Below are 144,179 nucleotides of genomic sequence, written 5' to 3' on the forward strand. Positions count from 1 at the left end.
TGTGTGTGTGTGTGTGCATGGTTTTCTGTAATGAACTGGCATTCCATCCAGGGTGTATTACTGCCTCACATTCAGTGCTAGCAGGTAGCTCCAGGATCAAACATTTCACATACATACATTAATAAATAAACAGCCAAAATGAATAAATGCCAAGGCTGCTATTGGGCGATCACTGACCTCCGCTTGGGAAATCATTAACCTGCAACTGCAGGAAAGCAATTAAAGTCATTAATGAATTCTATGAAAATGTATTGATATTTTATACACTAACCATTAAAAAACATATAAATCACATTTTCTTGTGTACAGAAAATGTACTGATAAATAAAGAAGAAAAAGCAGAAGAACAAGAACAACAAAATACCAGCTACGTTGAGAAGTTGCAGTCCTCATGATGTTTCTTGACCCCTTTCAAGGTTTTCTGAAATGTTTCCTTTGACCCCTTTCAAGGTTCACTCTTATTTTTTTATTGCATTTTCAACCACTAAGATGATGTCTTTATTCACTCAGCAAATAGAAGGCTTCAAAGGGATGTTATCTACATGCAAAGATGGAGCAGAGACATTTTATTTCCTATCACCTCATATAGTTTCACATTACAGAGAAACGGGAGATTCAATATGATCCTGTTCCTCAGCCCTTATTAAATTGACCCAGCTGGAGATAAGCGCCATCAGCAGCTCCAACAGTCTTCTCCTGGATTAGGTTTCTTTCCACTATCTTAAGAGAGAGAGGAATTTTTCCCTCCCTATCACTGAGTTCATCACATTAATTAAGAATCATTGCTGAAGGTGAGGGTTTATGACATTGGGTTTAATCAGAACTTGAAAATGATGCCAAATACATTAACATAATTTAATAAAATCTTAAAAGGAAGATCGGGTCTAGTGTCCTAAAGACACCATAAAGTTAAATTAATACTAACTGAAAGAGAGAGGGAGTGTGTGTGTGAGAGAAAGTTCAGTGTGAATAAAGATGTAAAAAAAAAATAAACTTGTCATATAAACTCTATAATTGATGCACTTTCATAAAGGTCCATTTCTTTTACAGACCACTGTGGTACGTCTTCCTTTCTATCCATATTTGGAAGAATGTTCTCAGTAGGGTAATAATTATGGTTTTGATAATAATTAATAACAACAAATAAATATTTAATAATTAATAGTGTTTATAATTATAATTTATAATTAATAGTGCATAATCGATACATATTCGTAAAGGTCCATTTCTTTTATATACGACTACTGTGGAAATGCACGAAATCACATTTAATATTTTCAGATTTTTTTTTTTTTTTTTTTTAATTGATTTATTTTTTAAATTCAGAATCAAATATCTCTTTTCTGTGACAGCACATTAGTACCACTGTTTTAAATAATAAAATACAAGGTCTAAATAATAAAGCCATAATATATTGAGAAAAAAAAATCAGAATATCTGATATTAAGAGAAAAAAGTCCCAATATTTTGAGAATAAAAGTGTAATATTTCGATTAAAAAAGTCACCACATATAATCACTGAAAAGCATAATCGACGCGTATTTGTATAGGTCCATTCCTTTTACAGACCACTACTGCATTCACTAAATTTTACATGGTCATTCTGATCAATATTTGGAAGAATCTTTTACTATGTTCTCAATATGTTAATAATTATGCAGTTGATAAAAATTAAAAAAGACACTATATGGCCAAAAGTATGTGCACCCCTGACCATCACACCCATATGTACGTGTTGAACGTCTCATTCCAGATTTATTCCCCTGTGTTTGCTGTTATAATGAGCTCCACTCTTCTGCGAAGTCTTTCCACTAGATGTTGGAGCGTGGCTGTGGGGATTTGTGTTCATTCAGCTACAAGAGCATTAGTGAGGTCAGGCGCTGATGTTGGGATGTCGAGGAGGTCTGGGGTTCAGTCGGTGTTCCAGTTCATCCCAAAGGTGTTCAGTGGGGTTGAGGTCAGGGCTCTGTGCAGGACACTCGAGTTCTTCCACTCCAACCTTCACACACCATGTCTTCATGGAGCTCGCTTTGTGCACAGGAGCATTGTCATGCTGGAACAGAGTTTGGGCCTCTTAGTTCCAGTGAAGGGAAATTATAATGCTACAGCATACGAAGACATTCTATACACTTATGTGCTTCCAACTTTGAGTATTGGTGAGATGGTCATACTTTTGTCCACAATACACACAATTATAGTGTAATTAATAAGAACTATGCACAATCGATACATATTCGTATAAGTCCATTTCTTTCATAGACCACTACTGTGGAAATGAAATCACATCCATCTATGCATCCATCCATTCTCCATACCGCTTATCATACACAGGGTCGCAGGGTAATCTGGAGCCTATCCCAGGGAACTCTGGGTACGAGGCGGAGGACACCCTACACAGGGTGCAAACCCACCTCAGGGCACAATCTCACATACACTCTAGATAATTTGGAAATGCCAATCAGCCTACAATGCTTGTCTTTGGACTGGGGGATGAAATCACATTGTATATTTATCAGAAATTTTTAATCATGACACTATGTTGGTCTGTGTATGTTCATTCATTTTGAAATGAAAAGAAATTATATGTAAACAGGATGTTCCAACTAGTTTTTGGCTTTAAAAACTCATGTCTGCTACATTTTGGAGCTAAAATTGATGAAAAATCTTAAACGAGCCGGATGTGTATCAGTGATTACTGTGTTACAGATTGGCATGATGTTCTGCTAATTTGGGTCACAACATCCTTTTTAAAAAGTGTGAAAGTGTGTCAGTTAAAGAGGACGACATGGCTGGAAATTAGTCAGAAGAGTGTTCCTGAGTTTCACATCCTAACCAGAGAATAGTCTGTAGAATAGCTGACTTCCAGGTAGACTCTGTTCATGCTGAAACCTACTGCAGCTGTATTTTTTTCATGAATTTTCATGAATATTTCTAGAATTTGGCTGGTGAAACAGGTAAAAGCAATTAGCAACAAGTCAATATTGTATTGTTTAATGATTTCATGAAAAAATGAATGAATTTACTGTTTTAGTGTGCATCAAGAGAAACAAAAATAAAATAAAATGCTGTTTCCCTGTTTTCCCATTTTCATTTCTAATAATGAAAGAAAGAATGCAACATGGACCATTTTGTTTCATTTTTTATAGTGCATCATAATGATCTGGTGGTAAAAGTAAACAAGTGCCTGATTTTGATATGATACTCAAAGTAGGCGTTGGATAATGAGCAGTGTTAAAGCAGGGAGAAGTGCACAGGATGGCTAATTAGAGTAAATGTTTAATTAGGCAGTAGGTTCAGATTGTGCTGAGTGCTTTCAGAAGGATTATGCTGTTGACCTTTAATAGTGTCAGAACTACCACATAACACACAGAAAGCAATGCTCAATAAAACAGGTGCTAATGATGATTGTTTCATTGTTATCATACAAATACAATTAAGACAATAGTGGTTGTGTTTTCTCGGATTGTCTATGATGGAAGAAAAGCATGTGAAGACACAAAGTTGGAAGAATTATAATTTAGTCACTTGGCTGTAAAGGGTCATTTAACGGACCATTTGATTCACAGCTGCGCAGACTGGCTTTCTTTCCCTCCTCTCACTTTTACTGAATTTCCACCAAAATGAGGGTGGAAATAATGATGAGACTCAAAAATTGGCTTATATTTTCAAATTCATAGCAATTTGTTCAACTCAGTTTGAAAGAAAACTTTGAGCTTATAGTTAGGGGTGAGGTTATGATAATATCCAAAAAATATAGATATCACAATTGATGTAATGTAGTACAGTATATGGATTATTATTATTATTATTATTATTATTATTATTATTATTATTATTATGCATACATAAAGTTTACTTCTTCGTCTGCTATATACAGTATATAATAGGGGCTGCATAGACTAGTGGACTAATACATTCACTAGTTGGGCAGTGAGCAGGGCAGTGGAAAGAGAGTGAGGCAGACACTAAAGAACACAGATAAATGTACTTTAATTGTTAGTCTAAAAATACTGTATTTCACACTAGACAAAGCCAATTCTACACTCAACTGCACAAGACTACTCTTTTCTTTTTCTTTAATGGACCATTAACATTTTAATATCACTTTGTGTGAAGTGGAGAGGTGTGTTCATGCGAGAGTTCATGTTTTTAATCCCACTCCCACCCGCTCCTGAAGGAATTCCTCCTGTAGTTATTTCTGTTATACTTTAAAGCTAAATAAAATGCAAATAAATCTGGTGCACTGTTACAGAGTGAACTCCATCGTGAGCAGCGCTGTGAGAAAGAGCGCTTTCAGAGCCGCGGGTTGCGCATCACTATCCAACCCCAAGAGTCAGATCAGCGGAGCGTGGCGGCTCAAAGAGATCGACCCAGACTCGTTTTTTTTTACACTACTGAGGCAGCAGTTGAAGATTTCTTATTGTGGACAATTTTTATTTATTTATTTATTTATTTTTTCAACGTTAACCATGTAGCTTAAAAAAACATTGAAGCTGGAAATGCAATCTGTAGCGTGTGTGTGTGAATATTAACTGAAGTGCAGTTTGACACGTTGTTTACTGCACAAATAAAACAGCCTAAAAATAGTGAATTTTGAGTTTCTTTTGAATACTAATTTAAATTATTGACTAGAAATATAACCAGTCATAAAATCAAGCATGATTGCATGAAAGTCTTTCTCTTAGACATGAAAAGCATCACATCTTTTCATATGTTGACCACATAAAGCCAAAACAACAGTCTAAGTTTTCCGACATCTTTAGGACATAGATCATTATGCTTTGTGGATTCTCAGTAACGTGACAAGCTTGTTGTAATACCTTTAAGAGAAGAGGGAAAAAAGGACATTTTGAGAATATCAGCAGTGACATAAATAAATGTAGAATGTAGAATAATCAACTGCAAGATGGTAACAGTAACTCCATTTCATCACTGATTATTTTACTATAACAGCATCAAACACAGGGTTATTAATGTACTTGTTTATCTGAGAGAGAATAATGAAGCTTTGTTGTATAAGACTGCTTTAATGGACTCATTGTTATCCTTGTTCGCATTATTGTGATATTTTTATGAACTTGAAGCACTGGTGCTGAAATAAGTTAACAGAAGTTAACTTTATAGGCACTTTATTATGATCTCTCCTATCTGACAAAAATATATAAATATGTCTTATTTTTGGTTAAACAGACACGATTAGCTTTTTAATTTTTTTTTTTTTCAAAAACTGAACGTCATCCAGGGTGGTAAAGGCTTTTAATCACCACGAACAATGTTACAGTTAATTATTCAACCGAAAGCCTGTTAATTACTCAAAGAAAAGTTTCAAGGTACTAATGTGAAGAAAGAAAAAAGACTTTAAAGCTTTTTGTGACATGAAATCTCTCTTCCACTCTAAATTAAAGCTCACACACATACACTAGGCGTCTCTGCACAGGTATTTTTACAGAGTCTGACACTGAAATGTTTGATCATGTTTCAGTTTTGTTCATTACCCTTGTTTGGAAGTGTTTTTTCTTCAGGTTTATTTTTGGGAAACATTGTGGGAGCACAGCGGTGCATCAGGCAAATGATCTGTTCCTAAATTGCACAATGATTTTGTCTCCCGCAGCCTCAAATCTCGACTGTGAGAGAATTATTAGGGAAGAGAAAGCACTGATATCTTTTCAGCCCAAATTTTCTCTAATATAAAACTGCTCTATCATTTAAGTGTACTTTTACACGGGTTTTACACAGCTATCACACTCAGGTCCGTCTGTGCGAGGTCTCATTCCACACAGACTCTATAGTGAGCAAGTGATTCGACAAAGCGAATCAGACATGCTGTGTGTTTTGGGTTGCAGCGTTTCTCTGTAGATTTCTTTGCAAGTTGTTAAACTGAAACATGAGACCCAAAGTGAGCCAAAGGACAGAGCCGTAGCACTGCAATTCCTCGTGTTCTGGAGATTGGGGCAAACAAAAAGAGAAAATAAAGACTGATGTGATCAACCCAGTCTCAGAGAGAGAAAAAAATGTTCTCAAGCAACTTGCAGCACCTTCTGTATGATGGATATCAATGTTCTGTAGCAAAAATATGTTGTATATCCATGTATCAAACTTACATTAAATGCTCTGTATGTAATATAACCACGCCCACCTCTACCACTACGCTATTTAAATATGACTGATATTTAATAAATAATTTTACTTCCTCTTGCATAAAGTTTGTGCTTTTCACAACATATGATTAGACTTACTGTAATGGGCTCATGAAATAAGCTTAACTTCTTCTCTTCTCTACAAATACAGTTGATTGGCTAATTAACATATTAACTAGCGCAAACAGGAAGTGTGGCATAATTCCACTGTACATCACACAATGTAGACAAAGTTCACATTTACATTTAATGATGGGACATGGTCATAAACACATGCCAATAATGATTCATTGTCATAACACCACCATCTGGCAACAGGAAGTGAGACTTACAAAGCAAACTTTTACTCATTTTTGAGGATTCATCTGATTCCTATCAAATTCTGTCAGCATGATTTCAAGATCTCTGTGACGCAACATAATGAAGGAACTTTTGATATCTCAGATTGTCTTGCGATGGTGAGGCTATAAATTAGCATGTGATGATGCTCAAACAGGAAGTGTGGTATAATTCCACTGTACATTATGCAGTGAAACCTGCTGCTCATGCAGAAGAAAATGATTTCTGTAATCAAATTGTTGATTCTATCCAACAGTATCATTCACAGATTCATAGACCTTATAGACTTGCTGTGCATTTCCACTGTATGCCATGAGAAGTGGCTCAAAGTACACTCAAACATATATTCAGTGATGCGAAATAATAAAAACCTCCATCTGCCAACACTTGCTCCTGAAACCGGCATTGCTGCACTCTTGGTGCTTGGGCCCATCAATCACTGCTTGCAGCTATATTATCATATTGTGTTTGTAGCTATTTTATTAAAACCACTGGAGGGTGTGTGTTACAATGATTTTATCACAGGTAAGAGGGTTTTGCTCCACTCCACGTCATTTCACCCTTACCCATGATAAACTCGCGCCCTCTCGTGGCTTATTGCTTTATTAATGGCGTGTGTTTTATTGGCAGACACCGGCTTCACCAAGAAAGACAAGTTTCATTACTTGGATTATTTCTGCATTCGCACTGGGAAACACCGACTCAATGCACAACTGCTCATTATCCTCAACTCTGTTTCTGTTTGCCTCATTAACGCTTCTCCAGCAATGCAAACTTAACACAAAATTTCAAAAGTGGAATAGAACGGAAACAGTAAAATGTTGAACGACCTGACTGGACTGGTGAAAAGAATAACTGGCACTGTGCTCTAACATCTCTTTATTACCACATGTTGAATTCTGGATAGTGATTGGTCAGAAGGTGTTGATTAATTTTCTATAACAGCAGCTCTGACAGTAGTGCAGCTGCAAATCACAGGCTTATATTAATGCACTTGCTCTAATACGTTATTCTTTCTATAGTAACAGCTCATTCACAGGGACTTGTACAGCTGACACTCTACATAAACAAATCAAAACATGTGTGTAACCGGTGGTGCATACAGAGATGTTTATTTCACATTTAGGGAAGGAGTCTCCAGTGTCAGCGCTTTGTAACAGTCAGAGGTAAAGCTGTAATTTAAGTTTTGCGACATCTTCAGGACAGAGGAGTTTACGCTTCTTAGCGGTTTCTTGGCAACATGCGTAACAAGCTGCGTTTATTTTTTGACTTATTAACTTGAAGAGAGAGAATAAAGAGAGGCAGGTGAGGGAACGGCTGTTTATAGCTGCTATAATGTAAGCGACAACAGGAACTAACTTGTTTCACAGACATTCTACAGCATTAAATGTAACTATAAATGGATATAAAGTATGTCATGCTTTAATAAATAAAAATTGTTATCATTGATAAACTGCTGTGGTATATGAGGAATAAAACACTTGGGAATGTGCCGTTGTAGGAAAATAATCTATTTTAGTGCGGAAACAGTAACTCTGCTTCATCACATCACCCTGTCATTGATTCATTTCCTGTAACAGCATGACACAGTTTTTTATTCTTTACAGAGTGTCTGGGAAAAGGTAAACCGGACACACAGCAAATCCACGCATGAGTCTGCTGGACAAGTGATGAGTCTTGTTTCTTTTTTTTCTCCACAAAGAATCATTTATTCACACATTTAGTGAAAATCACGGTTTTATTGAAAGGACACAGGAAGGTAGAGAAACCGAGACATGTAGCAGTAGATTAAGTCCTCAGTGCATGGCACATCATTCTCAGGGAGACGACTCACTGTGAGTCTGTTTTTTTTTTCCTTTTTCTCTTTAAATTCTTGCACCAAAAGCTTTCAGGTTGTTCAGTGATCAAAGTTGGCCAGCCAACTCGATTTACTCGATTTATACTAAGACTTCAGAATACAGAAAAGGGAAGAGTTTAAATTAAAAGTACCACCACCACAAAAAAGAACCAAATCTTTACATTTATATCTTCGCTCTTCAACAGTTCTTGCGTAATTTAAGAGGAATTTTAGTACCGGGTAATTCAAAACAGAACCAGTGTGATGTCAGATCCATATCCTTGCTTCTTTTATCAACTTTCGGCAAACTGTGGCCGAGAGTGAAGTGAATTAGAAGCTCGTGCATGTGATTCAACGAGTGAATGTGTCTCCGGCTTGTGGTGCAAGTCCACAAAGTTCTCAACTACAAATACCACAAATCAAAAGATGTCCACAATCTCTGGAGAAATCCCAAACAACTCAAAAGGATAAAATAACAGACGTGTTATTATAAAAAAGAAAGAAAGAAAAGACCAGTACGGTTATAAACGAGAAACCTAAAGGTCTATAGTGCATGCCGTTGTACTAAGCTGCTGGATCTCAGGTCAAACTCGGACATTTGAGGTTCCTTCTCTACAATAGCAGTGATACTTACAGTGTGTGTGTGTCAGTGTGTGTGTCAGTGTGTGTGCGTGTGTGTGCTTTCTATTCTCTGTGAGTGACAGGTCAGGGGAGTTAAACTGATTAAACTGATACCACACGGAAAAATCTGCCAAGTCTTTTAGTCGTGTTTATCCAGCTGTGTTGTTTAGTCGTGTCTCAGTTGTGTTTGTCCAGCTGTGTCTTTTTTCCTCCCTCCATCTTCCCGCTGTTCACGGACGTCTGTGCGTCGGTGTGTTCCAGAGTCCCCGGCTATACAGGTGAGGTAGAGGAAATAACAAATCATTAGAGAAATGAAGGGAAGATGTAAAATATAAGAAATAAGTCGAATAGGTCATTGTGGTCATTTTAGCTTTCGCTATATCCATAAGAAACGTGCCAATCCCAACGTCCGATACCAGGTGGTACTGTGTGATGACGACACAAAATTCATGTCATTTTTATTAAAATATCCTCACTAACATATTAAATAATGAGTCTAGTAGCCTAAATGCATGAAAACACACATGTGCACTATTCATGGCTGCAATTTAAACCAGAGAAACATAAACGGAGTGAAATAAAATGTTCCATGACGTCCCTGATTGATGAATACTAAAAAGGTTACTTATTTCAGTATCAGTGTCAGTGAGTACCAAAAACATGCCTTTCAGACAAAAGTTCTTCATCAGCTGTGTAAAGAAAGTGTGCAGATTTTACTACATCTACAATAATTACTTAAGTACATACAAAAAAACTACAATAGTGTATACTATGTTAGAAATAACTCTTGCTAACATGTTCATAAGACAGACATAACAGCTGTATGCCTTAAATCAGTTAGAGAAGATGACATGAGCCGCCATGACAGTTTATATCCATGACATTAGCACATCCTGGTAAAACTGACCACTACCGGGAACACGAAGCTGCTAATTCATATGCTAATTCTCCCTACGTCCACTCTAGTTAGCATATTGTTTTGATATTCATTTTATTAAACCTGTCTTAATATACAGTGTTTTATATCATGGCTAAAGACAATACTCCTTTTTGATTGGCTCATTGGGGTGACATCAAAGTACATAACACTCAAAACATTAATAAAACTTTATATAACACAACAAAACATTATATCTGTATATTATATTTACTGTTATAAAGCATTAACTTTGACATAAAGACATATTGTGTTATGTCAACTGGACATAAAGAGTCATGATACATACTGTATATGACATGGTTATGTAGCGTTATGAGGTGAAGTCATTTTTGTTTTCAGGTTTTGTTTAGTTTCAAAGTGACTCATTCATCATGGTAACACACAAACATTCAAAACATCTGTAAAATATGTTTCACAATTAAATTTTATAGCTATAAAATAAAAAACGTGACCTGAGTGGAAGAAAATATGTATATATTTATTTAAAGAATTTAAGTAGTGATGGTGAAGTGATTTATTATTATTATTATTATTATTATTATTATTATTATTATTATTATTATGCTGTGCTGGTGGTGTACCTGGTGGTGCGCAGGTTGGTCTGATTTCTCCACAGATGTTCTCTCAGTTTGATTCTGGGAACATTCAGCACCCACCTGAGCATTGAAATGGAACATTTCAGAAAAAAAACATATCATGGTGTATATTCAGAGTCAAAAACTTCAGTCCAAAAATCAGTATCTACACAGGGAAAGTTCCTCATATTCAGAGCCGGGTTACGCGCGTGCTTAAGTCGCTTTTTTAAAATTTCAATCAGATTATTAAAATCACCTGCATGTAGTTCACTCCTCTACGGTTGCCAGATTTTCTTGGGTTTTTCAAGGGTTTCTCAAAAATGTCTAGAGCACTACCTTCACTCAAGAACTCCCATTTAAACATGAAAAAAATCAGACAGAAAATGCGAATGATGTATGAATTATGAATGAGAAACCCAAACATTGAATGGAAGTCTAATATTTTGCAAATATATTGCTGTTTTAAAAGTCATGTCTCTTCTGAAGTCATTTCAATGGACTTTAAAGCTGCAATATTATTAATTAATTAATATTTACAGTTATGTATAATGTAATATTAATATAGCTGTTATCATGCAAGAAAAATGCACTTAAGGTAAGAATCGAGTGTAGATGAGACACGCCTGTTTTTGGACAAACTCCGCCCTGCACGCGAATGTAATTCTCATGTAAATTCTGAACAGCGCCTAAATCTGTAGTTACGTCTGAGGTCTGAATACTGCTGTGAAAAATTTCATAAATCTTTTCTGAATCTTCCAGAATTTATAAGCTTATGTAAAAACTTGCAAGGTCACATTAGAGGTTGTATGTGATTTGTTACATGAAGTAGAGAAGACAGAACATCCCTCGCTTATCCTTATTAATGGGCGGTTCAAGATGGATACTGTAATTGTTTAACTGTATACTGCAAACAAATCATTTATTTATTTATTTTTTTGCTACCCACACATTCACGACGCACACATTCAGTTGTAGACAGTTCAAAGGGTTCGCGTAGTTCTTCATAACAGTGTTATTAATGCAGACTTAAGAGCATGTTAATTTGAAGGCATTAAAATCATTCACTCAGGTGGTCTATGGGCTCGGTAAATAATTAAAGTTGCATTGGAAATGTGCTTTATATTATTTCTGAATGAAGAGTGACCTCCAGCCCTTTGGTTAAAGAGCATTTAATTCTCTTCTCCTATAAAAAGTAGATTTAATAAATACCAATAGATCAAAGCTCCCAGAAGATCAGATAACAGCTGGGAATTTCATAGAAAATTCAGACCTGCCAACCCCGAAGAGTAATAATGCGTAGTCGGGGTAAAAACGCAGTGCTTTTAGATATAGTCTGTTCACAAATCATTTGTTTAAGATAGAAAATAGAGTGTGCGTGTGTGTGTGTATATACAGTACACAGGGTTTTCTAATATCATTACCTTTAAAATTAGTTTTTTAATCTTTTGTTTTTGATCATTTCTTGAACGAAACTTTTCAGTGGTGTCCTGAATGAATATCATTAACTGATGTTAGCTATATTATTGTCTAATGTTACAGTAACTAAGTCAAACATGTATTTATTGATATTATTTCACGTTAATGAACTCAAAACAGAGAATGCTGCATCAGTGCATACATTTTCAAGCGGGAAAATCGACTCGAGATGAGAACACTGAAATGTTAGGAATGTGAAGTGAGCCAGAGGGGGCGGGGCTTCCAGGAAGTGTCAGTTAATATCAGAGTGTAAAAGTCAAGTCAAGTGGTTTTTATTGTCAGTCCTCTGTATAGCTTGTATACATTGAAACGAAATTTCATTTCCCTAGGACCATGGTACAGTGCACAGGACTACATAAAGTGCAAATACACGACAAAACCGACAATTACACAACTGTCAATCATCCCAGATTCATAAATCAATTGGCTCATTTTTACTGGAGGGGAAAAGAAGACTCTTTCGGTGTATTTTTGAGTGATAACTCATAGCAGCGTACTCCAATGTTAAAATGTGGAGCTTTTGTGGAAAATGCGTAAACATCAATAGGTCTGAAGTAATGATTCCTCAATACTTAGACAAATACAAAGACAAACTAATAACTTACAGTGTTACAACTTACAAAATAATAACTTCCACTTAAAATGGTGCCAAACAGTCATAAAATGTGTGCATATTTAAAAGATACAGTATAAAGTCTTTTAAATATGCCAAATATACACATTGGCATCTTCAAGGACCGCTTTACACTTCATTTCCACTCATACACTTTTGTATGCTTCACTTTATATCAAATGGAATGTGAAATTTATTTCATTTGCCACTTTGCTACTCTTAAATATTAAATCTTCTCTTCTATTCACTGCCATATAATTCTTTCAATAAGATCACTAATATAAGTGCTTGTAAGAAGTCATGGTCTCATATGACAGTATATCTCAAAAAAAAACATGTATGTGCTGGAGATATTTTAATTTCCAGTTTGTGGTTTCTATTTAATTGGCAAAAATGCCGGTAATTCATCGTGCACTCGGGAGTTGTCCAATTAAGGATGCTTTCACACTAGAAGTTTTTTTTTTCTCAACCACCAGCGTATATTTTTACATGTAGTTCTAACAGCACGGCTCGGAGAGTACTGCTACTGCAAATTGGTTTATATTAATGCACTTGTTCTAATATGCTATGGTTTCTATAGTAACAGCTCACTCACAGGGACTCGTACAGGGGACGCTCCACTGATAACAGGTTAAAAATTAGCATTTAAGAAAGGAGTCTCCAGTGTCAGTGAACGAACTTAAAGTGGGCTGTAAGAGTAGCAGATCAGCACTTTTCTTCAAAGTTTTCTTTACAGGAGAGCGCATCAAATTAACACAAAAATCGGCATTATTGTGGTAATTCACCAAATCAAAATAGCTAATTAAAAGCATGATAAAATCACCTCCATCCCACACACACATTACGATTTCAAGACCTTGATTAATGTCTCATCATTAAGTTCATTAAGTTGTGTGCACAATTAACTGTTGGAGAATGATCTATAAAATAATAAAATGTAAAATAATAGGATGTGCTGGATCAAGTGCTATTCTGTATGCTGCTGAATAATGAGTGTGGAAGCCATTTTGTTAAATTAAACCATGATTAATGTCATCATTATGACTAGCACTATTCATGCAGCAATATATTGTCTGTAAACGACACTTCTATTAGATTTATTATTCATCATATTAAGTATTGTTATTTTTCGTTTATAAATAGTCTCTTGCTTTTATGTTACATCATATAACATTTGACAATAATAAAAAAAATAGTGTTTCCTTCACTCTTGCTTCAGTGCACAGTTCATATCCCGGATTTGTTTTCTCCAAGTTGTTTAGGCTATGGTCTAGACGCTGTTGTAAAACTTCGTCTTGGACAGAAATCTGGCAACCTCGGAGGCGTGAGCTACATGCATAATCAAAATGGTCTTTGCATAATCAAAATGGCGCACCCAGAAAATCAGCTTGAGCATCTGCGTAACCTGAAGATGAACATGAGGAATTTTCCCCGCGTAAATATTGGAGTTAATCCACCGACTCTGAGTACGGCCCTTAGACACAGCTCTGTCAGTATGGTTGATAACGTCATGTCACTATTCAGTGAGATGAATCTCCTCTGCGCTATGTTCCTCGCCTCTGCTCTTCTCTCGGTTCTGCTGCTCTGTATCTGTCTGTACTGTGACATATTGATACAGATTCCTCATTCTGTTTTAAACCTCACCAACAAGGGAACCTCATATCACACACTGTCAGGCTGAGACGCAGGATATTTGTCAACTCGGGGACAATGTGGGAATATAAAAACAAGCAGTGTTCGTGACTATCCATTACAAACAAATGTCTTTTTAACAAGTTCAATATCTGCCCTCAAACTTTTTAGCAGTAATATACACATCTGTACCCGCCACCGATAATTTCCCATGCTGCTAGAGAAACGGAGTGGTTTTACTGTAATCAGTCACGTATTGATCTATGCGAGGGTTTGGCATCTATTTCAGAAGGGAATGACATTTAGAGCAGAATTACGAATGGTTTACGATGCCAAAAAGATGCCCTGAAACTCAATGAGCTGCATATTAGGATACAAAAGGCTATTAAAATGTAATAGCACTAAACGTTTACCTTTACCATCTGGCAGGCCTTGACTCCTGTACCGTCTCTCCTCATTAGCTCCATGTTCACAGGAGATTTACTTGTTGTGACTCTGGGAACCTTTGGGATGTCCTGGAAGCAAAGATGAGAAAGAAATACAATTTCAGTGCAATCATACTCTCTGTCAAGGAGGGAGAAAGGAAATCGTGAGCTACTGAATCCTTTCCAGTGTTTACACGTAAGTTTGAAACCAGTCGGTCTGCAACTCCAAGCTACTGTCGTAAATTAACCTCTTAGCTACTGTCGTAAATTAACCTCTTAGCTACTGTTGCTATATTTGAGCTGCTTTAACTACAAGGGACAGCCATACAAACAACTGTTTTTTTTTTCTTCCAGGACATCATATACTAATAATATATATCTTCAGTTTATGAGTAATTATTAGGGATGTGAAACTCAGACTTCCACATGATACAATTTCGATTAATAAGGCAAAGCTTCGATATTCGACAATACCACTGAATCTGCTATGATATGATAAGAAATATTTAAATGTCAATTATTTTTATATACCAGTTCTTTGCCCTTTTTTTTTATAGTAATTGATTTATATAAAAAATTGAACTTTGCATCGATTCATTTCAGTCATTGCCTTTTAAATCAATGCATCATTTTCATGAACTTCATAAGTGTGAGACCACTGTACTCAAAACAAACACTTTTCTTTTTTTTAAATATTATTATTATTATTATTATTATTATTAGTTATCTTCATTTTGGAGATAAACTTAGATTACTTGCTGAGGCTGAGTTTAACTTAAATTAGGTTAACAAAAATAAAACAGTATTATGTATAGTAATATAGGAGCATCATTTCATACAGTATCTATTTTGTAAAGTGAAATAACTAACCTAGATACTCAAAAAATCTACCTTTATTGTAAAAACAAAACAAAAAAAAAAACAAGACAAAACGTAAAATCAAAAACGTAAACTCTGTCCTGGAGACATGGGAAAACTTGAAGTTACAGCTTTACCCCTGACTGTTACAAAGCGCTGACACTGGAGACTCCTTCTGTAAATGTTAAATAAACACATTTCAACATAAAGTAAACTCCACTATATCAATGATTTTTTAAACATATGATTATGTGATGCGTTCGCTATACAAATGAGCTGTTATTATAGAAACCAAAACGTATTAGAACATTAATAAAAACCTGAGATTTGCAGCTGCACTACTGTCAGAGCTGCTGTTATAGAAAATTAATCAACAAGCCTCAGCTGTAATAATAATGAATGACTTTTCACAAATCTGTAGATGGGATTAAAATAGTATCTCTATAATAAAAACAAAGGAACAGGATTATTTAAAGCAATGCAGAAAAAAGTAAAACCCAAACAAATGGTTTGGAACTCATGAGGAATTATAATGTGTTTGTACACAGGCTGTTTGTGGTGTATGGATTCATTTTAGTTTAATTCCTTTGTCTAGCACTTAACGCTGACGGGAACAATACCAATTTACATCTCACTTGATTCAAAACTGTACTATTGCTTTACACGTAATCTCAGCTTAGCTGTAAGGTACCGTCTTGCTTTGTGGTGCATTTCAGTTCCCCGGTGCAGGGGGAATAGAAATGCAGTGTTCATTGGTGATTCCAGTGAATAAGTATTGGTGTAGCGTGATTCAAAGCTCTCGGGTGCAGAATGTAGACTATATTTGTCAGACTCAAGGCCCACGGGTTAAACACTTCCTGCTGGCTCGTTTCATTCGGCCTGTGTGAACTCACAAAAAAAAGAATTCACAGCAGACTCAGAGCATAACAATCACCATGTTCTGTAGGTGCTGGTTAAAACCAAAATCTATCTGCTGCGCTTGATTCGAGTCAGACCGGCATCTAAAATCGATTCAGAAACACACCAGGTGTTGGTCTTTTGTGTGATTCAATGATTGTTGAAGAAACCATCTTTAACTTGCAGTAAAACTCCAGCGATCTGGTCATCACAAGGTTTTCATCCATGTGCTTTATCCCACACCCGAGCTGCCGCCACACTAACAACTGAAACGTTTGATGATGATTTTAATACAGAATCCATGTATTAATGTTTTCAATCACTTTACCCATGTTTAAGAAAAAAAGGTTTTAAAGATCTGGATTGTGCAGATGTACTCTAGTATGCAAAGTAGGCTTGTGCGATTATTAATTTTCCCTGATCGCTCTTTTCCATTTTAATATATATTGCAATAAATGGTTTCATTTTCTATAACTGGGATGGTGGATTTTAAATTGCATGTGCGTTAATGAAACTTGGTTCACTTGGCTCTTGGTTGTCTAACATCCACATGAACGACATTTTCTCTGATGTTGTTGATGATCATTGTGTTGAGCAGGAGAACATATTTAAATACATTAACATTATTTGTAAAATGTTATATTTCATATTTCATCATCAGCCTATTTAATCTTTTTTTAGGTTAAAATCTTAGGTTTTATTTTCTTTCTTTCACCTAAAAACCTGAAAGAGCCTTTCTGACCATTTTGGGCTGAAATATTAATATTTAACCGAGGTTAAATATATACTTGTCTCATGTTAGCTAAGCTGAACATATACTAATACATTTTATTTCACATCAATGAACTCAAAATATTCACCATGGCAGAAAGCGAGAGGCTGTTAATATTGGAGAGCTCATCTCATCTGTCATTTTACTGGGGAGAAGAAGACTGCTCTTTTGGTGCATTTTTGAGTGATAACGTGTAAATATCGATATATCACACAAGTCTAATGCATAATCTCAGAATGGATCCTTCCATCCCTCTTGGGTTCTTGCATGTTACTTACAACATACAGAAGAAACTTAAAACACAAAGGAACTTGTCTTCAGATCATTTTTTTGTTTTAGGCTCCTGTGTATCTGCCACTAACTTACGTTTACTGGAAAACATCCTGCTATTAATCTGATTCTGCACCTGTAATGTCTGACATCACTTATATTCCTCACACCTGTCCACTTCAGACCACAGTATTACCGCACAATATCTTTATTTATGAGCCTTAAGGCCACAAGAGGAGCCTAAACTTCATTTTATTGCTCATTTCAAACACCCAAATTTCACATCACTGGCTTTCCAAGCCACTGTTTTCTGTACTTCCAGAGTAATATTCTGCATATTTAATCAGTGTTAACACTCACAGCATGACATCCAAAGGACAATTTGTGCAGTTTATGAGCTTTGGAGCAGATATATAGACTAATACTGCTAAACAAAGCAATTATATAGTGCATTAGCTTAAAGGATATAGCATCAAATATTCATATACCTCTATATTGTATAGTAGATCATTTATATTATATAATTTAGATTATAATATAGTCACAATTAAGCCCTCTGGCAGTCCTAGACTGAAATATGGATGAGGTAAATGACCTGCTAAAAAGACACAGTCAGTAATAATTTAACACCAGTTCTAAAATTCGGTGCTTTTATCACCTACGTGATGCGGCATTCAAATATAATTCTGGTACGTGATGAAAAAACAATAGTAGAATCTATTGTGAATCTACTACTCTACTATTTCATAAACCAAACCAATCCCCTGATCCCCAAATCCATCTTTCTTACGAACATAAATGTGAAAGCTATCAATAATGTGACTTTGTTTCTTTGTCATGATTTTGTATGGAAAGAAAATGTGGAGGAAGTATTGGATGGGAAGACATGAGCAGTGAGAACTGTCTGTTCTGCAAAGAGAACTGGAGGTACAGTGCAAATAAATACAGCTGTGTTTATACTGTGTGTAGCCAGGAATCATGTCGTGTTTGTTTTTTTTCCTATTTGAGTTTGACATGCCAAATCATTTCTTATAGAAGTATTACTATTATTATTATTATTGTGTTTGCATTTTTGCCCCCGCACTCAAACACAAATAGATAATGAAGATAAGGACCATCAATCGGATTCAGGGATCTGCTGCACATGACAGAAGGTCAATTTCCTCGCAGATTTTCATTGGTTGTTTCTCACTGCTTTTTTTAATTGCTGAGAAAATCTCAGCTTAATCCTAACCTGATGCTGTTATACACACATACGACAGCGTATGACTGCCATGACATGTATATCAAGTGTTTATGTCAGTTTTATGATGCTAGGTTCAGGTAAAGTGTTATAACTCTGATATTCTCAAGCATGTTTGGTTTCCTCGGTGATGAATTCGCGTAGTGTGAAACCCTCTGTGACTAGCAGCAAGAACAGCAAGGAATGAGAGTCTGAGAGGAAATCAAATTCATCATCGTCTCTCGTCTGTAATTATCAGAGGACTCTGAAATTTGTAGATGTGCAGACACTATAGCTTGATGTCTGAAGCCAATACTTTCCAGGAAGTGCTGGAAATTCTTTGTATTGCACAAGAATGTCTTGTAAATTGGAGTGTTTCTAAGAATTGCCTGGCTTCTATAAATATTACAACAAATATAAATACATGAACAGACCTTGAAAGCTTTCGGTAAAAGTTGCGTGGTGCACTAACAGGTCACAAAAGCTTTCTCCTCTCAAGGCTTATTAAATATGAAGTATGTTCCACTCACACTTTCCCCAAAAGCTCATGCTAATGAATCTTTCACTCATACAGACAGTGTGGGTGTGTGTTCGTGTGTGTGTTGTGTGTGTGTGTGTGTGTGTGTGTGTTCGTATGTGTGTGTGTGTGTGTGTGTGTGTGTGCTCAGGCTTGGATTTAGGCTTTTACCATCATTGGTTGTTGGAGCTTTGGGCTGATCAGACTCTCAATAGAGGAGTTCAATGCAATATGAATCTCAAAATGGATAAGAAGTAATGTTTCTTTCACACGGAAGAGGAAAAGTAGTTTCTGTTACCACCGTGATTATTGTTGATTATTTTCCTATAACAGCATGTCCTGAGGTGTTTTATTCCTCTTACACTACAGCAATATATTATTACAATTGTTAATTCTTTAACGAATGACATGTCATACATTTTATCCACTTATAGTTATATTTAATGTTATGGAATGTCCATGAAACAAGTAAACAAGTTTATTTTTTTTATTTATTAAAGAATTTCTTTCTTTTAATCCATTTATAGTTACATTTAATGTTGTGGAATGTCCATGAAACAAGTAAACAAGTTTATTTTTTTTAAATGTATTAAAGAATTTCATCCTTTTAATCCATTTATAGTTACATTTAATGTTGTGGAACATCCACAAAACAAGTAACCTTACATTATAACAGCTATAAACAGTCGTTCCCTCACCAGCCTCTCTTTTTTCTCTCTCTTCAAATTAATAAGACAAAAAAAATGCAGCTTGTCACGTTACAGAGAAACTGCAAAGAAGCGTAAACTCCTCTGTCCTGAAGATGTCGGAAAAATTAAAGTTACAGCTTTACCTCTGACTGTTACAAAGCGCTGACACTGGAGACTCCTTCCATAAATGTTAAATAAACATCTCCTTACGTATCAATGATTACACAAGTTTCTTAATCTGTTTATGTAGACTGTCCACTGTACAAGTCCCTGTGAATGAGCTGTTACTATAGAAACGAAAACATATTAGAAGGAGTGTATTAATATGAACCTGCACTGCTGTCAGAGCTGCTGTTATAGAAAATGAATCAACAGCCCCTGACCAATCAGAATGCTGAATTAGACAGCTCTGTAGTGTACCTTCATGTGCGGCTCCCTGAAGGTGACTCTTGAGTTATTGACAAACGGAGAGTATCGCATCAAGTGAGTGGGCGTGGCCGGCAGTCTGTGTAAATCCACCGTCTGGGTTTGTAGGACAGATGAGAAGCAGATATGGACCGTGTCCTTCAAAGCCCTCAGCTGGGACTCCTAAATCAAATCATGCCAAAAAAATGGATGAGAAACATTTCTAAACATTACATCATTGTAATATTCTAATATCAAGCTCATTTCTTTCCTCTGTGCACTTCTCAGCAGTAAAAATCATAAAAATCTCTAAATTTTGTCCTTAGGTGAGAGGTGGAGAATGTGCGAGAACATCTGAGGACAGTCTGATCCTGAAATATATACAGCTTATAGTGAAAGAGAGATTTTATCATTTCTCTTCTCACCTTGTCCAGCGCTGCTTTCTCCAGTTCCTCTTTGGCCACTCGTAGCTTGTTCTCCAGGTCCATGAGCTGCTGACCCTTCACAAAAGACCGATAGTTTTATTAGTGTTTATTATAGACATGGTCTTAATGTCACAATTGTAAATTTGTAGCAATCCAAGTCAAATAAAAAGTAAAAAATGACAAAAAATAGAAAGAATGTCTTGTACAGTCTTAGCTATCATTTCATGTGTAATAAACTGACATAACCAGCTTATATGTCACAAGTTTGTCACACTGTACAGCAATATGGGTTACTCTGAATGGTATAACTGTTTGACAGCTTATGTAGCATGCTACGTCTACACCTGTTAGCATGACAACTGTCAATACGCTTGAGCTCAATACAATAAGCCTCATTAGAAATATCATCTCTTATACATAAATTATCATGATCAGTTTAAGTTCATTTATAAATATATCTTTAAAAAATCACTCCTCTTGAAGAGCAATGTTTCTAATTAAGCTGCGTCTCCTCTGATGTCTTCTGAGCAAAAAATTGTATTATTAATTAATTAATTAATAATTAACATTGGCCTCAAATGAGATTCTATAGCGTGTTTGAGTGTGTTTACAGACAAAACATAAATTTCAGCGTGACATATTGTGGTGACATCACATTGTCGGACAGTGGCGCTGGAATTGAAACTCACTCAAGTTGATATCACGCAGGAAAAATACACTTAAGTTTAAGATCAGACTCGTGTGTAACTGAGACACGCCTCTGTTTTACTCCAACCCGCCCGTGTGCGTAACACTCACGCAACTTCTGAATAGCATTTAAATCTGTTACATCTAAGGTCTGAATATTAATGTGCAAAATTTTGGTATTAAATCCTCACTGCCTTTGTGAGTGCGTTTGAAAGTAAGTGCTTTCCTCCTTTTTTTTAAATTTTGGAGCCACAAATTGGTACCATGGACAAAATCTAATCGAAGTCTCCTACCTAGGTTTAATCGCGTCAGAGTTACAGTGATATGAGCTAACCAATGTTAGCTAGTGAATTCAGATGGGAAAAAGAGCCTCAAGATATTAGCATTTCCCATTCCAAAGCAGCATTTTTTGTCTAGTCCCCAAAGACAAAACTCTCCAGTGGGCGAAGTGTGTTTTTGGAGATCCTCCAGGAAAAAAAAAAAAAAAATACACATACAAATATGACTGAAGACAGCAGCCAAAATTCCAAACACTGGGGGTTTGATTACAAATATTAATGGCTCGTAGGTGGTTGGGGTTGGAGGTGTAGTGAGAGATCCCGTGCTAAAATTTATTTAAAATACATTTGCATACTATTTGCATACTGTACTGTAACACACCCTATATTTGCATATCATTTGCATGCCATACTGTGATATACTGTGACACCCTACACACTCGCCAGCGGGAATACAACGAGTGCAGCATTTATGTTTTACAGAGACTTTGCTTAACCAACTGATTCCCAATGCTAACCTCACACTGAGGCTTTCCAGATGGCGCATGTGGATCAGAAAGTCAGAGAAAGTGGCAGAACTAAACGGAGGGGGCTGGCAGTGTTCCTGGATAACAGATGGTGTTACCCTGCTCGCATCACTTTTCACTTTTCACTGACATTATACTACTAACAGTTAGCACAGAGCCATATTATTTACCTAAAACATGCCTCTGTATAATAGATGAAGGCCATAATACAGCTTTAGCATACTATATTTATATGGTTACATATGGAGCCATTTTGAGCACCTTTAATGAGTTAAAAGTCACAATAAGACGATTTTCTGTAAGAAGAATGATTTGCTGTATGCTAATGTGAGGGATGCTTCCAGCTCCACACCAACAACAAACTCATAGTATCGCCGTTAGAAGTTGCTCTGCAAAAGCAAGTAAGATACCAAGTCCGAAAGTTACAGGGAAAACTTTGCATGTATTCAAAGTTTGGTTATGCATCTGCTTGCCAGATTTGTCTTGAGTAGAACACTTTGAGGTTTATCAATAACTCGTAGACCACCATCTTTAAACACAGGCACTCATCTTTATGCCTAGAGAAAATCAGAGATAGAAATCATAGACTGAAAAAGGAAATTTTTTACTTCTGCATAGTTCAGCGGAGGTATGAGCACAGGTAGAGAGAGGAATCTTAGGAATATCCATAATCATACTGGATAACTCCAGGTACAGTTCTAAACATGATGCACAGAAAATAAATTAAAAAAAAAAAAAACTGGAACATCGGAAACATGGCTCAGAAATGCACGAATATGATAAGGCAAGACTTCACAAAAAAAAAACACTGACAGAGGATATATGGCAAACTAATCATGAAGAAAACACAGAAAAGATGAGTATTGGCTACAGAGAAGGGCGAAGACAGGACTAGAACAGAAACAAAGGCACATGGCATAATAAAACACATGACGCACATGATGAGAGGGGGAATTCATAACAGCTACTTCCTGCACTGAAAACCTGAGTTTTAGAAGTATAAAAAAAGGCCCTTTAGCTTTGGGATCTTCTTGTTGAATTCAATAGCATGTCTCATGAGGGGAGTGTGATCACAATTACTTAAGTGAATCCGCTCAGAACAGCACACCTTTGTTCAGAGATTTAATTAAAAGCACAGCTCAGGTGAAATCACTTTTTTTTTTTTTTAAAGGCAGGTTAAGAACCTGCTCATTCCTGCTCGGATTTAATTATGGCACCTTATCATCATTAGACACTTACCTTGAAAATTAAATCCTTTTTGCCGTATCTCAGCTCCTTCAGTTGGGCCTGGATTCTTTTAGACTGCAAAAAAAGTAAGAGAAAATATGAGCTAGTGTATAAACAGGAAAAATGTAGCAGGGTTTTTTTTTCTGATAAGATGAGCTGCTTGTGAAAGAGAAGCACCTTTAGAGAACAAATTGAGTAAAAAAAAAAATAAATAACAGCCTCAGTGTGGGATGTGCATTCAATAGTAAAAACACTCGCATAACCTTTCACACCAGCGGTGACCTGCACAGCTGGCCAGCTGTTTCAGTAAACACGTGTACACTGACTTTAGATCTTTTTAACCTCACACTGTGTGTGTGTGTGTGTGTGTGTGTGTGTGTGTGGTCATGTATTTGTCCTCATGATGATGGGAATACAGTTTTGACCCTGTCAGAGCATTTAGCTGCTTACTGTGAGGAAAACTGCCAAAAGATTTCCTTTTGACAAAAGAGGTTAAGGTTAAGAGTTAACCAAATGTAATACGTGTGTGTGTGTGTGTGTGTGTGTATACTGTAACACATGTAAGGACATGTACCTCTTCTGCATGTATGTCACACAGCTTATTCCCAGAAAGGAGTTTATTCTTCAAGCTTTTGTTCTGGAAAGAAAAAATAAATAAAAAGTATTGTTTATTATTTGCGAGAGAACGAATATCCTACACGGAGAAACTGGTTGAGTTTAACATCAAATTCATCTGTAAGTGAAGAGAATATCATATATCACCTCTCAATGGTTTAAAAAGAAAAAAAAAATGAACTTATTGACCTCTAAAACTGCTTTTGGCATTTTGATTATTATTATTAAGTGGTATCATTACAATTTAACTTATAATTTATAATTTAATTAATTAAATTCCAGTCATATTTGAGATTTATACACTTTGTTTGAACATGCCCTCGATGTCAGAACAACATAGTATTTAATTACTTAAGTGGACATCTGGATTTTTTTAGATTAGTAAATACTGTTGAATGTCTTAAAAGTCAGAGATTTGAGACACAGCTCATGACAACAATCACAACGACGGTGGAATGTTTTAAAAAGAGACAGAGCTTAAAGTCGCTGTGCATGAAATTGCTAAATGTTTCAGTTTCAACTTTACATGACAGAAAGGATGTTTTAAAGTGACATTTAGTGGATGTTGATTTAATTCCCTACGTGTACATAAGATACATCGAGTGTGTGAACAATGTCGCTCATGTTGCCACTGCTTCAGATAATAAACACATCCCTCCAATCAGGATCAGGCGTTTTACTATTTGTGTTTGAAAGCTATTAGGCAGCTAGCTACGCTCTGAGTATAGAGATACCTAATTGACAACGAATGAAGTGCAGGAGAAGAAGAAGAGGTAGATCTGAATTGATATAGTTGTATTTTTCTCCTATTACTAGCATGTTATTTTATTAACAATAGCTATACCACAAGATTGGTTAACAATAGATTGTGCCTTATACGATTAATTGGAGATTCTGAATACCACCAACATTTCTACTGCTGTCTGCCATCCACCCAAAAAAGCAGGAGTGTGTCCTGCTAATTCCTGGCTACACCACTGTGACTGCTAGCATAACTGCTAGCATAATCGCCACATCAACCCATTTACATTTTTAGCATCATGTTATTCTGAACCTGGCTCCTGATGAACAGATGGGACATTTCCATTTTTATGTTCAGTTAAAAGTTCTGGTGGGCGTGTCATCAATCTGCATAATACACAAAAAAATTAAGCCGTATTTATCATTTCGTTTTGTTGTCCAGAAAGAAAAATGGTCATGACAGATGGATAAAAACTCGTATTAGCCAATATACTGATATCTACAGGCTTAAAAGCGGCAGTTGTTGTATTATATGCATCTCTACAGTACCTCCTGCTGTAGGTCTTTGATGATTTTGGTCTTTTTCTCCATTTCCATCTTCAGGAACTTGATCTGGAGAACAGAACATCATGGAATAGATTTGAATAGATTACATATTTTATTTTATGGATTGATTTTTGAGGTACATATCCCACCCCAAAAGGCTACATTTCATGAATCAATGTGGAAGACCTTGGAGATTGTGGCTGAGATTAAAGCATCTGCTTGCAATGCATAAGAGGAAAAAAAAAAAAAACGTGCGTAGAGGCTGTGAAGACACCAGTGCATGACGAAAACACAATTTTCCACAAAAATATTGTTTTACAAAATCTCCTCATAGGGACTGCTTTGTGAAATTGTGAATGTTTTCTACACTGCATTTCAAAAAGTCAAAAAAAAAAAAAAAAAAAACAAGCAGGAGTGTGTATATCCCAGGACCTGAGACGCAACACCAATCAAACACTAATGCATTATACTTGAGATTCACTCTGACTCTCTTGGTTCTCTCCTTCGAGTCCCAGCAGGACGCTGAGGAAAGAACATGGACCTTCTGATCAGGACGACATCCAGTGTACACAATCTCTCCTTTTTTCACACTTATATATCCTCCAACTTTTGCACCAGTTCAGGAGCTGGCAGATGGCAGCCAATGCAACACTTTTTTATTTATAAACTTGTCTGTCAGCGTAAGATTACACATCTATCTGTCTTATTTCTCTTTGTCTAGGACAACCCCCTAGTACATACATCAAATATACATGCAGTATTTGGCAAGTAAGTAAAGTAAAGTAAAGCAAGTATGAGTAAATAATAATAATAAAAAAGTCAGTATGAGTGTAAATAGTTAAATAAGTATAAGTTAACATGTTCTGTATGTAAGTATAGATAAGTAGAACCAAGTAAGTAAGCTTGACCATTGAGAGCATCCTGACCATCTGTGTCACAGTGTGGCATGGCAGCTCCATGCGTCCAATAAAAAATCCCTGCAAAAGATGGTGAAAACCCCCCAACACATCACTGGTGCCCAACTCCCAGCCATTAAACATCTTCACCACAGTAGATGTCTGCATAGAGCGCTATCGATATCATCAGGGTCACCTCCCATCCCAGTCACAAACTGTTCAACCTCCTAACATCCAGGAGGAGATACAGGAACGTTCACACCAGAACCAGCAGGCTCAGGGTCATCTTCTTCCTCACAACCATCACCATGCTGCTGAACTCTACACTACACCGTTAGGCCACTGATGTTTTACTGCCTGTAATCATCCTTCAGCTCTATTCTATACCGTACATTCTGTATTATCTCTATATCATTAAAAGATTCATAGTGTACTATAGTGTATAGTTTATCTTTATATATCTGTATATACATCTTTGTTTATACATTGTAAAATACCCATGAATAATCTAGGTACTGTTGTATATACAATGTACATATCTCTTAAATATATTTATGACTAATACTTGCATATATTTTATTTTTATGCTTATAGTTTTTCTGTTATAACCTAGTGTGATTATCATTCAAATTGTTATTTGTTCAATAGCTGCTGCACATAATCACCACCCATAGCCTTGTTTATTTATTTACTGTATCTTATATATACCTTGTTAAATTTGCACAATGCTACTATTTGCACTTCTGGTAGATGCTAAACTGCGTTTCGTTGGTGAGTATTTGTATTGTGCAATGACCTATCTATCTATCTATCTATCTATCTATCTATATTGGAAGTTAATTAGGTAAGTAGATGTACTAAGTATAGCTAAGTATATGTATGTGAGTAATTATGTAAGTATAGGTAAGTAAAAATAAGTATGTATATGTAAGTATAGCTAACCAAGTAGAGCTAACCAAGTAGAGCTAACTAAGTAAGTAAGTAAGTGAGTAAGTATGTAAGTAAACTAATTAAGTATATGTAAGTATAGCTAAATATAACCCAGTAAGTAAGTAAGTAGTTAAATACCTATAGATAAAAAGTAAGTATAAGTAGTTAAACAAGTATAAGTAACTAACTAACTAAACTAAATAACTAAGTAGCTATAAGTAAGTAGGTATAGCTGTGTATAACTAAATAAGTCATTAAAAGTATGTGTAAGTAAGAAAGTATAAGTGATTAAGAATAAATAAGTATAAATAATTATAAGTAAAAGTAAATAAAGGTAAATATATCAGTGAGTCGGTCAGTAGCGATAGAAATAAATGGTGAGTTAAAGTGGATAGGCATTTTGCATCAAAAGGTCATGAGGTCACTGTGTGTTTCTAATTTAAGCCTCTCTGTTTTGAGCTGCTCATGGAAGGGAAAAGTACAGCCTCATGCTCATTTTCATTCCCCTCACGGGTTCATTCTTATTCTAGACGAGACACAGCGTCTTTCCCTCATATCCCAGAGTGTACTCTCTCTCTTTCTCTCAAAACACAGCGGGTGGGAGAGAAAAGTTCTAGTGCACAAATAACACTGTGTCTTTTTATAATTAGCACACTGTACCCATATAAGTCAGGGCTCAAAATAGCCAGGGCAGTGTCTGGCCCCTTTGTGTGGTGCGTCTCTGCGGCTGTAATAAACATTCCTGATAATGAGTTTTGTGCGAGAAGGACACGGAAAGGGCGCTGACGACACTGTGCTAAAGGAGAAGGTCAATAATAAGTCTACGACTCTGACCAAGCCTTCATAAAAAATGGACTCCCTGTGCATCGGAATTTAAATGTGGATAATGTTCAGTTCGTCATCAGGTGGATGATGAATCACTAGAGCAGAAAGACTCCACCATTTTACACCTCCATTTATTCAGGAGTCTCACCGTGGCTTGATGTTTCTCGGCTCGCTCTGCCGCCTCGTCCAGTTGCTTCTGAAGGGCTGCCTGGAGTGATCTCATCTCTTCTCTGATATTGAAAGGAAAGAAAACGAGAGAAAGAGAGATAGAGAGAGAGAGAATATGAGAGAGAGAAGTGTAATTTCTGCCAGTGTAGGGTCATAATGGAGGTCATTTTTATTGAAAAGCACTGATTGGGATATTCATACAGGATATGGTGCGGCAGAACATTTTGAGCTGATTCCACAGCAATTGTGGCTCTAGGACTAGAAATAAAAAACAAGGCGATAAGGAAACTAACTAAACCAGGCAATGAGGAAATCAAGAGTAAACACAGCTTAGAATGGCAACCTGTGTCAGAAACGCTATTACGTATGAACAGAGCAGCGTATTTAAGGTTCCTTTTACACTAGGTGTTTATATTTTCCTATAGATAAAGCCCTGGCTGGAGTGCCTTCTATGCTGATATGAAAAACTGTTACCATAACAACGCTACCACTGTGTCCTAGCTAGTAATAACACAAAGATCACGTTTCAATCTAACTATTTAATCTAAACTATGGCAAAGAGGAGACTGCTTTTCTGAGCATTGGCTTGGAAGTCCAAGAAAAACAAAATAATAGGAGTGCTTGTGTAACTCGACCAGAGCATTTAGACCAGTCTGTGACACTGAACCCCAATAAATCTAACAAATTGATCATTTCTAGTTATATTGCTACATTAAAATATTAACATTGAACATATTATTAAACTCCTGGTAAAATTCCAGAGTACTGATGAATTCTCAGCATCTCATTCACAGGGAATATTGTATATATTTTTCAATTTCTAGCAAACAATTCACAAGTAGGCTGTGAAGAGCAATTTACAGAAACAGTGTCCTTCATCCTGCTCAGACATCCAAACATTATTATTGAGGACACCATTGGCAGAATATTGCTTGATCACACAGATGGCTTGGTATCAGTTCAGGGCAGATTATTCCCCAAGCTTGTCAAGAGGCAATCTTCCTTGATGTAGCACTACTCAGAAAAATGTCAGTGTTCCCATTTGGCTTAATACCATGAAAGGAAAAGTACCAAATTCATTCATTTATTTATTTTCCCAATCTGCGCCTTGCACTTAAACACCTGTGGTACTTGAACTTACCAAACATTCAGCTTACCCAATGATCCAAAACCTGACCAAATACACCTGACATTCAGCTTACTAACTGGTCCAAAATGTGACCAAATACATCATCCGACTATCCATCGAGTCTAGGCCAAGATTGAGTCCAAATGAAAGCAAGATTGAGTCAAGATCAATACCAAAAACCATCAAATCCTTCTCAAGGCCAAGCCTTTACTTCAGCTACTTCTCTTAATTCTTCCATTGTGCCAGTGTTGAGGCTGTTCTCTAGTAGAAGGAGATATTTCTTGTAAAACTTTGTGCATGCGAAAGAAGAGACAACAAGAACACTATGTTTACAAAAACTTAATCGAGACCAAGATGATATTTAGCGAGATCAATTGCCAAATACAAATGACAGTATGTCCAAGACAACTCCAAGTCAATACAGAAACATCTTGAGACCAGACTCGAGTCCTACAGCCCTACGCTCTCCTGAGTCCACGGGGTTACATTCTCACTGAAAAGGCACCAAAGTTTTACACAAAATTATCAGCGCCTATTAGGATCTTACACCACAACAGAGTTTACAAAATGGTGGTAATCTAATCGAGGACATAGTACTGTCAATCTATGCCAGAATATCTCCAATATTTTTGCCAAGATGTCTCACACAACGGTTGTGTACTGTATGTTGGCCTGATTGTTGAAGCTGATGGAGTCCAACTTCCTAACTAATGTTTCAGAACTATGCAGGTTTCTTTGCATTTATAATCATGCAAGACAGTTCCTTAAAGATTATCCAGCATTTAGAAAACACCTGTTCAAAAATATATTCATTACAGATTTGCTTCTTGATATCTTATTGTGACCAAAAGAATAAAAGTGAATGCTATCCTAGACAATCCTTCCATATCTTGCACCCAGAGGATTCCATCTGGCTGACGTCTCTGTCTCCGTAACTGCAGAACTGTAGGAAATCTACCTTTGTACCTGTCTCCTAATAACAGCCCGTGATTTACAGTGTCTTGTTGAGAACCTGGCTTCTGAAAGATTATAGTTCAAGATCACATGTACATTTTACATACTGTTGTTTTGTACAGTGTGTTTATGCCTGCTGCATAAATTGGCCTTCGGGAATATAACAGATAATCAAATTAAATTTTAAATTGAATCAAACTGAATTGAATTGCTGGCCCTTGTGGGTTCCCTAGTGCTGATATTTTTCAGTATGACCCAGGTAAAGTGTGTGTGTGTGTGAGTGTGTGTGTGTGTGGTTGCATATGTAAGCAAACTGATCAGCAGCACAGAATTCAAATTCTGTGGAAAAAAGCACAGCTGCTACTGTGTTGGAACATTTTCACAGTTATTGTGCAGGGCAGGAGATCATCACTGAAACCTCCTACAAACCTGTCACTTTCTATAACAGCGACTCCGAGATTGCACAGGGTGACGGTTTTGCGAGGATACAAAATGGAAATAAGAGATGCTCGACAGCAGAAAATGCCTTTAGGCCAAGCAGCTATAAAGAGTCGTTCCCTTAGCAGCCTCTCTTGTTTCCCTCTCTCTTGTGAAGTTAATAAGACAACAACAACAACAACAACAACAACAATAACAACAACATGGAGTTTGTCACGTTACCTAGAAACCGCAAAGAAGCGTAAACTCCTCCGTCCTGAAGATGTCAGAAAACTTAAACTTACAACTTTACCTCTGACTGTTACAAAGTACTGACACTGGAGACTCCTTCCATAAATGGTAAACAAATGTCTCCTTACACATCAAAGATCACACATATTTTTAATAAGTGTATGTGGAGCGTCGGCTGTACACGTCCCTGTGAATGAGCTGTTACTATAGAAACAATAACGTATTAAAGTGAGTGAATTAATAAAAAGAAAATTATAGAAAATTATAGAAAATTAATCAACACCTTCTGACCAATCACAATCCAGAATTCAACAATAATACCAAATGATTGAAAGCGATTATAAGATTTACGTACAGTAAACATTTTCAGCTGAAGTCATATGGATGGATTTTTAACGTGATTTTTAATAGCTACAGATAACTACATTTTAATTCTTTACCATAATAATTACTCATTCTATCATTATTATTCCACTTCTGATTAACACTTTAATTTTTTAGCTATGTTGGTGTTTGACTGTAGAATACCAAAGCAACACTATCTGGTACAAAATTTTGGTATATCCCAGTCTGACCTAACTGAAATAAAAATGAATAATAAATAATGAATTCACTCAGCCTGTTTGGGCTTTAGGCATGTTGTAACTTTTATGGCAAAATGAAATGTAGACAGAATGGCAAGTGAATATAGATTGTTGCTAAATCAGGAACATTTGCTCTGACTAAGGAAAGGCTGGACTCATTATCATTGTGCTGTACTCTACATTTTGACTGGGGTATAACAACATGTTGGTTGCAGCGAGTTGCATTTCTGCTTTACAACTCCAGGGTCCCTGGTTAGATCCAGTGAAGTTTTTTCTTTCTAAAAATGTTCAAGCGGAGGACTCGTGTCCAGTCCAGGTAACCTTCTAGCTTCATGCTCAGTGTTCCTGTTATAGCCCTGATGATAGATGTAAAGGTTTCTAGATTTCTGCTTCAAACACTAAGGCAAATTGAGAATATAAAAAGGAATAGGTGGACCAGGTGACCATTCTGGCTCAAAGAATCTTCATTTATTCAAACACAAGGCAATAAAGGACTCAATATAAACATCTATGAATCTGGATCTCTCTTAATGGCACCACAGAGAAGCTGAAGAATCCATGCCAGCACCCCAGATAATGAAGTGAAAGACAGAACCTAAAATATAAAGTAAAAGATGTGCCTCCACAAAGAACACATGACTGGAGAGCGATCAGCGTAATTAGCCCTCCTGCATGACAGCTCGTCTGGGGAAGAATACAAGACGCCTGCAGACACCAGGAAGGTGGAGATGTGCCAGTTTGAAAGCCCACCAGCTGGGAGGAATTGTATATTTTGTCTGTTTATCTTCCCAGAATCAGCAGATGAAACCAGAACCACTGGCCCACAGAGCACGAGTACAAATACCAGAGCACAAACATCCTCTTTTCTGTCTGTCTTCCTCTAATAACAAGCCAAAAGTAATAAATATGCAACCGGGGACTTACCCAGCGAGTGTTTATGCGTCACACAGCCCTCATTGTTGAACCACAAAATGGAAGCTTCTTTGTGTTTAATACTACAGAGCTTTAGACTATATTTATAATTTATAATTGCCCTTTTTGGCTTTAACATGCTGTTCAGGAATTTAAAATACAAAGGAAGCCTTCTTTATTTATTTCTTGCCTTGATTTTTGTCATATTGCACAAACTGACATTTCACCAAACACCTGATATTTCACCACCTGTATAATGTCAAGAGAACTGAGTCCAGCCCTCGATCTGCTGCTATCTAGGTCAAGCTTCTGTGAAATGGAGGTTAAGTTGCTAACACACTCAACATCTCAGATCAGTTCTGAAGATCAGAAACAGTTTGCTCATAGCAAAGCCTTCAGTATGTATTAGAGAAACGTATTCAGATTAATTTGTTGATTCATTTTCTATAACAGCAGCTCTGACAGTAGTGCAACTGCAAATCACAGGTTTATATTAATGCTCTCGTTGTTTCTATAGTAACAGCTCATTCACAGGGACTTGTACGGGACTAAAAATAAGCAGATTGAAAAATTTATGTGGTCACTGATATGGTGAAGTTTTCTGTAAGGAGAAATGTGTTTATGTAACATATGGAAGGAGTCTCCAGTGTCAGCGCTTTGTAACAGTCACAGGTAAAGCTGTAACTTTAAGTTTTGCGATATTTTCAGGTTAGAGGAGTTTACGCTTCTTTGCAGTTTGTCAGTATCATGACCAGCTGTGTTTTTTTATTTATTAATTTTACTAGAGAGAATAAAGAGAGGCTGGTGAGGGAACGACTGTTTATAGCTGCTATAACGTAAGTGACAACAGGAACGAACTTGTTTCACCGACACTCCACAACATTAAATATAGCCATAACCTGAATAAACTATGACAAGTCATTCTTTGACTAATAAAAATTAAATTGTTGGCAAATTGCTGTGATATAAGAGGAATAAAACACTTGGAGATGAGCTGTAACAGGGTGGTATCAGTAACGCCGCTTCATCACACCACCTCATGGCTGATTATTTTATATCACAGCACGACATACAGTGTTTTACTCCTTACACAAAAAATGGATAATAGCAAAATGATAAATTCAGTTAATAACTTTAACAAACTGTATTTAATAAACTGTTTTTTTTAGTCTTATTCAGATGGGATTTGTTTTCTGGACATTCAGTGTGTTTGTTCAATAATGTTGCTGAAGGACATTTGTAATAATTATGGCTGGATAAACGATGTCTGTATAAATCATTCCCAATATCTGTGATTACGCTGCATGATCGTGGTAAAGCAAAAGACATTTCCTCAGAGACTATTAGGAGATTGTACGATGTTTTCGAGCATGGCTTAAAGCGACTCTGTGACGCACATTTGCGGAGACATCATCGCTGATATTTGTTTGGAGAACAAGCCTATTTTCACCGTCTCTACAGTCATTTTGGAATACGGTTCCAGATCCATATCTAAAGCTAGCTAAGGGTCGTAGGCATATTGGCCTAGTCATCTAATCAGTGACAACCACAGTTTTGTTTCAGTTAGTTTACAATTTCTAAGATTTACTAAGAATGGAAACACGCTGTTTTGAAATTTCGTATCTGCTGTTACTGATAACAAGAATTCATATGTTTGTTACTGACATGGAAATAGAATGACTGAAAATGACCCTCTACCACACAGATTAATTAAAAAAATCCTTTTTTTAAATTAAAATTAAATCAAATTTTGATCTGGAAATGAGTTCACTTTTAATTAAAGATCTATTCATTTACACAGGCACATGCTAATGTGTGGTTTATGCTACGCAGTTTTACGCTGATTATTTAGCCCTGATTTATAGTCCAGCTGAGTCTGTGCTAGACTGCAGATATCTGTGGGATCTAGAGTAAACAAAATCAATAAATGTGCAAAGGGCACAGGCTCTGATTTCCTGCCTCTCAATCGAATTTTAGGAGAGTCAGATAGTCAGACCATCAAACTTGTTTGATTTTCTCGAAGCAACTCTGCCCATAGTCAGAGAGTGTACAGCCAATTAAACTGAGAGTGTGGGCGTAAGTACAGGAAGTAAATAAAATAAAGAGCAGATGAGCTCCTTAATGGAGGAAATATCTAAAAATCTAAATATAAGACTGAGCCTGTACAGTATCAAGTCAAAGAATTATTATAATCACAACCCCAAAAGTACTGCTGTTGCTGAAACTCTCAGCATCCTACAGTAGCTAGCTATTACCAGGTACGTAACGAGAGCACTAATTGCTAAATTATGTTATATTCACGTGCATGAGTTCCATTTTGACTCAGCAACAAGTCACAAATTGGGTTGTGCGTGCTCCCTAGATGTTCATGTGCACTTCTGGTCATTTAAAATTATCAAAATTTTCTGATAAAATCTGGGCTGAATTATGCAGACTGCATGATAGTGCTGGTTCTCCATATCAGATTATACGATAAAGATCCTCTAATGATAGATCTGGGATTAAAGGAAATTACTTTATTACGTTCCGCTCAATCAGCATGATCCAGAAATCAGCTTGTGCAGAAAATGAGCTCACATGAACACACAGATTCTTCAAAGTGACCTTGAGGTAATAAGAAGATTTTTCTGTCCTGTGAGAATGCCATCATTCTGCGCCGTCCTCCCATTGGTGCGTTTTTGTTGGCGAGTGTCTCAGCAGTCGCTCACATTCTGAGATTTTAATCACACTCTCTGAGCAACAAGACCACGTATCTCAACTCACGAGCAAAGAATTCTTTACGATGTGCGATTTCTGTCTATGACAGCAAGCGTAAGTCTGTGTTTAGCCGGCGTGAGCTAATAGCAGACAGTGTTTGGTTGCTAGCAGTGATTGGAGCCATCGCAAATAAGGCGGGACTCTCAGAGGTCAGGTTTTTAAGGTTACGTTATATTTCTCACTGTCTATGGAGTAAAAATGCAGGCCATTATAAATCTGATGACTTTGAAAAAAAAACTGTTCTGTGAGTTCTTTAGCACAAACCAGAGGGCTATTTTCTGTGATGTACAGCAGAAAGCTTCTACAGTTTCTCTGTAGTCATCGGCTAAAAGCTGAGCAATGCAAAAAAAAAAGCAGTACAAACCATCTAACTTTAAATCTAATGAAGTGTTTCTCAGGGTGGCTCCAAGCAACCAGCAGCTAACACACTGTAATTAAGCACTCTGTTAAAAATAAATAATTCTGACTAACTGCTGTTGTGATTTTATAGTAAAATAATTAACGATGTGATGGTGTGATGAAGCGGAGTTATCGTTACCATGCAAAGATGATTATTTTCCTGTGACAGCACATCGTGAAGTGTTTTATTCCTCTTATACCACAGCAATTTCCAATGATTTTATAGTTACATTTAAAGTTCTATGAACCAAGTTCCTGTTCTCACTTCCGTTATAGCAGCTATAAACAGTCATTACCTCACTATCCAATATTTTCTGTCTCGTGAAGTTAATAAGACAAAAAAATGCAGCTTGTCATGTTACCGAGAAACCGCAAAGACTTAAAAAGTGCTGACAGTGGAGACTCCTTCCATAAATGGTAAATAAACGTCTCCTTACAGAAAACTGTGGCGTCCACCATTAATGTCTCTGTGAATGAGCTGTTGCTATAGAAACGATAACGTATTAGAACGAGTGCATTAATATAAACCTGTGGTTTGCAGCTGCACTACTGTTCAAAGCTGCTTTTATAGAAAACTAATCAACACCTTCTGACCAATCACAATCCAGAATCCAACAGCGCTGTGGTATAACACTCATTATCTGCTGCACGATTATTATAAATAGATCAAATTATTTCTATACCTTTGTTTGTGACTCAGCTCCAGAATCCTCTGCACATCCTTTTTGGGCATTGAGTCCTCATTCTTCATTGACTGAAATCAGAAGAAAAGAATTGTGAAAAGAAAAAAACCTGTTTTTTTTCTGACTGGAAGTTTGTCTGTGGTTTGTAATTTGCTGCTGTTGATTGGGAGATGTTCAGATGTCATTCAGATTTGATGCTAAATAAATATGACTGATTTCTAAAGCTGACTCTGAGCGAGAACACAAGTGTAATCATCTCCTTTGTTATCATGTCGTGAAAATTCAGTTATCTTTCTGACTCATCTGAAAGGAAATGAGGGAGAATTCATTCAAATTAATATTTAGACTTGAAGGAAACTGACTGGAGGAATGAAAGGCCATGCACCACAACTAAAACTGCTTTTACTTCCAATTACTAATTCTCTTTTTAGATCACTTTAATGATTTTCAATTTATAACTTTCATACTTTCACACCTTTAATGTAAGTGACCAATTATAGTGTTCTTTAGTTCATGTAGACATTTCCTAAGTGAGTAATAAACCACTCTGTGTTAAAGTAAAATAATCAGTGACAGACGAGGAGTTACTGTCACTAACATGAAGTAGATTATTTTCCTAAAACAGCACGTCCTGAAGTGTGATTCCAACTGAAGAATAATTACAGTGTTTTTATTTATTTATTAAAGAATGTCATACTTTTTATCCATTTATAGTTACATTACAATGTTGTGGAACATCCATGAAACAAGTAAAATTATGTTATAGCAGCTATAAACAGTCGTTCCCTCACCAGCCTCTTTTTTCTCTCTCTTGAACGCAGCTTGTCAAACTGCAAAGAAGCGTAAACTCCTCTGTCCTGAAGACGTCGCAAAAAGTTACAGCTTTACCTCTGACTGTTGCAAAGCGCTGACACTGGAGACTCCTTCCATCTATGTTACACAAACATCTCTTTACGCATCAAAGATTACACACGGTTTTTAATCCGGTTATTATCAGTGCCACGTCCGCTGTACAAGTCCCCGGGAATGAGCTGTTGCTATAGCAACGATAACATACTAGAACGATCGCATTAATATAAATCTGTGATTTGCAGCTGCACTACTGTCAGAGCTGCTGTTATAGAAAATTAATCACCACCTTCTGACCAATCACAATGCAGAATTCAGTGTTTTGCGAAAGAAGATCAGTACGATTTTATTGAAACAGCTCCGACATGAGTGAGATTACGTCCATGATGGGAAGAAAAATCGTCTCATTTTGACCGGTAACATCAGCGGATTTCTCGCTCGGGCTCCGTCAGTGTCACTGCTGATCCGGATTGAGACGGAGGCATCATCGTGTCTTAAAGGAAAGCTGGCAGGAATCCCAGCAATCAGAACTCCACAGCACCGCCGTGCCAACATTACAGGCCTCATCAGGCAAAGTTTAATGATAATAAGCCAAACTCGGGCTCGATCTCATCATAAAAAATAAACAGGATGGACACAGAAGCGGCCACAGAAAGGTCACGTGTGCATAATTTATCTAAATGAAAAGGTTATTGTTGATCATCGTTGTTTTACAGCAGATCCAGCAGGACAGGGATCGCCGTCTCACACCGTCTCAGAATTATATAGCGCTTTGGCCGAGGTCCCAGAAGAATCACACACTAAATACACCCAAGGCGTTTCAAGCCCAACGAAGATTCCCGAGAGATTCAATGAGTCAGGAGGAAGAGCTGAAGCTTTATTCTGTAACGCAAACAGAGACTCTGACTAGACTTCACCATCCAGGCTGACGCAAACATGGCTGAAGTGCCGTGCCAAGCCTTTTTACAACATCCGATTGCTCTGCCAATTAAAACCGAATTCCAAAGAAAAAACCTGTGAATCACTCTGCGCTCCCATTGACTGCCACTATGTGAACATTCTGAAGAGGAGCAACAGGGTCATGTCATCAAACGAGCAGCAGCTGAACACACTCGATTCTAAATTAATCTTATTCATTCATTTTTAAAAGCTGTCTCTGTCAATATCAAATCTTCTTTTATTTTCTAGGTTCAATTTCTTTCTTATTCCAATTTTCTTATTTACAAACTGGAAAAAAAAACACACACAAAAAAAAAATCCTGAAGTGCTGACGGAGTCCCAAGCGCATTTTATTCATCATGTGTATAATAATATAAACTGTGGAACTTCCTTCCATCTGATCTTAGAGAAGTCCAGTCTCTTCGTGTATTTAAATCTCCTTTTAAAACTTAGGATTGCTTTTATTTGATTACTTTGTTTTGTTTTGTTATTAAATTATTGTTATTACTATTATTGTTACTGTTATACGTGTTTATATAATCTTTTTCAAAGGTGCTATATGAAATAAAGTTTATAATAATAATAATAACAATAATATAATAATAATAATGATTATTATTATTATTATTATTATTATTTCTATATTACATTTTCTATTTAAACAATCTGACGTGTTTACAGCATGATTTTCAAACACTGCTCAACTGAAAATGTTATATACAGTACATACATTAACATTTGTATGCTTTTTATAAAAATATCAATTTTACATGACATTTCAAATAAATAAATAAACATAAGTAAAATAAATAAGTAATCTAAGTAAGCAAGTACTGTAAGTAATAAAAATAACTCTTAGAAAGTATTTTAAACTCATAATATCATTTTTAATTATTGTTATTTTACATTATTTTAAAATGACTTTTTATTATTAATATACATAAAATGTTACTGTAAGATTTATGTAAAATGTCATTTTATGTTAATAGTGAAAAGTAATAAAAATAAGAAAGCTTTAATAGATTAAAAATATGATCATATTTTTAAATTATTACTTCTATTTCTAGAGCTTTATATAATGTTGTATTTTTGTTATATATTTTATATAATATTTGAGAGATTTTTTTGTTATGGATCCTTCATGCTTTCTGTCGAGATTTTGTTCTTTTGAAACCGGGAGCTGTGATTTATATTCTGAATGACGTTCGGCGCTAAATCTCAAATCATAATCAGCAAAAGGTCACTGACTGAGTAATGAGCCGAACTGGCAGGTCGGACTTTTACACACTTTTAGCTGAATGTTTGGGGAAAGTGAAAATGTCTTTGCTAGGTGAAAAAAAAACATTCAACAAAACGTAAACAAAACCTTTACGTTTAAAAAATTCTTGATTTAAAAATATGTTCTTTGTCCATAAACACCTACATTCCTCTCATTTCAACTTGCAAGACTGAAAGAGATAAACATCTGTCCTTTCCTCTGTTCTTTTTATTTTATTTCATCATTTATGCCAAATTTTTAACCTGTCATCCCCAAGCCCCGCCCCTTTTATATTTGGAGTTAAAGTTACTTTTTATTTTTGGAGTATTAAAGCAACTAGTAAGAGAGGGAGAGAAAACTGGAAGGAAAGGAAAGAAAAGAAAAGGAATACAAACAGAGAAAGCAAATAAAATAAAAAAGAAAAAGCAGAAAAAAATAAATTAAAAACACAAACAAAAAATGAAAGAAGTAGAGAAAAAAAAACAGAAACAAATATGCAAATTCAAACACAAAAATCAAACACAAAACAAAATAGATAGCAATAAATAAATAAATTAAAAAAAATAGAAGACACAAAACCTCTAATATGATTATTTTTTTCCTTTTCTGTTTACTTCTTTCCTCAGATCTCAGTGATACTGTAGCCTGCTGAATTCTTTCTTTTTATAGTCTCAATCTCGCATAAATTATAACACCTGAATAAATTAGGGCGTGTTTATGTAAATGAGATGTATATGAGGGTGAATTGGGGTGTGTTGTATGCACATGAGATGTAATTATAGGAAAAGTGGGAGGAGCCTGTGACCACGCAGCTGAAGCTGATTCATAAATTTCGTTTCGATGTCGAATGACAGTTTTGTAATTCCATTTACACTCGTTTCTGCGCAGCTTCGACCGATACGCGCGGCGTGATGTTTGTTCTCACCTGCAGGTTGCCCTTTATGCTGTCCAGCTCCTTCGACGTTTTCGAGAGTTGCCGTAAAATCCCGGTTCTTTCTGTGAACACCTCTTTCAGCTTCTTCTCCAGCACTTCATAGCTACAGAAGAAGAAGAAGAAGAAAAGCAGAAACGTTTTTACTTTTTCATGTGTGTGGCCTCACTGCAGCGTGCCACGCTTTAGAAACGTTTGTGTGAAGAGCTTCATGTAGAGAGAAAATCAGATCTCGTGACACACAAATGGACTGAAATAAACTTCAGATAAACTTCAGAAAGCCTGGAACATTCCTCTATTTTTCTTTCTTTCTTTCTTTCTTTCTTTCTTTTACAGAATGAGTGATATGCAGTCCACAGCATGTAGTCGTCTAATAGGAAATTATTTATAATAGGAAACGTATATTTTAAAGTCTAAATCAATGCAAAAATAATAATATTAAAATTATTAAATAAATAGTGCGTAAGTGGGTAATACATGAAATAAAAATAAAAAATACATAATTAACAAATTAAATAAATTCTCATATACTGTAAATAATAGTAAATTACACATAATACAATGCAACAAAATATAATAAAAAGAATTAATAAATAAGAATTAATCACCTTTTCATGCATAAAAATGATTATTTATAATAATTAAATTATATTAATTTGAATTACAATTAAAATAATTTAAAAACATACTGTTATTCTTTATGTTTTATCACACACATTTGCATGACATATGGATTATATCTTTTATAAAGTAAATAGATTATCTGTGTGTAGGAATATCATTTAAAAAAAAAAAAAGAAAATCTGAGATTGTTAACATTCAAGTCTAAAATATTTCATTTTGACAACAAAATTATAGAAAATCACATTTTTTATAGTATGAAGTATATCAATGACGTAGAAAACGTACACAGTTTAGGACTAACACTGGAGACTCCTTCCACAAAACTTACAGAAAATGTCACCATATCAACGAGTATCAACACCTTCTGACCAACAGCCTGCACAGGAAACATCGTCACTATGATTTTTATGAGTTTTACTACTTTTAGAGAAAATGGATCCTGATGTTGCTGCTGTGTGAAAATAAATGTGTTTAAAGCTTCAGACGGCGGCGTGTAGAACTCAGGAGCTAAAAGTCTTCAGCACTCAAACCCTCAAAACCGACTTCTGTCTCAAAGACCACAGACTTTTGTTGAAAGAGAGAATGCAGCTGTTAGTAGAGATAAGAATAATTTCTTCCAATAAGAAATGGATAAAATTGACAATAAGAAAAAGAAAACAGGGACACAACCTGTGGGTCGTGAATAAATAAATAAATAAATAAATAAATAAATAAATAAATAAATAAATAAATAAATGTCCGGGAAGAACGTATACTTTATGGATAATGTATTAAACATATATTTAAGCAGCAAGTTTTATGATTTAAATGAATCTAATCTAATGAATGCTAATGTTTCTGTATATTACAACTTTATTACAGTGTTATTACAGTAAAAAGATCACATTTGAGGTATTTTACTGGTTTAAATAAAGCATTTTTTTCATTTATATGACAATGTGTAGTGATATAAAGTGTGTATGGGTCAAAGATGGAAGACTGAAAGACAGAAAATGATTAATATGCATTAATATGCAAAAATATTCTCACTTTGTAGTCTCAAAGTATCAACATATATACAGGCACATAAAAGGTCACTAATTAATGTGGCATATTTGTAAGAATGTTACTTAATCAGCATGTAGAAGTAATTTATGTTTAATCAAATCTTAAGTCATACTGATTTTTCTTCCTGATCAACAATGCATCCTGGAGAAATCACTAAACATATTCATCATCCAAGCAAGACGGCTGATCTGTGGCACAGCCCTGACCGTGTAAATGAGTCGAGAGACGTTAGACGTTAGACTTTAGAGGTGACGTCGTGTCATGGGTCAGCGCTGAAACGGGTTATTAACTCTGCCACTGTGTAATAGTGTTGTGATCTCTCACGTCAGGACAGGAAACGTGGTTTAATAAGAGCTGCCGTGTCAGAAAGTCACGCTTGTTATCATTTCCTGCCAGTGCTGTTCAATTCTCAGTTCTCATTGGTCAGCACTCGTTCTAATACGCGTTATTGTTTCTATAGTAACAGCTCATTCACATGGAGCTGCACATAAGCGGATAAAAAAATGGTCTTTTATTGATATAGTGAAGTTTCCTGTAAGGAGAAAAAGTGTTTATACATTTATGGAAGGAGTCTCCAGTGTCAGAGGTAAAGCTGTAACTTTAAGTTTTCCGACGTCTTCAGGACAGAGGAGTTTACGCTTCTTTGCGGTTTCTCGTAACATGACAAGCTGAATTTTTTTTGCCTTATTAACTTCAAGAGAAAATGATGTTTGGAAAAGAGCAAGAGTGTAAAACCCACCTCCTGCAAGAAGGCCAATGAGTGAGTAGATTTTCTTAAAACGCTCAATTTTTAAATTGAGGCAAATCTATACATGAGGAATTGTTCTAACATCAGTTTAAATCAATTTCATGTTCTATCAGGGAGCTGAGTAAGAAGGAAAGAAGTCACTTCAGTTTCTAATTCTGATTCATACATCACCTTCGTCATGTGATATAGCTCCGCCCACCTCAGACCGGCCAGAAAAAAACATCAGAACGCAAATAAAAGACATTTTGAAGCTAATAAAACTTTTAAGGAGGTATTTTTGGATGGAGGTTGAGCAGGGCATTAATATCATTTCATATGTACAGGGATGAAGGGAAAAGGAGAGAAGGAGAAAATAGTGTAATATGCTTGATGTAAATTGCGACATTTCTCAATTTTTATGTATGAAATAATATTCTCCTGGTGTCGGGTGTGTGTGGTTTCTGCTCCTGGCTCTCACAGCTGTGTTTTTCGAGCAGAGCAGTGTGTGGTCGTGTTTATATCGAGCTCATGGATCCTCAGGTCTGATATGGTTTCCAGCGGAGACTTGGCAGCTCACTTACACACAATCTTTCCTCACATGTAAACAAAATGTGTCACAGCGTATACTGAGAAATGTATTATTTAATAATAAAGACTCTATAGGTATACGAGTTCTTATGAAATAATTAAGAATCGCGATAGAACCAAGAACATCGGCTGAGAATTACATCATTCCATGGCATCGTCAGTCGACCAGGACCTCTGTCGCGTAAAATAATTAAAACTATTCACATTTATTTGCGCTGATTTGCAACATGAAAATCACGGCTTTTCAGTTTTTGAGACTTTATAGCATTATAGAGTATGTCAGTGTAAGTATTGGGTGTGTATTTTAGAGTTTAGTTAGTGTTTAAATGCATAAGCTGTTTAACCCTCTGTATAGTATTTAGGTATAAAATAAAACTGACACTGGAGACTCCTTCCATAAATGTTGAATAACATCTTCTCACTTATCAACAATTACACACATTTTTTTAACCCGTTTATTATTATGTGGCGCATACACCATACTCGAATTAGAACGAACATATTAATATCAAACTGTAATTCACAGCTGGAACCACTCTCAGAGCTTTTTATAGAAAATTAATCAATTAAAGTCCTTTTGATTAATCAGAATTTGAGCCCAATGGTTTCCAGCGGAGAATTGGCAGCTCGCTTTCCACACAGTCTTTCCTCACACGTAAACAAAATGTGCCAAGGCTTATATTATTTGTATTATTTAATAATAAATTTAAAAAGTTCCTTTTGATTAATCAGAATTTACACGCAGTGTGAAAGTTAGACTTGTTGGGAGAAAGCATAGACCATTTTAACAAAGAGCAAAACTAAATATCAACTATTAAAAAAAAAAAAGAAAAGCACTGCAGCTCAGTGGGTGGGAGTTTTATCTCCATCTTAGGCAGTTTGATCCTCTGTGCAATGTTCAATTATGTATTATTTTCTGGAACCTAGCTTCAGTGTAATTATGTGTTGGAGAAAATTCAGGTAACTGCTGCTCAGTGCATTTTTTTTTCCTCTTCCACAACTAGGCATGCTGCTCAAAATGGACCCATAAATTGTTTGCTTGCTTTTTACCCACCTAGGAGGTGGATGTGTTTTGTCACCAGATATGTGGTGAAAAAAAAATCCAATATGGATAGCTGTATTGCCCAGTTGGAGAAAGGTCACAAAACATACATTATGGGTATGAGTTAGGGCCCTAAGCGCAGTGTGCACTGGATAAACTATAGCAGGTGCAGTACACAATGATCACCTTTGGGAAAGGGGGAGAAAAACTATAGCTATGACAGCAATAAATATCTCCTTTCTTGAGACTGGGTTTTCTCAGAATATTGGCTAGAATATTGGCAAGATATTTCCCAGTGGCTGGAATTATATATTTTCTATATATTTTTAATAAGAACACCTGCACACCTGCTCATTCATGCGATCATCCAATCATGTGGCAGCAGCACAATGCATAAAGTCATGCAGATACAGATCAACAGCTTCATGATCAGAATAGGGGAAAAAATGTGATCTGGCAACCCATAAGTAACTGGATTGATCGCAGCACACAAAGCAAAAGAGGCTCATGCAGGCCAGTAAATAAGTCTGGAAGAATATTTTATTGACTTAGGTCAGAGTGGCGAGACGTATGCGAGTTGTGACTGTGATTTGGAAGCCTGCATGGAGAGACTTCGAGGGCTTACTTGGGTGAATTTGTGTTACAGTGTGAAAGAAAACAGCATTAGTGCACAGTCAAGCATACTAACAGCACATCGACTTTCTCTTGCTATTGAGCGTGCAGCTCTCTTATGTTTCCCTGCTAGCCATGGTTGCGCAATGTAATTATCACCCTGCAGCCATGGGGGATTGGATTTGCCCTGCCTCAAAGGCACATGCATTTTTTTATTGTTGTATAAACTGTTCACGATGCTCCTGGAGTCACAGGACAAAGCCACTGGGATGCCATTTGTGTCCCACTGACATTATATTTACAACTATGAATGTAAAGTAAATGTAAAAGACATTATAAAGTAGTCACTTCTGGGGAAAACGTTTTCTTTTAATGGTTTATCCTGTACACTTGTGTTAAAGCATGCAGTTTAATGCTCTCTGGAACAAAGATGCCCCGCCCCTAGAGGCGTGTCTTGCTCTATAGGAGCAGCTCATTAATAGTAAACATGTTTAGTCCGTGTGTTTTCGGCCGTGCATCTTCCTGCACACTTTTCCCTTTTCCAACTATTGCTTGGTGGAGAATAAATGGCTGGAGTTTTTGTGGACTTTGTGTGAGTTGGAGGTTTTGTGACTTTTCAGCGAAGTGTTTGACCGACTCAGGGCTGCTCAATGCCGGAATGTCACTAGCTCAGAGTGATGGAGAATTCCGCCTTTATTCCCCGTCTCCATCAATAAGAGTCAATAATACCATTTTATCTACCAGATGTCTCCTGGTGACACCCTGCAGCTCTCTGTCACCATCAATGCCTCTGATGCTCGACCTCGACTCAAACACGTACGGCATAACTCCAAAAACACCTTGTCATCTAGGATATCATTCTGGTAAAAGCGGACAGGCGTGGGCAAAGGCGGCAGTGAGAAATCCTCCTCAGCTGAAAAAAGGCTCTTGTTAAACTCTTCGTTGTCGATGTTTAAATTTAACTAGTTCCCTAACCTACTGTCCGGTTTGTTTTGGGGTATAATGCACACTATTAGCTAAATGTCTTTTGAATGTTTTTAATGTGCTTCTGCTGTTAGAATAGATGCTAATTAATTGCATGTTGTAAATAAAATGTTTGCTACTTTTATATTTAGAAATCTCAACCCAGTTACTCATTTGAAAAGCAAAGTGCAGCAAAAAACCTTGGAAAAATAAAATTGTTACCTGAGATGGGTTAATTTTCTTTTTCTAAATTTCATTTTCTGAATTGAATCTTAGATGCAATGTTGAAAAATTATTATTTTCAAGGGCTAAATGACATTGCAATCATGGAATTATCCAAATGTCCACAGACCTCTTTGCTGTGCAGGAGAAAAGGAAATAAATAAAGGCTTCAAAAACACAAATCCATTGCTGGGCAGCAGTGAGATCACAAAGGCACGGCTTAAAAGCTTCACAAATCACATGCATTTGTTGCAACATAATCAATCAGTGGAAAATTGATGTTGCTATACATTTAAAAATTACATCAGCCTGTCCAAATGCAGTACAGCGTGCCACGTAGCCTACACCAGCTAATAGCTTCAAACTCAGCGTGCACATTTTAAAAGGCGCATTTCGATTTATAGGTTATAAATAATATATTATTTACCTGTAAAAAGCTTGCAATGCAATTCTGTGAACAATCCAATATCCTTAATATTGCTGTGTAACTACATTGTTTTAGTAGCTTAAAAAAATTCTTAATTAATGACAAGAGATGACCCTGTTATATTTATTAATCAAGTGTGCCATTTTACAAATAAGTATTAATTATATGGCTTTGTGCTTTAGTGATCATACTGAAAGAGTGATCTTGTTAATCTTTGTGAATAAAGTCTGTAAAAAAACCCCTCTAAACTCCAATCCTACACCCTAACTGTTAACTTTCTCCGTGACTCAGTTTGGTCACATGGATCTTCTGAAACTGTGTAGCTGTGATGGATTCATTCACAGACTCAGAATTGTAATTGTGTCACATGGATTCCAAGCATGAAGAGACAGGAGAGAACATTAAAAATCAATTCCTTTCCATTAGCCAGAGATACCTGTATTGACTGGTGCTGCCCAGATAAAACATGAGAACGGACAGATCGTGTCGGGCAGAAGAACGACCTTTTGTAGCTCAAAAAGAAAAGAAAAATCCCTGCAGAATATTTTATCACACCTAAACTCTGCCTAATTTTCTACAACAAAGGAATATGGATGTGTCCTTTAAGATGTTCCAGTAGATTAATCTCATTCAACAAAAGTAAAACACTTAGATATAGAATCTGCAGTCACAGGATACAGGATACACATTACATTTCTAGCTGCAATGCTTTTTAAGCCACACTGTTAAAGAAGAAAATAAAATAATACATTTCTGTATTTCACTATTAAAGCGCTTAACAATTCTGAACATTCACTCATGTGGACAGTGTGGTGACTCAGCTGAAATCATTGATTCTGAAACTGAGATTGCACAGCATGGAAGCTCATGTCCATCAACAGAGCTGCTGATCTGAACCTACATTAAACTAGCTAAATTGTCTGATTGGGATTGGACAGTGACATGCCGCTATAAGGGCGCTCTTTCACACACCACTGGTCAGACACAGTGCAAAGAATTTCTTTAGAATTTATTTAAGTTTATTTAGCTTTAAAGGACAACAAACATTACTGTGGGTGTGAGATTAAAAAACAGCTGCAAATCAGCTCATTACATTTAAACAAAAATCTGAAATTATCACCCAGTCTATTATATAACTAGGCCAAGATTTTATTGGGATCATCTCATACAGTGTAACAAGTCATAATCTTAAAAGACTGCTGAAATCACACGGTCTAAAACTGGCTTTAATGAACTCCACAGCTCTTACCAAGTCTACCTGAATCCACTTGATGAAGAGTTATGCTTAACTGAAGAACTGTAATCCAGATCATGCACACTAGCCTCTCTAGTTTCTCAAGCAAGGAGCACATTTTTATCTCTCGTGGCTGAGTTCTGTGTGTCATCATCTGCTATTTTACTCAAACCACTTATAATTCACAGAGGGGTCCTTGGTGGCTTGGTCTGAATATATTTGTTTACATGTGTATCAGGACCATCTGGGACTGTTTTACATGGCCACTGAGAATTAGAACAAACGTTGAATAATAATTAGACCAATCTAAAAAAAAAAGAAGAAGAAAAAGAGCAGCTGGCCTTTGTACAACAGTCACTGCATAACCCCACAATGTCAAACAAATGAGTAGCATGTAAAAAACTTACCCTAGTCCCCTGTAGACTCCATAGTTGTATCACTGACCTCTACAGTTTCAAGACTAATGCCTCAGAGGATTATTGGTTGATTGAATCTAGTAGAGTTTGTTTCTTTCTTCACTTGCAGAAGCCATGATTAATATATTATACTATCCTTTGCACTTTTTGCCAAATTTTCCAAGTGCTGCTCAAGAAAATGGTCAACTTTGCTCAAAATCTTCAAATAATTGCCACAGTGAGGGCTTGGCCACTAACTCAGTCTCTGCCCTGAATGCACACTTACCAGAAATTCATTCTTTCTTTCATCTTTAGTAAACGCATTACCCTGGTTAGAGTGGTGTTGGATCTAGAGACTATCTGAGGAACTCTGGGTGCAAGGCAGAGATACTTCCTGGATTGGATGTCAGTCCATCACAGAGCACAATGCAAACACTCAGATTCACCAATGTGTATCCAACTTGCTCCTAGATGTGAAACCAGAGAACCTGAAGGTTCTGGTAAACAACTGGCTAATAGAGTGGGCTGCTCATTAGCTGTTAAAGAAAGGTTCTGCAAGACATGTTCATGCCCCATCAAGATGAGCTGCCTTCATATCGAAGGTCATCAATACCAGTATTGGAAGGATTTGTGCAAGAAGCTGCTTACGTCTGATCTAGGCCAATTCATGGCTCCATACCCAGCCTCATCAGTACCAGGTGTGAAGACCTGGAATTGGAGAAACGTCTTCTATTCTCCCACTCTACCTGCTCTCTCAGGGAGGTCATATTCTCACATGGTTTTTCATGCCACTGCTATGCTGATGACACTCAACTCATTCATCCTATCCTTCTTCAGGTTTCCTCAGTGATCTCAGAATGTCTGGTTGACATCCCATCATGGATGGCAGCTCATCACCTGAAACTCATCCCCAGCAAGACTGACCTGCTATGTATACCTGGAGATGTCAAGATTCTACAATCTCCCCAGAAAACTCCAACGCTGGGGTAGTTAACCAACTATCATTCTCTGCTCTGACTCAGTCATGGAGGTTTCTCCTTTACTTTAAGAAGATCTGGCCATTTCTGTCCACAGTATGGCACTCACATGCTTGTTCAGTCTCTTGCTTTTGTACAAGCATGAGGAGATATTTTGATGGAAACTACGAAGCACTTTTGTAAGTTGCTGTGGATAAGGAGAATCTGTCAAATGCTGTAAATGTAAATGTTACCATTTAGCAGAAATACTATCAAATAGACATGAGACAGAATATCATTGTCTTGAATATCACAATACAAAATTCTGGCAAGACGAATTTGCTACTCTGAGGTGTATCGCAACATTTCCATTTAATAATTATTATGAGCTTGACCGCTTCTTACACATTTGGTGGCAGCACCAAAGGTAGTAGCATACAGAGCACAAAGTTAGCAAGTGGGACTTTACCTGTCTTGAAGCACGCGTACTTTATAGTCCAAAAAGTTAATCAGAAGGAAGTACTATTACACACGTAGCAAACACAAGGCCTGTAGCCTTGTTTCATTTCGCCCACATGAATTTAAAAAAACATTTCATGTTATTCATGTTATCCAGAATTTACCACGCATCTGTAGTATAGCCATGCAAAGGGAAGTTACCATAAACCGCCACATAAATACATGCATTCTGGTTGCTAATGATGCTGTAGTCTGTGGTCTAATACGAGGATTTAAATCAACACCTGTATGCTGTGCTTGATGTAAGTCACACTCATGTCTAAAAGCAATTCAGAAGCAAATTGTATGTTGTGCTGGCAGCGGCATAACCAGAAATTAATTTCAGTGGGATGAGGAAATATACAAAATAAAATCACTATTTATTTTTTTTTTTTTTGCTGATCTGAACTATTAAATTGTTTAGTGTGATGCGCCTTATAATATATCCCATAATATAACACCTTATAATATAAATCCTGGTCTACTTTTCTTACAATACAAAGTGGTTTGATCTTTTGTCATTACAAAATAAATGTATTAAAATGTAATATTTTATTTGTGTCAGTATCACCTCCTGTCACTATCATCTCATTAAGCCTGTATTGCTTTCTCATTAAACCTCTAGCTTTAGTGTCTCATGCCTATTATTGAACGTAAATGGATCTGACAGCTAAATCATATTTTGGATTAATTGCTAATATGCGTCAGTCCCAAAATTGAGAAACAAACCGCTTCACGACCAGAAATAAATGAAGAGCAGACCCAGCTAAGGAGAGCATGCAGTAGAAAAAATAATAGAACAAGCTTGACAGTAGTCAAGTCAAGAATCAAGGCAAAAACACAGAAGCTGTAATCTTAATCCAAAAACTAAAAAAAACCTCAAAGACATGTAAAAGCAGCAATAGCACTAGAGGGAAAACTATACACTGAAGCCTGAAGCAAACAACACTTACAGAGGTTAACTCCGAGATTGAGTGCAGTATAATCCCCCCAAAAAAGCTCTGAACTGGAAAATAGAAACTGACAGGGTCATTGACTGGAAGTCTTGAAACCTAGGTTTGGTTTTTGGCTTTGATTATCATATTATACTGGCAAATATAAATACTAAAGTTATATAAACTATAAAGTTATTCTCTAATAACTAAAAGAATGTCCAATAATTATTAGAATTATATTCAAAGTAGATCTTTTTATGTGTTCAGCTCTGGAAGTGAATAGGGTATTCAGCCTCCATGAGTGTGTGTGTGTGTGTGTGTGTGTGTGTGTGTGTGTGTGGTGTAATGAGCCAGCACCGGAGGAGTTTTTTGTTTGTTTCTTTGTTTGTTTGTTTGTTTTTCAACTAATATACTGTATATAGAGAGAGATACATGTAGTTTCTGTGAGTTCAAATATCATTATTCTACATTCTTACTATCATTCACTTTCTGTATAAGATTTGAGAGACAGCGACAAGCAGCAAAGTGACACCTGAATTAAGATTTTCTCAGTTCTATGCAAATTTCACAAACTAAAGTGACAAATCCAAATGATTGACTTGAATGATTCTTTGGCTTTTATCCTGTCATATACCACATCTCATTAAATATCTCATTAAATGTGTATAGACACATTATGAAGGAAAAAAACTTGGAAAGAAGTAGCAGAGATTGTTGGTACATAGCTAGTACAGTTAGCTTGCTTTGCTAATTTAACTTGAGAGAGAAGCTAGTCTGAAACAGAGCATGTAATATAGAAATCAAACAATCACTTACTTAGCTTTAGAAGATATAAATAGTTACTATTGTTTCTCATCACAACTGAAAAAGGATGAACAGAGAGAAACGCCCACAAGAAAAAAAACGTATCTACAAGCAGACTACAAGCAGTGCGAATGATTAGTCGCTTGCTAATGTGAACACTGCGTTAGTTGTCACTTTTCACCTCAGAATGACACAAACAAATGAAGTTATGAAATTACTCAAGTTTAGGAGAAAGACTACGCATGAAGTCTGAAACATCTTATAAATTCCCATCTCTACTTTTCTCTATTCATTGCCATTTTTTCATTTTATGATATCAAAGCTATAAATTCTCCTTGCATTGATTCAAACATTGATCTCTTACTGTTAAATCATGAAGAATCACTGTATCATTGCATTCAGAGAGAAAGATTTGTGTATGGTCTTATATTTTTTACAAACAAACCTTGTTAGTCATCTTTCTCCTTTCTCATCTCATCATTCCATTTTACTATGCAGCAATAACACATTAAAGATTAGATATATGTATATATAAAAGAGGTACCTAATACAAATAATTAACACTCTGTCCTCAAGCTGACTTACAACCTATCGTAAAAAGATAATAGCAGTGAAAGAAGAAAAAAAAAGTAGAAAAAAAGTAAAGTGACAATTATTGAAGTTAGCGGATTCATAGATACCAGTTCGACTTGGTTTTAGGCATTGTCAAAATCATAAATAATTATCATAATGTACAGTATAGAATGAATTAGGAATGCATTATAACATGATATGAATATATTCATAGGTCATTGTCAAGTGTTGCTGGCAATTATTCATGTAAAAAAGAGCAGGTGTGTGAACTACCTGAATAGCAAAAGTATTATGAACATGAACGCTATATAATGTGCTATAAGATTTGGACCAGAGGAATTTTTTTTTTTACTGATCTTGAGCTAGAAATCCTGTTACAGGTGCAGAAACAAGCTGCCCAAAGAAACAATCACCGTCCACTTAGAGCTCCACAAAGCAGATGCCAGAGTTTACATGTCGAAAAAATAAGATCTCGACGGATAATCCTGAGGTGTCTCCGTGTGAAGACTCTTCTGTCAAATTGGACATCAAGCGAAGGTAATGTTAGAACCTCGGCAGCTGGCGAGATGCCGCTGGATGTTCCCGTCCCCGCACAGGGAATTACTTCTGTCACTTTATGTATGATTGGGTTGGCCTTTTAAAAGATGGGGTGATTCCTATCAAGTTGCCATTTGGGGAAAGTAATTTAAAAGGACCCAGGTGAGAACCCCTCTGGCTTTCACATCAGAGTTTCTTCTGGAATTTTTTTCAAGCTCTAAAGTAATTACTGAGACATCTTCCCTGCAGATCCTGAAGCCTACAGGTCACTTTATGGTGTGCACACTTGTAAATTATTCATTTAAGGCTGTTTTTCAAAAGATAAAAGATGTTAAGCTACTTATTATCCTGATTTTATTGCCTTATTTTACATTACGTGCTGCTCCTACTACTCCCAATCCAATCCACCTCGGCTGATGGTGACAGATGCAATACATCAAGCATTTATGTCTCATGTTTCTACACAAGGTTTAATCACTTCATTTTGGAAATGTCACATTTTTAAAAACCTTACTATATATTTAACATTACTACTATAATTACTATAAATAAAACATACACAACTGTCACTGCCGCCTGACACTGCAATGCTGGTTTTTATTTAATATCATTTTTTAAAGGGTGCCATTAGTTCTGGAGTTGACTATACATTTAGGCATTTATCTCTCAAAATACAAAAACAGATAAACTAGATAAAAAAGATTTTTTTTTACAGTTTAGCCACCTGATCTCATGTAAAATTCATTGGAAGGGCAGAGAGGCGGCACTCGGCTCCACTGATCCGTATAAAAAACCTGCTGTTCACTTCAGACCCTGCAAACACGAACACTCCCAACTGCTGAGCTTCATTTCCAATAAAAGTGCCGTCAACTGACCCGAATCCCAGCGGTATGCTTCACCTCAGCAATGCTAATCATCGTGCTCAATTGCCAATTTATGCTAGTACCCTTCATTTATTTGGTGCTATTGAAAGAGGAAATGTTACTGAATTGACTTAATTCTAGCTTATTGATTTTGTTACTTGCTTTGACAGCACACAAAGAAATGAAATTTGCAAAGACAAAATGATTTTATGATTTCGTCAGCTGTTTGCATCTTCTAATAGAGAAAATAATTAACTGATTTTAAAATACTATATAGTCAAGTCAAGTTACTTTATTGTAATTTCAACCATATACAGCTATTTAATATACAGTGAAATGAAACAACGTTCCTCCAGGACCATGGTGCTACATCAAACAACACAGAACTACAAGAGACTACACATTTCTACATAACGTGTATGTGCAAATATGTGCAAACAGCACAAGATCATATAAAAAAAAAAATGCTATTTTCTATTTCTGATTGCTTCGCATTTTAAGGTTAGGGTTTGTCTTTAAAGTCGGTGGTCTAAATGCTATCAAAAACCTCTTCTCGGATGTTTCTACTCAATAAAAATCTGCAAACCACGAAGACTTGAACTACACACGTGAATCTGAATGGAGATCCCACATATTGAATTTAAGCAGGTGCGTAACCCGACTCTGAATACGCTAAACTTTCCTTACATAAATATTGATGTAACTGTTTTCCCTTAAATCACCATCTATGCTTGATACATGATTTACTACAATAATCTACTCTAATAAAACAATAATGACCTCCCCTTTGATCTTATTACAGATGCTTAAATAAACTTTGCATCTTGTGACAGCCAAATTTAACACCAACAATATTTTCAACAGCGGAAATCGTTAGTAAATCCCTCCCAGCTCATACTACAGACATATTCATGTAGATAAGGTGTATAAATGATTTGGGAGGAAATAATGATGTCTGTCTGTCTCTTTTATGCCAGTCAATCCTGTAAAGCAATTTAAGTGCACTGGTTCCTGTGGATTGATCCTCCTACGGTAAAAGATTAATACAGATATCCCAGTCATTATTTTTCTCTCAAACTGAGCGGGAAGAAAGAAATGCCAGGATAAAGCCAATGGCCAAATAAGTCCATAAGAGCAAGGTTAATAGCAAATCACTTTGAGCGATCGATCTTTACGGATGTCAGGCTGCCTGAGATGGAGAAGCACGGAGGACAGATGGATGTAATTGAACAGGATCTTCAGCAAACACACACTGAACACACTCCTAACTGTGGAGGATAGACGGCAAGACAAACTGCAGCAAAGTGGAGGGAATTATATTTTATTACACCACAGCGCTGCTGAGTTCTGGACTGTGATTGGTCAGAAGGTGTTGATTAATTTCCTGTAACAGCAGCTCTGATAGTAGTGCAACTCCAAATCACAGGTTTATATTAATTCACTCGTTCTAATATGTTATCGTTTCTATAGTAACAGCTCATTCATATGGACTTGTACAGCGGACGCTCCATTTAAATGGATTAAAACCTTTTGATATGTTTTCTGTAAAGAGACATTTATTTAACATTCATGGAAGGAGTCTCCAGTGTCAGTAACTTACTGTAACTGGAAGTTTTTCAACATCTTCAGCAGTTTCTCGGTAACATTACAAGCTGCGTTTTTTTGTTTTTTTTTTTATAACTGATGATGGAACGATTGTTTACAGCTGCTATAATATAAGTGAGGAACTATTAGTAACTAACTCGTTTCATGGATGTTCGAAGACATTTAATGTAACTATATGTGTTGTTCTTTAAAAAATACAAATGTCATTGTTGGCAATTTGTTATGGTTTACGAGGAATAAAATATGTCTGAAATATTGATTTTACAACTATTTTTCTATTGATTTTTGGGGTGTTATCTTTTTAAAAGGTCTGTACATGGCCAGGTTTTAACCACTTGGCAGAGGCAGCCAGATTTTGTGCTGGTTCTTAAAGCGATGAATCAGCCCCAAAGCATCACTGATCCACCATTTTATATACTTTAGTATCTCCTGAGGGGTGCCAATAATTCTGGAGCATGTTACTTCCGTAAGGAGAAGCTATGTGTGTTGAAGTGATCATGTTGGGACACGCTTATAGCTCCTGATATATGATGGCTTCCTGATCCATCCTGATGCCCTACTTCTGGTTGGAGATCACTCGCTGCTGCTGCTGGGGCTCCACATGGACGGCCTGAAGGTCATTGGCGTTGCTGGGGATGGTGCTGCTTGGGGACTGTGGAGATGGCTTTGGCTTTGGACTGCGGTTCATATGGGGAGTTGTACTGTGGTGGCTTTGGGGCTGCAGTTGCCTAGAGCAGTTTTGCACTCAGGTCTCCATCAGTGGACAGTGGATAAGTTCAACAAAACAGACTTCATATGAAAACTGTGATCAATTTCTTGGTTACACAACTGCACTATTTGTCCATGTAGTACACAGAAGGGATTTATTTATAATTGCACTATCCATTATCACCCAGATGAGGATGGGTTCCCTTCTGAGTCTGGTTCCTCTCAAGGTTTCTTCCTCATATCATCTCAGGGAGTTTTTCCTCACCACCGTCACCTCTGGCTCGCTCATTAGCGATAAATTCAGACATTTACAATTTATATCCTGAATCTATTTATTTCTGTAAAGCTGCTTTGTGACAATGCCCATTGTTAAAAGCACTATACAAATAAAATTGAATTAATTCTATATATAGACAGAACCTGGAGTATAATCTTGTCGTCTTGTCTCTCACGGCTCCTCAGGGAGCAGCATAAACAGGCGTGTGATAAAACCATGCACCGGCGTGTGCTGTAATCATACATGCATGGATCCTGTCGTTAAAAATGTAATCATGGCTTGGTGTACTCGTAAAAGCTCCACAGAGCCCAGCAATTAGCAATAACTGAAAATGCCTGAAAAAAATTGTTCATGTGGACTTGAATCTAATGAATCTGATGCTAAATAAACAGTTCAGTTCAGTAGTCTTTATTATGGTTCAGAGGTTAAAACCTAAGTGATGGTTTAATTATACTGGAGTCTTAATGATACGTACGAGCATGTAAATGTCCTTCATATGCATTCATGCAGGAAAAAACTCCCACTTTACAAATACAACTCATACAGCTGCAATTAACAATTTAAAAATGACCACAATTACTGAGACGTGCACCTGTCTGCCCGACTGAAATATAATGAAATAAAACCTGTCATTTAAAGGGAAAGAGTGGTTACCAATAGAAACCAGGCAGCACTTGATATTAAGAGCTGCATATTTATTATGATGTTAATAAGTTGTTGATGTGTTAGTCAGCGTTATTAATGTACTATCTGTCGAACTATCAACTGCATGTTTTTTTTTGTGATTATATTTTGTTGTCATTGCTTAAGAAACACGAAACACACAAATATAAAAGAGAAAAAGCATAATAGAGGTGCCAGTACAACTGACAGAAGTGAATCGTAAAAAAAAAAAAAAAAAAAAAACCAGCAAACAGGCAAATCATGGTAGCAGATTATTCAGTTATGAAGCATTACATAAACATCTTAAAATAGCACTTTTAAGGCTTGGGCCATATCTACCCCATACTCTTTACTGCCCCATTGATTCTAGCGGTGCTGTATTCTAAGCAGAATATGTTATGAAAAAAAGTGAGTGTCCAGAACTGTTGTGGATTGGTGTCTGGTGCGAACCATAAATGCAGTATTGTTTTTCTGACTGCTGTGAAGCCTGACATCAAAAATCTTTCTCTGTGCTAATGTGAAATGATAGGGTGAGTCATCGCTTAGCAGTAGCAAACAGAGATCTAGATGAAACTGGAGCTATTCCCAAAAGAGCATAGTGGAAGGGCAGTCACAAATCAGTAGGTTTTATATATAAAGAAGTATGATGTACAAAATTTCTAAAGTCCTAGTTCTTGATCCCAAAGTTCCCTGATACTGAGTTTCTTTTGGTCTTGTCGAATCCAGCTATTTGGACATGCTTCCTGGATGGGAGGGGCATACTATCTCTCTCTTCTGTCAATCACAGAGACACTAACCAATGTATGTGGAAGAGGGCAGATAGCAGATAGGGGGCAGATAGATGGGGTCGGCTGAATTCACGTGTCTTGGAGGAAGCATGTGTTAGCCTTCACACTCCCGGGTTGGTAGGTGTTGTGTGATTGGACCCAAATCATTTTTTCTCAGCTGTCAGCTATAGACAGTTTTGATTTCTAAACCATAAATAATTTTCCAATTCAACCAAGAAAAAAAAAAAAAACAGGGCTGTGGGGATTGTGACTGGTCAGCATCGCAGTCTTGTCTTGCTCTCAGCTGAGAAGATCTTAAACTAAAACACTGCTAGTCCAGTGCATTTGTCCTGTTAATAATTAAGCAAATGAGTTGTTAATCATGAAAGCAGGCTTGGAAAAATATAATACGTACTTTATATCATATATATATATAATGTCCTAACACTTCAATAACAATAACCCTGATGTGTATGGATTATTCTTTCTTATTTTGTAGCAGCGGCATATTTGAGATCATTGAATTCAATTATGCGGGTGAAGTGTCATTGATGTTAGTGTACGCCCTGAAGGACTTTGATTTTCCTCCTGGAAATAAGTGCTTCACCAATGGTTTAGTCCACATACTGCTGATCGATTGTGTGCAGCGTTTTCCTCAGTGCTGCTGATACTAACACTGTCTACTGATGTCATAATAATAATAATAATAATAATAATAATACTGTCATTCTTCATAATGTTAGCAAGCTTATTTGAAATGAAGTGCATTAGCTAGCTATATTACTTAGCTTGGATGGTGTAGGGTTGCTAGTTTTGTTTCACTTCTGTACAGCTGGAAGTAAAACACATTTTTGGTTTTGTTGCGTCGGAATCCGTCACTGTCGAGCGATAGCGGCTGACCGTCAAGAAAAAACAGACTAGATAAACACTGTTATTTTTACTCACCTAGCAATCAGTTTTAAAGAAGTTTCATCAGCTGACTTGTGCTGTACTGTAGGAAGATGCTGTAGCTCCTCCTCATATTTATATTTACACAGAGCGCAGTTTGCAGGTTGCTTTTCTTTGATCATTAATTGTGAAATACGTGCAGATCGATGTCATTTTGCTTCGTCTGTTCATTACTGCGACAACGTACACCAGGGTTACATCACATCGTATCGGATTTTGGTATCAGAGCTTTTTTTACAAGTATGAGTACGTGTACATGAGCACAGTATCCTGTAACGATATCGATCCATCACTAATAAACTGGAATGAGAGAGGAACCTAAGGTTGGATCTGGAGATCATTCTGTCTAGCGAAGACGAACGAATGAATGAATGAATGAATGAATAATATGAAACGAGATTTATTAAAGCGCAAAAGAGAATCTCTACATGTAATTAAAAAGTATTTAAGTCAGAATCTGACTCAATTAAAAGAAGAAGTATGGAAGCAAAAATCTACTCAAGTGAAAGTAGTGAAAAAGTATTTATATATATTTATATATTTAAATATACTCATGTATTCAAGTATTAAAGTCAATATTTTTAACAGATCAACATAAAATTTGTATTAATTTATTACATATTTATTCAATATTATGCTAACTCAAAAAAATCTCCAATTTAGATTACTGCTTAGCTAATGTTTAATCAAGCTGTTTTGAACAAATGCTAATGCAGAAGCATAATCAATGTAACAAACAGCCAATTTACCAAACTTAATGCTAACATGCTTTTTTAGATGTGATGGTGAATTTCTAAAAGGCGATATTTCATTCATCGAGTCAGTTTCACTCCGACTCTTCCATTTTGACATTATAATGTGAATTCCTGAAATTCTTGATATCACAAAAAAATGAATTTAATACCACAAAAACACAACTGATAAACTGATCTCGTAACATTTATGTTTTTAAATATTGCTTTGCTGTTGTATGGAATATAATTTTTTTTTTTGTATTTACTTGAGTAAGAGTACTTGATTTATTTAAAGTACTATTTAAATCATCCAAAATAATACTTAAAATAGGGTATTACTTCAAGTATAACACGTATAACTCAAGCATTCCAAGAGTATGCTAATTTATTTTATTTTTCATAATAACTTGTAAGAAATTTGAATGTATGATTCTGCGAGACTTCAGTAAACTCGTATGTTGTCCATGCGTGTAATGTTGCGTGAAGAGCGCATTGTTAGAATCGTCCTCACACTGGAACCGCCGCCATTCGTATCAAATCCATCAGTAAATGCTTAGCCGCCCTGCAGGTCATACAGGAGCCGTTTGTCTTCCTTATCGCTTGGCAGAAAAATTAGACAGAGGCAAACGTTTTTAATAAAATATTAATGCTTCCTTTTCAAACTGAAATGATTTAACAGTTTTGCAGTGCTCCTGCTGCAGACACGAATCCGTGCTGAAATGAATGTGCTAATGTCCGTGCCAGCTTCAGTGGCATTGCAACAGGTTCGGGCTCTTTGTTTGCTCGTGTTAGAACACCTCAGTCCCCTGGAAATTGTTCCTTTTTGTGAGAGCGTCTGGTGGAAATGTCACACTCGCCAGGAGAATGTTCCTCCATTCTCAGAAGAAGACCTGTCACTATCGATCTACGAATCTTTTCCTCATGCTGATTTTCCCTGAAAGACTGTTTTAGTGCTGTTTTATCAGCAAAGCCCCTGTGGTCAGGACGGCTGTTGAGGCAACAGGTCTAAAAAAAAACACTCAGAAAGACATTCAAGTCAAGCTGAAAATTATGAGAAATCTTAAACTCAAACCAAGTAACCAACACACAGTAAACCACACAGTAAACCAGTGTGTGTGTGTGTGTGTGTGTGTGTGTGTGTGTGTGTGTGGTGCTGTTCTAGTAAAATAATCCGAAATTAAGAAATTAAAGTGGAGTTCCTGTAACCACCCCAATGTTCACTATTTTCTCAAAAGCACCTCCCGGAGTGTTTTATTCCTCTTATACCACAGCAATTTGACAATTGAATTTACAATTTTTTTTTTAATTAAAGAATGACACAGTTTACTTTTTTCCATTTATTGTTACATTTAACGTTGTGGAAATTCCTTGAAACAATTTAGTTCCTGTTCTCACTTACGTTATAGCAGCTATAAACAGTCGCTCCCTCACCAGCCTCTCATTTTTCTCTCTCTTGAAGTTAATAAGACAAAAAAAAACAAATGCAGCTTGTCATGTTACCGAGAAACCGCAAAGAAGCGTAAACTCCTCTGTCCTGAAGATGTCGGAAACTTAAAGTTACAGCTTTACCTCTGACTGTTACAAAGCGCTGACACTGGAGACTCCTTCCATACATGTTATATAAACATCTCCTTACAGAAAACTTCACTATATCAGTGATCTTTAAAATCCATTTATTATCAGTGGAGCGTCGTCTGTACACGTCCCTGTGAATGAGCTGTTACTATAGAAACGGTAACGTATTAGAACGAGAGCATTAATATAAACCTGTGAGTTGCAGCTGCACTACTGTCAGAGCTGCTGTTATCGAAAATTAATCAACACCTTCTGACCAATCACAATCCAGAATTCAGCAGCGCTGTGGTGCAATGTCATTTTGATACTCTACAGGAAACACTGAGCAGCGTATTTGATGGAGATGTACTGCACACCTCCAGCCATGCTGTGATTTGTTTGATAGATGTCGTCTTTGTATCACATTCGAGGCCAAATTTCTCGTTCTCTGTCTCGATGTGTAATAATCCGTGTAGTGACAGTGATCATCCTCCTCCTCCCTGTCTCAGCCTGTCACGCTGAACACGATGCCATTGGATCTGGTATTGAAATTGCTCTGCAGGCTTTACTGTTCCTCCCTCAGCGCTGGATCCATTCCTCAACAATGCGCTATAATTACGTCCCACCTGATGGTGGATGTTATTTGGCGCTGTGGTCTCTGCTGATGCTGGTAATTATTAACACCTGGGCTCAATCACAATGTTTGTGCAAAAGCAACAGTAGTTTGCAGGAACATGATTTGTAATGAAAAATAACCTGTTTTGGTGAGCAAAGGTTCAAAAATCCCACATGGTTGATGCATTTTTTTTTGTGGTTAAAGTATTTTATCAGCCGTAGAAACTTTTTCATTATTAAATAAGTTGGTGTCACAAACAGGATTGGACAAATGAGGAAAAAATTTCAGTTTTACTGGATCACCTGTTTATTTCTGTCGTCGTTAAAAAGTAAAAAAAAATCATTTAATATTTTACAAATATTTTACATCCTTTTCAACAACTGAAGAAATGATACAGAATATAAGTCACTGTCCTAAACGTTTAGATCAGAAAACAGATATAAAAAGACAAGATGAATTCTGGATTCTGATTGGTCAGAAGGTGTTGAATCATTTTTCAGAACAGCAGCTCTGAGAATAGTGCAGCTGCAAATCACAGATTTAACCCTAACAAGAGACAACATCATGACAGATTGTTTATTTTCTCTGTATGTTGAGATTTTCTCAATTCTAGGCAAGTTAGGTACGAAGCAATGAAATCCAATTGATTGATTGGTTCAAACTATTCCTTGGTCCAGTCCTATGGTGCATCATTGTGTTGCACTGTTGCTTCAGTTCGCTCATAACTTTAGTTCCTACCTGCGATTAGTTTGCGCAAAAATGGAAGAAAAAGTTATCCTGTCATACACCTCCTCTCATTAAGTGTGTACAGAAGAAAGCAGCAGAGATCGTCTGTGCCTCTGGGGAGTGTATATAGCTAGTACAGTTAGCTTGCTTTGCTAATCTAATCTGAGAACAAAGCAAAGAGGATAAGAAAGCTAAGCATGTAGCAGAAATAAATAACAAAACTGATGTGTTTGCAGTGTAGAGTCGGCTGTAGGCTGACTACTGTGTCACACTGGAACTAAATAAAAATGCTGGATAGGAAAATAATCAAGCTCTGGTGTTAACAGTAACTTCACTCCATCGCACCACCTCATCGTTGATTATTTTTCTTTAACAGCACCACACACAGTGGTTTATTCCTTAGCTTCTTTGTTTTAGTTTGTAAAATTCTCGAGCTGCTGTTATACAGTTTTGCCCTTTCAACACTGATGGAAGAAACACAAGCTGGATCAAACACTGTGATTAAAACCAGCTTGTTTCTTTATTCTTATTATTTGCAAATGAGTTTCACTAATTCATCATGATGTGAAAGGAAGGCTCGGAAAGTCTCCATGTCCTCACTCGTCTGTGTTTAACGCCTGAGAATTCAGTCAATGTTCACAGTTTGGTGTAATTACAGTAATTAACACCAATCCTACATGAGCATGTTGTAGTTCTCTGGTGTCTGGACAGACGTTTAGCTCAGAATTTTAGTTAATTAGTAATTTTCAGTAACGAGTTTAGCCTTGCGGTCCTCCCTGGGGCTGCTTCCACTTTTATACTTATTTCACTGTGAAAGACAAACAAAGACTGGTTACGATTCTAATAAATCTGGAAGGTGTTGATTAAGTTTCTATAACAGCAGCTCTGACTGTAGTGCAGCTGCAAATCACAGGTTTATATTAATGCTCTCGTTCGAATACGTTATTGTTTCTATAGTAACAGCTCATTCACAGGGACGTGTACAGTGTATTACTGATAATAAACAGATTTTAAATTGTTGATAGTTTTCTGTAAGGAGAAATGTTTTTATTTAACATTTCTGGAAGGAGTCTCCAGTGTCAGCGCTTTGTAACAGTCAGAGATAAAGCTGTAACTTTAAGTTTTAAATCTTCAGGACAGAGGAGTTTACGCTTCTTCACTATTTCTCTGTAACATGACAAGCTGCTTTTATTTTTGTTTTTGTCTTATAGCTTTGTCTTATTGCTGTTTATAGCTGCTTTAATGTGAGTGAGAACTTGTTACAAGGATGTTCCACAACATTAAATGTAACAATAAATGGATAAAAACTACTTCAGCTGATGCTTAAAATGTAAGCTGCAAATTAACAAATTAAACAAAATGCTGAAAGTTTATTTGACATGTAGTATAGTAAGTATTTTATTACTTTTCTTCATATAATTGATTTATGTTCATAAGTTGACATAAATTTATTGCCATGTAATAAACGCACACTACAGGGACAAACCGCTTTAGGGTACCACCTCAATGACAAGTAATGGGAAGTTTAGTACCCTTGAGTTTAGTACCCTTTTTCTGGGAGCTTGCATACTACATGCATTATTTTAATGATTTAAGAAAAAATAAGTCCTTGCTTAGTGACTTCCACACCAGCATTAGCATAAAATTTAGCCAGAGCATAGCCATGAGCGTAAACACGTCCATGAAACAGTCTCACAGCTTCTTTTTCCCGACAAAGCCATTCCCGAGTTCTCCAGACGGTGCACGAAACCCTACAGCATCTCCAGACAGGCTGCAGTTACACTGCCAACAAGGAGCAAGGGAGTCATTAACTCAGCTCCCCAATTAACAAAGCAAAATCCTGGAATGAAACGAAGGAAAGGGAAAAGTGGAGTGTTTCAGGTTGCATATAAACACCTGAACATAGCACGATGCATTCTCACGGATGAGAAGTACGCTGGATAATACTGTACCGAACGAAATAGAAGAGAAACGCTCTCATAAACATTGTGCGCTGCTGTACTCGTTTATTCCTCTCCTCCGCTTCGCACACAGAGGGGAACCTCATTAAATTTTCTTCTGAGGCTGTGCGAGGTGAAACCTTTATACCGCATATATAACACCATACTTAATGACTGCAGACAACGTCTTAACTTCTGAGCAAAGAAAATCGATGTTTAAACTTGCTACTTAATGAAGGTCATCGGTTGAATTCTGGATTCTGATTGGTCAGGAGGTGTTGATTAATTTTCTATAACGGCAGGTTTAAGTATATTAATGCTCTTATTTTTATATGTTATCGTTTCTGTAGTAACAGATCACTGACAGCGACTTGTACGGCAGACGCTCCATAGAAAACGCTGAAATCGCTGATGCAGTGACATTTTCTCTAAGGAAAAATGTGTTAATTTTCCATTTATGGAAGGAGTCTCCAGTGTCAGGGCTTTGTAACAGTCAGAGGTAAAGCTGTAAATTTTTTACAAAGGATTTGCAGTTTCTCTGTAACATGACAAGCTGCATATTTGTATCTAATTAATTTCAAGAAAGAGAAAAAAGCGAGGTGAGAGAATGACTGGTGATAGCTGCTAACCTAAACAACATTAAATGTAACTAGAAATGGATAAAAATTATGATGCACTTTTCTTTGATGAACAAAATAATTGTAATGGAATAAAACACTTTAGGAGGTGCCTGTTTTAGGCCACATCACACCTTGCAGTTGTTGATTATTTTCCTATAACAGCACCACACACAGTGATCTACACAGTACTTGGTGAAGTCCGTTGGTTAAAAAAGAAATCTTATGCAACAGCTGAACTACTTTTTATTAAATTCACACAGGATGTTTGTCAGAACATTCAAAACATTATTTAAAGCAGAAATCGCAGCAGGGTGTTACTGTGACCTCGGGGTTATTTATAACGACCGAAGCTGCTTTTGATTTCTGAGATGTGGCATTTCATCACTACAGAAGACAGACCTTCCTGTTACTTATTCCCTGATATTTTGTCGATTTTTTTGAAAAGGCTGTAATGGAGGCTGGAAAATCTCCAACAGAAGCCAATCTTACAGAGTCCACATCAGACAGAAAATCGATACTCCCCTGCATGTGGAACATGACTGAAAAGAAAGAATTGAAAAGAGACAAAATGAGGACAAAACAGGAAATTAAACTTCTAATATTTTAGGAAATAAACACACCAGGTTCCCTCAGTTTTTTTTTCCTCATCGTACACAGTGTTTGGGAAGTACGATGGCCTGCTGTGTTTCACTGTATTAGTGCAGCACAGGTCATAATAAACTTTAATAATTATACACTTTATGTATATAAAACCTTTCATATCTTTATAATGCAGCTCAAAGGGGTTTACATGGTGAAGTGAAAACCAGAGAAGGAAAAAAACAGAACAGTAAAATAATAAAAATGCAATAAATAATAGCAGTGTCAGAAAAAAGGAACCAATAAAAATATTAAATTATATGATAAAAATGTGTAATTTTCTAATATGTAAATACCTAAATTATGCATTTATGCAATTATGGGCCTCATTTCTCGGACTGGACACAAACAAATTTATTTGTAAAACGTCTGTACGAGCGTTTACGCGAGAAATCTGATATTCATGAAAATCCTGTAAATTTATCCTGCATGAATTATTGCACTTTTCTATCTGGAATATACTGTGGAGTTTAAATTGTTTATTTTTTATTTTTATTACGTTTCCAGCGTTTAGCAGACGCCCTTATCCAGAGCCACTTATAGAAGAGCTTTAGAGTCTCGATCGAAAACACGTCCTCATGTTAGTTCACTCAGTCAGGGACTCAGAGTATCCTCAACAACATTTAGTGAAAATCAGTCATTTTATTTTACTGGCATCAATTAAAGAATATAAAAAGTAAAGAAAGCAAGCCAACACTAAATTATACCCATAAATTAAACTAAATAAAACAAATTATTTAATTATGATAAACGAAATGGTGGCGTATAAAGAGAGGACAGACAGATCTCGGCATTTTAAAAAATATATTCTCTTATTTCATAGCCACTATTATGTTATAATGATATCTATCTATCTATCTATCTATCTATCTATCTATCTATCTATCTGTTTGTTTGTTTCTTTCTTTCTTAGAAAAACTTCAAAATACATTAAATGTAACTATAACATTGATTTTAAAAAAGTATGTGTATTTCATTCCTTAGTTAAAAATTGTAACTGTTTGCAAAGTTGCTGTGGTATAAGAGGAATAAATCACTTGGGGACGTGCTGTTAGAGGAAATTAATGACCTTCAGGGTGGTGACAGTAACGCCGCTTCATCACACCACACTGTTGTTGATTATTTTCCTGTAACTGCACCACACACAGTGTTTTGTTCATTCCTTGACTGCACCGTGCCACTCCTTTGCTTTTAAACACAGCCTGTGTTACACTAAAGACTCCTCCATCTCCATCCATCTGTGATTCCACCAGCCTTAAAATTAAATTTAATTCTTTAGATTTATGATTTTGCTGTAGAGGGCGTGGCAGCAGGAAAACTCGGTTCTCGGATTTCTTTTAAAATCATATCTTTGTCTTTGGATGTCAAATAAATACAGTAGCGTAGTTTAATAACGCTTTCCCTCTGCTCTGCCTCCCTCAGATAATTGCAGCGTCTAGAGGACATGTTGCATTAGTAAAATTCAATTTTAATACTTAGCTGTACAGGTAGGAACAACAAATGGCTCTACTCTGTCTGTTCCTATTATTTTAGAGCAAATCGTCCAGATGGCTCAAATTAAACCAGCACTGAATCTTTACTGAAAGCTGAAGCGTCTGAATATCAAGCTTGAAAAGACTCTGCGGTTAAAATATTTTCCTATTGCACACTGGATCTCTCCATCTAATCTGCAGAATCATCTTGAAGGCGCTGAACACACCTTTTGGCTCAGAGTCTATCTGGCAAAACCTGCGACTACCTGTGAGGACGTACAGATGGTCAGGTATCAAGATGGATGATCTGGTTACTAGACATTACAGGAAGAAATACCAACAATGATCATGTAGCAAAACCATCAGTTCACCAACAAATATAATTTCTGATTATAAATACTTCAGCGTAGTTAAAAAGGAAAATCAATGAGGCTAAACAGCATCCTGGGTAACACTGGTATTTATTAAACAATGCCAGATAGTTTTTTACCCATTTATAGTTATATTTAATGTCGTGGAACGTTCCTGTTCTCACTTATGTTATAGCAACTATAAACAGTCGTTCTCTCACCAGCCTCTCGTTTTTTCTCTCCCTTTAAGTTAATAAGACAAAAAAAAACGCATCTTTTTACGCGTTACTGAGAAACCGCAAAGAAGCGTAAACTCCTCTGTCCTGAAGACGTCGTAAAACTTAAAGTTACTGCTTTACCTCTGACTGTTACAAAGCGCTGACACTGGAGACTCCTTCCATAAATGTTAAATAAACACACTCGCCCGCTTTACACGTCACTGTGAATGAGCTGTTACTATAGAAACGATAACGTATTAGAACGAGGTTATTAATATAAACCTGTGAGTTGCAGCTGCGCTACTGTCAGAGCTGCTGTTATAGAAACTTAATCATCACCTTCTGACCAATCAGAATTCAGAATCCAACAGCACTGTGGATGGTGTAATAAGGATTTATTCTTTCAGAATCATATGCATTCATTTCCTTTGTTCAGTTCACGTAAGTCTCAGTACATGCACATATAAATTCCTGACCATTATTAGTACTATAATAAAGGTTTTATATATTTTTTTAAATTGATTTAATATTGCTTCATAGCATTCCATAGTATTTTCTGTGTACATTTCAGGGTGACATTTTATTACACAAAGCCGTTAGCACTGAACTTAATACAGCCCCTTGTTGGCGTGGATATCATGTCAGAAAACTGAGCTCCATTCTCAATTCCAGAGATAGCAACTTAGGTAGTGACTCAACTCGAAAAATGCCCTTTAGTGGAATGGGGAAATAATAATGACTGTAGAAAATGTTGACATCTGACCATTGATAAGCACGAATTTTAAATGTGAAGGAGTTGGGGAAAAATCCATCGGAAGTCACTAGAGCTGAATTCTGGAAAACAACCAAACAACAAGATGATAAACCTTTCCTATATAAACATAAGAGCCATATAAACATCAGTCTGCCTAAAGACATCTAAATCCTCACTAGCTAAGTGTGATTTGCTCACGATTTGATCATTGTAGGGAAATTAAATCAGTTCAGTCTGGAAACAGGCATTAGCTGTCAAAATGGCCGCCATGCTCCTGCGCCGTTACATCATCATCAAAACAGAGAAGCTGTTATGCACTCTGTACAGACGACAGTTTTAAAATGCTTTAATGATGATAAAAAGACATTAATAAAAAAATTCAGCAAAACAGAAAGCAGAAGTGAATGAATGATGAATGAATGAATTAAACAGAGACTGACGTGGATGATGCTGATAATCAAAGCGAGAACTCATTTCCTTTTCTAAACCTCTTTTATAAAACTTCTAAATAATTCTTTATCATTTGTGAGAAATGTTGTTTATTCATCAGAAGATGAGGTTATAAAGGTAGAGATAGATGCCAAGTCTTTCAAAGGATTTGGAATGAAATGTTTAAATGCGATTATCTTACTTTTCACTTTTAAGTGCTAGAATTTGCAAAAGAGAAACACATTTCAGACCAGGAAAACAATTTTCCCAGCTATATATAGTAGAAAATGTCAAAATTTGACCACCACACAAATTTGTGTAATTTCAAGGCATTTGTGTCATTTCAGTCTTTGGGAATGCTGCAGCACATATCACGGCTGATTGCAGCTTTCAGTGCCTTCTGATTACTCTCATTGGCTGTCAGTGGTGTGGCATTTCGTTCCATGCGCTCCTTTTGGTACCAGCCACCTGAAAAGCCTCCCCTGCTGAGTAAGAACCTGGCGTGCATTGACTTTTCCACATCCCCGCCAAGTAGCACATATGTCTGCCTGTTTATTCTCTTGCCAAACCTTGGACCAGTGACTCAGGTAACAGCATGGTGTCAGAGCTGCTTTTTTTCTGCTCTTAAGTATAAAACTCTTACATAAATCCACACACAAAAGCTTTCTGTCTTTACAGAATTTTTCAGGCATAACAAAGCTTCCATCTACTCAGCCTCCAGTAATACACACTGGTTTAAAAAGAAACTCTCATTACTGACTCCAGGCCTAAACAGAATGAATGACCAAGGACAGGTATAAGAACCTACTTTTTCTACACCATCTAAAAGCTTCATATTCAAGGTTAATGGACTTGTTATAGTCATTAAAACCTTTCGTAATTCATGCGGCTAATGAGCCGAGCAATTCATCAGTTCTTCTCAATGTGAGTCCAGTAGTCTTAATTTACTTCCGCTGCTATAAAACTCTATAAAATGCAGTTTACATCTGCTAGTTGACTGCATCTGGATTGGCTCAAGATAAGATTATAACATTTTATCAAAATGCAATCTAATCGCTGGATTGTGTGTAATGTACAATTACAGAACATTAAACTTGTTGTTCCTCACACATGAAAGATAGGGATTTTGCAGGTACTTTAGCAGTCACGTGATTCAACCATATGAGTTATGACGTAACATATTGGGAAGAGTTTTGGGAAGAGTTTTGGTTATGAAATAACATTGGGATGAGTTTTGTTAATGATGTAATATAAAGGGAGGAATTTGGGGATGAGATTTGGTCATGAAGTAACAGGACTTTGGATTGTGGTGTAACATATTGGGATATGTTTTAGAAGGGGTTCTGGTTATAATGCAATATATAAGAGGAATTATAAGAGGATGAGTTTTGGTAATGATGCAATGTATTGGGATGAGTTTTGGTTATGATGTAATGCAGTGGGATAGGTTTTGGTTATGATGTAAGGGGAAGAGTTTTGATCATTAGTTATGATGTAATGCAGTGGGAGGGGATTTAATTATGAGATAATGTATTGGGATGAGTTTTGGTTATGATGTAATGCAGTGGGAGGGGATTTAATTATGAGATAATGTATTGGGGTGAGTTTTGGTTATGATGTAATGCAGTGGGAGGGGATTTAATTATGAGATAGTGTATTGGGGTGAGTTTTGGTTATGATGTAATGCAGTGGGAGGGGATTTGATTATGAGATAGTGTATTGGGATGAGTTTTGGGAATAGTTCTAGCTATGACATACCATATTGGGTGAGTTTTGGATGTGGTGTATTAAGAGGGGTTTTGTTTATTATGGAAGGTGGGATGGGTTTTGGGAGGAGTTTTTGGTGATGTAATGTAGTGGGAGGGGTTTGATAGTGTATGAGGGTTGTTTGTTGAATGTATCTTGGAGAAATTGATATACTAACAATTGTACAATATCTGGCGATGATCAGATTTAAATGTGTTTCGAAAGTGTCTTGGCTGCTTTTGCAGCTGCATTTTGATGTGGATTTAAAACAAATCCTGACATAGTAAATCACTATGTGTGAAAAAAAACTACACATAGCACAGGTGACATTCAGCATTTTCAAAATATCCATGAAAAGAAACAATGGTTAGTACCTGGACTGTGAGATTGGTAATTCCCCAACCCTCACAGACAGGCCAGCTAACCATTTATGAGATATTAAAGATTGCAATACAGCCCCAGTGCACTCATAAAACCGCCCTTCTGTGTTGTATTAAGTCTTATAAATGAAGTCCAACCATAAAACCTGACATGTCATATAAGAAACTGTACCTACGTCCCACACATGGTCCAATTAGAGCCTCAAAGCACACTATCCCACTGCCTGCCCCTGACAAAGCCACCAGTGAGTTGTTCCATGAAGGCTTCTGGTGTTAGCATAACTAGTGTACTCACACCAGATTTCATATTAATCTCTAATCTGAAATGGTTAATGTTTCCTCTCTACGAAGGTAAAGAAGGGAATAAAGTGCTTAATGAGTTTTTTCCGCATGGCAGTACCTTGGACAGGCAGTTTAGCAGGATACTGAAAACAATCATTGCTAATCTGGTCTACAAAGAGGTAATGCTTTATTATTAGACCTATCCATTACGATAATGAGATTCACACCATTCTGTTAGCAGTCTCTACTACCGAGAGTTCGGCCCTCCGAGGGATTAAGGGTGATGTAGGCTCTATAATGCATTACACAGGTCCTCGGTTACTTAATGAAATAACACCTTGTGGATATTGACACCTTCTGCATGGCTATGAATCTTCATTTATTATTAAACATTGTGTTTATTAGCACAGAAACGACAACATATACACATATCGCCTCCTCATATGGCTTGTTGCCATGGAGAGGAATTAACGAGGAAATTAAACAATAAATAAAGCAATAATATGAACGGTAGCTAATCCAACCTTTGTATCTGCATCAATCTATCTGAAAGGTTGGATTAGTTACCATTCATATTATTGCTTTATTTATTGTTATTTATTACATTTTAGGGAATGTTTTTTAACTGTATTATATAATTTATATAATTCAGATAAGAAATGTTACCCAAAATTTTATCTTCCCTTTAATGGCATATGGTCTTTCTACTATATGTCTTTTTATCAGTAACTAATAATTAGTGATGCATCGATACCATTTTGTCAGATCGGAGTAAGAGTACGTGTTTTTGGGAACTCTTCAGTATCGATATAGATACAGACACTGAAGTAACCTATTTAATGTTAATTTTATTTTATTTTATTTAAAACATTATCTTTTATTTAGCTCTACAATATACTACTAAACTTTACCACTTTACAACAAACTACAAAATTTAACATAGTATAGAATTTTACAACATACTACAAAACTTTACAACATACCTTAAAAGTAGAACTTAACAACATACTAGAGAACTGTAGGACTGAACAACATAGTACAAAACTTTACAACTTTAAAAGATACTACAAAATGTTAGAACTTTACAGTGTACTATGAAATTTTACTACATACTATGAAACTGTACAACTTTGCAACATACTACAAAACTTTACATACTATAAAACTTTACAACATACTGTGCTACAAAACTTTACAACTTTACAACATACTATAAAAGAAGAACTTTAAAACATGCTATAAAATGTTAGAAATTTACAACGTACTAAGAAACTTTAAAACTTTACAACATACTACAAATCTTTCTAAAATCTACACTCAGTAGATTACACTCCCTTTGGTACTGGTGATTATTATAAATGCCACACACAATACATTCTGTTAAACAATTAATAAATCAATTATAAACATGGCTGTTATGATGATGCTTTTCATAAATAGTAATAACAATGTGTATTATGCCTCATGAATCCATTATAACATGTTATAAATGTACTCATAGGTTATTATACATATAGCCTTCAAGTGCTACCTAATTGGTATTGGTGATATAATGTGTTATAAGCACAGCTGCTACTAATGCATTTTTTTTTTTTTACAATTTACAAATGTGTGGTAAAAGTTATTATAAAATCTCCTGACTATTCATAAATAATTATAATGAGGTATATAATGCCTTATAAATGCATTATAACAGTTTATGAATGGATTATGAATGGTCATTATACATATGTTACCATCATTCTTTTTCCTAGAATCAGTCTGTTCTACTTTCAGAGCTGGTTACTGGTGTAGGAGTAACCAGCTCTGAAAGTAGGAGAATTGACATTAAAATTATTTAAAGCCTTTGAAGGGTTATGGCCTTTCAAAGGATCGCAAAAATGCTGATGTCACCAAAAAGGGCCGCCTCAGGGGCATGGCCATCATTCTCTTAAGTCTTGGACAAAGATTTTTTGGCACCCCAAAATCCCAAATTCCCAAATCCTGTCTCAGAGTGGTTTATTGCTCCGTGAATCATGAAGCCAATACATTGATTTTGTGCACAAATCACAAATCATATCAAAAACTCTGCAGATATTCTGCAAATGTAGCTTTGTCCTGTTCATAGTTAAATGTTAACGACCCTTCGTGTGCTCATAAACTTGTTGTACACACAGTTCGTCTGTGTCAATGTCTCCTATGAGCAATAACTAGCCTTATTCACTCTTAAATTAAGAGCAGCATTTCACAGGCATCTGACACACAATGGCAAGTCAGTAATTACTATCAACCCTGATGAATTGCTTTATTTTGGGAGCAGGATTCTGCACCGAGTGTTTTGAGTGTTGAGAAAGAAACATCCATAAACTCTTATGCAAAGAGACAAAAGCTCAAAATGGAGCTCAAATGTTATTCCAGGTGAAGAAAGCTTCTTGTGCTTGTTTACTGAATTGTGGTAGTCATTATATTCAGCCCTTAGCGTTGATTGTTGCTTGAGAAAGGTTCCAAGCTTACAATTTGCAGTAAAGATTAACGTTTACATCAAGCTAAAAAAAAAAAATAATAATATTTTTTTAAAAAATAGAAAAGAAAAGATCTCTGAGGAGGCAGAATTTGTGCCAGGTACATGCTCTAGTTTACCAAATTATTAGTAATTATTTATTATTAATATCAATTTGGAAATATTGTGATTTTAATTTTTAATTGCTTGCAAAAGTGTTATTATTATTAGGGGGCCAAGCACCGAAGGTGCATAGGCACCCTATTGTTATTATTCTGTTTTCTTACTCTTCTTTTTCTTTCTCTTCTTCTTCTTCTTCTTTGGCTAGGGTGTCTATGGCAGCCCATAGAACCGTCTGGTAAAAAGTTGTGAAATTTGGCACACTGATTGGGGAGGGTCTAAGGAACATTCTGACCAAATTTGGGTGAAGTGCTGTAATCATCACCAAATTTGGCACACATCATCTTCAGAGTAAGCCTCACAAACATTATTAAAAGAATTTTTAATAGTCCAAAGGTTTAATAGTTTGCCCATAATGGGCCAATGAATCTGAAGGCAAATCCGCCAAACAGGAAGTGAGGCTGTATCTCAGCAACGACTTTGCACATTGACACAAAACTTGGTAGGCATCTTCAGGACCATGACCTCAGGTTTTGCAACAAATTTTGTGATAGTGCCAAAAAAGTTGATCAAAAGTTAAAATATCATGCAAAAATGCTTACATCTAACTGCCATTTTTGCTACTCCTCCTCCAATCTTCACCAAATTTGGATCACATCATCTTGACACCTGTCTAAACAATGCTGCAGCAATGCCACCCCAATTGTTCATCTAAACCTTTCCTCCTACAGTCAGAGAATTCCAACACTGTCCCTGGTCAAAACACACTCATTATGAGTAAATTACAAATCAAAAACTACAAATCTGCTTTCCTGGGATTGCTTAGGCAACAACTGTAGTGTGTCTGTGAATGTGTGGCTCATCAAGTCTGGGTGCTTGGCCCCTGAAAATGCTGCTTGCAGCTTTATTTATTAATTATTATTATTATTATTATTATTATTATTATTATTATTATTATTATTATTATTATTATTATTATATGCCAGAATAACAAATCTGTTTAGGCAATAAATAACAGCAATAAATAAATATTTATGATGTACTATAGATATATATATATATAGTAACTAGTTTTTTCTTATTGATTAGCTTAATAAAAAGGTTTGATTATTTTTTTATTATCAGTCCAAGAATTCTTTGTAAATAAAGCTAAGTAATAAGATAATATGAATGTAAAAGAAATTAGAATTGTGCGAAGGTTACTGTATGTGATAGTTTTCCACCTTCATATCAACATTGGAACTGCATTATTTTGGAAAGTGTTCTGGACGTGTCGAGGGTTTCTGTGATAAAAGTCGGTCATCTTCATGCAGCAGTCAGAAGAAGATTGTCTCTGGGGTGAAAAGATGAAAAGTGACACTTCAGCAAGTTCGACGTTCTAATTCAGTTATATTTCTGTGACAGAGTGAGGCCGAGCTTTCAGCTTCCATCAGGAGGCACGCTGCTCAATGAGCTGCAGCGATTTTACAACAATACTGCAGAAATAAACGGACGAGTGAACAGACTCTCCTTTTCCTCATTAATCTCTCCAGCATTTTCTCCATCATCAGCGTTTCTAAATTACAGTGGTTTTGTTTTGAACCATGCTTTTTTTAGCTGCACACTTGGCTCTTGTTTTAATTTTTTTTGTTGTTGTCGCAGTTTATAAACAATTCTGTTGACGTCAATGTGGAGTTTTATTTATTCTCCACTCCAGAGACCATTTTAACAAATCTACTGTCTTACATTTAAATTAAAAAGACGTGAATGTTTTTTTGTTTGTTTCTCCAACTTTCGTACAAATTCTTTCCTTCATTCTTTCTTTCTACCTTTTCCATCCTTTCTTGCCTATGCCTTTCTCTTGGTTTTTATTTATTTCTTTATTTGTTTATCTGCCTTTTTTTCTTTCCTATCTTTCTCTCTTACCATTCTTTCTTTTTTATTTCCTACCCTTGCTTTCCAGCCATGTGGCTGTGTGGTCAGTAGACGGCTGTGTGGTCAGTAGACAGCTGTGTGTTCAGTAGACAGCTGTGTGGTCAGTAAACAGCTGTGTGGTCAGTAGACGGCTGTGTCGTCAGTAGACGGCTGTGTGGTCAGTAGACGGCTGTGTGGTCAGTAAACAGCTGTGTGGTCAGTAGAAGACTGTGTGGTCAGTAGACAGCTGTGTGGTCAGTAGACAGCTGTGTGGTCAGTAGACGGCTGTGTGGTCAGTAAACAGCTGTGTGGTCAGTAGACAGCTGTGTCGTCAGTAGACGGCTGTGTGGTCAGTAGACGGCTGTGTGGTCAGTAGACGGTTGTGTGGTCAGCAGATGGCTCTGTGGTTAGTAGACGGCTGTGTGAACAGTAGACAGCTGTGTGGTCAGTAAACGGCTGTGTGATCAGTAAACGGCTGTGTGGTTAGTAGACGGCTGTGTGGTCAGTAGACGGCTGTGTGGTCAGTAAACGGCTGTGTGGTCAGTAGACGGCTGTGTGAACAGTAGACGGCTGTGTGAACAGTAGACGGTTGTGTGGTCAGTAGACAGCTGTGTGGTCAGTAGACGGCTGTGTGAACAGTAGACGGTTGTGTGGTCAGTAGACGGCTGTGTGAACAGTAGACGGCTGTGTGATCAGTAAACGGCTGTGTGGTCAGTAGAAGGCTGTGTGAACAGTAGACAGCTGTGTGAACAGTAGACGGCTGTGTGGTCAGTAGACGGCTGTGTGGTTAGTAGAAGGCTGTGTGGTCAGTAGACAGCTGTGTGGTTAGTAGAAGGCTGTGTGGTCAGTAAACGGCTGTGTGAACAGTAGACGGCTGTGTGGTCAGTAGACAGCTCTGTGGTCAGTAGACGGCTGTGTGGTCAGTAGGCAACTGTGTGGTCAGTAGACGGTTGTGTGGTCAGCAGATGGCTCTGTGGTTAGTAGACGGCTGTGTGAACAGTAGACAGCTGTGTGGTCAGTAGAAGGCTGAGTGTTCAGTAGACGGCTGTGTGGTCAGTAGAAGGCTGTGTGGTCAGTAGACAGCTCTGTGGTCAGTAGACGGCTGTGTGGTCAGTAGACGGCAACTGTGTGGTCAGTAAACAGCTGTGTGGTCAGTAGACGACTGTGTGGTCAGTAGAAGGCTGTGTGGTCAGTAGACGGCTGTGTGAACAGTAGACGACTCTGTGGTCAGTAGACGGCTGTGTGGTCAGTAAACAGCTGTGTGGTCAGTAAACAGCTGTGTGGTCAGTAAACGGCTGTGTGGTCAGTAGACGGCTGTGTGGTCAGTAGACGGCTGTGTGGTCAGTAGACGACTCTGTGGTCAGTAGACGGCTGTGTGGTCAGTAGACGGCTGTGTGAACAGAGCTCTCATGGTGCAGGACTGAGATAAGCATGTCGAGGTCGTGGTACAGCTTCATATCACCCATCGAAAGGTCGCTGCTTATTTAATACTAAGCCACATGGTGAGCTAATCTGTTTCAGTCACATCACTAGATAGAGAGAGCGCGGGAACGAGAGCTTCATAACGGCACACGAAAAATAAAAACATCAGCACTTTATAACACCAACATGGTGAGTTTCTGCATCTTAATAGCATTCGAGCTAATGCAGAGCTTCACATGTAGCACACGTGAAGCACATACCGACTTTTATAGTATAAAATCTGTTTATCTGAATATTAGAAATCTGGACATCATTTATCACTCTGGATATGAAGAAATTTACACAAGAAATGTTCCCAAAAATCCAGTTAGTTCAGAAACATGGGTCTCATTTAGCAAGCTGGATATGAACAGAATTATTCGTTAATCATTCACAGGAGAATTTACACAAGTTACACAAAATCTGGTATTTTCAAAAATCCTATAAGATCAAGAAAAGTGATCATATCCTACTCGTGCTCCTGAGTGTTATTATTAAGAAGAAATGCCACTGTATAAAAGGAGGAAAAGCTCAGACAGCGTGTGAGTTGGTTCTGTTCATCGCAGGGTCGTCTGTTAATGCCGCGCTGCACTTTATTAGAGCCTGAAGTGAGTGACCGATAAGTGACTGATCTGGTATGTCTCAAGCTGCAGTGTGCTGTATACACTCTAGTGTGCTGTGTGTCATTATCCACTTCCTGTGACACTCACACGCCTGCTTTTTCAACATGGAATCATAGAGGGCACATTTCTGTTCTTTTCTTTCTTTCTTTCTTTCTTTCTTTCTTTCTGCATTTTTTTGCATTTGCTATTTCTTTGTTTCTTATGAAAACATTTACTTTATAACTGATGGATAAATGAAGCAAAATGTTTGCATTACTAGTCTGTGTTTGTTGAACACACATTCTTCAAAAAAAGCGTTCCTTTGGGTTCTTTGGGCAGTTAGGGGGTTTTCAGCTTCTGAAAGCGGTTCTACCTGTACAACTCTCAGAATCCCTTCAGCAGAGACAAACCAAAGAACCGCTACGTTTTGTACCAGTCCGTTTGCAAGTCAGAAACATTGTGAACTCAGAACCCCACGTGGAACATCAGAACCGGTTTGTGGGGTCCTGAGGGAACTGTCTCACATTCGCTTTGTGTGTGCGTGTTGATATTTCAGGTTCTAACACACACACACACACACACACACTCAATTCTTTGTTTTCATCCTCCGGCCTGTTACATTTTTCACAACTGCCCACTTGGCCAAATTCCTCTGAGACGAATATCTCACACGGAGCAAACAGAACGAGCCGAGACGGCGCCCAGAAAACTTCACACATCACTCAGGTCAATACAGAGTAAATATTTTACACCTCCATCTCCACGACAACACATACATCACTCACAAACACACGCCCACACGCATGCACACACACACACACACACACACTTTAAAGTTATAAAATAAACACATTTATTAGCTTTAATACTTTAATGAATCATTTGTCTTTTTCTGCCTTACCTTCCTTTATTTCTGCATTCGTTCTTTCTATATTTATGTCTGCATTCATCTCTCTCACTTTCTATATTCTTTTTATGTTATTTCTTTTTTTCAATTATTGTCTTATTGTCTCTCTACTTCTTGCCATTTTTATTTTCTGTGTTGTTACTTCTTTCTCCATTGTACTGTACCTCCATATCTTTTTCTTTCTTCTCACCCAGGTTTTCTCACTTTTGCATTCTCTGTCTTTCTTTCTTTCTGTCTTTCCTCTATTAGAATATTAAATCACCTCTGTGGCCTTCAAGTAACATGTAGGAGTGAAAATTACAATGTGTGGGTGTTGGGGAGAGCACAACAGAGAAAGAGAGAGAGAGAGAGGCTGAGAGACAGGCAGAGAAAATGATACAGAAAGACTGAGACAGAGAGAGACAGGCAGAGAAAGTGAGACAGAGAGAGTGAGACAGAGAGAGTGAGACAGGGAGAGAGAGAGACAGGCAGAGTGAGACAGATAGTGAGACAGAGAGAGTGAGACAGGGAGAGGGTGAGACAGAGAGTGAGACGGGGAGAGAGTGAGACAGAGAGAGTGAGACAGGGAGAGAGTGAGACAGAGAGACAGGCAGATAGAGTGATCCAGAGAGAGTGAGACAGGGGAAGAGTGAGACAGAGAAAATGAGACAGGGAGAGAGTGAATTGAAGAGACAGGCAGAGAGAGTGAGACAGGGAGAGAGTGAATCGAAGAGACAGGCAGAGAAAGTGAGACAGAAAGACTGAGACAGAGAGAGACAGGCAGAGAGAGTGAGACAGGGAGAGAGTGAAATGGGGAGAGAGTGAGACAGAGAGTGAGACAGAGAGTGAGACAGGGAGAGAGTGAGACAGAGAGAGTGAGACAGGGAGAGAGTGAGACAGGGACAGAGTGAGACAGAGAGAGTGAGACAGCAAGAGAGTGGGGGAGAGAGTGAGACAGAGAGTGAGACAGAGAGTGAGATGGGGAGAGAGTGAGACAGAGAGTGAGACAGAGAGTGAGACAGGGAGAGAGTGAGACTGCTGGGAGTGATTCAATGTAGATGAAGTACACATGCTCAGTAAAAGCTGTGAAGTTGCTGTGGTGTGAATGATAATGAGCTCTGATCTTTACAGCGCAGTAAAGGACGAGGGTGTGTGTGTGTGTGTGTGTGTGTGTGTGTGTGTGTGTAAGCCTGACCTACTGTGTGTTCCTCATACTAATCCAGCCTTGTGGTCATTAACTCATTTGTGTATGAATTTCAGCTGATCAGAAGAAAACAAACACTGAACATTCCACACAATCCATGTGTAAAACACACACCTAGACCACACACACACACACACACACACACACACCTGTGCTATACTTCAACCCAATAAAACCACTCAGCAGAAAAACACAAGATTCCTAACAGAACTCTAAAGCACCGCCTCTTTTATCCTGAGACCTCCCCATGTCTGTGATTGGTCTAAATTGGTCACATGGTTGCTTGTGTCACTTCACAAAGTGGCTGTTTGAGTCACTATTTACATGTGTGCTGTTAGTGGTCATGGAAACACTCACACTACTGACACTGTTCTGTTGGATTATGTAAAGAAATAAAACACTGCGTGTCATGCTTTTATAGGAAAATCATCATCGACGTGGTGGTGTGAAGAGGCGGAGTTACTGTTACCACCCCGAAGCTCCTATAACTCGTGTTTTATTCCTCTTACACCACAGTCAATGATTACATTTTTTAGTATACAATTAATTAAAGAATGACCTGTCATATATTTATCCATTTATAGTTACATTTAATGTTGTGGAATGTCCTCGAAACAAGTTCCTGTTGTCACTTACGTTATGGCAGCTATAAACGTCGCTCCACGCGGAACATCTGAACAGACTGTTGTTTTAAAAATATCACCAGCGTAATCATGCAGTGTGTCTCTGTTATTACAACTCTTATGATCTCTGTCTGTCTTCACGATGTCGTTTCTCCACGACTAGCGATCAGCTACTCTTAGAAATGCTGAAACTAAATCTGCAAATGTCCAACCTGAACATATCACTGATGCACATTACCAGGAATGAGCTTTATTAGACAAAAACATGCTAATCTACTCAACAACGTCACACTCCATCCGCAAACGTGTCTAAAATTAAGAAAATAAATCCAGATTGAACGTACAGTTGCAACTTTAACCAAATTCTGGACAATTTATACTATGACTACTTTACTAGTATTCTCAGAACAAAGGTACTAAACTGTAACTTCCCAGTCTCTGGGTTAGTACCCTTATCTTCTGCATACTTTTCCTACTCTTTGGGTTAGTACCCTTATCTTCTGCGTACCTTTCCTACTCTTTGGGTTAGTACCCTTATCTTCTGCATACCTTTCCTACTCTTTGGGTTAGTACCCTTATCTTCTGCGTACCTTTCCTACTCTTTGGGTTAGTACCCTTATCTTCTGCATACCTTTCCTACTCTCTGGGTTAGTACCCTTATCTTCTGCATACTTTTCCTACTCTCTGGGTTAGTACCCTTATCTTCTGCGTACGTTTCCTACTCTCTGGGTTAGTACCCTTATCTTCTGCGTACCTTTCCTACTCTTTGGGTTAGTACCCTTATCTTCTGCGTACCTTTCCTACTCTTTGGGTTAGTACCCTTATCTTCTGCGTACCTTTCCTACTCTTTGGGTTAGTACCCTTATCTTCTGCATACCTTTCACATTCTCTGGGTTAGTACCCTTATCTTCTGCATACCTTTCACATTCTCTGGGTTAGTACCCTTATCTTCTGCGTACCTTTCCTACTCTCTGGGTTAGTACCCTTATCTTCTGCGTACGTTTCCTACTCTTTGGGTTAGTACCCTTATCTTCTGCGTACCTTTCCTACTCTTTGGGTTAGTACCCTTATCTTCTGCGTACCTTTCCTACTCTTTGGGTTAGTACCCTTATCTTCTGCGTACGTTTCCTACTCTTTGGGTTAGTACCCTTATCTTCTGCGTACCTTTCCTACTCTTTGGGTTAGTACCCTTATCTTCTGCGTACCTTTCCTACTCTTTGGGTTAGTACCCTTATCTTCTGCGTACGTTTCCTACTCTTTGGGTTAGTACCCTTATCTTCTGCGTACGTTTCCTACTCTCTGGGTTAGTACCCTTATCTTCTGCGTACCTTTCCTACTCTTTGGGTTAGTACCCTTATTTTCTGCGTACCTTTCCTACTCTCTGGGTTAGTACCCTTATCTTCTGTGTACCTTTCCTACTGGCTGGGGTGGTACCCTCATCTTTAATACGTATCTTTCACCTCAAAATGGTGGAAAATTGTATCTTTAAAAATAATTTATGATGTATGTAAGTATGATGAACTATTTTAAATTTTAAATTATTATTAATAGCAGACATCAACAACAAGAACAAGAACAACAACTAATAAAAAAAGAAGAAAAAGAATTTCCTCTTTTTCTCTTATAACAATACATAATGTATTATAAATATATAATTTATAAAATACAACATAATGTTATTATTATTATTATTATTATTATTATTATTATTATAGCGTCTGTCCTCTATCAGCACCATCACCAATAACAACAACAAAAATTAGGAATAATAATAATAATAATAATAATAATAATAATAATAATAATAATAATGTTCTCTTACAGATAAAAGCAGAGAAAGTGAATGAGTGCTGTTACTGAACACGGAGTGTTACTTAGGATGAACATGTAATTATGGTTGTGTGGGTTGCTGCGTGTGTGTGTGTGTGTGTGTGTGTGTGTGTGTGTGTGTGCGCGTTCCCCAGTAACTGCACTCTCCCACATTGCCATTCAGCGCAGTGCACCGGTGCTGTCATCCTGTCAGCAGCATCACTCGCTCCGAGCTCAGCCAAGCGCGATCTCACACACACCACAGGCAAATGGGAGCTGTGGACTTCAGCAACATAACAACTGCCTCTCACACACACACACACACACACACACACACACAGCACAGAAAACCTCATATCTGTAGCGCTCTCAGAGGACACAGTGTCATAAACAAAAAACATTCTAACACACATGGTCTCTCACACACACACACACACACACACAAACACACACACACACAGAGAGAGAGAGAGAGAGAGAGAGAGAGAGAGATACACACATAACACAAATATCAGCTGTGGACTTAAACAACACGACATTAAGCTCACAGGATGGAAATGCAGCACATCTAATGTCATAAACACTGATAAACAATAGCAGTAACACACACACACACACACACACACACACACACACACACACATGCAAAAACATTCAGAAACATATAAACAGACACGACAAAAAGCCTAGAGGATGGAAACACAGCACATCCAGTGTCATAAAGACTAATAAACAATAACAATAACACATTCACGTATACACCCACACACACACACACACAACTGCACAAACACAATATGATATACAAGCTCACATTACCTACATACACGAGCTGACTGGATTCTGTAATATTTCATCAAATTTCCTGCTGTTCCTTTTTAAACTGTTTATTTTTGTAATAGTTTTGCATTTTAAAAAGCACATCTAAATATTATTTATTATTACTGTGTATTGTGATACTAATATGCTCCATTTTCTCTAAATTATAATGAATTAGACCAAAGTAATTTCATATGCAACGCTTTTTGAACACTCCAGTAAACACAAATTACTATCATTATATTTTACAAGCACTTTTTTTTTATCCCCGTCACTCACACTCTTCCCAAAACTATTTATTATAAAATGATAAATGAATAAATAACAGTAAAGCTGGTGAGTTTTACATCACATCTAAAAGGATAGCAGTCGCTCTACATGTATTAAAAATGACAATAATGTTGTTGTTGCTGTTATTTTAACAACATCTAATCTGGGAAAATAAGGTTTAAATATTTCTTTGATGTTGTCACTATGGTTACGGGTGTTATTCAAGGCTAACAACAAGAACGACAAGAGAATACCATTATTTTGTTTCTTTCTTTAACTCTCTACTGCATGAATTATTATATTTACATTAAAAAATGTTTTTATGGATTTTATTACTTGAATTAGTTCAAGAAATAAAAATATATTTACAATTTTTTTTTTAATTTTTAGGGGGGTAGTTTGTAAATTGTTGCCATATGGCAACACCATGCAGTAAAGGATTAATATGTAAAGAATTTTAATACTTTTTAATCAAAGTTTTTATCAATTCCTTTTTTTAGCATTGCTAATTTTCCTTCTACTCAGGAGTGACAACTGGATTTTTTATACAGCATAAAATTATCAGCCAGCACTTTACGATAATTTTGCTGAATAAGATTATTACAAACCAGTAAAAAGCTTCTAGATGCAGTTTTATTTTAATGCGCTCGTTCTAATACGTTGTTGTTTCCATCGTAACAGCTCATTCACAGGGACGTGTACAGCAGACGCTTCACTTTATAAACATGAAGAAATTGTTAATATGATGAAGTTTTCTGTAAGGAGAAATGTGCTAATGTTTTATCATTTCTGGAAGGAGTCTCCAGTGTCAGCGCTTTGTAAGAGTCAGACGTAAAGCTGTAACTTTAAGCTTTCTGACATCTTCAGGACAGAGGAGTTTTATAAATCTTATTTATAAAAAAAAAAAACAAGTAAACATATTTCATATGGGGCAAATGTATTAATGAAAAAATGTTAATTAGAATATAATTATTAAATGATTTTTCTTTTTTTTTATTTTTACTAATGTATATTAATGTTTGCTTGAAATGAACCTTAGCTTCGTCTCAGAAGCAAAATTGCTAATGGGATTTGAGAATTCATACCAGTAGAATGTTTACAGTTTTATAATTAACCTCCTAATGAGAAATATTAAATAAATAACACAGGAAAAATAATTAGATAAATAACTGAGGGTCGACGATGCTAACTGAAAATATGCAATAACTTTTGTTAGTATTGGAAATGTATTTTTCTAGAAGGTTCCATCTGTGCTTAATGTAGTCCTGAGTGGATAAATTATCTCAGGTTGTTTTTCTTTTCGTTATTTCGCTGTTGTTTTTGATCCGTCGGTGGAAACGTTGCCCTCAGAGCACTTATCACTGTCAGTTTCTTTAACAGATATGTGCTTAGATTTCATTCTGCCTCATCCGGTGAGTCGCTTTGAATAAAAACGCCTGTCGAGTGAATAAACGTGAACGTAAACAGCAATAAAAATTCACTTAACTTTACTTGTGAGTGGCAGAACAAAAGCACAAAACTTCTTCCGCCCGGTGATTTTCCAGCAACACTCAGGCCTTGGCTTGGCTTTGATGCAGCGATTCATATTTTACAATTTATAACACACTGCTTGCGGGAGTGTGTGTGTATATGTGTGTGTGTGTGTGTGTGTGTGTGTGTGTGTGTGTGGATTTACGTCGGGGTGGATTTGCTGCTCGGCTTCTCTCAATTTTCCTGCATTGGGGATAAAAACAAGAGACCGGGCTAAGAAGCCAGACACGCTCAGTGTGGTGGAAACATGTTTCATGACTCCGCAGGGGGAAAAAAACAAACCTCAAGGAATAAAATATTGGCCCCCTGTAGATTAAAATAAAAACACTGCTGGATTATTTACTGGTCTAGGCTTGTTTTTTTCTTGTATTAATTTCTTTTTTAATTATTGCTCAGAATGCATCAGTAGAAAACACTCGGTCTGTTCCAGCACACGCGAGCTATCAGGGAAAGGTGTGAGGGTAAAAACCCTGCGAGATACGGCTCTAATGTGAGCTGCTCACCTGTCTGAGAAGATCGAGGCAGTACTCTGAATATGCTCAGCGAGATTAGATTAAAATATCATGGCTCTGAGCATGAGCGGGAAGCCGGCGCTCTGATAACAGATTCAGATTCGACATTCTCGGGTGAACAGCAGAAGTGGCAGATATGACATTTCTAAAAAAAGAAGGTGAAGAAAAAGATAAACTTCAAGTCACTTGAAGATGAATGTGTTTGCAGATAGCTTTTTTCTGCAAAGGCGTTTGGATATGACTCTGTGTCATGCTGTACAACAACAGGGTGGAGTGATGAAGCAGAGTTACTGTTAAAATCCATTCTCAAGTGTTTTATTCCTCTTATACCACAGCAATTTGCCAATGATTACAATACATATATACACTATAGAGTTACATTTAATGTCGTGGAACATAGTTCCTGCTCTCACTTACGTTATAGCAGCTATAAAGAGTCATTCCAACGAGTTCAAACGAGTGTGATAAGCGACAACCAGCTTCGAAGGATTGTTCCGAGGAATTCACTAACGACAGTCCTCTGGATTTGTCGCTTGAATGTGTCGTACTTATTTTGTACAAAATTGAGAGAAATCTCTATTCAAATGTTGCTTGAGCTCTCTAAGTAATCGCTGCACTTTCGAGAACGAGTGGCCTGTTGCTTCATCGCTTGATAGCTTGAACACAGAGTGAGTAATAAAAACTATTATGAGATGTTTTCTTTTTTAATAAGCACAAGAAACTGAAGTTATTCGCTCAGGCTATAATGAGCAATTAAAATTTACTGAATCAAAAGCAATTCACACGAATGAAGAGGGACAGAAGAATGTGAAAAAGAATTTATTTTGCTTCATAGTGAGTTCATTTAGAGCAGATTTATCTCTGTGTGTTTATGAACCTTGGAAGTGTAAAGCTGATAGAAAACGAGAAAACTGATAGTGTTTTATGGTATTTTCTTGACAAATAAATAAATAAATAAATAAATATCAGGATGCTAGGTTGATGCACAGCTCCTTGCATTCTACATCTAGCTTTTGGACTTCACTATGTATCTGAATTACGGTGTCCCTTTGGTAACCTTGACCACCGGTTCTCTGATCCAAGCTCAGGATTATGATGCTGATTCATGGATCCCATCCCTCAAAAATTGCCTAAATTGCAGCGCACCATAAGCCTGAGTCACTCATCCTTCATGATCAGCTGTATTCCTGCTCTCTTTTGTTCAGGTCTGACCCAGTCTCCACAGCAAGCCTTTTATCTCCCTAATCATCCGTGAGTTACGCCCTTCCACGGTTTTCCCCTCCATTCTATGAGAGACCAATTACAGCCCATTACTGTGGTGAGCAAGCCAAAGGCTGGCCAAGGCCGAGAGAGACGCGATGGTAATTTAGATGGAGAGACAGCAGCTTCAGAAAATGCCAAGACACGCTTCACTGTGGTTTTCATCATCGTCATCATCATCATCATCTTTCTCTCTCTCTCTCTCTCTCTGTCTCTCTCTCTCTCTCTGTTCCTCTATTACTCTGACTGATGCGTTTAAAATTGGCAGGATGGTAAAGTCAAGCAATGATGCCGGACTACAGGTGGCAGATAACGGATCAATGCAGAAAGTCACAGAACAGAACCGTATGATCAGACGAACCAACGTCACAGGAGCTTTGAATGGAACCCTGGTGTGTTCTCCTCCTCGCTGCGTTTCTTTAGTCAGGTGAGAACACATCACACTCGGGTCCGAGAGCTTCTGAGCAGCGTGGTCTCCTGCGAGCTGCTAAACTGAGCCAAATGACAGAGCTGTAGAAATACTGTGTGTTCGGTGTGCTTTGTTTTTTTTTTTACTCTGACATGCTGCTCAGCCAACATTTATTTTTTTTTTTGCTTTTTGTTCTAAATTCATTCTAAGTACAGATAAAAGTTCCTAGAACTTTTCAAAATGTTCAACAAATATTCTCCTAAAATTCTCCTGAAAGTTCCTGGAACCAGGACATGTTTGTTGTTAGCAATGCTTCACGTTTTTTCCATGAACTCCATTCGTATTTTTATTGCACTTGAGCAGGAGTTTCATCGAGCCACCTCTGTGAAATATCAGATTGGACACTCAGAGTTCACTATAAACGATGGCTCTTTAATCATAATTTGTTCTAAATACGGCTTTGCTTTGTGCACTTTCAGTTGAAGTACCGCCGCGTGTGCTGGTTTGTTTTCCACGTCAGCGGTGGAGCAGAACGTGGCATGAAGTGCTTCAATTATCCCTCACTCTTGAAAACACTGAGATCAGCCAGGTCACTCTCGGTGTAGTGATCCTGATACGAGACTCACAGCTCCGTAATGTTCATACACAACATCAACGACCTTAACATTTAATGCTAAGTGTATTCCTGCAGCTGTGCTCAGATCAGCTCACATGCTGCACATTTAATAAAATCCAGATAATCTTGCCAATTTAGGTTCAGGTTCTGTGGCGAGAGAGAGCAGCTCCTGTTGTCTCCTCACTGCTCCAGCGTCTCCACATCAGTCCTGAGCTCGGGTTACTGTCTACGTGGAGTCTCTCCTCTGAAGTATCTGAGCATTTACAAAAAATCTAAAGACGTTCTATAAAAACAGTCCCAGATGTAGAATGTTTTCTGAACGTTATGATTCTAGGAACTTTTAGGAGCAGGTTTTCCGAATGTTTTAGTTCCAGAGAATTTTAAGAGAATTTTAGGAGAACATCATGGTTCTAAGAACTTTTAGGATGATTTTTAGGGGAACGTTTTCTAAACATCATGGTTGCAGGAACCTTTAGTAGAATGTTGGGGGACTGGATTATCTTGGATGGTTCTTTAGAAATAAGCTTGGCTCGGGTCTGAGAGAATAAATGAGTGTCTGTCAGTCAGACCTGTGTCTTTGCAAGCTGACATTTGGCAGATCAAGGCTAGAAGAGAGAAAGTGTGTGTGTGTGTGTGTGTGAGTGTGTGTGTGTGGCTTTAAGGGCATGAGAGGACTCTGGAGGCCCGTGGTCAGAGTCTGGCCTTATGTTATTTTTATTCCACCATCAATCATGTCATCAGCTTTAATCAGGCCTGAGAGAGTGGAGGAGGATTTTTTGGTGAATTGAGACTGACGTGTAATGACATTGACAATGACAAGAACGCTGTTGGTGAAGATGCTGCTGCTCCATTTTACTTGGAGATGACATGACAAGTAGCTTTCTTACACACACACACACACACACACACACACACACACACACATACTCATCTTACACAAAATATAACAGCAGCTTGACGGTTTGATTGGCACACAATTATTTCAGATAAAAGAGTTTCCATTAAAATCAGTGTTCTCTTTCCAGTTATTTATGTAAAGAATAAACACGCCATGGTGGTGTGATGATGCTGCGTTACCGTTACCACCCTGAAGTTTACTGAAGATTACTTTCCTATAACAGCACATCCTGATGGAGTTTATTCTAATGGATTACAATGATCACAATTTGTATATATTAAAGAACAACACATCATACTTTTTATCTCTTTCAGTTACTTGTCTCACTTAGCAGCTCTAAAGATCGACACATTTAATGTTGAGGAACGTCGGGGAAAAGAGTTAGTTCGTGTTGTCACTTACGTTATAGCAGCTATAAACAGCCGTTCTCTCACCAGCCTCTCTTTATTCTCTCTCTTCAAGTTAATAAAAGAAAAAAATTCAGCTTGTCATGTTACCAAGAAACCACCAATAAGCTTAAACTCCTCTGTCCTGAAGATGTCGGAAAAGCTTTACCTCTGACCGTTACAAAGCACTGACACTGGAGACTCCTTCCATAAATCGTCTTACAGAAAACGTCACCATATCAATGATTTTTTTTATATAAACCTGTGATTTGCAGATGCACTACTGACAAATTTAATTTCTATAACACCTTCTGACCAATCACAATCCAGAAGTCATCAGTGACGTGTTTAAAGTAATTGGTTACTACACTACTTAAAGCCTAGACTAATGGAAAAGACTTCCTGATTCCTTTTCTCGTATGCATTTGTGTCAAAATATAATTTGTAAATGAATTGTCTAATTATCTTTAAATTAGTGCATATTATCCACTACATTATTCACACATTCCCCTTTTACCATCCTCCTGATTCGCACCTTGCTGTCTGCCATTTAAAAATATCGCAACTTAAGTCTGAAAGACACGCAGGTGATTAAGTTGAATTTCAGAGCGGCTCATTCAGCGTGCTCTTCACACCTCCGTGGTTGCCAGATCTTTCTTCTGAATCCCTCTCAGAACAGGAGTTTTCCATACAGACAAGAAAGAAATCACTTGGCAATGGAAAATATGGACTGATAAAGTAGCTCACACTTTTGTTTTTTAAACTTAACAGTCTGGAATCCAGCCACGATGACTGGCTTTACACGGATGTCTCAGTTGTGTACAAAAAGAAAGAATTAAAGTAAAATAGTCCGTGCACTCAGTTGACATCTTCCTGTTGAAAATGCTATTTTAATGGTGTACAGATTAGCATGAAGCATTCGAGGTGAAAATGTTACAGCAGCTGCTGGGAGTTAAAGCAGATACAGCAGTGTGAGTGATACATATGATGATTTCTTTCATAATGTCATATTTAGATATTTCATTTGGACCTCAAATGGCGTTCCATAGGGTTTTCGTGTGCAGGAATTTCTGTGTGAAATATTGCTGTAGCAAGGAGAGAGGAGCTGAACTTAAAATCAGGAAATCATGGAAATCATGCAGGAAAATTTGGAATATCGCTGTGAGCAATGTTGTGTTTAAATCAACTCTGAATTGAAGAGAGAGAAGAAAATAGTGTAAAAGTAAGAAAAGAGTGAATTCTCATTTCTAATACACCTTTTACTGCGTTTATCGAATCTGAATCTGCGTGAAAGTCAGATTCTTCTGGTTTGTTTGCTATTTGGTTTGGATTTCATTTCACACTGCACATAATTAAACAAACCTAAAAGAAAGAAAGAAAGAAAGAAAGAAAGAAAACATTGCCCGAGAGGCAAAAGAACTTTTAGGAGAACTTTAGGAGAAGAGTTTGATGAACAGTTTGGAATTTTGAAGAATTTGAAGAATTTTGGAGAATTTTTGCTGAATGTCATGGTTCTAGGAACTTTCAGAAGAACATTTTATGAACCACGTTGATCTAGGAACTGTTAGGAGAATTTTAAGAGAACATTTTCTGAACAACATGGTTCTAGGAACCGTTAGGAGAGTTTTAGGAGAATTCCTGCTGAACATCATGGTTCTAGGTGTTATGGTTGCGCCGAATATGCCGCAAGACTATGACTCCCATCAGCCACGGCACATCACATGATCACGAAACTCAGGTCACATGACTGTTTGCACGTGATTCATGTTTATGTTTAATGAGCACTAGTGTTTAAGTTATGTCTTGCACAATACATCATTAATACACTGTATGTTGTACAGCTTATAGCTTGTACTTGGCCTTGTCTCAGTCTTGGGTATTCATCTTGTTAAATCTGATCTTGGTCTCAACAAGAGTTTGTAAAAATAATGTTTGTTTTTTCTTTTTGCATGCACAAAGTATTTTGCTCTTCTAAAAAGCAGTCGAATTACTGGAGCAATGCATGAAGGAAGGTGACTAGTTCAAGTAAAGGCTCAAAAAGAATTTGATGGTTTTCGGTCTCGAGCTCGACTCGGTCTCACTTTCATTCGGACTTGGACTTGACCTGGTCTCGCCCCCCTTATAGCTCAATCTCGACTCGATCTCGGCGAATCCCACTCGTGGACGTGACAGTGGCGTTTTTGACGTAGTAGCTGCAGTGGAAAAAAGGGAATATGTGATCGGACAGATTTTAGAGAATGCGTCTTTAAAACGTGTTTTTGTTGCTTAAACAAAATTTAATTCAAACAAAAATCTAATCTACTAGCTTAAATTATGTAGCGTAAATATGATCCTTTGACGCAGTATTAATGTGATCATGTTATTTAATCTGATGAAAAGACAAGAAAATGTCTTCTCATGAGATTTTTAAATCTGCTCATTATGAAAAAAGTTTTTTGAGAGCAGCTGATTTGATTGGCTGTTGAACATCTAGCCACCATGACGTTCAGAAAAATGTTCTCCTACAATTCTCCTAAATGTTCTTAGAACCGTGATGTTCAGATGATGTTCTTTTAAAAGTTACTAGAACCGTACCATTCAGAAAACTTTCTCCTATAATACTCCTAGCCGTACCTCTTGATAACGTATTCATTCTATGTTCATGAAAATACCAAGAAAACCTTGTCCTTGTGTTCTGACCATGAAAATAAGAACCTGTTGTGTTCTGAATGATAAATCAGGAATACATCACTCAGACTAAGGCCTTTGTTGCTGGAACATTTTGCAGGTTAAAAAAAAATCATCAGCCTGAAAGAGGTTTTGATGATGAGGTTAATCAGCTCCACATTTGCTGCAAATTGACTTTTTTTCTGCAACCAGAATATAAAGTGCCATTTTCACTCATTCAGGACAAGTTCAAAAGGCTTTTATGTTCTATAAAAAAAAAGTTCTTGACAACCTGCTTCAACAGCTAATATATTATCGTTTCTATAGTAACAGCTCATTCACAGAGACCTGTGTGACAGACGCTCTGCATATATGGATTAAAAACAATCATTTTCTCTAAGTAGAAATGTGTTTAGTTAACATCTATGGAAGGAGTCTCCAGTGTCAGTGCTTTATAACAGTCAGAGTTTATTAAATGTGACTGTAAATGGATAAAAAGTACAACATGTCATTGTTTAACTAATTACCTCATTGAATTGCTGTGGTATAAGAGAAATAAAACATTTCAGGATGTCCATCCCATTGTGTTTTATTCCTTACTTATCCCATCCTAAACTAGTCATTAATCATTTGTCAGGTCTGTTACCTAGCAACTGAAATGCACACGGAGCTGTTAGACGTGAAGCGAACTCTAGAAATGTTTGTAATTAATCCTAAATGTAGCTCACTGTAAAGGATGTGAAATGTGCCTTAGTAAGGTGTCTAATAATAATCAAACAGACTCAAACTCTCCAGCTATTGAGTTTAAAGTCAAAGGGAATCAGGAAAACAGGTCCCGAACACCTTAAACCCGAAAATATCAACCTTCAACAAAGCTGGAGAGGAAAGAAAAAACATGAGAGCATTTAAGGAGAACGTTTACTAAGAGTTAAAAGGAATGGAATAAGCACAGAAACACGAAGACAAGCAAAGAGAGGAAGAAAAATACCAGAAATTACCTGATTAATTAATTAATTAAACAGCAGGAGAGATGAAATTAGAGGGAGGGGGGAAAAAATTATATTTGAATTAATATTACAGATTTTCTAGAACCATAGTGTTCAGAAAACATTCTCCTAAAATTCTCCTGAAATTCCCAAGAACCATGATGTTCAGAAAAAATGTTCCTCTAAAAGTTCCCAGAACCATACCATTCAGAAAATCTTCCCTCAAAGTTCTACTAAAAATGTCTAATACCACGATGTTCAGAAAACATTTTCCTAAAATTGTCCTAAACTTTTCTAGAACCATAGTGTTCTAAAAAGGCTCTACTAAATTTCTCCTAAAAGATCCTAGAACCATGACATGAAACTGTTCTCTTAAAATTCTCTTAAAAGTTCCCAGAACCATATTTTTCAGAAAACCTTCCCTCAAAGTTCTGCTAAACGTTCCTAGAACCATGATATTCAGACAACCACCTCCTCAAATTCTCCTAAAAGTACCTTTAACCACACTCTATGCTCTACTAAGGTTCTCCTGAAAGTACCTAGAACCATGACCATCAGCAAACATCCTTGTAAATTTCTCCTAAATGTCCCTTGAAGCATAACATACTAATGATATTCTCCTAAAATATTCCTAGAACCATCCAAGTCAAAAAACCTTCTCCTAATTTTTTTTTAAGCGAGCTGAGTGCACAAACTTTTGCACTCAGCTCCATAAACCCTATACATGCAGATCTATCTATTTCACAGCTCTCACTTTTCTAGAGCATGAATGTTAAACCTCCAGTCGTCTTCTCTTCCTCGCTCACTTCCTGTGCAGCTCCAAACATCCGAAGCTGAAAAGCCAAATCTCCTTTTTCTTTTTTTTTTCTCCACAAATCCCCTGTGCCTCAGTTTGCTTTAGTGATCCTCATGCTCTTGTGGTCTATTTATTTCTCTGTTCATGCATTTTCATCGAAATCCTATTAGAGACTTTATTATACACAGCAGCAAACAGAACACAATCCCACACTATAATGTATATCGATCTGGCTTTATGGCTGCGTGCTATAAATACGAGCGGGCGATTTTGCACGCCACTCGCTCATATTTTGGAGTTGACGTGATCAAAGTGAGCGGCGTGATGAATGAGAGAGGTGGGGTGTGTGGAGGGGTTGCTGCTTTTCAGAGCTTGGGACAGGGAAAAAAAAAAGTTCTCTGTGAGCATGAATGAGAAGAGGAATGTGCGCTCTGGCACGCAGAAAAGCTTAATTAATTAAAAGGACTAGTGGAAATATTGACATTTCGCTCGAATGGAACTGCATTAGCAGACGCTCGCCTGTTATTGTCATCACAAATCTCCAGAGTCTTTAATTAGTTTCGTATTTTGTCAAACTCAAGGTTCTGTTTATTGTTAATGCACTACGTGACTGTGTCGGTCCACCGTGTTGCTATGGTTCTCTAATTACAGCTTGTCCTGTGAATTTTAATGACCAGGCCCATGGGGAGAGGATGACACCGAGTCCATGAGTCCCCCGGTAAGTCTGACTCGGGGGTGTTGAGTTATAAAACGTATAAATATAACTGTATGATGTGAAATAATCACACGATAACAATTATAGAAGATGCTTTGTGTTGTTTGTGTACCGTAGCATAAAATTGCGATCTGATGATCTCTTGAATTCTGGATTCTGATTGGTCAAATCACAGGTTTATATATAATTAATGCGCTCGTTCTAATACGTTATAGTTTCTATAGTAACAGTTCATTCACAGGGACTTGCACAGCGGACGCTCCACTAAAAATAAACAGATTAATAACTGTGTTTAATCCTTGATATGTAAAGTAATGTTTATGTAACATTTGGGAAGGAGTCTCCAGTGTCAGTGCGTTTACATTAAGAGTTTATGCTTCTTTGCAGTTTCTCAGTAACAAGACAAGCTGTTATTTTTTTTGTTTGTTTGTTTGTTTTATTAACTTCAAGAGAGAGAAAAAAGAGAGTCTGGTGAGGGAACGAGTGTTTATAGCTGCTATATCGTAAGTAAGAACAGAAACTAACTAGTTTCATGAACATTAAATGTAACTATAAACAGATAAACGAACTATGTGTTGGTCTGTAATAAATAAATATTGTAATAATTGGTAAAATGCTGTGGCAGGACTATAAGAGGAATAAAACACTTGAGGATGTGATGTTAAAGGAAAATAATCAACTTCAGGTTAGTAACAGTAACTCCGCTTCATCACAGCACCCTGTCACTCAGTACTTGTGTCAAGCCTGATCCCTTACAGAACTACGTCTCACTTCAGCGTCTGTGAAAACGTCCTGAGGCAGCTGTATACAGTGTGTAACTATCAAACCAGCTTTAGATGTGCTGTCCGTTTTATCTCTGTACCAGTGTTGCCCAGCAGGGGGCTCACACCCCTCCCCTTTCCCATCACCCTGCTCACCAGCAGCTAAACACAGTCACGATACTCTATACACAGAAACCCAACAGTGTCCTGACTAATCTCATAACAGATTTGCGGTGATAAAATAATTCATTTGTTTATACTGATTGAAAAATATCCGTCGATTTCCATTCAACCAGCAGAATGGAGCGCCAGTGTAGTGTGAGAAAGGGTTAAAATGGAAGTTTGTTATTTTTCCCATTGACTAACATGGGAATGGGCGTGGTTAAAGACTGTACTGCAGCCAGCCACTTGAGGGCCTCAGAGATATTTTGGCTTCATTTTTGGATCCCTGTAACGACGTCCACCCTTATACTGCATACAGTTATTGATTGAGTGGTAGAGAAGGCAAATCGCAAAAAAAAGTAAAAATCCACCAACATGACCAAAAAATCTAAAAGAAAAAACTGTCAAAGACGAGGATTCACTTGATGTCTAGAACCTGTCAGGAGTTTAACATTTAGCTTCTTGGTTCTTGGTACAAACAAACAAAAATGGTCTTTCAGGGGATCGTAGTTAAGACGGCTTTGCATAGCATAGGGTTCTTCAAGGGTTCTTTAACAGTTCATTAGATAGTTATGGGTTCTTAGCTTCTAAAATAGGGTTTGACTTGGAACCCTTTCTGATAGAGAATCATCCTGTCATTCAGTTTTACACAGAATATTTAAGAACCTTTAAAGTTCAACCAATCAGAAGAGCTTGTAAGGGTTCTAGATTTACCATTTTTAAGAGATGGATCCTGGGGATTAAAGGGTTAAATTATTATTATTATTATTATTATTATTATTATTATTATTATTATTATTAGACTTCCTGTTGTCCCTCTGGGAAAAACTTTAAAGGTTCTATAAAGAACCCTATATCAAAGTATTTTCCTGTTTGAAACAGTTCCTATAAGAAGTAAAACCCTTAATCATACAATGAACTCTTGAAGAACACTTTTTTCTAAGAGTGTGTCAATTACCAAGAAGGAAACCAAGAACCAAAAAGAAAAACTTTTAGAGAAAAAAATGTTGTTCAAGGATTCTTTAAGCGTTCATTAGATAAGGGTTCTTAAATCCAAAATGGGTTCTACTTCTTACAGGAACCCTTTTCATTTTTGTTTTTCATAGAAACAGAATAAAGGGTTCTTTAAGGGTTCTTCACTTCTGAAAATGGGTTTGAACAGTTTCTTATAGAGAACCACTTTTTTAAAGGGTTCTGCACAGAACACTTGAGGGTTCTTCAGTTATATGAAACGCATTTCAGGTAGCGCATCATGCTGTAGAGTTTAATTTCATCTCCTGGTTGGGTTTTTTTAGACTTTGTGCACAAACTTGACAGATATTTATGAGCTATATTTGATGAGAAAAAAACTAATAAAGAAAGAAAAATGGAATAAATTCAGTGTGAAAGTGTGTGAACGGCGTCTGAGCGGGCGAGGTACGCAAACCGATTCCTCAAAGGAGCGCTAAACGAGAGTCCAAGCCAGGTTTTAATTATCTCGGAAACGCTCAAAAAGTCCCTTTGCTCAGCTTTTGGCTGCTTTCACCGAAGCGAACTCTCCTGCTGCAGCGGCACTCGCTGGTACATTCCGCTTCAATCGAGCGTTTACGTGCAGTTGCCATAACAACAATAAAACATCACACCAAGGTTAATGTTTGTCGGAAGCCAGAATGGAACATTTTATCACATTTAAGAGGTGTTACTGGTAATATTAAGGCAATTAAGATGCTCTGAAGCTTTAAAGAAGTGACATGTGACCTGTTCTGTTGAGCGATGTAGCGACATCCATGTAGCGCTGACCGTCATTCCGGCTCATTTCTAACAATGAGATTCGCATGAGGACCTGCACGTCCACGGACGGAAATAAACACCTGTGCTGTCTTTTTTTCTGTAAAATATCAACAGAATGGATCGCCGTGCCCGAGCATTTCACGTTTATCTTTTGAGTTTAAAGACTTCTACATCTATATCGCTTCATATTTCATTTCATATGTGACAAGCGATCCGCTGAAGCGAGGGGTGGGTTTGCCAGAGGAGGCTGCCAAGTTTTCCTCTACATCAAAGCCCGAGTCATCACAGGGAACGTGAGATCCCACGGGAGCTGCTGCGGGCGTGCGAGTGGAAATAGAAAAGGAGTGACAGGTGAAACGGTGAACTGAAGAAAAGGTTGAACAACGCTGATGCCAAGCCTGAGATATTTGAGTTCTCAACCTCGTTGGAGGTGTGATTCGCTTTTATGAAATTCACGAATCATCAGTGCAGGACAGAGGTTACGCAGGGTTATTGTTCTATACGAGCACTTTAGACTGTCGGATTCTGGATTGTGATTGGTCAGAACGTTTTCTATAACAGCAGCTCTGACAGTAGTGCAGCTGCGAATCACAGGTTTATATTCAGGCGCTCGTTCTAATACGTTATCGTTTCTCAGCTCATTCACAGCGGACGCTTCACAATAACAGATTAAAAAAATCCTCGATACGGTGAAGTTTTCTGTAAAGAGAAATGTGTTTGTTTAACATTTATGGAAGGAGTCTCCAGTGTCAGAGGTAAAACTATAACTTTATGTTTTCTGATATCTTCAGGACAGAGGAGTTTACAGTTATTTGCTGTTTCTCAGTAACATGACAAGCTGTGTTTTTTTTTTTTTTTTTTTGTCTTATTAACTTGAAGAGAGAGAGAATAAAGAGAGACTGATGAGGGAACGACTGTTTATAGCTGCTATAACGTAAGTGAGAATAAGTGGAAGTTGTTTCCGTGACATTAAATCGATTAAAAAAAAAAAAGCATGCTGTGTTTTTCTTTAATAAATAAAAAATTGTAATCTTTGATAAATCACTGTGGTGTAAAGGAATAAAACACTTGGGGATGTGCCGTTATAGGAAAAGAATCAACTGCAGGGTGGTTACAGTAACAGTATTCTGCTGTTAAACTGAACAAATAGACAAATCACAGCAGAAAGAGGTGTGATTGCAGAAACGAGTGTTTTTTTTCTTTTCTTTTCTTTATTTTTTTGCAAAGCAAAAGCTGATAAATGACCGAGAAGAAAAAAAAGGAAGTGTTCCATGACCATGAGCAGCAAACATGCAAATAGCTGAGCTGAAAATGAATCTGCTGCTCCGTGTAGTGACCATGTGATATTTTTGGACCAATCACAGACAGGTCGAGGTCTCAGGATTAAAGATGCGAAGGTTTAGAGCTCTGTCTGGAATCTCCAGGACAGAGGAGTTTACGCTTTACGCTTTCACAGTAACATGATAAGGGAAACACTTTAGGGTTCAAGATTTAACTTTTTTAAAGCCTAAGCATGAAGTCTTTATCAAAACAATTTATATTTGGTTTGTTAATGGGTTACTACTGCTTTATTAATAATGTATAACCGGTTTGTCAGGGTTTAATCATTAATAATTGAAAATAATTCATCTGTTAATGGTTTATGAACATGTTTACGGTGAGGTTATTATAACGCTAATGATATATGCATCACCAGTGTCAGGTTTTATGAAGAATGCATGTGGATGATTGATTGCTCTCTATCAGGCATTACTGAGTTAAATACATGCCTCCAGCTCACTATCTACTGCACTTCACCATTCCTGACTTCCTCACTCATTAAAATACAAATAATATGCTCCATAAAGACTTAATAGACAATATGTGACAGCCTATGAAGTGAGAAAACACCAAATTAGTTTCCTATAACAGCATGCACTGAAGTGTTGTATTCCTATTATGTCCGTGAAGCAGGTTAGTTCCCGTTGTCACTTACGCTATAGCAGCTATAAACAGTCTTCCCTCACCAGCCTCTGTGTTTTCTTTCTCTTAAAGTTAATAACTTCATCATATCAATCGATTTTTATCCGATTATGTGGAGAGTCCACTGTACAAGTAAATCCCTGTGAATGAGCTGTTACTATAGAAACGCAAGAATTATGCATTTCCAAATCATTTATTATTCTCACAAACAATTTGACATTAAATCTTTTTTTTTAAAACAACATTTCACTTTTTGTTTCTTGGTAAATACTTTCAGGTTTTGTAAATATTGTGCGAAAAGAGGCTTCTGAGCTTGTAGTTTTTTAAAATTCTTTAACTATTTTGTAGCTTAAACCTCAGCAAATAAATAAATAAATAAATAAATAAATAAATATTATTATTATTATTATTATTATTATTATTAAGCATGTGGTTTAATCTTTACTAATTTTTTAAAAATAAAATAATAAAAATAAATGTTTATGCATAAGCCTGAGTAAGAAATAGTCATGTAGATATTTATTTTTTAATTTTTTTTTACATTTTTTTATTGTTGTTGCAGGAACTTGAATCTTATTTAGGGTTGGATGATTTGAAAATATGATACTGATATCACGATAAATTAAGGCACAATACTTTTCTGAGAGCACATGCTTCAGAAATGGCATTTTTTTTAGTTATTTAATTATTTAATTTTTTAATTATTTATTTATTTGTTGTACCAGAAAAGTCACAGAAAAAAGCAAATCAGAAAAGGCATTTATTTTTTATTTTTGTAGTTATTTATTTATTTGTTGCTGTTGTTTATTAATTATATATTTATTATTATTTATATACAGTATTTATTCATTTCCGTTTAATTTTCTCTCTTGTTAAATTAAATGCCTGAATTTTTTAAAAATATTTTTGTTTTAACAAAAAAAAGCTTTTGATTATATTTATTCATATTTCTACTGTCAAAAAATTGGGATGTAATATTATGATACAGTTTTGCCCAAAGAAATATATTGATCTGTTTCAGTATTTATCTTTGCTCAGAGATTGTCAAACAAAAAATGCACTGAAATTGTAGACCAACTTAAAAAAAAAATCTATTTTTCAATAAAAACATGCACTTGGATGCAGAAATGTTAGAGAGGGAATCACAATGTGTCGTAGAATTGATTAATAAACACTGTATATATCATCTGAATAGCACCATAACCATCACATTAATAATAATCCCGAGAAGGAAGACAAACAAGCTCAAACTGTTGGCCATGATGCATTTGCACTTAAATAAGTAAACATTTCCCGACCCCTCCCTCCGCACCAGCCAGCATTCATTCACAAGCAGTATATTAGTCTTTTCCTCGTTTGGATTTGTCCCAATAAAGGACACGGCACGTCTCAGAGGACCGAAGTCAACATTAAAGTCTTCTCCTCTCATCTAATTAGCGGCCTCGTCTCGATAAGTCATCCTCCAGAGAAGCAGAGAAGAAGAACGGATTAATTAATCGTTACTCATCAAGCTGTAAAAGGAAAAGAAAGGGGAAAAATATTCGCTCTGTATATATCCTTGTCTCTGTTCAATCGGAGAACAAGCGCATATCCATACACATATCCACACACACACACACACACACACACACAGTAACACAGAGCCATCGATTAGTGCCGCAAGCCACAAAGAAGAAAACTTACAGCACAAAACCAAAAAAAAAAAAAAAAACCTGTTTCATTCTCACAGCTTTGATAAAATCAGGAGGAAAAAGTTGAGCTGTTGATCCTCGTTCAGCTCTCCAGGAGCTCGGTCTAATTCCACAACACCTCACAGATGAATGGAATCTAACATCATCATCATCATCATCATCATCATGATGCACGAAGTCGGCGTGTCCCCCAAAAAAAATCCCAGACAGAGATCTGGAATGCAGAGAACGCAACAAAAAAAAAAAAAAAAAAAGGAAAGGAAAACAAAGAAGCTTTAAATCTGCACTGACCTGCTGTTGAGGCTGAAATCGGGCAGGAAGAGAAGGATGCAGACGGCTCCGAGGAATTTCATCTCTCGCTCTTTTGCTCTCCGTGTGCTCTGTGTGTTTCTTTCTGTTCTGCTCTCCTCACTCTCCTCGTCTCTTTCCCTCCTCCCTCTCTTCCTCGGCTCTCTCGTTTTCTCTTGCTTGCTTGCTCTTGGCGCAGGCGCTGTACAGCTTTAAGCAGTGTGTGTGTGTGTGTGTGTGTGTGTGTGTGTGTGTGTGTGTGTGTGGTTGGCAGGTTTAAATAACAGTAAAAGCGAGATGGTGGATCTCAGAGACACACAGATTGAGATGGACAGAAAGGAGGAATGATGAATGATGTCATCGCCAGTGCAGCTGCTATCAGCTGTAATCATTTATGAAGCACCTCATGGACCTGCCTTTATCACTCAGGTGATCCACAAGAGGGCGCTATGACATTCAAGTAGCCTTTATTTATTTTAACAGCTAATTTGGAAGTCTTACACTCTCAGTTCTGACTGGTATTACCACAACGTTGATTATTTGCTTATTACAGCACGTCCCAGTGTGTTTTATTCCTCTTATACCCATCTCTGACTGTCACAAAGCACTGACACTGGAGACTCCTTCCATAAATGTTAAATAAACACATTTCTCCTTGCAGAAAACTTCACCATATCGATGATTTTTTAATCTGTTTATGTGGAGCGATCGAGGTACACGTGAATAACATAACTATATTATATTATATTATATTATATTATATTATATTATATTATATTATATTACATTATATTATATTATATTATATCATATCATATCATATTGTGGGGCCAAGTACCAAAGTAGCCTATCAAAAATTTGTACATACATTTGCAATAATAGTTCCGTAAAATACCAGGATGTTAATTTCCACCCTACTCTCCTTCAAGTTTTGTTCAAACATCAACAACTCTGGATCACAGACTCATGAAACCAACCTAAACAGAACTTGTTTCTTGGATATTTGGTATGTGGGACAGTTCAACCACAACGCACAAACAAATTTGATGGCAAAGTCACCAAACAGGAAGTGAGGCAATATCTCAGCCACGGCTTGAAAGATTGCCATCTGATTTGGACTAGCTCCTCGAGAACAAGCACTGAATGGCTTCTGGTCTTCTTCAGTCACTAAGCCAGAAAGTGCTTGGCCCCTTAATCGCTGTTTGCAGCTCTATTCACTTTATTTATTGTTTCTGTTCTCCTTGGCAGTGAAAATGTTAAAAATGGAAATGTTAGAAAAGATTCCAAGTAGAACCATTTTAAGAAAAAGAACCAATAACTAACCAAAGAACCCTTGAGAAACTCTTTTTTCAGTTTACAGGTATTTATAGAGGAAAATGTCATCATATTTCATCAGATTTTCTATCTGAGCAAAACTCCAGGGGTTCTGGGTAGTAGTGTGTCCTTGTTTCCTTTTTGTTCTTGTATGGAAATGACGGAAAGTTGCATGGGGTCAGTCCACAGACACTACAGAGAGATTTAGGATGTGTTGGAGAACAGCGCTGTGCAGTTTGTGTTATTCTGTACATCACAACAATGGAGCTGTAATTGTAATATGCTCGAGAGCGCCTCGCTCGGACAACACAGCAGACTCAGGGTCAGTCTGATTGTGCTGTGACACAAAGAAAACATAATGAAAGCAAACTAACAGATGTCGCTGTTCCTATAACATATGGAGTTGATGGCAAACATCATTCATTACACTGGAGAAGAACCATACCTTCTGTGTGCTTCTTTTCACATGACTGGTAGCTTTAATTAAAGTCATGTTACCCAAATTAAAATTAGGACCATGTTGTTCCATTATTGAATTTTCCCTCGAGTCAGGAACCAACCTGATTTCAGAAATTAAAGCGTATCGATTTCCAAAAGACAAAGCTCAGCGAGCGAAATGCTCAGATTGCTGCAGTGAAGACAGACGGCTGGATACGCGCATAAACTCCAGGATCTCAGGAACTTATATGAAATACTGCCAACTTAAAAGTGGCATAAAAGCCAGCAACAAACCGTACCAGCCAAAAAAGCTAGCTAGCTAACTCACCCAGCCATACACATACAGCGTCCGCTCACGACTTCTAATTAGCACGTAGTACGTTTTAGACAGCTTTTTAGCTTCACCATCCACATCATAAAAGCAAATATTTTGGTAACACTACAATTACAGTACATGAATAATCATGCACTAATTAACTAATAATTAATTCTTACTTAAATATGAACTAATGATGAGTTAAGGCATGTACTAATCACGAACTAATGAAGAGCGAACCTTAACTACGACATGAGCCTTATGAATTTATGTGTGAATAACGACCACTATAAGTGCATGTTAGTACATGTTTGTTAGTTAATATATTATTTAACACATAGAGGTAAACTAAATCAAACATGCTCTATAAGAAAGCATATGAATTAAACATGCATAATTTAAAACACTGTTGTCTGTAATCAGGTAGTTTACTGATTAATTACACTGGCTATAGTTATATTAGCATCCAAAGGTCTAAGAGCGCTAGTGAAAATGCTTCTATTTTGCAGTCTTTTCAAATTTAATACAAACCTTTTCATAAAAAATATATCGTCAGCAGTAACTTGAGTAAAAAGTAGAATCTTAGGAATAATTTCATGGATTTCAGAATTGATATGCTTTCTTTAATGACCGCATTCACTCAAGCTGGCAAGGACAAATCGCAAATTTGTGTGAAACCTGACGATCAAATCCATTGCAGCGTCGTCTGAACACGAGCTTCAATCAACAGGATAAGACTCAGCGAAAATCTGACCTTTTCTACAGAGGTAGATGGTCAATATCACAAATTTGTTTAACTTGAAATAGTGGCCTAGAAATAGCACAGAACCTTGAATCTTCAGTATCCAAGATATTGAACAGTTTTACAACTTTCTTTAAAATTTCCAGTTTTGAATAAAAAAAAAACCCAATGTGTTCTCAGTCTTCATAGATTGTAAGCTAAACAAATTATCCGAGCAATTGTCTGTGAGAGACGTGTCGAGGTGTCGAGGTTCTGTGCTTAATGTTGTTGTTTGTTGCTTTACAAGTGGGGAGGAGAGAGAGAGAGTGCACTGGTCACATGATCGTGTTCTTTTGGGAAATGGGAATCATCTGCATTTGTTAAGTGACCAATAGCCTGATAGTTCTGGATCCCAACAAACAACATGTATCATGTCATATTTATATTACAGAGCTCTTCATTAGCTTTCAAATGATGCACCTCCACACCTCTCGATCTACAATGCCCGTGGAATCGGGCACTTTAGCCGACTTTGGAGCTCTGTTTCTGGCTATAAATGACACCTCAGAGCTCATTGTGTTTCAATCAATCATTTTTAAAGTCCCCATGTCACAGACTTTGTTCATTGAATCAATCAAATTTTTGGAGAACCGGACCGCAGTATCCTGGGAGCTGCCGCGGCCGAGTTCAGAGTTTTGCCTTCTTGCCTCGCCCTTATTACAAACAAATGCTCGTGGACCAGTAATCAGCCGTAGCTTCCACAACTAGTGCTAGTTTGAAGCACATAGCCATAACATACTGTATATAGTCACACAAAGCCAAAAAAATATGTATACATTGTTTACATAGTGTGTACACTGCTAGCTGTCTTACCTACTTATATTGACATACTGTATGTTATTATTTATGGGTTTTTGTTTCCCGTTTTGGACGCCATATTGTGAACTCCATGATGACATGAATTGTATTTGAACTCTGTAGTTTCTCAATAATAAATATCTTCTTGTACATATCTTCCAGGTGCCACAGCGTCATTTCTGAAACCCATCCAGCGGTGAAGTACCGATAAGCTTCTGGCCTCTCTAAAGCCGTCAGATTCTCACTGATGTAAGGATTAAATATATGTAAATGTCTGTGAATGTTAGAGTTGTCATTGCAGATCTGAATATATTTTCCTGGGACAAGGTACGGATTAAACTCATCGATCACTGTTTTTCTAGGTGTCGCTCCTCTGATGTATGCTTTTAAATTTTCCACCGTTGCTTCCCTGCTTACAGTCATAACTGATCATAAATATTGTGGCTACAAGAAAAAGGTCACATGACTGAAACAGGTTAATATTGCAAATTGGAGAAACTATTAAACAGCAGGAAAGATTTAAAAACGTAATTACACAATTAAGGAAATCATCAGGACACAAGGATTTAACCTTTGCTGGTGTTAATTAGTCTGGCATTTTATTTTCTGTGACCATCAGAGGAACTGATTTATGTCTTTATTCGTGTTGTGTAATTAGGTAATTAAGCACATGATAATTAATTTAATAACCATCACTTCTCCTCACTTCCTCCTTCTCTTGTCTTTGACAATGGATCGGTGCCACCCGTAGGCCGAGGAGGGGATTGCACGCAGCCTCGCATCATTTCACATCATTTTTTTTACAAATTGAATTTCAACCTTTAAAAGCAACCGATGAAATAAAAGTGTGTTCAGGGAAGGAGGTGAAACAAATTCTTACCATTTCAACACAACTTTAAGGGTTTAGACAGAAAAAAACTATATAAAATAATAAACATAAAAATAATCATTAAAATAGGTCAGAAGTTAAATTATTTATTTTATTTGTATTATTTACGTGTTATTCATTATTTCTTGTCCTGTGGGTAACAATGAAAGCCCTGAACTGAAAGGTGTGATTTCTTTTAAATTCTATGCCTTTATTTTGACTCATTATTTCAACTTAACATTTTGTTATTTTGACTTGATTAGTTATTTCATTATTATTATATCATCTCATTATTTCAACCCACTAACTCGATTATCACTAGCTCATTATTCAGACGTATACTACTAAGTCACAGCAATAAGCAAATAAGTCAAAATAATGACATAATATCCTGAAATAATGAGTTATAAGTCAAAATAAAGTCATAGTCTAAAGTAAAAAAATGTGCACACCGTGTGGTTCAGGGACTCTGAAGGTGGCTCTGTAGTGGCTTTGGGGCTGCGGTTGCCACGAGCAGCTTCACACTCAGGACTCCATCAGTGGACAGTGGATGGATTTTAACCAGCTGGACTTCTTGCAAAAACTGTGATGAATTTATTGGTTGCACAATTGCACTATTTGTCCATATAGTACACAATAATAGAAGGGATTTATTTATAATCGCACTATCCGTTGCACCCAGATGAGGATGGTTCCCTTTAGAGCCTGGTTCCTCTCAAGGTTTCTTCCTCATATCATCTCGGGGAGTTTTTCCTCACCACCGTCGCCTCTGGCTCACTCATTAGGGATAAATTCACAGGGATAAATTCAAATATTTACAATACATTTTTGTGAATCCATTTATTTCTGTAAATCTGCTTTGTGACAATGTCTATTGTTAAAAGTGCTATACAAATAAAATAAAATTGAATTGAAAGTAAAAAAAAAAAAAAAACAGCTAAAAAAATTATTTTCATTATTTTAGCCAGCAAAATTCTGACCAATCAGAATCGAGAATGGAGAATTCAACAGCAATGTGGAATTATAAGTGTAAAATAAAAGTGTCTATATTTTGGGGATTATTATTATTATTATTATTATTATTCCTTTCTGTTTTCTCAGTTTTTGCTGGTGGCTTTATACCGGGACTCCGCTGGACTCTTGGGTGTTTATTGTCCGACAGTAAGGACTTTTTGTAGCATGTGGGCTGCACTGATTAGTGCTTTATTCTGCGCTTGTAATGCATTTGTGTTGCCTAGCAGTTCATCGAGGTATTTCTGTAGACTTAGTCGAGCAGTGCTTAGTGCTCAGACTACGACCGGAATCAAACGAGTCCTGGTGTTCCACATGCACAAGATCTCAATCTCGAAGTCCTTGTATTTGCTTATAGATAGAAAACGTCTTTCTGTGAGACATTCGCATCATCCGGGACGGTTACGTCATTGAGCAAACGCCGTCTCTTGCTCCTGTCATGGAGAATGAAACCGGACAGTTCGCTCTGATGGTACATTCAGTGTTGACAGCCGTGTCATAAATGATGATGATGTTCTCTGCCTCAACGACCTTTTCTGGCTGGTGATTGTACCAGTGATCTCCCTAAGCATTGACCAGTGTGGTTAGCTAGCTATCCGATTGTGTCGATGATGTCGATGAAGTCGGTGATGTGCTCTTCCTGTTGCTGGTACAACCTGCATTTGCTATCAACACCCATTTTTTTGGTGATAGTGAATGATTAGTGCCTGATCTTGCGCTGCCGTGAGACGTGTCTCTGTCTCACCCTGTAGACCAGCGCTTTGTAGCCACCCAGAAGTTCTCATCAGTACAGTTGTTGTTTATCTGCTTAAAGAACTGACCGTGGAGTTTCATCGAAGCTAGGTTGTTCATTGTCTCGTGTTTTCATCTTTCTCTTCAGACTAGTTGTTGTTGTAAAAACAATGCTGCGTAGAATCTTGTTTTAAGCAGATTGAAATAATGCAGAAGAAATGAAATACAGAGTGAAGGAGAACACATGCACAAGTTGAAAAGATCACTGTCGAACCACAGCGTGTGTGTTTTCAGGCATCGATCCTGCCGTGACATCTGTTCTCAGAGCAGTTTTCCTTCTGTGACTCTCAGCACTTATGCATTGTTAATAATATTGCAAGGTTCTTATTATAGTTTTATCCTTCAGGACATAAAATAAACGTAGCGAGAATAGATGAACAGATGATCAGATGAACAGATGCCTCAACATCTCTGAAGGACATTATTCTTTCTTCGGCACTGATCTCTCATTCCTCCTGTCTTTCACCCACTCCTTTTGTCTACAAAGGGAATAAACGATGTGGAGGAATGGTGGCGTAGTGAGGCGTCGGGAGGTCGTCCACTCCTCAGCGCCATGAGATCAGAACACTGGAGAATGATGGAAGAATGTGCAAGAGATGGAGGTCATGCAATAAAAGCATGATAAATGCATTCCATCTTGCCGCCGGGGGATGTTTCGGAGTCGATTTCCCGTCCATTTCTCTGCAGGATTTTCTCACTGTTCTATTTTTAAGCTCATTCTGGGTGTGATGAATGCGATCACAACGCTGTCGTTTTCACTAATCTGTCTCAATCAGACCTCAAACCATCCGGAGTGAAGCAGCTTCCAGTGGACTCGACTCGGGTGACAGAACTCACACATCCAGACTCGCTTTAACACCTACAGTGTTTAACCTTTTCTCGGCTCCATAACTCACGAACGCTGTAACTCTCCAACACGAAAACGTTTTATTATAATCAAGGAGAATTTTCTAAAGGTCACAGCAGCTTTATTGGGCAACAAAGTTATCAGGGTTTGAAGAGATATAAATCATAAATCAGTCTCACATTTCAAGAACAAGAGGAAGCTTTCTTTGTTTTTGAAAGCAGTGATCAAGACGTTTTCTAACATTTACATCAACAAACAATAGACAGCTTTCATCCACTTTGTCACTACAGGCGTCCGCCAGTTTGTGGGTCAATCAGTAGATGGATTTCCAGTGAAAGTCCTTGTGTAATCGTTTATGTTTTTTGTCATTGCCCATAAATGATTCCTCTGTGATGCTCCTTTCTTGTAGCTCAGCATGAGGTTCTAAGTTTGGGGTAGATGTCTGTAGGTAAGCATTGTAATCAGATAATAATAAACATGAATAAAGAATCAAAAGTATAAAACATAATATAGATTAAATCAACTATAAACACCGACCTGTTACAACGTGATCCAAACAAACTTTGAAAACACAATCCACGTCATTCCTCGCCGTCTACTCTGTTCCTCTGTTCTCTCGCTTTCCGTGAGTCAGACAGCTGGTATGGAGAAAAACTTTCTTCTAACTTTGTCATCTGACGTACACCTGCATCCATTAACATCACAGGTATGAATCAGAAAGTCCCGAGGACAGTTATTTGAAGTACTGTTGATTGTGTACACATCGTTAATCCTATTGTTTGACCCACAAAATGGCGACTGCGCTATGAATCCTGGGAAACATGACGTCACTCGAAAACGATCTATTCTGATTTTTTCGCTCAGATTGGATATTGATGTTTACCTGTAAACAGCTCAGATCAGATTATTTCACCTCCGATATCAGTCCCAGTCAAATGAGGTTCTAAGTCCAAACTGTATCTGAGGTCCGATCATTTGACTCACATCTAAAAGCTCGCATCTGATAGTCCTGTTATTTCTGAAGTGAGGGTCATTATTATACAACAATCGGCTTCATATTTTGGTGCTCAAACGACAAATATGATGTGTCTTATCAATCTGCCTGAGGATACTAATCATTTTTACTATTACTAAATACTAAACACTAATAATTTTTTATTTAAAAAATTGCATCTACATATCTTGTAAATATCTTGATATCTACTGATAAAATTACACCTACAGAAACTTTCTCTTTCAGAATTTAAGTTTTAAACTTATGAATTTATCCCTAATGAGTGAGCCAGAGGTGACGGTGGTGAGGAAAAACTCCCTGAGACGATATGAGGAAGAAACCTTGAGAGGAACCAGACTCAAAAGACCAGACTCATATAATAATCTCTAGTGATTATGAACTAGAGTGATGTAGCTGAGGTAGAGGAACTCGGTCTGGAGTATGTCATTCCGCTTATATCACAGCAATTTGCCAAAAATTATAATGTTTAATTTATTAACGAATGACACGTCACACATTTTAACAGTTTATAGTTAGATTTAATGTTGTGGAACATCCGAGAGACAAGTTAGTTCCTGTTCTCACTTATGTTATAGCTGCGATAGACAGTTGTTCCAGCCACTCTCTCTCTCTCTCTCTCTCTCTCTCTCTCTTTCTAAAAAAACACAGTTGTTTTGCTGAGAAACCGGAAAGCGTAAATTCCTCTGTCCTGAACATTTCCCCGAACTTGGTAGTAATGGCTCAATGGTTAAGGCTCTGGGTTACTACTCAGCCCTGCCAAGCTGCCACTGTTGGGCCCTTGAGCAAGGCCCTTAACCTGCTCTGCTCTTCTCCTGGGGTGCTGTATCATGGCTGACCCTGAGCTGTGACCCCAGAACTTCCTAACAAGCTGGGATGTTTGAAGACAAGAATTTCACTGTGCTGTAATGTATCTGTGACAAAATAAAGGCTGCTGTACTTTGTTAAAAAACATATTTTTAAACCAGTATATTATTAGTCTTAGATTATGTGGAACATCCACCATACACGTCCCTGTGAATGTGCCGTTACTATAGAAACACTAATATATTAGAACGAGTGCATTAATATAAACCTGTCGTTCATGTTACAGCTGGAACTACTGTCTGAGCTGTTAAACAAAAATACTGCACACTTTCTGACCAATCAGATTCAAGTGCCACAATTATACCGCAAGCCGTAACCACAACTTCTCACAATCTTGCGAACAGAATTAGCAGCACAAACTCTGAAAACTATGCTAACATTTAGAGCTAACGGCACATATTTCAGTTCAAGGAAAAATCCCTGCTTTTTTTTTCTTATGAAGTGATGTACTAGTGTACTAGTATGCACGTTACACTTGTGCCAGTTCTGCCATATTGTAGTTTCACAAAACGCACTTCAAGCCTGCGCCATGAGCACACGTCTAACTGCGTCTTCATTCTCACAACGTCCGCTGCACTCTGTCAGTGCGTAGCTGTGTGCTAAAATGCTGCAGCAAGCTTTGGCTAGATAAACTGCATCAACAAGAACACTACAAATGATAGCGAATGTACATAATTGCTTGCTGATTTATTCATAGTGTTGTGTGTTGGTTTCCAGAGATGCTTCATTTGCTCATCGTCTCTTGCCTCATTATCACTTCTTGAGAGATGAAGGCCTGCAGCCAGGCGCGTCCGGTTGTTCTTTCTTCAACATTTAAAGCAATTATTTTGAGATTCTGAATATCAAATGGATATTAAAAATAGAGGAAAAAGTTTTCTTGTAGACAAAATAATTGGTGTTAAACCACTAATTTAAAAAATTAGTTAAAAATCCTCTGCAGGATTTTTAGTAAGTTGGGCAAATGCAAAAAAAAAAAAAAAAGAGTTAATTTAGAATCATCAGGACCAATAGTCGGAGATCCTGGTTTACTAAGATTGTAAAAACAGAATAAAAGCATAAATGACATCAAAAAGAATGAAAATACTGAAATGATCTTTGTTTATGTGTGTTAATTGTTCTTGATATGTGTTCCAAGCTTAAATAGGGGTCCTGAAAACAAACTAAAAATAATATTATATACAGAAATGATATTATATACAGATCAAGAAGACGGCAATACATAAGAAAAAGAACAACAAAAATTACAACATCTGCAAAATGGTTCTTCAAGCGTTCTTCAGGGGTTTGTTGGTTAATTAAAGGCCTCAGCATACTTCATGTGTAGATGATGTCTGTGATGGTTGCGTGAAGATGACATCAGCTTTACGAGCTTATAAGATAACTCTGGTTTCGTATTAGCCGTCACGTGTGAGTGCTCCAGTCCTGCAGGGGGCGCTGTTAACATTTCATGACACCTTCCATGACTGGATAAGGAAGATGATTACCTGCGGCTGAAGTGTCGGAAGTGTAAACTGTCACGACGAGGTTGTTGGACGTAAACAAACAAAGGATGATCATGAATTAGAGGAAGAACTGATCATTTTGACTCATTTACAAAGATAAAAAGAAAGGAGAAATAAGACGCAGCTGGTATGTGAGTGTTAAATCTATCGAGGGTTGAGGATGGAGATGTTAGCATGCTTCTCCACCAATCACAGCCTCAGACACGGACACGTTGCGTGTTCATCTCTACCTTAAGTATTCCTAACTTCATAAAAAAGAAAGTTCCACTTGGAACCCTTTCTGGTACCGAAACACTCTGTTGTAGGGTTTTAGTTACATTTCACATTGTGGAACATCTGTGATAGTTCCTGTTCTCACTTATGTTATAGAAGCTATAAACACTTGTTCCTTCACCAGTCTCTCTTTTTTCTCTCTCTTACAGAGAAACTGCAAAGTGTTTCCAAAACTCCTCTGTTCTGAAGATGTCAGAAAACATGCAGCTTTACCTGTGAAAGAAAAGTTTCCTTTCAGAAAATTTCATATCAGGATTTTTTTAAAAATCCTGTGAATGAGCTGTTACTATAGAAACGATCGAATATTACAATCAGTGCATTAATTAATTAATTAAACCTGTTATTTCTAGTGTTATAGAAATTAATAAACACCTTCTGACCAATCAGAAAGCAGAATTTAATAGCGCCGTGGTGTGATAATAAAGTGTGAACTGTGTACAAAGGGGTGAGAAAAGGGTGAGTAATATTCCATCTGAGCATCTCTGCTTGTCTTCTGCTCTTCATGGCGTCCTGAGCACCAACAAGAGAAAGTAAAAAAGCTGGAGGATGAGAGTGGCAGAGCTCTTACGCTGCAAGTTTGGGAGTTAAAGCACTTACGTCTGACGTTCTTCTGACCTCTGTGTCGTCTGGGTCCATCTCACGATGTAAGAACATCAACATCTGCTGTGCAGTCACTCAGAACAACGAAAGGTGACGTCTGAAACTGGACGCGTCCCGAGGGACGAGAGAAAAGGACATCAGAGACGAGCAAAAAGCTTGAGCTAGCAAAAACTCTAAGAGCTCTCCAGGACAAAACAACAGGATGAAAAACGCTGCACGAACAAAATGGTGAGTGTTTAAAGTGAAAACTTCAAATACAAATATAAACACAAAATAAATAGAGAAATACATGACAATTATTATTAAATATCACGTTTTCCCACAGTATTCGTTCACTTATGGAAAACTCACCTCCGTTTCACATAATAAAATGAATAATAAAACTCATGAAGGTGCGATTCACCATGTTATGCCATGACGTTTCAGTAAACATGCGTGAGATCTTATGAATATGTGATCACGTGAAAACACATACACTTTGTGTGAAAATAAATGAATCATGTGAAATATCTTGTGGGTGAAAAATAAGTCATGCACTGCACGTGTAAAAAGGTTCAGGAATCATCTGAGAAACGACAAAAACATACAATAAAGTATGACAAAAATGAATTGTATATAAAAGTAAGTGAATCACCTGAACTAAGTGAATCACCTGGTAAAATTACATATAAAAAAAAATCACACTGTACAGTAAATGTCAAAAATAAACATAAAGAAATTGCTTAAAAAAATAGATGAAACATATGAAAATAAATTAATCATGTGACATTTAAGATGTAGAAAAATAACACCAAATGCACTACATGTTAAAAAAGAAAGGAACAGGAATGATTAGGAAAATCATATATAAACATAAATGAATCATGTGGAAAAATTACATGAGAAAATTAATGAATTGTGAAAAATTACATGTGGGATAACATTTAAAACATTTATTATGTGTGAAAATAAATTGTGAGAAAAATCATTTGAGAAAAAAAATTCACTGCATGGGACAAAAAAGGGACAGGAATCATTTAAGAATCATTTGGAAGTGAATCATTTGGAAAATCACATCTGGAGGAAAAAGTACATGTGAGAAACATATGAAGCATAATATGTGAAGCGTCTAAAAACCATGCGTAAAAATTCACACGTGTCGAGTGCTGATGTTTGTGTAGCTCTAAAAGAAAACTCAAAAACGGGTTTAAAAAATCACCACAATGCAGACACTTAGTCTAAATCCGTCCCTGACTTTTCCCCGTGCTCGTGAAAAACCTATCCAGCCGCCAGCAGGGAGCTCCGTGTACAGTCGTGCACATGGCGAAAAAAATGCACACTTCTTGTTTTCTGCTGTTAGGATGAATGGATGCTGTCAGCCGACTCCCACTGAGGCTCAGGAGCCAAGGATAACTAATCGCAGAGAGAGGAAGCTGGTGCTGGAGAGGAGGAAAAAAAAAAAGAAAGGACAGCGCTATTGGTTCAACCTGCAGCCTGGAGCTTATTGCAGATTCAAGCAATCTATATTAGAGAGCGAGGTCATGAACCTGCATCTCCAGAATGCAGAGCGGACATTATTATAAAACACTCCTTTTCTACATCCTGTACAAAAGAAGATTTCTGGTTTACGGCTGCTGCTGGGGTTCGTAGCAGTTACAGAAGCACTTAGAGTTTACGCCGATGTGTAAATGATCGATAAATAGCAGCAGCCTCGCCCACAGCTGCAATGGTGGGAATAATTTAAATCACATTCCTTCTGCATGGATCACTGACTTTCGCTTCATCGTGAACTATTAATCTCGCCACTGGACAATGATGGATGTGATTTTTCCAACTCAGCAGCGAGCAATAAAAATGTGGGCCTAAATCTGAAATGTAAAACACAGTTAGAGGAGGAGTAATGGTTCTGCGAATTTTCACACGTGGTCTTTAGACACCTCACGTAAAGTTTCACACGTTTTTATTTTTCATGTGATTTTCACATCGGGCTGTAATCAGAGTTGAGTTATGTGTCCATGAAATGAGACAGAATTTAATACCAAAACATCTGTATTCAGACCTCAGACGTATCTACAGACACTTCAGAAAAAAAGGGGGCGGAGTTTGTCTAAAATAGAGGCGTGTCTCAGTTACACTCAATTCTGGTCATGAACTTAAGTACAATTTTCTTGCGTGATATCGGCTCGAGTGAGGAGCAGTATTGAGTCCAGCTCCACTCTCTGACAGTTTGATGTAACCACAATATGTCACGCTGAAATGTATAGGTTTTTTGTCTAAAAATAAAACTATGGAGTGCCATTCAAGGCCATATGACTATTTAATTAATTAATTAATATTGTCCCTTTAAAGTCATCAAAAATGATTTGTGGAAATTATGAATGAACTGAAAGTTTCTCTGTAAGCGTAGCAGTAGAGTGCTAGGTCAGCTTATCTTTCAAACCTCAGTCATGTTTTCTTTACAGGAAAGCGCATCGAATTAACACAAATTATGACATTATTAAGTCAGCAACTTGTTAATTAATAGTTTATTAATTAATTACAATTTCATGACCTTGATTTACTGTCTAGTGATTTCATTAAGTTATGCACAAAAAATATATAAATATAGAGATTAAAAAAAAATCAAACCCAAACTAACCGGACGTGCTGGATCAAGTGCTATTCTATGTGCTGCTGTATAATGAGTGTGGAAGCCATTTTGTTAAATGAACCCAGTGTGACATACTACTCTTATTAGATTTATCTTAATGCTTACCATCTCATTCATACGTAATCATATTAGTGTTTGTTTTTTTTTTTTTTTAACTTGTCTCTTGCTTTCATATACATTCAACAGCAAAGAAAAAAGCACTATATATAACACTATATCTTCAGTCAGCATTTTCTATCCTTGTTTTTTTTCAGATATAAAAGCGAGTCTGTGCTGTAGACATTATGTAAAACCCCATAAAACCTTAGAGACATGAAGAGCCAAGAAAATAAGCAGGTGTGTAACCCGACTCTGAATATGCATAACTTTCCCCAAGTAAATTTGAACGTAACTTTTGAATACAGCTCATGATGTCACGTGTTTAATTTATAACATGGTGAAATGCACATTCTACTCATATATAATCACAACATATGGTCATATGTGAAATGTATTTGATTTTTCCATAAGGGCTTGTATTAGTCAAATTATCAACAATTAAAGTGAAAATACATAAATGCAGCGATGGCTGGTGGTGATATAAGATGGGTGCTAAAATCTAACATCTATCAATACCTTGTCAATGATGGCTGAGGGTAAGATGACTAGATGTTTAGATAAGTGGAGATATTATTATTATTATAAAAACATCATGGTGAAATATGCCCAAGTCTGAAATAATTTTCAACCAAGGTCAATTTCATGAGCTATTTATCAAACATCTTTTCAGGCAGCATGCTAGGACAAAGCTCGTGCAGTTAGGGACGCCCTTAATATACATTTTATGCAGCCTTTGATACTGGGAATTACCAGATCTTCATTATTATTCCTGTAGACTCAGGCATCAGGAATGAAGAACATCAGATTCATCACCTCACAGCCTTGGTACCGGAGTTCCCCAAGGATCAGTTCCTGGTCCACGCTTATTCACACCTATTGTGAATTGTATTACTTATTGTTGCTAAATCCTTCAACCAGCTCTGTTACCTTTACATTACATTTTGTTTTAAAGAAGATGCTGGGTTATAGGCTCTGTGATGTTATTTTTATAACTAACTAAAAAGACCTACTGCAATTATTTTTATAAAGTAGTAATAAATAAACTTTTTGTCTCCTTAAACCAGGTCAATCTGCTGTAGATAGATTCCAGATTTAGTGCCCCAATTTCTGTTATAATAAGCTCCACTCTTCTGGGAAGCTTTCCACTAGATGTTGGAGCGTGGCTGTGGGGATTTGTGTTCATTCAGCTACAAGAGCATTAGTGAGGTCAGGCGCTGATGTTGGGACGTCGAGGAGGTCTGGGGTTCAGTCGGCGTTCCAGTTCATCCCAAAGGTGTTCAGTGGGGTTGAGGTCAGGGCTCTGTGCAGGACACTCGAGTTCTTCCACTCCAACCTTCACACACCATGTCTTCATGGAGCTCGCTTTGTGCACAGGGGCATTGTCATGCTGGAACAGGTTTAAGTCTCTTAGTTCCAGTGAAGGTAAAATTGTAATGCTACAGCACACAGAGACAATTTCCTTTATACAATTGTGTGTTTCCAAAATTTTGGGGAACAACCATATATGGGTGTGGTGGTCAGGTATCAACATACCTTTAGCCAGTTTCCTTGAGGGAAATTATATTTCACAGTGGTCCATGGCGAAGATACATACTATACGACAGTAAATAAATAAAGTAAATAAAATTATAAGTAATGAAAGAATAAGTAAAGTGATAATAGTGCAGGTGAAGCCAGACAACAAGGTCACTCTGCTTTAGTTTCTTCTAACAAGGGGACTCAGTTCCATTATCCTTAAAAAAAGGACACTAATCTTTAGTGTCTTTAAAAAAGTTAGACCAGGTACTTTGTTTTTAATGTCCTTACACAAGGTCACTCAGACTAGGTGTCCTCAAACAGGGTTTCTCTGTTTTAGTGTCCTCAAACAAGGTCACCTCAAACCTAGTAACTTGGTCTTAGTTTTCTTAAATAAAATTAGGTCCTAAATGAAGTACTTCAAAGAAGTCAGTCCAAATAAATGTCCTCAAAGAAGGTCTATTGGCCATAGTATCTTAAATCAAGGTCACCCAGCCTTTGTGTCCCCAACCAAGGTCACCCAGACTAAGGGTCCTCAAACAATGTCTCTCCATCTTAGTGTGCTCAGACAAGGTCATTCCTCCTTAGTCTCCTCACATGAGGTCAATTCACCTTAGTCTCCTCAAACAAGGTCATCCCACCTTAGTATCTTCAGACGTGGTCGCTAGACCTTAATCTCTTCAAACAAGATTAACTCTAACTATCATGAAGCAAGAAAATGTGGTTTTAGTCTCCTCAAATAAGGTCACTCCAGTTTAGTGTCCTTAAAGTGCCACTCCACCTTAGTCTTCTCAAAGGCGGTCACTCCACCTTTGTGTTTTCAAATAAGGTTCACTTAGTACTCCAGAATCTGGGCAAGAGCCACCACGGTTTCTCACCTTCTCCTACAGAAACACTTCCTTCCTGAGGAGCCTTTTCCTGGCCCAAAAAATGAAATTCAGCTGTAGTTTTCTCAAACAAGTTCACTTTGCATTAGCATCCTTAAAGATAGACACTCTGTCTTACTCACCTTAAAAAAGGGCTCTTGGTTTAGTGTTCTCAAACCAGGTCAAGCAGTAGCCCAGAACCTGCACAGTGAACCCTCTGGGATTCTGCTGCATTCCCAGCAAGCTTTTCACTTTCCTCAAGTGTCCTCAAACAAGGTCACTTGGTGTAGAACTCAGTAGTCCAGAACCTGTTCAACAGCTATCACTATTTTTCACCTGTGCTGTAAGGAACATTGCTGCGTTTGCACCTATATGGCCAAAGGAACGTCTTACATCTGCTGTCTTTGGATGCACATTAGGCTTACATTGGCGTGTATCCATTTCGAGTAAATGGCATCATCAGGACGATGAATTGCTGATGCTTTGTGGTGTTAAAACCCTGCCTTTGTTGTATATTTCCTGATGTGCAGTCGACCACCGCTGACTGATATGGGGCTACGCAATGGGTTCCATTTCAGTGCATACATCAACACAAGTGCCCAGGTCCAGCCAAACACCAGCGTAAATGAAAACTATCCATTCCGTAAAAACAGCTTAGGATGCAGTTGAAGGCAGACGTCACCTGCGCGAGAAGTCTCGTTCATCAAACATGAATGCAATGCGGGTCATCACTCATGTATGACAGAAGTCCGGAGGAAAACAAAGGACAAATTCCTGCTAATTGTTAGTTGCAAAAATAAATAAATTAACAAAGAGGTGATTTTTCTAATGTGCAAAAAGCCTTTCAAAAATAACACTAGTATGTGTGAGGCCCCCTGTAGAGGTGACACTTTTTATGTGAAGAGAAAAAAAAAGTTTATCAGCTTAGTAAGAAGAGTGAACGAGTTTATTTCCAAGCAGCAGAGAAAGAGTTTCAGCTATAGGTTATATATTAATAAGATTTACATGACAGGTTGGTCTTGCACAAAGTAAATTTGTTAGAGCAGAAATATATTAGTTGGTGAAGTTATTTTATGTTCAGTGAAAGTCAGTTTTAATCAAATGGAAGGATATTTATAAAGATGCTATTAATGCTGAGTGCTAATGTCAATATAGCATAATGTCACTTATAATGTGTCACCTTGGAAGATCATGAAAAAGGTCATGTGTTTATGAGCTGTGGTGTAAAATTAAAATTAAATAACAAGGCCAAGTTGATTGAGCTAATGGTAAAAAGAGGAAATTTGAAATCAGGTCTTCATTTTTTTCATCTCTAACGACAGACGAGCATGAATATAACCCTGACACTGGCTCAAATAATGTCTTAAAACTACAAAAACAAATAACTGCCTGTAACTGTAAACTGTAAAATCACTTTAGACTGTCCATTATTGCCCCACTTTGAAGAGAAGCTATAATTAGATGTTTGTTAGTGGCGTTTAATACTTCATTTGTAACTCACATGATGGCAGAAGAGAGAAACATATGTATATATATGTATAAGTCTTAACACTTAAAGCTTCTAGTGAAGCCTGGGACTGAAATGGGAAAAAAAATGCAGGTTCAGTAATGAAGATAATTTGGTAATAAATAAACTTCTTATTAAATAAAGACTTTCTCATGTGAAACAAGTTAACCATGCGGAGATCATTAATACAACTGATTACAGCCATTTGCTCAATGAAGAGGCAGCGTTTAATCATGACTCATCCTGAGTTTCTGTGTTTGTTTGAGAAAATGACCCCAGCTTGATGCTGAAATAAATGTTCAGTTTTGGTCTTACGTAGAAAAAGAGGGTGGTTTCTAGTTTCTACCCAAACAAAAGGTGAGGTTTTAAATGTGACCTGGTTGCTTAAAGTAGAAACCTCAGCAGGAGTTTTCTTCCCCCCTGAGAGCAGCGTGGTCTCTAATGCCGGCACTCGTACATCAGCAGGCACCTTCTGTCCCTGATGTCCACGACCTTAACTCTACACAATGAAGACTAATGAATCATTAAGTAAACCCGTCACCTCGCGGGATAAGCATTTACTCCTTCTCCTTCCCTGTCCTACCGCAGCGGAGTCGTGTCATTGGCTGTGCGTGCAGAGAGAGCAGAAGGAACAGAATGTTAAATATTCAGAGAGGACAGCTGGAGGAGGAACAGGAGACGGTCCCTGAGAGACAGACCCAGAGAGAGAGAGAGAGAGAGAGAGAGAGAGAGAGAGAGAGAGGTAAATGACAAAAGTCCCCCAGACGGCGTGGGCCGGCGATGAACAGCACAAAGTCGAGTGTCTGTGGAATGTTAAAAAGCAAAGTAGAAGCACAAATGTGTCAGTGAAGCTATTTAAAGAAAAAAAAAATCTTCATTCAAATCATTTATGCATTTATCATTTTTAGCCCATCTCAGCAACATATCCAGTTTTTTGAGGTTTCTTTGCTGACAAAGGATTTTTAATTTAGTAACAGGGATGAGATTTTGATCATAGAATTCTCAAATACACAAAATGTGGTTAACTAGAATCCATGCTAATGTTATGAGGACATTAAGGACATTCCAATGATTTGTGTAATTCTATTGTAAAATCATTATTTTGTAATTAATCACTTCTTTTTAGTCTATAATTTGGGTAACAGTGTTTTACTTTCAAAGGGATCTCTTCAGTCAGTAACAAAATATCAGAAATATAGAAGACAAAGGAAAAAAGAAAGACAGAACATAGTTTTCTTCTTCCCATGGTCTTCAGGAAATCCAGATGATGCAACTTCCTGTTGAACATGTGCAATGTTCCAAATATTATATAAGAGGTGAACATGTTCAAGTAAACAAAATTGAAAGCTTGAGATGAAACAGAAATGCATACCTTTTGAACTGATGTTTTGTTTTTGTTGTGTTTGTTTGTGTGTTAGTTTGTGTGTATTTTAAGCAGTAAATTGTTTTCTCATCCCCTTCCAGCACGCTTTGGCACCGACACCTGTGTGTCAGTCTTCATTTTGCTGGAAGGGTGTACAAACTTTTGCACTCAACTGTACTCAGAGGTTCGACTGTAAACTTTTCAGCTGGGTTCAAACAGCAGTGGAGTTGGAGGTGAAACTACACAAACACTTTGTTGTTTTCAAGTCTTTTCTTTTGTTCAGGATGTTTCGAAACTCCTAATTGGTCCACGCTGCCTCACCTGTCCCTGTCCCTAGTCGTTAATTATCACACACTCCTGTGTCTCGTTATCTCACTCTGTATAGCCCTTTTCTTGTTACTTGCTACATACCTTCAACATTTCCAGAATCCTAACCAGTGTTAAAATGCGACTTTCACACATCCACAGATTTCACAGATTTTTCTGTCCTTGGCCGTCCTTCTGTTATCAAAAGCCTCTTTCACTCGTAAAACCTAGAACACTATGTTCATACCTTCATAACTGTGTTATTTAAGCTTTGTAGTTATGAAACTCTTTTTTGCCAGAATGTACACATTCACATATTCTACACAGGATGTGACATCTACCAAAACAACACATGTGGTGGGATTTACACTTCCAACAAAATGATATAGACACGTTATCATTCCTATAGTAACAGCTCATTCACAGGGACGTGTACAGCGGATGCTCCACATACACGGATTTCAAAAAGTTGTTGATGTGGTGAAGTTTTCTTAAAGTAAGGAGATGTTTATGTAACATGTATGGAAGGAGTCTCCAGTGTCAGCGCTTTGTAACAGTCAGAGGTAAAGCTGTAACTTTAAGTTTTCCGACGTCTTCAGGACAGAGGAGTTTACGCTTCTTTGCGTTTTCTCGGTAACAGGACAAGGTGTGTTTCTTTGTCTTATTAACTTCAAGAGAGAGAAAAAAGAGAATCTGATGAGGGAACGACTGTTTATAGCTGCTGTAACGGAAGTGAGAACTTGTTTCATGGACGTTTCACAACATTAACAATAAACCAGCGGTTCCCAAACTCACATCTCCGGGTTTGTTTCATTCATTTATTTTATAAATTAAGATTAGAAATATCAAAGACAGATTTTGTGTGCTAATATTGTGCGCACATTTACATTAATAGTATGCATATTATTTTAGTTTTTTCACTATCCTGTCACACTGCACTAGCAATAAAAATGGACAAATTTTGCCATCCATCTATTTCCGCTAAACAGTGTTGTGTCTCAATTCACACATTGTACTACTCTAGACCTGAACACTAACACTAACTGGTTTTCCTACTAGAGTTTGAACTTTAAAAACCTTTCATATCACCTTCAAACTTACTGAAAGCTCTGTATCAGCCTTCTGTATTTTCTAGATTAGTAAATACTTTTGAGTGTAAGTTCAGAGTTTTCGATTTGAGACGAAGCCCATGACAACAATCACGACGACAGCGGGAAGTTTTAAGAGAGACAGAGCTCATCAGTGTGTTTCACATCGCTGTGCACGAAATGTCGCTGTGCATCTAGTGAATGTTGCTTTTTAATCTTCTGGATGTATATAAGACAAGCGGGTGAGTGTGTGAGCAATGGCGGTTGTGTTACCGCAAACTCACACGTCAAGTATAAACCGGTCTCCTCCGCTTGGCGTCGGGGCGTATCACACCACCACGGCGTGGATTATTTTCCTATAACAGCACAACACTTCCCTCTAGCGTGGTAAATCAGTGTGAGGAATGTTACTTTGGTTTTTAGTCGCTTATGTTACACATCTATATGTTACTGACATCATAAAATGTTCAAATGTTACAGTAGTGCTAAATTATGAATCTGGCGTGATTGGCAATAATTCATAACTGGCATTTGGGGTTGTTTGCTCAAAAGGTTTGGGAACTCCTCCAGTAAAGTGATATAAAGTATGACGTCATTGTTTAATTAATAAAATTGTAATGGTTGGTACTTTTTGTGAGGTATAAGAGGAATAAAGCACTTGGGGATGTGCTGTTATAGGAAAATAATCAACTTTGCTGTTGTAACAATAAGGCTGCTTCCTCGGCACACTGAAATTATAAGTTCTGTACTCAGTGGTGTGTGTTTTTGTGGGTTTTTTTTACTTGTTTAGTTTGTTTTTATGATTGTTTTTTTCTCTGTGTTTTCTGTCTCCTCTGAGCTCGACTGCCTCTAATACGACGCCTCATGGAAATTCCTTAATAAAGAACTCCCGCTTGCATCCCACCGTCTCCAGCTCCCCGGCGTTATATTATGCGTGCTGTGGTTTATTTACTGGTAATGATACTCGAAGGGCGGCGTCAGATGCGCACACATCAGTGTTCGGTTGGTGTTTCATGGATGATTCTGACCCAGAGCTGAACTCTTTAATGGTGACGATGTTACTGGACAAGTTCTCATTTCCATACATTTATTCTGGATATAATGAGCTTAAATGTAATGAATATGAAATAGTCCCAGTCATGTTGGGATTTGTGGACGATTAGGTTCCATTCTGTCACTCGGATGTTTGTCTGGTTTGATGAAAAATCGCTTGGCCTTGTCTCTTGAGATAAGAGACAAAAAATTGATATATTTGTCCCCAAATTGGCATCTAGATAAAATGACTAGAAGGAATTAATTGATGTTAAAGTAGTAGGTGAAATCACAGCACTGTTGAATTCTGCATTCTGATTGGTCGGAACGTAATCCAAACCTAATAATTAACTTCTTTTTTTTAAAACAAATTATTCTCCTTAAAGTTTATTGTTCATTGTCCAAAAGCTGCTGATAATTCTCTTGTAAAACTATTTGAACTCATTTTTCAGACAATGACTGAAAGCTGTCCAGGCTCTGAGGCTGCGACATTGTGATGCACCCACCACCATGCTTCAGGTTTTGGTGTTGGTAATGGAAGGACATCATGAAGGAAACCACCACCACCACCACCACCACTGTTATCTCAGAGTTATTTTCAACTCGGACCTAAAGTCTGACAAGAAGGCAAGTGCAGTTGTGAGAGAAAGCTTTTTTACCACTATGAATATTTTATTGTTTGTTTTTAAATCTCCACGCTGTATGGCACTAGGCGAGTATCTCTGACCTCCTCTGTCCTCAACCATTAGAGCTTTAAAGTCTGCTTTTAAATATTCAGTGGACTCGGATGAAGTTGAAAGGAGTTTTTTCTGTCGTAGCTTCGAGATTACTAAAGAGTTTGCTTAAAATGTTTTTTTTTTATAAAGATGATAAACATTTTTAAAATTGTATTTATTCTCCCAGGCATTCGAGTCTTTTTAAGGTCTGTAGTATCTTTCAATGCTTTTTTATTGCTTTAATTTCTTCTATATTCATATTTAATTTCATTGTATTAAAGTTTTTTGGTGTGTTATTTTATTTGATTTGTTTGTTAATGACCTCCTGGTATATGACCCTTCTCTTGTGCAGCAAATTTTTAAAGTTAGTCTTTATTTCTGTATTTTTTTATATATCTGTTTTGTGTAAATATTGTCACTTTTGTAAATATTCTGTGTATATTGGCTGCCATTTTGGTTGACTGTAGGGGGTTTGGTGTATATTTGTGGGTTAAGTAGAGAGGAAGGGAAGCAGATTATCATTTTGTTTATTTTCTTTATGTGTATAAGTTAGCTTCTCTTTATACAGTTAGTCTGAGTGTTTGGTTTTTAATTTGACCTCGGCCAGTCTGTACATCTCCATTTCTTATATCTCCATTTCTGAGAAATTCTTTCCAGCATCCTTTATTCATCCACTTTTTTATTTTCCCATCGCACTTTTTCCTGTTATTATCCCAACCCCAGACTGGAGTGTAACATGCAGACTGTCTGACTATGAGACAAAAAATTATAATTTTATTAACAAATGAAACGTGCGTATGTGCTACCAGATGCATGTCTTACTAAGACTCCAGGTGTTATGACTAATTTATAATCTCCATCAGAGTTGATATCTGAAACATCTGGCAAGTGGAAAAATTCTGTATGTGATCCATTTCTTATTTATCTGATGTCTGAGTAAATCTGATGTAAATAAGTACATTTAGAAGTGCACTATTTTATAATTATAATTTAACGGAACAGAAAGTAAAAAAATATATATATTGTAAAGCGTTCTTGTGAAACTCTAAACAAATAAAAATTCTAAATAAAGCAAGGAAAAAAGCCATGAAACCCTGATGATATCTTAACAAGTGAAAATAAAGGAAAGGTTGTTTAATATTTCTCATTATGAGATTATTATATAACAAATAAAAGTTTATTAAACCTATTTCTAGACATATTTACTCATTTCAAACATAAAATGGTCTTATTCTATTGCAAATTTTGCTTCTTTCAGGATATAATTCAGAAATAAGTTTATTTCCAGAAAAAGGGGAAATAGAATGAAAACTCATTTCAAGCTTAAAACAAAAACAGATATCGATCTAAATAGGTTTAATTATTTTATCTAATAAATAGAAATATCAGTTGATGTTGCCTACATTCAAGATATTTATACTTGCTAAGATTTCATTTTTTGTTATATTTATTAACACAGAGCTGGGGACAAATGAATGATTAGATGATTATATACAGTAATATAATGTACAGTAATACTGAATACAGTGTGTGCAGTATTTATTTTCTCTTTTCGTCTTGTTCATTGGTCCAAGTCTCCAGAACACACAGCATTTCTACGTGGCTCAGTTTAGCGGTTTAGCAAAATAAATAAATAAATAAATAAATAAATAAATAAAAACTGCAAAACACACAGCGTGTTTGTTTCACTTCCTGCAGTCGGGTCGATTCCTCTAAAGGCCATCTCTCTCGCTCTCTCTCTCTCTCTCTCTCTCTCTCTGTCTCTGAGGACTTCACCTGCCCAAACAAACCACACCGAGGACATTCACATTCACACACACACACACACACACACACACACACACACACAGTCTAAACGCTGTGTGTGTATCTCTGCAGCAACTTTTAGCCTGCGACCCAAAGTGCACAACGAAAATGTCCAAATCCAGAGACTCACAAACAAATAATGAGATCACAGGCCACTGTGTTCTTTTTCAGAGAGCTGCTAGTACACAGACACGAAGACTTTCCACCCACACACACACACTCACACACTCACACACACACTCACTCACACACACACTCACACACACACTCATACACACACAAATAGAATAATTATCACTTACCACACAACTCTACTGGAAAAGCTGTTTATGAAACTTAACCCAACTTTTTCCAACACAAAACTTTATTACAGTGTCTCGATCTCTCTGCTCTCCAGCAACGTAACATTTATCCTTCGTTCACGCTAGCGATCGACGAGTCGCTCGTAGCTTGTCTCTCGTGAGTGTGTAGCTTTCGTCCAGGGTTTATAGTTCCGATTAGAAAGTCTGTTAGCCAAAACATAACTTACAGTACATAATTTATTACAGTATACACAATATTTGCCTTTAAAATGGATTTAAAATGGATTCAAATAAGTGCAAAATGTGTGAAAATTGGTTCTTTGGTGTATGTTATGTGCCAGGCTTTGTATTAGCTTTGTTAGCAGATTAGCATTGCTAACAATGCTAACGGCACTAGCTACATCCACTCACCAAAGGCACAACCTTATACCTGTACATCTGTACATCTTTTTCTAACTAGTTACACACGTTAAATAACGCACTAATCGATCTCTGCTGCTTCCTTTCAAGCTTTATTTTCTTCTTAATGTCTCTATACACTTTTAATAAGAGGTCGTATATAAAAGAGGGAAAGATGAAACCACAGTTATAAGTTTTTCTTCCATTTCTTGTGTCAAAAGGTAAATGGGAACTAATTGCAGGTAGGAACTAAAGTTGTGAACAGGGAACTGAAGAAACGTCGCACCACCATATGATTGGTCAGAGGAATCATTCGAGCCAATCGCTTGGATTTGTTGCTTTACTGCGTCAGAACTAATTCACATAAAGTTGAGAAAATCTCAACTCACATGTCGCTTGTGGTAGAAAATGAAAACTCTTCTGCCGCTTTGTCAGTTATAGACTCCATTACATTACTGACTGTAGCCCGTCCATCCCTCGGTATAAAGTATTGGCACCCCCTCTATCCCATCCAACAATGGGATTTCAAATTACCAGCAAACACCACTGAGCAGATATGATTTCAGCTATTATTATTATCATCATTATTATTATTATTATTATTATTATTATAGCCTTTCTGCTGAAATGGCTAAAATGTGTTAGCATGTGGCTGGTGCCTTCAAGCAGCTCAGATGGAAGCAGATGGTCAGGGTTTAAGGGAGCTGAAGAATGAGTGACTCCTGGCTCTAAATACCAGCGACAGAGAGAGAGAGAGAGAGAGAGATGAGATGTTTTGATTTAATGAAGTCCTCTCTTCTCCTCCTCCACAGAGCTGATTTAATCTGCAGTCGTTGCCTCAGTACTCGTCTCTGACAAGCTCTGCACCTCGAGAGAGTTTCACCAAAATAAACGTATGAATTAAGTTCAGTTCCGATGGCTTTTACTGGCTATTTTAGATCACACACACACACACACACACACACACACATGGACTATACACAGACTAGTGGACTAGTACCTTCTCTAGTCTCCGCTGTGAGGACGTCGATTAGTTCTGTGGCGGAAAAAACAGCGAGGCAGACGGTAAAGAAAGCAGCTACATTTACTTTAATAGTTTTTCTGAAAATATTTTACGAAAAGTCTGTATTTTATTTTTTTAAATATCACTTTTCATGAGGTGATTTGGTGCAAGGAATTCCTCCTGCAGTTATTTCTGTTGTCCTTTAAAGCTAAATAAAATGTAAATAAACCGGTGCACTGTTACAGAGTGAACTCCATCATGAGCAGCGCTGTGAGAAAGAGAGCTTTCAGAGCCGCGGGTTGCGCATCACTATCCAATCCCACTCAGCTAGTGTAGAGTCAGATCAGCGGCACATGGCGGCTCAGAGACATCGATCCAGACTCGTTTTCAGATGAAACTGAACACAGCGTTAAAACCCCATCAGACGCTGCTGTAGTCATCACATCCTCCATCCATCATTCAGCTATAAGGAGTTTCCACGCTGCGCTAAGCTCTCAGTTTCAGTATCAGTGATTTCAGCTCAGCCACACGAGTGCAGTTTAAGTCCTTATTTAGTGTAATATGATACACAGATTTATTATTTTGCACATTTATTGCACCTATTTATTTATTGTCATTGTTAAAAGTGAAGAGTAAAAAAGTACTGAAGCTGCAAATGTAATGTGTAGTGAAAGAAAGAGGGGGAAGAGGAGAAGTATTGTCAGGTCAACCCAAGTCACGAAGTCCAACTCCCTGCAGTCACCACGGCCTATAAACTGGACTCCACTTCCACACACACACACACACACACACACACACACACCCTTGCTCACAGTCACTGGACTTCTAACAACACACACCTGTTCCCAATTCACACGCAATCACAGCCACACTATATATTGAGTCACTCACTTGCTTTTCGCTATGATATGATGATGTTCTGACGTTACTAAGCCTTGTATTCAGTCTGTTTGATTTTTCTGGTTTTATCCCGTTTCTGTCGCTGTTTCCTGTGTTTATTGCCCGGCCTAGTTTGTTCTGTTTGCCTGACCATTGTCTGTTTTTGACGACGTTTTTGCCCAGTGTTTTTGGATTGTCTGCTTCATTAAACTGCTCAACCTGCATTTGCATCTGTCTCAGCCTCCATTTTGTGACAATTATGAATTATGGTTTGTATTAAAAAAATAATCAAAGGAATACATTTGTAGGGTCAGGTGATAATTACTGATTAAATAATTTTTTTCCTCTTTGTGTAAAACAATTTTCAAAAAAAATTATTTTCATTTTAACCCTCAAATGTAATAAGTAAAATAAGTAAAATTTATTTATTTATTACTTTTATATAAATTATATAGTGCCTTTTTAACACTTACAATTTATGTATTGGAAAAATTAAAAAAAAAAATAAATATTAGTAATAGGAAAAGTTCACTGGCTAAACGTAACCATGCTACACCGGTTTCGACCACAAGGGGCAGGTGATTTATGAAAAATAAACTGCAATAAAACCCATAAATCAGAAAAAAGGCACTTATTTTTTTTACCACATGATCAACTGTTAAACCTCGTTCAGCAGAACTGGAGTAAAAACAGGAACTAACTTGTTTCATGGTCATTTCTCAACATTAAGTGTAACTATAACTGGATAAAAATATGATGTGACCTTCTTCAATATGTAGAAATTGTAATTGTTTGAAGGTTGCTGTGGTGTAAGAGGAATAAAACACTCAGGGGACGTGCTGATAAAGGAAAAGAATCACCTTCAGGATGTTACAGTAACTCCTCTTCATCACACCAACGTGTCGCTGATTATTTTCCGATAACAGCGTGATACACGGTGGTTTATTCCTTATTTACGCGATTCTGAATTATTATGAAAAAAATTATAAGATTATTAAATCTATTTAGATATTTTCAGTAATTCTATTTGCTTCCTTCTAGAAATAAACACTTAAATATTAATAAATATTGTATGAATTTGACGTTGTTTAAGATATTTTCATCTTCTAAGATGTCGTAGATTTCTTTCTTGATTTTGCTCATTTTTGAATTTTTTTATTATTAAATTTTTTTTTTCTTCTGTGGATAATAATTTAACCTACCTGTAAACTTATAGAAATATTTTTTGGAATTTTTATTTTATTTATTTGTATTTTGTCCACTCAGCTCTATGTGCGGAGGCCAAAACGCTGCACACCGTCGCTGCTGTCGATCCTCTGATACGCAGTAAATCAGGATTTTATGATCTGTGTCTATCTGAAATCCATTCAGCTGAACACTTTCTGTCGTAAAAATAAATGGAGATGATGTTTATGTGTAAAAATACAGCTAGAAGGCTGTTTTAAAGAATGAAAAAAAAACGATTCAGTAGAATCACTAAGCTGTACTTTATCTACACAAGGTATTCTAAATGCACTTAATAAACCTTATTTTATTTTATTATTATTTTTTTTTTACTTTTGCATTTTGCTTTTTGAATGGCTAAACTGACAAAAACAGAAAGATGTATTGATGTATATTATTGGTGATGTATCCTAATTGATGAATCTATAAATAAATAAATAAATTCATAAATAAATAACAAAATTCCCGTACAGGAAGAAATGCTGATAAAACTACTGATATTCAACAAAACACCTCAATACAGCTCTGTTAAACGGAGATTAACAACATGATAACGTTACAGATTAAAAGAAGAGATGCGATCCTCAGCACGGACGCAGTCGACTTCACAAAGCCCCGCTGCAGCAGGAAGTTGTTTGTGCGGCGTCAGCTTGGAGGTGGAGGTTTAATGACTTCCCTACGGATCGCTGCTGGCACCTGCAACATCCAGAGCGAGCGAGGTTTATTAGTATTCGTACGTTACACTGATCACGCTCAAGCAAAGCCGAAAAAAACATGATTTAATTTATGAGGCTCCTCGAGGAGAGAAACGTGCAGGAATGTGTTTATAAACAGGTTATAAACTAAAGTCTGGATTACGGAGAAAAACAAGAAGTTTCGCTTTAACCCTTAGACACAGAGAAATTGAGATCAGACCAATTCTCTCTATTTATTTATTTATGTACTTACTCACTTACACACACACACACACACCGATCAGCCATAACATTAAAACCACTGACAGGTGAAATGAATAACACTGATTAGCTCATTACAATGGCACCTGTCAAGGGGTGGAATATATTAGGCAGCAAGTGAAAAGTCAGTGCTTGAAATTGATGTGTCAGAAGCACTGCCTCCGCCTGCTCGCCTTCTTCCCATAGTGCATCCTGGTGTCAGCTCTTCTCCAAGTAAGTGACGCACACGCACCCAGCCGTCCACATGATGTAAAAGAAAATGTGATTCATCAGACCAGGCCACCTTCTTCCATTGCTCCATGGTCCAGTTCTGATGCTCACGTGTCCATTGTAGGAGCTTTGGGTGGTGGACAGGGTCAGCATGGGCTCTCTGACCGCTCTGCAGCTACGCAGCTCCATACGCAGCAAGCTGCATCACTTACACTGTGTGTTCTGACTCCTTTCTATCAGAGCAGCATTAACCTTTTCAGCAGTTTGTGCTACAGTAGCTCTTCTGTGGGATCGGACCAGAAAAGCCTTCGCTCCATGCGCATCAGTGAGCCTTGGGTGTCCATGACCCTGTCACTGGTTCACCGGTTGTCCTTCCTTGGACCATTTTTGGTAGGTTCTAACCACTGGTCAAAGCCACTCAGATCCTTATGCTTGCCCATTTTTCCTGTTTCCAACACATCAACTTCAAGAACTGACTGTTCACTTGGTGCCTGATATATCTCACCCCCTTAACAGGTGCAACTGTAACAAGATAATCAGCGTTATTCACTTCACCTGTCAGTGGTTTTAATGTTATGGCTGATCGGCGTATATTGTATGTATTTAAAATATAATTATGAGTATTTTTTTACTTTAATATTTTAATTTATTTATAGATTTCCTGCTCTTATTTATTTATGTTTGTTTGTTTATTACTTGATTGATTAGATTTTTTGTCAATCCTCAATTTTATTTTATTTTCAGCCAAGTGAGGTGGAAATGGAGAAATAAAAATAACTGTAGGGAAAAAAACATTTGAGAAACTTGGATAATTGGAAATGAAAACTCAGAAGTAGGAGGAAAAATGAAAAAGTAGATTTTAAAAAGTTAATTATTGTCTTAAGTTAATTAAAAAGGTTTTCAGGAAAAAAGGATTAGTGTTTGTGTAATACAGCATGTGTTAATTCTTTGTGGGGTTTTTTTTTGCTACATTTGATTGAAGCATTAATTACAGAGTGACATTTAGCTGTTAAAGACGTGTCTAATTAAAGCTGAGACGAGTGTCGCGGTCTGGAACGTTCCTGAATGTGGAGGAGGGTTTTCCAGCTCACATGTTCAGCCATCAGGGGTTTTTTATGAAGCCGGCTGCAGGGACTGGAGTTGTGATGGATGACAGCTCCACGGTTAAGGTGTCACAAAGTCTCTGTCTCTCCGGCTGTTTGATTACCGCAGGAAAGACTTTCTTTCTGATCTTCTGACTTCTGATAAACAGCATGTCTCTAACTACGGCGAGCAGCTCGCTGACAAACCGCCGCCGCTGTGAGGAACAGACACAGACAAAATCTAATCAAATACAGGACTTTATAAAAGGAATACACTGATTTTAAATATGTGAGTCTTCCGTCCTTGTGACACGGACAGCGGTGATGTGTGTGTGTGTGTGTGTGTTTCTGAGTGTGAAACTAAATACACAACTTCTCCTCTGACACAGTAACAACCAGCAGTTTCACATAATTTATCATTTATTTAGGAGTTAAAACTGCATGTGTAGTTTTTTTCATTCTCCAATGTTATATCAGCATATTCATTAATACTACTACTACTACTAATAATAATAATAATAATAATAATTACTCCAGAAAAATCTTTCAATAGTTAAAAAAAAGACTTTTCTAAACAGTACAAAACTTCATATCACAAAACAATACTTTTCAAAACACTATAAATTTTACTAAACTTTACACATTACACAACATTACAAACAGCAGTTTACAAAACATTGCAAAATTTTACTAAATATGACAAAACATCACTACAAAACACTACACATTACACAACACTACAAAACACTACACATTACACAACATTACAAAATAACAACTTTACAAAACTCTTCTAAACATTACAAAACAACTAAACTTTACTAAACGTTACAAAACATTACAAAACATCAACATCACACAAAATTTTACAAACCTTTACAAAACTTGACAGGATGCTACAAAATAACAACACTTTACAAAACACTACAAAACTTTACAAAATTTTACAACGCTTTACACAACATTATACAACTTTACAAAAATAGACAAAATGGTGCAAAAAAACAACAAATGTCCAGTGAGCATTAGTATTCACACCCCATTAAAACTGCATCGTGGATTAACCACGATGATAAAGTGGTGATTTTTTTTACAGTAAATCTTCCACAAAACACAATTCCAGTGTAGTGAAATGTAAAACCTTTTTAGCAAGCTCATATGATAGAAATGAAATCTGAAATCTTCAGGAATGAAGTTACTGTATTTAGTTACTAAATAATTCATATTAGTTACTGAATAACATGATTTATGATCAATAATATGGAATAAACTGGGAAATTAAAGGGTTATGTCTGTTAGGCCAGAGTCTGTTTTTTTTCTCGCTGTCGTCATCACGGACGTCGCAGAAACACGAACCCGAGTACAGATCGTTGCCTGCTGAATCTGTTTTACTCCAGTGGTGTGATTTGTATGTCTTAATGCCTGTAAGATGATTTTATTCCCAGCAGCTGTGCACATTCCCGTCAGTGTATATGGACACACTCATGTAGTGGTTTGATGGAGCGTCGTAAAATTTGTACTGGAGGTCCAAATGAAAGCGAATAAATTTACGCTGCTCGCCAAACTGCATCCCCATTTCCCAGATGCTGAGATCGCTGGAGTGTTTTATTAGATGTTGCATCTGAAAGCCTGTGCGAGTGGTCAGAGCCAGGAATCCACAGCCTGTGTGTGTGTGTGTGTGTGTGTGTGTGTGTGTGAACTCAAAAACGACCCTGTTTTCCAAAAGATCTGCCAGGTTTTTTTTTTTTTCTCTTTGGCATAACGTTGAGACTCATGATGGCCAATAAATCTGTTTCCAGCATCCAGGAAGAGTTCAAAGGGCCAGAACATAATTTCCCGTTTCTGAAGCCGAAACATACACGGAGAGGTTCCTGTGCATCGTGGCATCGTGGCATCGTGGCCTCGTGTCTCTGGCGAGCGGCGCAGGTCAGGTGTAGTGCCGTGTTGAATGATCGTGACTCTAACTGTGACAGACCGCAGTGTGTCGGTTCTCTGCCAGCGCTGGACACCAGCTGAATCCTGCAATAAAAAGCGACGACCTGAGCTGCTTCCAGACTTCCAGAGCTGCAGCTAATGTTCCTCTCAGGTTTTAACAACATTTCCAATATTTTTATAGCTTCTGTCCTTAAACATGCCATTTATGACTCTGATAAATCTACTGGGTTTTAATTAATACCTGTAGATTGTTTTATTAATGTTATTTATTAAACGTTGTTCTAACATCTTTATATCATTTATCTTTGCTGTGATTCCTTATTTTGCTTCAGTTGCTTTTTAAAAGTTATTACATATTGTTATTAATATACAAAATATACAAAATATTCTGTTGTGATTATACCACTTAATCATGTGACTGCAACATTTAAAAAATAAATAATAATTAAGCCTAGTTGTAAAAATGTAAATCAATTTAAAATATATGTATATTTTTGTTGAACTCAATATATTTTCTTTTCCATTTTCTTTTCAGCTTTCTCTTTTGTTTGTCTGTTTGTTTGTTTGTTTGTTTGTTTGTTTGTTTTATTACTCCAATATCAATAAATTTCCATTTTTCTAATTATGTCTGCAATTCATTTTTAACAATTAATTAACAATAGTTTTTCTCTTTACCTTTTACTTTTTTAATTTATGTTTTCATTTTATTTCCTCTTTCTTCCCTGTTCCTTTTTTATCCAGCAGCACAAGGGTTAAAAAAAAGAAAGAGAGGAAAAAAGATAAATAAGCAAGAACAAAAAAAAGAGAAAAGTAAATTCTAATATACTCAAATAAAACAGTTTCCAAAAATAAATAAATAAATAAATAAAGTTCTAGTTTGTTACAAGACAAGCTGTGTTTTTTATAATTTTTTTTTTTTACTTTTTTTTTTATTATTAATTTCAGTAAGAAGAAAAAAACAGAGGCTGATGAAGGAACAAGTGTTTATAGCTGCTATAATGTGAGAACATTAAATATTAAAAGTAAATGGATAAAAGTATGGCATTCTTTAATAAATAAAACATTGGAAGTGTTGGTGAAGTGTTGTGGTATAAGAGGAATAAAACATAGATTTATGGATAGATTTCCCATCTTAATGTGATCTTCCTGTGAAGAGCAAAAGCAGCACTCCAGCGTTTGACCCTGAGAGTTTAAAAATAAAAAAAAAAAAAAGCCCTTTTCACGTTTCAGTATTTACGAGGCTTTATATTCTATCCATCCGGAGCTCGGTGTGAACAGATCGTGTGAATGGAGCGCCTGAGGCTCATTTTTTTTTTTTTTACCCTGAACTCATTTCTGTATCGTGTCCCCAGAGGTAAATCCTCTCCAGAGTCGGTCCAGCTCAGCTTTAACCTGCTCCATAACCTCCTCTAGTGTTTGATTCTTCTCTTCTATGGTTTCCATCCTCCCTCCTTCTCCCTCCCTCTCTCTCTCTCTCTGTTTCACTCTCTCCTTGCTTTTTATCCAATGCTGACATCGCTGTGTCTAATGCAGCATGAATCAAAGTTTACAGCGCTCCGGGGCAGAAGGGAGTCGCCCCATTGAGTCGCAGGAGACACACACACACATCACCCCGTGGGCTTATAGGAGTAATGGACAGCGGACATCTTGTCAGAAGCTCCATAATAAGCAATAAATAAGCAGCGATGATGTACCTGAGGCCTGTATCCTCAATTCAAATTCAACCTTTTATACAGATGAAAACAATGATTCTGTATTTAACATTTACCTCCAGATTCCATCGAATACTCAGAGACGTTATCAGGAGAGAAAGCAGCTGAGAAGGAAGACTGAAGACGTCGCGTTAGACGCCGTCGCTGCTTCAATAAATCAACAAATCCGTCTTATTGGAAAAGTTCCGATTCAATTGTAAGCCTCGAGTGGCAGTCCATGGAGTCATGCAGTGCCACTGTAACTCACGCAACACATTTTTTATTTCTTTATTTATTTTTTACAAAATTAGCTTTGTTACGGACATTTTATAACTTCACTGTCGATAATTCCATCAAGGCTCATTTCCAGAAACGTGGCCAAAGCCGTGTGGGGAAAATGCTGCAGCTGAGGGGAATGTACAGAAATGATGATGATTCAACCTGTCAGTCTAGTGTTTTACTGCTACTGATGCTTTTAAATCTATCAAAATAACTTTAATAATAATAATAATAATAATAATAATAATAATAATCAGCAGCAAAAAGACTGTAAATGAGAATTTCATTAAATTGATAAAAGAGACTCAAACACATCTACAAACTAATCCTACTGAGCTTTACATTCACTGACAGCTATTATTAAACAGTATTAAACAGTAATAAATAATAATAAACGCTAATAAACACTAATAAACGCTAATAAACATTAATAAAGAGTAATAAATTTTAATAAAGAGTAATAAATAGTAATAAACACTAATAAACAATAATAAACATTAATAAAGTGTAATAAATAGTAATAAACACTAAACAATAATAAATGTTAATAAACACTAATAAACAATAATAAATGTTAATAAACAGTAATAAACAATCTTTCTGAACTTCACATGTACAACACTAATAAATAGTAATGAATGATAATAAACTAATTTTACACAAGTTTCTATACATTCTCAGTTATTATTAAACTTTATTAAACAGTAATAAACAGTTATAAACAGCAATAAACCAGTTTTACTGAACCTGTGTTCTATTTGCAATACAAACTTTTATTAAACACCATTAAACAATAATAAACTATAATAAACTATTAAGCAGTAATAAACAATAATAAAGTTCTGTAAGATTAGCTTATATGCTCTATCATTTATTATTAACCACTATTAAACAGTAATAAACAGTAATAAACACTACTAAACAATAAAACAGTAATAAACAGTAATAAACACTACTAAACAATAAAACAGTAATAAACACTATTAATCAGTAATAAACACTATTAATCAGTAATTAACTAATCTTAACTTTACATATGCTCCCAAATATTAGAACATCAGCTAAGAAATGTGGTTAAGTTTAAAAAAGATCCAGTAAATATTAATCACGCTAAATTTAATAAACAAGAATTTACAGCATTAAACAGTTATTAACTGTAATAACTCTTCACATTCATGTAACAACAACAACAACAACAACAACAATAATAATAATAATAATAATAATAATAATAGTAAAGTTAATGCTGAAAAAAAATGAACCTCCTTCATTATGCTTTATTATATAAATAAAAAAAATAAAGAAAAGTGGAAATTTCTTTGTATTTAACTTCAGTTTCTGGATTATTCTGTAAAATTCATATTTTATAGAGCATTTTCCTGTATTTTATGATTGGTGTGTATGTGAGAGATAAAAATAGTGAATGTAAGAGATAATGATATGTGAGATCATAGACAGCCTATGCTAAAAATAAATACGGGAGCTAAAGTAGTCACACACACACACACACACACACACAACAGTTTAATTAACTTCCTTCCAATTTCAAGTATAAGTGGATGTAAGCATCGTTGTGTTTATGAAATATAAAAGCAGTGCTTCCTGCTCCTGGTCATTCAGTTTAATTAAAATATCCGAACAGCGATTAGCTCGGAACAAAGCTCATAAATTTTCTGCATGTTAATGTGTTTATAGGCCTTTAAATTGTTAAATATTTTTGATTAGATTAACTCCAGTATCCTGCACACTGACTTTCCGCGACATTACCTCCTCAGCTATAACGCTCCCGCTGCTCCATTTAACATCAGCTTCCGATTAAACATTTTGCGTCTCTGTGAAAGAATCCGCAGAGGAATGAATTAGTTCAATCAGTCAATTACATGTTGACAGGAAACAAGAAAATAATCCTGATGTGACTTCCTTTGCATTCAATTAGGCAGAGCGACTCGGAGGCTTTGCTTCGGGACGCTGAGGGAAAACGAACAAACACGACAAATAGCGCAGGGCTGAAGATAAACTTTAAACACGAGGAGTGAAGGGAGTTTATTACGCACGGATTTTAAGAAACACAAGCTGCAGGATTTTCCTCATCGCTGTGAGCAAAGGGGCGGAGCTTCTTCACTGCTCCTGTTAGGAATAACATCATTAAAATGCACATTTTCCCTCATTTAAGTGAGGAATAAAACACTGTGTGTGTGGTGCTGTTATAGTAAAACAATCAACATGAAGCGCAGTTACTGTAACCACCTCGAAATTGATCAATTTCCCAAAACAGCACGTGTTTTATTCCTCTTCTACCACAGCAATCTGCCACTGATTACAAATTTTATTATTAAAGAATGACGTGTCATACTTTTATCCTGTTATAGTTACATTAATGTTGTGCAAGCTAGTTCCTGTTGTCACTTACGTTATAGCAGCTATAAACAGTCGTTCCCTCACCAGCTTCTCTTTATTCTTTCTCTTCAAGTTCAAGGGAGAGAAAACGACAAAAAAAATTAGCTTTTCATGTTAGCGGGAAACTGCAAAGAAGCGTAAAGTCCTCTGTCCTGAAGATGTCGGAAAACTTAAAGTTACAGCTTTACCTCTGACTGTTACAAAGCGCTGACACTGGAGACTCCTTCCATCCATGTTACACGAGTATGAGTTCTTACCCTGGAGAAAACTTCACCACATCAACGTTTTTGAAAAATCTGTTTATTATCAATGGATCGTCTGCTGTACACGTCCCTGTGAATGAGCTGTTACTATAGAAACGATAAGGTATTAGCACGAGCGCATTAATATAAACCTGCGCTACTGTCAGAGCTGCTGTTACAGAAAACTAATCAACACCTTCTGACCAATCACAGTCCAGAATTCAACAGCGCTGTGGTGTAATAACTTTCATGTAACATCATTAAAGTTGTATAAATTAATCTGCAGGATTGAGGTTCACTTTAACTATTAATTATTGCATTAATTAACATTAATAAACCATAAATAATAATTAAGTAATTAACATCTTCACTAGGTGACAAATTAATGCATGTGATCAGAATAAATTTGTAATAATTAATTAATAATTCGATTACAACCTGTTCAATGAGTAATGAGCTGAAGTTAAGCGGAAATAAATATAAATATTGGCACCCATTATTCTGGGTCATTTTGACAATTAAACAGCATGAACATTAATTAAGGCGTTAATTATTAATAAAGATTAATCTCATATCGGTCATTTGTAGTGAGGGATGAAAAGGAGGTTAATGTAGATTGAAATTATTTATATGTAAACATTTTGAAAATGATGTTAAGGGAATCTTCTCATGCTTTCTGTAAGGAGGCTGAGAGGAAAAAATGTTCGATGTATCAGCACAAGTCTGAATGTATAAATCTGTCTTGGTTTAAACCTCATCACTTACAGCCATGCAAAAGTGCACACACAGACACACACACACACACGCACACACACACACACACTCACTCAGCACCTATAAATCACAGTGCGTTGCAGGTAGCACTCCTCCTCCTCCTCCTTCTGCTCTCTCCATCAGTAGATGAGTGGAGTGGAGTGGTGTGGAGTGGAGTTTCTCCCCCTCGGAGCCTCTCAGCCCCGTCAGCACTTCACACATCCTCACACAGAGATATTCATTCCAATCACAAATGCTTTATGCCTTATTTATGGGGCTACACAGACGCCACATTTGGCATCGGTGCGGGATGTTCGGTGTTAAATTCCTACAGGCTTGACATCGGCACTGTATGGAAATGAGGTGAGGTGAGGCATCGGCGCTTTTTTTGCCTTAAAACCTCTGAGCAAAGCAGAATAACAGCAGTGAAATGAAGCACCACACACACACACACACACACACTCACCTTCTTAATCTGTGGCTTGGACACTCATTAAAAAAACAGCCCTGAACCATGATGATGAATGCAATGCGATATATTTGTATTTATGAGTTATTCATGTATGAGTTTTGCCTTTCAGTAAGAGGAAAAAAAGCAAATATCACAAGATCGCATAGTGTGTAGATACGAGAGAGAGAGAGAGAGAGAGAGAGAGAGAGAGAGAGATGTTCACTGAATGTTACCCTAATGTTAACCTTACCAAAACCCAAACTCCTCCCAAAACATTACAACATAACCGAAACCCCTCCCAATACATTACATCATAACCGAAACTCCTCCCAATACATTACATCATAACTAAAACCCCTCCCAATAAATTACATCATAACCAAAACCCCTCCCAATACATTACATCATAACCAAAACTCCTCCCAATACATTACATCGTAACCGAAACTCCTCCCAATACATTACAACATAACCGAAACCCCTCCCAATACATTACATCATAACCGAAACTCCTCCCAATGCATTACATCATAACCTAAACTCCTCCCAATGCATTACATCATAACTAAAACCCCTCCCAATAAATTACATCATAACCGAAACCCCTCCCAATAAATTACATCATAACCAAAACCCCTCCCAATACATTACATCATAACTTAAACTCCTCCCAATACATTACATCATAACCAAAACTCCTCCCAATGCATTACATCATAACCTAAACTCCTCCCAATGCATTACATCATAACCGAAACCCCTCCCAATACATTACATCATAACCAAAACTCCTCCCAATACATTACATCATAACCGAAACTCCTCCCAATACATTACATCATAACCGAAACCCCTCCCAATACATTACATCATAACTGAAGCTGTAACTTAAAGTTTTTTGACATCTTCAGGATAGAGGAGTTAAAGAAAACCCTGTCACGGTTTATTTCTTACTGAGCTGATCACATTTTGTCCCCCTTTGTCACCAGATCCAAAATGGCCACGTCAAGCGCAGACACAAAAGAGAGATTTAGAGCGTTTATTTTTCTACTTCAGCAGATCTTTGACGCATGTTCATGTCACTGAAGGACGAATCTGAGTGCTGCATGCTAGTCATGTGGGAGAAAAAAGCAGGTTAAAGGTATTACACCTCTGCTCTAGTATTCAGAAGGTTGTGAGATCGAATCCCAGGAATGTCACAGAACTTTGGTTAAAATGCCTGCCAGTAAATGTGAATAAATCTAAAATCATGTGTACTATCTTCTCATGACACTCAGTCATCTGGTCTTTCTGCTCTGATGAGATTTGCCCTGGACTGAGTGATAAACGAGTACACAAGGAACTTGAGCAAAACAGTTTAGAAAATCGAATTTTATTTTATTTTATTTTTCTATTTTGTTTCTCCATGTGAATCTGGACTGGCTGCAGAAACAGCAGAGAGTTTTAAAGGTGGAAATGTAGCACCATCTTGTGGCTGGAGGTGTAAATTACAGTCAAGAGGATGTGACTATTATTTTAAAATCTGGTCTAAAACCTGGAGAATATCTGGTGTAACGTGTCACATTAGAAAGTCACAGATTCACTCGGGAGGCAAAATTTTATTTTTATTTTTATGATGTGAAAAAAAGATGTGTTAAAGTGTTAACATTTGTGGCTCTTTAGGATCGCAGTGTACCTGTGCGTGTTTTTCAATGACGGTAAACCTGAATTTATTAAACTACACCTCCTTGACGTGACGTCTGATGAATCCCAGTCCCACATTTCACTCACAATAAACAATTAACTGTTTAATAATCGTTAGATACACAGCCTGGAATTAACTGAATCTAACACAATCTGGTGTTTATGTGCATGAGCAGTGATGTGGCGATCAACATCACACACTCATGGCATGTATAAATGAGATGATTAAGCTATACAATATGGCAAACTCCAAAATTATTGGCACCTTTCATGAAAATGAGCATGAATGCATTCTTTTATAAATTGCTGTGTTTTCGTTATTCCTGTGAGAAGACGTTGTTATTGCTAGTTCAGATTTTAATAGAAGAATAAACTGAAATGACCTCAAACTTCTTTTCTCACTCACTTTCCATTTGTCAGTGATGTTAAATGACATATTAATGAGAAATCTGCAAACTCTGGACTCAAAGTCCCAGAATGCAATGCAACTATACGATGACAAAAAGACTCGGCTTGGCCAGTTAGCGATGTCCGAGATGACTAGAGGGATGAAATTTGAAGCTTTGGAAGCTGATCTGTTTGAGCAGAGTGTGAACAGAGCTGAACAGACTAAAGCACTAAAGCGCCGCTGCATCGCTGCCTTTACGTAGAGATGAAGCGAGGAAAAGAATACAATACGATGAAAGCAGTGTGCAAATATATTTTGTGCAAATGTACAGTATATTGTGCAATATGATCTTATACAATGATATTATGCATGACAAAGCCGGTCTGAAAGTCTGAAATAGTTATCAGTTTAAAATCTGAAGGTAATGTGCAGTTTTAAGAAAGAGAGACGGATAGATAGGGTGCTGATACTTATAGATAGATAGGGTGCTTGATTAGATAGATAGATAGATAGATAGATAGATAGATAGATAGATAGAAAGGGTGCTGATACTTATAGATAGATAGATAGATAGATAGATAGATAGATAGATAGAAAGGGTGTATACTTTACCAATACTTGATAGATAGATAGATAGATAGATAGATAGAAAGGGTGTATACTTTACCAATACTTGTACAGTTGATGGGAGAGAGAGAGAGAGTGCCAATACTTGTTGAGTTGATTAGGTAGATAGATAGGGTGCCAATACTTATGGGGTTGATGGGATAGATAGATAGATAGATAGATAGATAGATAGATAGATAGATAGATAGATAGGGTGCCAATACTTATGGGGTTGATGGGATAGATAGATAGATAGATAGATAGATAGATAGGGTGCCAATACTTATGGGGTTGATGGGATAGATAGATAGATAGATAGATAGATAGGGTACCAATACTTATGGGGTTGATGGGATAGATAGATAGATAGATAGATAGATAGGGTACCAATACTTATGGGGTTGATGGGATAGATAGATAGATAGATAGATAGATAGATAGGGTACCAATACTTGTACAGTGGATGGGAGAGAGAGAGAGAGAGAGAGAGAGAGAGCGCCAATACTTGTTGAGTTGATTAGATAGATAGATAGATAGATAGATAGATAGATAGATAGATAGATAGCCAGGGTGCCAATACTTATGGGGTTGATGGGATAGATAGATAGATAGATAGATAGATAGATAGATAGATAGGTAAAGTTATTGATAGAAACTTTGTGAAGGCAACATAATAAAATAAGACTGAATCAGTTCCATTGATCATGATGTGTTAGCAGATGAAAGCTAAATGAATCGAATGAATCATGTTTGATATCTTTGTATGTTCGGTTCTAACCGTGGATTCAGAAACTGTTTATGCCTGAAAAATATTACGAGAAAATATTTTAGAAAGCTTTAAATCACTGAATCGAGTAATGTACTGAATTGTTCAGTGAATCGAATCATTTTTGTTCATTCACTGGAAGCTGTTTTAAATTGAATCAAAAACCAAAGAATCATGAATCAGTTTGGTGTCGGATCAAAGATTCACAAATATTGTAGCAACGGTTGAGCCGTTGAACCAGGCCATCTTTTTTGTTTTTATAGCGAAGCAGTTTGTTTAAAAAAATGTATAATGTACATATATAGTAGAATCTGTGCTATCTAATGTTAAAAAATAAATAACTTTTGCGTAAATGGTCACAAAAAATGGCTTTTAGCGTTGAAAACAGACAGAACGCTGTCAGTCCTCCAGGGCTGCAGGTGGCGCTGTGACGCTTCGTGTTTTCCCAGTGGCTTCTTCTGTGTCTTCATGGTCGTACACAGAAGCAGAAACTAAACCCTAAAAAAAGGCGAATTTTCAGGTGTTCGTATCTTGAATTTGAACGCCATGTCCTACAACTACGTGGTAACGGCGCAGAAACCCACCGCGGTGAACGCCTGCATCACTGGTTAGTCAAACCCGGGCGCTAGCTTTTAGCGTTGTTTACAGCTCTCGCGCGTTATATATGGTCGTGCGCGCGCCTCCCGCGCTTCAAGGCCTGCTTAGCTAGCTCTTAGCATGTCACCTATTAGCTTTGCGTTAATCGCCTCACAGACTAGCTTTATTTTTTATTTATTTTTCTATGTCACTCCTTCTAAACTTATTATCTGTCTACAAACCATGAGAACATGTGTAGTGTTAAAAACGCGTGTACGAAAATTCAACACATTTACGAAGAACATTTATAGTTAGCTAGCTGGCTAATATTGGACGCTCGTGCTAGCTAGAGGATTTGTTATGTTAAGCGCGTGCGTGACGTTGTGGAAAAAAATCATGCTAGATTTAAATGCATTTTTTATTTATTTTTTTTTATATATACATTTAACATATTGATATATGACTATAAATGTTCTCCTGGAGATTTAGTACTAAATTTATATGAAGTATGAGTGTGACTGTTTGTATTAAACTTTGTATTAAAGTGAAACTTAGAATAATTAAGCATGCAAAAATAATAACAAAGTCATAAAATGTGGGAAATGCTCTTAAAATGCCCCTGAAATAAAGTGTTTCAGAGCTTTTTTCCACCTTTTTCTTAGTGTTATGGACAACAATATGATATTATATATTCAAAGGAAAATATACCTGTAAACAGCGATTAAGGGGGCCAAGCACTTTCTGTCCCCCACCCCATAGCGACGGAGGAAAACCAGAAGCCGCTGGAACCATCAGCTCTTGATGTCAAGGAGATGTACTAAGTTCGAAGTCAAAACGTCAAGCCGTTGCTGAGATATCGCCTCACTTCCTGTTTTGTGTAGCCCTCCCAAGTTGCACATGAAGTCAAATCTTGTTTCTTAACTTCACATCATGTTGTTAAATATACGTGAAGTTTGTTTGATGTCAGTACATAAAAATGCTAATTAGATATGCCCTCACTTCCTGTTTGGTGACTTAGCTGTCAAATTGGTTATGTTCTGATCTTACAATGATGTGGTCCAAGTTTCATGATGTTTGGACAAAATTAGTAGGAGAAGAAGCAAAAAAAAAAAAATCTGCTTTTGTTAAAATTCAAGATGGTCGACTTCCTCTGCATGTTCAAGGAAATATTCAAGAGTAACAAGAATCTTGAGACCAGTTACTTTAAGAGCAGTTTTACAAATTTGGGGATTATAGTGCCACCTAGAGGTGAATTTAGACAAAACTTCTTGGAGTCCCTCAGAGTGAGGTCCTTCAGTTGCCCACCAAGTTTGGTCAGAATATGTTGCATGGTTGCTGAGATATGACCTCACGTCCTGTTTGCCGACTTTGCCGTCAGATTCGTTTGCGAATTATGGACTCGGATATCAAAAAAAAAAAAAAAAAAAAAAATCTGAGAAACAACTTTTTTCCTGATTAGTTTCTCAATGCTGTATATCCAGATTCAGTGGTGAGTTGATAAAATTTGTAGTAGAAGAATAAAAAACAGTTTTTTGGAAATATTCAAAATAGCAGAAAATCCAATATGGCGGAAATGAACATGCTGTAATTCGCCCTTTTGGTGATTCTAGAGGGCTTGAGTGGCAAAATGCTGTAAAGGCAGTTGAGTCTGTGCCAAATTTCATAAAAAGAGCATACAATGTGGTCTATGGACTGCCATAGATTCCTGTTGTGGAAGAAGAAGAAGAAGAAAACGTACAATTCCAATATGGTGCCTACGACTCTTTTGGTGCTTGGCCCTTAAAAAAAAATTTAACAGTTTTGGAGATATTCACATTTTTAATTTTAT

The 144,179-nt window shown here is 36.9% G+C and overlaps 2 protein-coding genes across 2 annotated transcripts in view; one reads left to right on the top strand and one right to left on the bottom strand.

Annotated features, from left to right (window-relative positions):
- Positions 1 to 8,195: 8,195 nt before the first annotated feature.
- luzp2 (leucine zipper protein 2) lies at positions 8,196 to 100,372 on the bottom strand. Its single transcript, XM_026913330.3, has 12 exons — positions 100,187 to 100,372; positions 40,149 to 40,260; positions 36,178 to 36,248; positions 28,071 to 28,152; positions 25,275 to 25,337; positions 23,944 to 24,006; positions 23,382 to 23,444; positions 20,651 to 20,725; positions 20,241 to 20,408; positions 14,584 to 14,685; positions 10,456 to 10,530; positions 8,196 to 9,204 (listed from the first exon to the last, which is right to left on the bottom strand). Exons 1-12 carry the CDS (start codon positions 100,246 to 100,248, stop codon positions 9,112 to 9,114), a joined length of 1,029 nt encoding a protein of 342 aa, XP_026769131.3. The 5' UTR covers positions 100,249 to 100,372; the 3' UTR covers positions 8,196 to 9,111.
- A 41,836-nt stretch (positions 100,373 to 142,208) lies between these two features.
- Positions 142,209 to 144,179, top strand: part of ddb1 (damage-specific DNA binding protein 1) — a 20,044-nt gene continuing 18,073 nt past the window's right edge. Inside the window, exon 1 of the mRNA XM_034305375.2 lies at positions 142,209 to 142,382. Coding sequence (XP_034161266.1) covers positions 142,322 to 142,382 — 61 coding nt within the window. The 5' untranslated portion in view covers positions 142,209 to 142,321. The remainder of the gene's footprint in view (positions 142,383 to 144,179) is intronic.

Source organism: Pangasianodon hypophthalmus, chromosome 6, assembly GCF_027358585.1.
Source record: "Pangasianodon hypophthalmus isolate fPanHyp1 chromosome 6, fPanHyp1.pri, whole genome shotgun sequence".
NCBI classification, from domain to species: Eukaryota; Metazoa; Chordata; class Actinopteri; order Siluriformes; family Pangasiidae; genus Pangasianodon; species Pangasianodon hypophthalmus.

Excerpts from the sequence above, each read along its gene's own strand:
- luzp2 (XM_026913330.3), bottom strand. The coding sequence starts at position 100,248 with ATGAAATTCCTCGGAGCCGTCTGCATCCTTCTCTTCCTGCCCGATTTC. Across the intron at positions 25,338-28,070 it reads CCGAGAAACATCAAGCCACG|ATCAAGTTCCTGAAGATGGA; the intron begins GTGAGACTCCTG and ends TCTGTTCTCCAG. Across the intron at positions 9,205-10,455 it reads ACCAACCTGCGCACCACCAG|CCGGGGACTCTGGAACACAC; the intron begins GTACACCACCAG and ends TCACCTGTATAG.